At 39.1% G+C, this 116727-nt stretch overlaps 3 protein-coding genes across 6 annotated transcripts; 1 reads left to right on the plus strand and 2 right to left on the minus strand.

The window, feature by feature from the left end:
• Positions 1-29902: 29902 nt before the first annotated feature.
• On the minus strand, positions 29903-33623 carry MKKS (MKKS centrosomal shuttling protein). The gene is made up of 4 exons (XM_062610566.1): positions 32385-33623; positions 31738-31913; positions 30932-31042; positions 29903-30458 (listed from the first exon to the last, which is right to left on the minus strand). Exons 1-4 carry the CDS (start codon positions 33373-33375, stop codon positions 30018-30020), a joined length of 1719 nt encoding a protein of 572 aa, XP_062466550.1. The 5' UTR covers positions 33376-33623; the 3' UTR covers positions 29903-30017.
• Positions 33621-36601, minus strand: LOC134159545 (uncharacterized). Of its 2 annotated transcripts, none has more exons than XM_062610607.1 (3): positions 36479-36601; positions 35495-35720; positions 33621-33820 (listed from the first exon to the last, which is right to left on the minus strand). In XM_062610607.1, the coding sequence occupies exons 1-2, from the start codon at positions 36487-36489 to the stop codon at positions 35516-35518; spliced, it is 216 nt and encodes a 71-aa protein (XP_062466591.1). In that variant the 5' UTR covers positions 36490-36601; the 3' UTR covers positions 33621-33820; positions 35495-35515. The 2 variants fall into 2 exon arrangements, with proteins under 2 accessions (XP_062466591.1, XP_062466596.1); XM_062610612.1 differs by having other exon boundaries at positions 35495-35724; positions 36479-36597.
• A 446-nt stretch (positions 36602-37047) lies between these two features.
• On the plus strand, positions 37048-115445 carry SLX4IP (SLX4 interacting protein). Of its 3 annotated transcripts, XM_062610581.1 has the most exons (10): positions 37048-37165; positions 38612-38760; positions 43410-43458; positions 76186-76275; positions 79317-79440; positions 83732-83806; positions 96821-96898; positions 99489-99577; positions 112169-112278; positions 113743-115445. In XM_062610581.1, exons 3-10 carry the CDS (start codon positions 43432-43434, stop codon positions 114548-114550), a joined length of 1401 nt encoding a protein of 466 aa, XP_062466565.1. In that variant the 5' UTR covers positions 37048-37165; positions 38612-38760; positions 43410-43431; the 3' UTR covers positions 114551-115445. The 3 variants fall into 3 exon arrangements, with proteins under 3 accessions (XP_062466565.1, XP_062466573.1, XP_062466580.1); XM_062610589.1 differs by lacking the exon at positions 83732-83806; XM_062610596.1 differs by lacking the exons at positions 83732-83806; positions 96821-96898.
• The last annotated feature ends 1282 nt before the right edge of the window (positions 115446-116727 follow it).

The raw sequence follows: 116727 nt of genomic DNA on the forward strand, positions 1-116727 counted from the left end.
CAAAATATACTCTCTTGTTCTAGGGAAAGAAAAAACGAAATGAACGTTACCGTACAGAAAGATACGGTTCCACAGTCAATAAAATCTGTTCTGTAGTGGATCTAGCCACATGCTAATACACCTCTTTTTAGGGAACACTTTGATCTCCAGAGCTTGTATAGTCTGCTAAGAATAGTTTCCTCAAATGACTAACAACAACTAGTGTTTGCTGCCACTTGAAAGTGTTATCATATTTACCCAAGGTTTTCTTTTTCCCCCTATATGGACAAACTATAATTAACTGTGCGTGAGTGAAGGTTCACTCATGTGTCTCACATGGCCCCAAGTCAAAATACACAAAGAACATAAATGCTTGCATAATTAAAATCGCATGATAATGCAGACAAGCTGTATTTTCCGTAGCAGCTTTTTATTTTTAATATCTATTAAAAATTCATTTATGCAAATATTTTCCCCCACTCCTTTGAACCAAAGAGTAAACTTAAAGCAAACGTTTTTAATCTGCTGACCATTTCCAATCCTGTTTGCTCAGGGATTGTAGTATTTGTGACAGCACTATCATTTGGCAACGTCAAAGCCTACTGAAGGAAAGCAGCAATTGCACTGGAAAACATGGATAGAAAAATACAAGGATAATTGAGAAGGGCAAGAAATATGTAGAAAAGTAATGAAGATATCAATAGAGGTGTTATTTTCATCTGCCTGACAAGAATGTATCCTGTCTGAAGAAGATCATACTTCCAAAAGCCTTTAAAGCTATCAGAAACTTCAGCTGTTGATGTGAAGGAAGTCACTGTGTTTTGACATCTGGTTTTTGTCTTGAACAAAGATCAAAACCCAAAGTATTGGAACTTTCTGCCAAATGGAAGTTTTAAAGGATAGAAATCTCGAAATGCTTCATTGTATTTGTCTTTGTATTCTCCCCCACTGCACCAGGATCTCTTAGGAGCTGGCTGAGAATGACTCAAGTCAGTAAGTTTAATACATTGCATTTCTCTGATAGTTTTGGGAATTGACTTTCGTAGGATTCATTATTCTTGGAATAATTCGAAGAAAGGCTCAATCTCACGCAGTTTGTTATTAGAACAATCCACTTCTTATTGTTAAGTGTTGCGCACACCAAATCCCTCGTGTGGCAGCTGACTCAATAGGAAAAAGAAATAAGACATTTTGAACTGAACATTGCCTCAATTGTGGCATTTCTCTTCCCCTCACCCCTCCTCTGGTCAGCCCCTGTTTCCCATGACAAACTGTACTTTCCCTGAGGCCAAACATGCACAGTGCACAGTTACCTGCTTGAGGGGCAATGCTCACTAGGAGGAAAGGGAAACAGGAGAGGAGCTGGAATTACAACTCCCACAAGATAAAGCGGTCACATTGATCATGGAAACAACAAAGAAATCTCTAGATTTTTCTCAAGGCAAAGCCTTTTTTTTTCTGCTAAGAAATTTCCCTTTGACCACGCTATATTTTCTAATCAGTAACTTCTTTTGTCTCTGTACCAGTGCCATCTGGAAATCCAGATTTGAGAGAAAAGAAAGAAAAGAATAAAAAAAGAGGGTGCTCAGAGGCAAAGCTTCATGAAATATCACTTATTTCTAGACTTTCAAGGCAATTTCACCAAGTTTTTAGCACGGCAAGGTCCTCACACTGGTGTGGGTTTAAGGTGGTCACAGGGAAAAGGTTTTTCATGTTTTCAAGTGACACAGCTGAATAAACAACCCATCCAGATTACTTCAGATTTCGCTTAAAAACTGAAGTCCAACTAAGAGACAAACTTCTGCTGAGCTCTACAAAGCCACAATTAATGACTTCTTTCATATCATGCATTCTTTTGCTTCCTAGTCTAGGCTGGAAATGGAAATACCAAAGTAGTATATTTCAGTGTTATTTCTCAACAGAACAAAATCTGTAAGTAATGTAATATCTCATGCAAAGAAAAATGACCTTCATTAAATACCTGACCTGATTTCAGCAGTAAGAAACTAGGGGAGAAAACTGCAAAAACTAAATAAAAATGAAGGTGGCTTATCTCAAAGAAACCTTAAAACTTTTAGGATGTGAATGATTCCCAACCCCAGCATAAACACATGGCTTCTAAGCTCAAAAGAGCATTACAGCTTTCCAGACTGACACAATGCAAGAAGTGCAAGAGAGAGGCTTGTGCCATTGATCACATGAGGCACTTTCTAGCTTGCTGGAGCACACGTTATGAAAGACAAATGGGCTTGATGTAAAGGTACAAAGTGAAAAACAAATGACTAAAATTTCATGCAGATTTTATGGTATTACTGTATATAACAGAAAACGGTAACTAAAAATGGTGATGGGGTGTTTGGTTTTTTTTAAGTGTAAATTTTATTAGCTAATGTGGCTTAAATACAATATGATCATAGAATGTTTTGGGTTGGAAGGGACCCTAAAGATCAACCAGTTCCAACCCCTTGCCCTGGCCAGGAGCACCTTCCACTAGAGCAGGCTGCTCCAAGCCCCATCCAACCTGGCCTTGAGCACTGCCAGGGATGGGGCAGCCACAGCTTCTCTGGGCACCCTGTGCCAGTGTCTTTTCTTATGTGCCACCTTTTTCCTTATGTCTAAATATGCCAGAGTTTTCATGGCAAACTGTAAAGTGAGATGCTTGTGTGATGTGACACCCTTATTACAGATACACTTCAAATGTAGAACTATAGATAACAATTATCCTCCAAAATACTCTACGTGCCTCACTAGTAACTGGTGACCTCCACAGGCTTTGGATTTGGACCTGAACCTGGGGAGATTGCTCAATACTTTTATTTGAGGGATCTAGAGGCAGACAAACCTATTCCCACACTTTCTTACCTCCTTCTTTCTTCTCCTGTGTGTGCACATGCACATCCAAATCTTTTATTTTCAAGGCATTGAAGGGGGAAGAGGGGAGTACTTAGTAATAAGTAAAATTACGTGTGTTAGAGACAGCTTAAGTATATGCAGTGCTGCAGTGTGCGCCTGTGGGCGTAGGTGTGTAGGCTGTGACTGCTGTCTTCTGAGCCATTTTGTTGCCTTTCTAGAGAAAGATGAGGAATGTTTGTTTGGAAGTCAGTAGAACATCGAGTATTTCTGAACCTGCAAATAGCTACAAGAAATACAGACATGGGAGATAAACCCTGCTGAGACATTAGGGCGTTGGGCTGGTTCGATAGGGATGAAGGGGGGCAGGTTCTAGCTGTTCTATTTACATAGCACTTGCCAAGTAGCATTGGATCCTCTCTGTAGAAGTATCCAGAGGGATTATGTTTGTGTTGTAGAATACCAAAGAGTTTAAACGTGTTTAGTTTTGAATTCTATTTCGTAAGTACCACCCCCCTCTGAAAAGAAGATAATCAAAAACCAAACCCACACAAGATGGTGGTGGGGGAAATCAAAATAAATCACTATGTAGGACCTTGCTGATTCCCACACATTCAGGATCTATTCCGAGATCACTGCTGCCCATGCAAAAACTGCACGTAACAGGCTAAACAGTTTGGTCAAGCAGTGGTAGCAGATGGAAGGGGTGCTCATTTGCCTGGTAGGCTTCACAGATGCTTGCTCAAAGTGAAAAATAGCAACTAGGGTATTCAGTTATACCTCATAATATATATATCATGATATATATAAAATTATGATAATATAATCATACAATATAATACATAGTATATCAGTTACTGCCTTGGTTAAAACAGTGCTGAGGGAGGTCTTTCGTGGGGGAGTCCCAGCCTTGAACTGTCTTTTCTCCACACCTACCAAACCACAGCTCCCTTCACACAGCTCCTACTCTGCACCTCTGTCCCCTTCTCCCCTGGCTTCTCTCCTCGCTCCCTCCCGCATCCCTTAGCGCCTACCAACTGCTTGTTCCCTTCCCATTTTTCTTGTGCTGAATAAGCCTACTTTCAGTCCTGTCCCTCATTTCACTTGCTTCAGATCCCTGCATGTTCTTCCACCACTGGGCTTTCAGTCAGGGTCTTTCCTTCACCGCTTCAGCAAGAGAAGAAACAAAGGAACAAACATCCTCCTGCTTTACACTGCACAGCAGAGCACCATCCAGCATCACCCAGAGGGAAGCCTGCAAGAAAGCCTTGCTCAGCCCTGGCAGTCTCAGAAGGCAAAATGCTTGTGCCTCTCCATCTCTACTTCCCTTCTTCCCCAAATTGCATTCATTAAAACTACCAAGATTTTGCTTTTGATCTGGGTTTTTTTTTGGTTTGGCTTGGTTTTTTTTTTTTACTGAATTTGTACAATTTATGTGTTTAAAAAGCAGCTAAAGGAAGCAGATTTGCCTCACCCCACCTACGATAACTATCCAGTGCTGGGTTATTTAACCCCAAATCCAGAACAGCTCAAGCTGACATAAGAAAATCGAATACTGCACCAGAAACGGTTTAGTAAGCTTCACTATAGGGTTCAAAGTTAATTTGCTAAGTGTTAACTTAAACACAGGCAGCTGTAAGTTCCACTGACAGCACAGTAGGTTTTCCATCTAAATTCTGCTCAAAAGTTCATTAAAAGGAACAAAATGATTCTTTTCCATATTGGCTGGGGGTTGGTTAGACCTCCAAAGCATGAGAACGCATAAATCCCGCTGCACTAAGAGTATTGCTGGGCACCAAACCCAACACTATGCAAACAGGAGCAAAGTATCTTTTGAGAAACTTTACCTCTTTTGACTTCAGTGCGCAGTACTCTCAGACTTTACTGTATCTACAATAATAAATCCAGCTGATGACAGTATTTTATGAACTACTTTTGATGTTCTGCAGGACCCCTACAAGCCCTGGTGACTCTAGAGTCAGTTTAAAAACACATGCTGAAAAGTCAATTTTTAAGAGAGAATAGCTACAATTCTGATTCAGCCTTAAGCCCTTATAAATCATATTTTCAGTGTCCACTGCACATTTGTGTTTCTTGGATTAAATTAGGATATGAGGGGAAACTAACCAGAAACGTAAAAATTAATGAACTGCTGCTTCTTTGGGGCGATCCTTAGAGCCTTACCCTTAGATGTCAACTCATATTCATTGACTCCTCCTGGGTCTTGAGGTGAAGAAGAGAGAAAGCTTGTTTGCCTTCCAACTAAAGTATAATTAGGTTTTAAACCTCTAAACACACTGGAGCTGGAGGAGGACAAATGACTGAGGCCAGAGGAGGGTGCAGAGGTCCAGAAGTCAAAGCTGAAATGGACACAATAAAATGCATGCTGCGAAGCAGAGCTGCTGTGGTGGATGTGAGGACACAGTGGGAACTCCAGCCAATTAGTGTTCCGCTCTGTAATGTCCTCATTTAAAGGCACAAAAAGAATAGAGATAGTAAGGACTTGATACTAGAGCCCACTGTAAACGTGAGCAGTTACTTGAGTGAGCAAAGACCTGAGTAAGGTTAAGGGCTCAACTGATACTGAGTTGGAAACCTATTGACTGCATATTGCTGCATCATGAAATTATAATAGTTCTGACTATGCTCAACAGTAGAAGTTAAACCAAGACAAGCAATAAGGGGGAGGGAGAAAACTCTACCTAAGTATCTTGGTAATTTATTCAAAATATTTGCTTATAACTCCCTTTAAAATACTCCTGTTAAAGCCAGTCAGGAGAACCTTAGTTCAACTGAAGTCAGTAGTAATTTATTGCAGGAAAAAGTCTGAGCTGTTCTGCATTAGATGCCAGCCAGATGTTCTCCTTGCCCATCAGATCTGCTGCACCAACAGCAGCTGTGTCACAGCAACACCTCCAAGCTCCTACTGAGGTCAGCATCCCTTTGGTAGAGGCACACAAAGCCCATTGCTGCCCCAAGCTTACAGCCGAAGCTGAGAAGGCAGGCAAAGCGGAGTTACACAAAAGGCAGTTTGCTCAAAAGTCAATACCCATATGTTGGAGGGAGAAACTGAAGTGGCATAGGGCTGTCTTCATTCAGTCATCTCTACTGATAAAGGCTCATCTTAGTTGAGTCTAGCTAGCAAATGTGTCGACCACGCTGAAATCCACATGAACACGGTTCTGGTTTTTCATGGCTACCTAGAGACTCTGCAAAGATGCAAGTCATCCTCCTACGCTAATCAAAATCCACCTGCAACTGATGGTCCAACACATACAGGAGGTTTCTGCAGAGTTTTAAAGGCGAGAACAGCTACTGAGAATTGAGATCATTATTAAAGGAGTAACAGACATATGCTGTGTACCAGCTTTGATGTTCACCTCTTATTTAACTGTCCAAACCAACTGAGAGTGTTATTAGTCATTTAGAGTTCCAGTCCAACAAAATACTAAGAAAAAACATGAGAAATGATGAGTGGGTTTAAGACACCAGAGAAATCTATGAGGTGTTCTTTACCTCTTGCCAGCCCCCAGACAGTGCTGCCTGGAAATGCTCAGCTTGATAGGTCTTGCCTTAGACAAACTCCCTAAGCTCTACACAACATGAGAGGTAGGAAATGGTGTAACTTAATTTCAACATTACTTCTGAAAATGCTTTGAGATACAGAAAATCCTTTGAATGTAGAGAAAATGCAAGATGAGGGGGTCAGGAGTAGAGATTTTATGGGGTTTATGAATTCATGAGAGAGCACTAAGCAGAACGTTTGTTCTCCGCTATTTCCCGAGTCTTCTGACAGCAACTGTTAGTCAGATATTGAAACCTGAGCCAGCAGAGCAAACCAGTTAGTTTGATTCTGAGCTCTGAAACTGCATTTCTCACTCTGATTTTACTTAAAGGGAAACCAAGTGGGACGCATGACTTTAGCCAATGAAGTGACACAGGTGATAGTAAAATTAATCTGACAAAGAAGATGCAGGTCTATGACATACACATTGCCTCAAACACAAAACTTGGTCTTGTCTAAACTCACTAGAATTAAGAATCCACTTTATACGTGGTACAAAATTGTCATACAATCAGCTTTTCATGAAGGTGGGGATATGCAAAGCACCCCAAATCATGGGATTTACAAGAATCACATATGATGGGAATGTACAAATAGCTGGTTGCATGATGTAGGAGGATGCTGGCTTGCTGCCTGCGAGTCACACAGACATAGGAAATGCTAATAACTGAGGCAATGGAAACATAAAAGCAGAAAACAAGGTGAGGAAGGGACAGCTCCAAGCAAGCCTTGTCCCATCCCTCCACTGAGGAGCAGCTGGCAGAACTTCAGCCTGAACTGAACACTGAAGAGGTAACTCAAAACCCCCAAACCTCTTGGGTCTGGTATAGCCTTTGGGTTTGGCCCATCTCTGGCAGAATAACCCCACAGATATTCCCCCCCCATGCCATGGGTAACACTTTCTATAACATCTCTTTCTACTTATTTAAACGAACAACCACATTAAATCTATTTATACACTAAAGAAATGAAGTCTTCTGAGCGCTGTTTTTAGAAGTTCCTTCCCAGAAAGGATTTTCATTGCTCCATTTAACAAAACAAAAACCACACACAAACCCCAAATGAAACCCAACGCTTTGTTTAGACAAGCCTAAAACAAAGTGTAGTGATTGCAAAACTCAGCAACTACCACCACTTTCTGTTCTGTCTGAGCTGAATTTCAGTGCTGACAGGGGATATAACACAGTGCTGGTGCAGTCGTAAGTAATAGGAAGTACTAAAAGGAAGATTATCCCTGCAGAGAGGGGGAAGAGGGAGTGGGAAAGTGGTGGTGGTGTGAGGAATGCAAAAAAAAAGCCAAAACCAAACAAAAACTATACACACACACACAAAGACAAAACCCCAAACCCCAATAAAGCTCCAAAACCAAACTGTGCGCAAAAGACCTGGACAGCAACTTCCATGGAACAAAAAGGCAGCATTTCCAGATCAAATACTACTCCGGGTTTGTTTTTTCCTTTTGTAATTTTTATCTTGGTTTCTGAATGAACTAGACGGTTGTTTGTTTTTTTTTCTTTTCAATTCAATTTTTTTGATTTTTTTTGGCAGGAAAAGAGCAATTTTTCTAAAGTGTCCCTCCATTTTTCAATCATCTCAAGGACCACCCAACACCTGCGAAGGCGTAACCTGCAGCACCTGATGCTCATAGCTGAGACTAACTTCGGCAAGGAGGTTATTTTGCAGCTCAGAGTAAAGAAAATACACTGTCAAGACAAACTGCAGTTGTTTAAATCATTCCTCTGTGAAACGATGGCTTCCTGCAGGGAGAAGTCCCAGAAGTGTGTTTTTGCATCCGCAAATGCCTCGGCTGCTCTTCTGCCCAGCACAGCATGGAGAGAACTGGGAAGATGAACTCAGGCTTGGGGTTTGGGTTGGTTGTTGTTGCTGGTATCTGGAGCAAATGCTTCAGATGAGGAGAGATCATTTCTCCCTGTCTCCAGCAGCCCCACTAAAATCAGTGCAGCTCTACAAGTGGTAGTTAAGTGTTAAACAGAGCACATAACTCTTCAGCTTTGAATGAGTTTCTGATGTTGACCCCCACATGCTACAGCATATCACAACCATATGGGTGTAAGGAATGCTAACAGCAACACTTAGGGAAGTTCCACCTAGTTTTGCTCCAAGGGACTTTTGTCCCCTTGGGCAGGGGACACCTTCAGGAGATCCCTATGGCTCTGGGCCAAATGCTACTCAAAAATGCACCAAATTGACCTGGAGTTGCTCCTGACAACACATGTAATGTAGTGGTTGCTTCTGCGCATAGAATCAGAGAATAGAACCACAGACTGGTTTGAGTTGCAAAGGACCTAAAGCTCATCCAGTTCCAACTCCCTGCCATGGGCAGGGACACCTTCCACTAGAGCAGGTTGCTCCAAGCCCCATCCAGCCTGGCCTTGAATACTGCCAGCGATGGGGCATTCACAACTTCCTTGGGCAGCCTATTCCATATCCTTGGCACAGCTTTATGCCAGGCTGTGCTCTCTTGACTCTGGTGACACAGGATTCTACCATGATCTCCATCAGAGCAGTATCAGGACAAAAACCAGACCTAAATAACTGTATCTGACAAAAGAAGAAAAATTAAAAGCAATAAGCTCTATTTTTCCTTTCAGGCAGGGCCAAAATATACAGAGCCTATAACTGACAGGTAGGGCCATGCACATTGGTAGAAAGGAAAAAAATCAGTCAGAATAAGGACTTAAGGGTAACTTCAGAATGAGAACAGGTTTGTGCTAAAACCCGTAACAGTGAAAGAAGAGGCTCTGAAGCAGCAGCCTGGAATTCAGCAATCTCTGTGGGAGTACAGCCTGAGCTCTTAGCTCTTGCTGCTTCCACATGAGAAGCATATGTTGAGGTGTTCACTTCCCTTTAGGAGAGTTCCTTCTCCGCAGATAGCAGCGGGCATCTCCTGACAGCACAGGTATAAAGAAACCCCCAAATCAGAAATCAGACAAAATCCTTCACACATCCCTAAACTCCTCCATCTGTCAGAAATTACTGTGGCCGTCTGCTCGGCTCAGGGAAACAAACAGGATCCCTGGACAGGCACTGGATTTGGCCATACAGGGATGCAAGGACACCCTGCGCACCACAGTCTGCAACCCCTTCAAGATGTGACCATCAGGATTTGTTTCGGAAGTCCCTCATGCAGACTAGGGGCTCTGCCTGTCTTGGCACATCAGCTCTTTGCTTTCAGTGCTGGCTCTGCCAGGTACCACATCTATTTGTGCCGCTGTAGCCACTGCAGACAGAAGGCTGAGGAGCAAGTCCATCAGTGCTCCCCATGGCTTTCTGCCGCAGCCTTGCCCTGGAGGGCTGCAGTCAGGGATGGATGGGGACTGGTGGCTGCTTATGCCCTGGCTTGACCTCCTCAGTGCACCACACGCTGCCTAGTGGGCCAGCAGTCATTCCAGATCAGAGCTGAAAACGCTGAAGCAAGGTTTGTTAATGCAGCCCTTCAGAAAAGTGCTGGATTAGCCCGGATTAGCAGCTGACATCATGCTTGCACATAATGAATTATGTAAAATGGTCCTGTTGGTGTAAAGCAGATGTACTGCCACATGACTTGAGCTGCAGGCACAGCCAGGAATAAAACAGAGTGGATTCAGTCAGGGGGAGGATAAAGAAAAAAGGGTGTGTGTGTGTAAATTTCTTATCATACTTCCCAACATGCACTGTATCACTGCTTATTCCAATGATATTTGAAACACACAAAACAGCTTTTTCAGCATGGGAAGCAAGACAGAGTTCATCACTTACAATTAGGGAAAACCATTTTCCTTTGCCTCTCTGTTCACAGTTACATGACTCAGTAAATAATATAAGAGCAGGAACAGCAGTCAGCTATCACTGCTCTTGAAGAGATACTGACGATATGGTCTAATCATTTTCCATTTAAACAAAAATGCTTTCACCTAATAAGATTAGTCCATGCATTTTGATAACACGCTCCCTTCGGAGTTAGGTCTTCTATCAACTTAAATGAAGCCAGCTGCCAATTAGACAACTAGCACAGGGACATTCATCAGACAGCAAGAAAAAATACAGGGGAAGAAGGAAAGGCAGGACACTGTGTGTTTTCAAAACAAACAGAAATGAGACTAATTTAGGTTGATAGGTGGTCAACATCCCCTTTAGATATCACACATGAAAATGCTAATATCTGGACAATGCGACCCTGCAGTTCAGTGGTATCAGACATCTCTTACCACAGACAAACTCTGCACAAGCAACTGCTAACTGATGTAAAATGTACGATGAATAATTTGTCTGCAGTGACTAGGTACAATGGCAAAGGCATCTGGATGCTCTCTACAGCCAGTGAAGGTAAGATCATGAGATGTAAGCATTCAGAGAAGAGCCCTTCCCTTCACTGACAGTTTTGGTAGATGGACCAGTCAGAGAGAGCTCCCCAGTTGCCAACCACAACCATGATGTCCATTCAAGAGCAGCCTCATAAATAATCTTGCCAAACCACAGCCATCAGATCCTCTAAAGCTTATACTTTAGGTTGCCACTGTCTGCATTTAGGCTGAGACACAGAACTGAAAACACATGAATATCACTCATGCATGATGTGTTGTCAGAGGAGAGAAGATAGACACCCAACTTCATCTTCTGTGATGCTGCTGTGCTATCCAGCAGCAGGGAAAGTAAGAACTTGCTGTGTGTTTGCCAGACATAAGAGGCAGGACTTAAGGAGAATGTACTGAAATGGTTCTAGCGCTTCTGGAGGGTCATTCCTCCTGTGAAAAGGATGCACACTTTCAACTGGGAAATTCATTTACTGATCACACCAGAATCAAACCTCTTCCTGCTGTTTCCGCACTTAGATCCAGCTATTAGATGAGATACACAGTCTGATACTCAACCGCCACACATCACTCTTCTTTTCCTTCACATTATACAATCTAGTACTAATGCTGGTTGTTCAGGTAAGAGTGGTTTGGGGATGAAGAACAGCCAAAAAGTCTGAGGTCGGTGGGAAGAACACAGAAATGAAGACTTGGTGCTTGTTTTGTTCAGTCTGCACTGTACTAATAGGAGATATCAGTGGAGAGCCCAAGAGAGGTTTTAGTGATTTCACCCATGCCCAGCTGATGAGTTAAACCAGGCCACATACACTTTGCAGCATGTTTATATCCATTACCTCGCACAGTACTGTGATAGAAGCATGACATGCTAGAAACGAGCTAATGGCAAACTAGCATGGAGAACAATTCCAACAAGGCAGTTGTTAACCAGCCAGGAGGTATTATCAATAATCTGATAACCCTATACTGCTACTCACATCTGGCATAGTAAAGCATTGGGATATGCAAAGCACCACCAAAAAAAATCCCCAAAAACCTCAAAGGGACAAGAGAATGTGAGCAACACAAAGTCTTCCTATCTGTCTGTTAAAATAAATTGTGACAAACTAGATTTTTCCATTCCCCCTCCTGGATTTGCTTTTTGCCTGTTAGCTTGACTGCTTTCAGAAGAATCTATTTAATATTTTCAGAGAAACAGCCATCCCCTGTATGGGTACGGAAGAGGAAATTGAGAGCATTATTAATGCTGCTCGGTTCAGAATGCAGCTATTCGCCTGAAAACAAAAATAATACTACTTTGATTGGGAAAAGATTTACAAACAAGCAAATCAAATGGCACGGAAGCTGCCTAGAAATGTACGCTGCAGCGTTTTATATTGCAGCATTCTGAGCTGCCTATGAGCTCTGTACATTTGGGTGGTTTTCATTGAAATTCAGCACACTACATTGCAGGCAGGGAAGCCTGCCAATGGTTTTATTTTTGAGATGCAGCAGCTACATGACCCATTTATGCCTTCCACAACCAGCAACTTCTCCCCCAAAATAAAAAGCCCCAAACAACCCCCCCACCCAAAACCAGCAGAGATTTAAATACCTATCCTGTGTTTTGTTTTCTATCCTTGCTGCACGGATAATGTGGAAAAGCAGCAAGGATTGGCAGTGGACAACTACTGAGATCTGGCTGCTTTCCTTCTCCCTTCTTCTGCTTTTAATCTCCTCATGTCAAAAAGAAAAAGTGAAACACTATGAGGGAATCTACTTTGTTCACTGCCAAATTAGTGTTTACCTATCATTTGATGAGGCCTTAACAAAAACAGAGATCTAGTCTGACAGCATCAGGGTAACACTGGTATTTGCCATCCCCTCCAAAACAGCAGGGTCCTCTGCTCCCCCGTACCTCCTGGTTATTGCTTTGGCTGCCTGTCAGGCAGATTGCCCTCTCACTGCAGAGATGGCAGAGGTCTCAGGAGCCCATTATTTATATAACACTACCGTGGAGGAGAACAGGCTGTTCCTTTGGCTTCCTACAGCTTCCAGGAAGAACAGCACTCACTGCCCTCATGGAAGAAGAAAGGTGGCTTGTCCGGTTCCTCAGGCTGCAATGGACAGGGAAAGTTGCAAAGTGCAAGGGCTGGGGGTGGAAAAAGATTAATACCCCACCCCCAGCAGCTACTGAGCTAATAGCCGTGACCAAATGTGCTATGGGAAAGTATGTCTCACTATGCACATCAGTGGGGAAAGCAAATCTGCTCCTTATGCACCTCTGGGACAAAACTCGTCATGACTCTCCGCAAGAGTCCCCTAGCACATACGCTAATCTAAACCCCATTTTAAAACCCAATATTAGTCATGTCAAACCTTTAAACTCCCTCCAGTGCCTCCTCCCTGGTTTATAATAAGGTAAACCAAAGCATTGGCTTTATAATTGCAGCTTTTCATCTATGTGGAAACTGTCAGGTTCACATTTTTAAGCTTCTCTCTTTGCTGCAATCAGTGCACATGGATTTTGTTTTACTCTAAAATGAAAACGGGACTCCAAGTGTTTGTAACTGCAGGAAGAAGCCAAGCTCATGAAAGTTCTGTAGGAAGAGCAGTTATGCCCATTTCCACTGCTTTAAGCCAGAAATGTCAAGAGTTACAGTTTGTACCTGCCAAGTTAAAGCATTATATCTGATTATTTAACACTGCAGCAGAGGAGTACTCCAGTCTTCCTAAACAAGAAAAGTGGACACTTGCACCATGACTTATGAGGAATCAACCAGATACACAGTAAAACTCCTGCTGTCAAAGGGTGGAACTGCTTATGGGTGTTTATGCACACGCTAAACCCCGAGATGACACTCAAGAGCAGTAAATGGGCATGAATGTAAGAGCATCTTATTAGAAATTAAGGTTACAGATTATCCCAAAACAATGGGCCTGGGACATGTTTCTTCCCATATGATGCTTGCATTTGCCCTCTGTTGCACATAAAATAGCCTCAGTATAATTCTATTAGCAGCACAAGCACACATGTGAAAGAAGAGATAGGACTTATTTATGATCCAAATATGTCAGAAATAATAGCACATTTTTGAGCAGATTAACAAAACAGTACTTATTTGGTTTTCCACTGTACTTCTGTAGAGACGATTTGGACTCAATTTGAGATTAACACTTCATGATGGCAGCTTCTCTTGACTAGAGCTCCAAGTGAAAATCATTTATATGCATGCACATGTATGAAGGTATATTAAAACATATTAATTAGGAAGGCCATTAGAGTGGATGACTTCCCAGGAATATGTTTGGCTGATGTTATGCAAACTGACAGGACAAGATGAAACAAGGCTAAAGCGAAGCGGTCTGACTGAAACAGAGTGAACCCTTCTAGAAGGAAAGAACCCGAATTAATTCACTTGATACTTCTTGGAAGGTGGTTTGGATCTTTACCATTAGCTTTTATCATTTAAGCAACCATGTCTATTTTTTGTTTTTTAACCCCAGCAACTATGATATTTTTGTTTGATTCCAAAAGGAAGTTTCCTTATGTAATTTATTTCGCAAAGAACAGTAAAAATCTCTTATCCAAACTCACAGATTTCCCAGTTCTCTGATACAGATCTCAGTCTTCATCCTCTACCCTACCCCTGTCTTGGGCAGTCTTACGTCCAGAGTCCTTCTGGTGGCCCAAGCTCTACCATTTCCAGCTGTGGAAAGTTGTTTCCTGCCTCAAATGTTGCTGTGTATGAAGCAAAAACTGCCAGTGTGCTATTGCCCTTTTCCAGCAACTTTCTGCTGTGTTTGCCACTACAACGGTTCAGAGGCAGCATTCCTAGGAGCAACAATATATGCGCACCATGGGCATCCAAGAATCCAGATAGACTGAACACCACTTGAAGCAGTTCCCAAAAAAGATCAAGGGACATAAAGATCAGTACAACAGGGCTTGGACTAATAATAGTCAATCCACCACTGGGACGAACGGAATCAGATCTTCAAAGAGCTCTAACAACTTTTTTCAGGCTTTCTATACTGCTGAATGCCTTTCACAAAGTCAGAATAATGCAAGGAGGGAAAGGAGGACACTGACTCAGGATTCGAGATAAGAACTACCAAAGTGCTGAAATCCAGAAAGAACGCCTTAGTCTCTATAAGTGAAGAAACTGTAGGATATAAAAATGTGTGCCTAAATTCACAAGGTCACTGACAAAGAGGAGTATTTTGTACATTCTCACTTGAAAAGCTTAATCTGGATAGAAAGCAGAAGCAGTACAGCTAACCCGTTGTAAGGAATAAAGACTCAACAGCCACTTCAACAAATCAATGGGCCAGAAATCCTGGCAATTTATTCTGTGATTGCCCATGAGTCTTTGTGTTCCTGGGGATGTCAGCCAAGGAGGTTTTGGGGCTTTGTGCATAGCAGCATGAACAAAGAATTCCCTCTGTGTTTGCAAGAGTGCTTGCTTGTCTTATTTGTTGTTTTGAGATGGAAGAGCACAATGAAAGTTAATAGCATAGACTGTGGCACAAATGATTTTGGTAAATTGTCTCCAGAGAACAAAACCATCCTTGCTTTGCTTGCTAAGCCTAGAAATCTCTTAACTACCGGACCGAGCACCCTAAGGAGTCCTGCGAACAGCAAAACTAAGGCAATTCTGTGACTTGCAATCTCTGTTTCTTTTATTCCCGCATAAAATTATGCCGAAACTTCCCATTAACTTCAAACATACCTATGAAATATCTTTAAAAAAAATAATCCTTGTAATTGCTGTATAATAATTTAAGGCAGCCACTTACTACTCACTTTAATTGAGTAACCCTTAATGAGCCAATTTCAAGTGTCTAAACAGTCAAATTACAGAGCACCAATTCTTTTCCTCAAAACCCCTGCAGTAATCCTATTTTCTTCATATCCCTGGGTGATTGAGTAGTGTTTAATTGTATCTTAACCTAAAACACACTCTGAAAAGGAAGATATCATGAAGCAATCATCTCAAATGGATTCAATCAAGTTCCGGCAGTGAAACTGGTTTAGTTAATGATTACTTTAATCTTATCTATATTTCCTTTCATGTTAAACATTTATCAGCTCTGTGCTACTAAAGCAACAACAACAAAAAGGACTTTGGTATTTCATTTTACTTTTTCTCTTCTTTGTGCAAAACTCCCATACTTTCATTACAAGAACACTTTAGTAACAAAAATACATTTTAGTCCCCAGAATGTTTTCTTTTAGCAACCAGATTATAAACCGGAGAGTTAAATTCTCAAAGATGGTCAGTTTGCCCCTGTCAATTCTGCCCTTAAGATTCCATACTCAATTACTGATGCTGGTGGAATGAGATATCCAGGTAGCACGTAAAGACAGCTCGTTTTTGTTGCAAAGAAATTCTGCTGACACAATACAGCAATACAGAAGAAATCCAAGCACAGGACTGGCTCCAGTGATAAGGCACCCTGGGACCACTGGCAAAGGAGAAGTGCCCAGAGAAAACATGCAAGAAATTGGAGAGTACAAGTGCTTATTGTTTCCATAGGAAGCTATTTGTTTCCATAGGAAGCTATGTGTTTCCTAGCCCAGCTAGCTGTAAGAGAACTGAGACGTGTCAGCAGGGACAGCCTGTCAGCAAGCAAAGAGGCTGAGAGTACACTGGAAGCCCACTAACCATTTAGCAGTCAACACCTTCCCTTTCACAGTAAGCTCAAGACAAGCATGAGCCTGTGCAGAGCTTCACTGGGTCACATCAAGCAATGAGAACATCTCAGAACCAAGAGGGCTGTCTAGATGTGAACTGTCAAAAGAGTGACTAGTGTAGCTCCAGGCACTCCTGCTGTTGAGTCACAGCAGCAGGGAGCTGTAAGTAGGTGTGTAGCAGTTAGAAAGCCACAAGCACACCACAGGATGACGACTGTCAGCAATGACTAGTGATTTTTGCTACAGAACGGTTTATGGCTACTGCAAAAGTCTGAATTCTGCTATTTCTTTTAAAAAGATAATGCTTGGCCCCTTTTGGAGATCAGGTCCCTTTGCCACGGCAGGTGACTGTAAAACCATGGTTGCTGTGAAATACAGAAAGTCAAGATGACTCAATTTGTCTTAACAGGACTTACAGCTTACGAGCAGTTACACGGAAATCTAAATGTTGAACCACAGTAACCACATGCCTATTGAAGTGACCATAGACCTTTTCTAGTATGGAAAGGTCCATCTTAAACCAGAGAACAAATAATGGATGACACGGAGGGAATTTGCTTCAGCTGTGACAACTCCATGGAGCAAGATGCTGTATGTTACATGGCACTGCTTCAAGAGTCTATGGTTATCCTTCACCTGACAGCAGCCTTCCAGTATCTGAAGGGGGCCTACGAGGATGCTGGGAAGGGACTGTAGTGATAGGACAAGGGGTAACGGGTTAAAACTTAAACAGGGGAAGTTTAGATTGGATATAAGGAAGAAGTTCTTTACTGTAAGGGTGGTGAGGCACTGGAATGGGTTGCTCCATCCCTGGCAGTGTTCAAGGCCAGGTTGGATAGAGCCTTGGGTGACATGGTTTAGTGTGAGGTGTCCCTGCCCATGGCAGGGAGTTGGAACTAAATAATCTTAAGGTCCTTTCCAACCCTAACTCTTCTGTGATTCTATTCTATGACAGAAGCACTGAACACTCATGTAACTCAGTCTTCTGAGTGTCATGACACTTGTGGCTGTGCACTTCAAATAAGTACCAGCAGGCAAGCATTAAAGGTTTCTCAATTTCTCCAACTACACAGACCACATCCATGGATTTTGCTGCTGGAGACGACTCCTGCTAATCTCATGGAAAATAAAGTCATTCCCTGCAGTCTCCATCCCGCACCAAAAGTGGAACAAACCAATAGGTGAATCTAGCAAATATATTAGAAAATACATTAACTAGATCAGACATAGTCTGATTTATATAGTTCTTATTTATACAAGACATAGTTCTTATTTATATAAGAAAAATAAGCTTAAAATTTTGTCTTAAAAATAGAAATCCTAAGACATGGTCATGCCCATGCCCAGATATGGAAGGAAAACTGATGCTTTTACTGGAAGATACATTGCGTTTAAAAGAAAAGTTGAACTCATTAGATCCTCATTTTAGATATAAAACTAACAGAGTGAAAGAAATAGTGCCTGCCATCCCAAAGCAATACACTAGCTTGAACTAATGAAAAAAAAAGCCAGGAAGATGGAATTCACACCACACTGCCATTGTGGAAATAGCTATTTGCTATCTTGGACACACCAGTAAAGTGGAAAATTCAAACAAAACTGAATTTCCAGCTTTTCTTCTTTTATAACCACCGAAAAAGCACAGGGCTGAGATCTCAGAAGAGCAGTAACATCTGGATTCACTATGCCTGACTTCATATATTGCTTTTGCCCACTGAAAAGGCAAAAAAAAGAGTAGACATTTCATAAAATGCTTCTTAGCCATCAGGACTTGTTGGCTCCTAGATTTGTTGAAACATATGGTGTAGCAGCACCTCCTAAACAGAGGTATTTATTAAAGAAAACAGTTATAAATATAGATCCAAATAAACAACTTTCAGTGTGAAAAGCTCCCCAGCTCTGCCTCCTTTGTTCACCCATGCTAGCTTTTTCCTTAGAGCACTGTATACCACAGATAGCGAAGGGCTTAATGTTAATGCAGATTGACACAGAGCACCATTTTTGTTTGCTTAAAACTGCCTTTATACTTTCCCCTGTTACTGACTGCTCTGGCTCCCCTTTTCCAGTCTTTGGCCATTATATCCTGACCCCGAAGTTACTTTCAGTGCGCTGACTGTTCTTCTCTAACTTAGTCCATCTCACTTTAAAAAACCCCAAGCAAAGCAAAAAATAACCACATGAGAACCCAAACCCTTGTTCATTCCAAAGGGGATAATGAGAAGGAGGGAGGACAGACTGACTGCTGGCACGGGTAATGGCTTAGAGCAATCTGGTCAATGAGCACACATGGCATGAAAGCCAAGGTGGACACCCCAAGTGGTTGACCCAAAACTGGACTGAAATGGACTGAAACATCTAGGAATTAACTATTGAAATCCTAAACTTATAGTCTCAATTGCTGATTTGCATTAAAAAGGTAGTGGATTAAACTGCTGGAGTTCAGCAATGAAAGCACAGGGACAGGCCGTATCACTGGGGAATTTGACCTTTTTGGTCTCCTTATTCCCACCCACCAGCCAGAAACAAAACATGTAGAGAAGCAGCTTGTTCTATAAGGGATTTGCCATGAGTTTTGCATTTCACTAGCCAGTTTTGTGAACCAATATAAGCGACACTTCAGTTTTTCACTGCTGTACTGGGAGCAGGGGAGGGAACACTGCTAGGGCCTGAGCTGCTCTGAAAACAGGTATGTCCAATACCATGAAGAATGCAAGATGTATATTTGCAACCCAACTTTATCATCAAAGCAAATTTTACAAGCATTTTGTGCAAATTAAACCAAAGGATTGGGAGTAAGGTGCTTGCCTTACCACAGCAGCCTGACTGCAGTCCCATGACAGCATTGCAGCAAGCCAGAGTAATTGTGACTTAGTCTTATCATAGCAACCAAATTCTTATTTATTTTGCTAAAATGAGATTGGGTTTGGAAGGATTGGACACCTGCCACTTTCTCTGTCCTTCACTTATTGCCCATCTGCAGCTGACAGAAGTGTTAAAGTATACAAATAGCAGAGGGAAGAAAAGCAGCTAAAGCAGAGCAGCAGAGCTTTTCTTTGATTTGCATAGTTGCTCCAGCCATAAATTCAGCAACAGGCACAGATTTTCTCTCTCTTATGGTTTCCCTGTCTTTTGTATTATTCCCAAAGCTCTGTACTATTGGCTTTTTCCCAATAAAGAGAGTTAATTCTAGAGGAAGGGACTTTCTCAAAGAATCACAGAATTGTTAGGGTTGGAAGGGACCTATGGAGATCATCGTGTCTAACCACCATACCAAGGCAGGGCCACCTAGAGCAGGTTACACAGGAACATGTCCAGGTGGGACTCCCATCCTTGATATCAAGGGCATCTCAATGGTTTCAACCTTTAAGGCAATGTGGACACCAGTATTAGCTTCACACACAGGTATAGGCGAACTGTGATACAGAGCTGCAAAATCCCAAATGCCCGGATCAAACAAACACTTACTCTTTAATTCATAAGGATGTGGATGTAAAGCAGAAAACCTCAGGCCCTCTGTAGCCAAGCTGTGAGTTTAGGGCTCATGAGAAAAGAAGATCAAATACCACCTCTTCTCACCTAACATGGGAACTACAGCATCTTAATTTAGGCCTCCCAATCTAGCTGGAAGCTGCGTCTCTACACGTGCTCCATCATAACAAGTAATAAAGTGAGACTGAATCTGCCCTTTATTTTATATGCAGACAGCTCTGACAAAACAACAATTTTAGTTTTTTACCTTGCTTTTAGAATAAAACCAGGAAATACACATGGATTTTCTCTTCTCGGAAGACTCAGACTGGCGGTTAGGGCACTCCCATGGACTGTAGGATGCTGCCACACAGTGCAAGGATTTTAACTAGATGCTCAAATTAATGCTCTGATCAGTGGGATATCAACTACTGATACAGTGGGATATCGACTACTCAAGTGGGTCTCTCCTAACTTCCTTCATGCCCATTTAAAAAAAGCAAATAGGGTTTATTTTGCTGTATTCATCATCACAAGAGGAAACAAGTCCAAAGTTAAGTCCCCCATGTATATTAAAAGATCTGTTAAATTCACCTGTGGTCTCTTACTGCTGGCACTCTCATGATGAATAATTCAAGGCTGCTCCTGCCGCAGAGAACAGTACTCCATCATGGGTGGTTTGTCCAGCCTACACTGTGCTTTGCAGTTGTAGTTTTTAATCTGTTTTGCATTCTTAGAACAACTTAGTGTGTTGGTTTCCTAAAAGCAGTGTGACCATTTAGACACCAGGAAGCTAAGCCATCTTAAATACTTGTTATTACAAAATAGCTGACGAGCCTGGAGTACATTTACTATGAAACCAGTTTCCCAGGTGACCTAACCCCTAAATCTTCCATATACTGAAATCTTTCATATGATGACCGTTATGATCTGATTCTGTGAGCTCTAGAAGAGATGGCATTGAGTATGGGTGGGCAGAACAGGGACACTGGAGAGTTCAAGAGTAAGACATGCCCAGCTTTCCTATTTCTTTGCCTGCTTTCATGTATTAAATCTGTTTGGGTCTTAAGCTCAGCCTCTCTGCTCTGTCCCTAAAGCAGATAAAGTGACTTCTGTGATCTCAAGAGTCTTATAACTAGAGCAGAGCTTGAAAATCTCTCACTAAGCCTGACCTGTTCAGGTGTTCTTTCCCCTAAGTTAGGACCCTCATGTACTCAGCACATCAACTATTCTATGTTTTTATCACCTGGAAATACCTAATTCTTTAGTCAGGGAGCCCTTCTACACAATTATGGTAGAATGCAGTATTTTCTTCCCCACCCACTACAGAAATAATCTTTTGGCCCGTAGCACCAAATCCACTTGCTCCTCTGCATTTTGTAGTGTTTCTAAAACCGTATTTATTACGGCTATGAAATTGATTTTGTGCCTTACAACTACTGCTGGGTTTGCCACTCACTATGCTTAGTCATCATTTAGGACGTCAAGTACTCTCTATCTGGAGCTAAAAATATGTATACAGATAAGACTTGCAATTCTAACAAAGGCAAACCAGTGATGAATTGAAAGTAAAACTCATCGCAAAACAGGCACCCTTGCCACAAGGCCTGACAGAGAACAAAGAAATACAGAGTTTCCAAAGCAAATTTGCACATGTATTTTAAATCCTTTCATATCACTTGCTTGGTACGTTACTACAACTGCTATGTATGAGCAAAGCATCACGGCAAATAAACACCTATTTCCCAATAATACAAGTAGGCTGGTAGGCATATTCAAGAGAGGTCAATACTAACCTGGTAAAAAAAGGTAACTAACTGCAATATCTTTCCTTATGCAAAGCTTCAGGCAAAAAAGTAAACTCACCTCTGCTTTATCTCAGAGCTGAAACTATTCCTAGCAAAGGTGGATTAAACGTTAAGCCTTGGTTCGCAAAGACACCGCTCTTGGAGGCCGGACATTTCACAGTCAACAATTACACCACCAAAAGTTTCACATGCTGCTAATGGGCACTTAGGGAACTGCCAAGAACCATTCAAGGAATTTCCCACCTCCTCCAGCCCCGGAACATAGAATCATAGAATAGTGCATTTTGCTATTGTAGAATTTTGTTCTTTGCTTCCCCCAGTGTAAAACCAACTCGATCTTCCTCCTCCTACAGGCACTAGAGATTCAGACAAACGTAGCCTTGAGTGATTTTATGCCCATAAGTAAGAGTTTTCAGCAACTAAAATTAACCTGTAAGAAAGAGATATCTTGCTTTCTACTCTAATGTCTTTACAGGCAGTAGCAGGTAGACTTCAGATCCCTACCAGTGTGCAAAACAACCAACACACCGAAAACCACATTCTTGGGATTACACTGAGTAGTGACAGCATCTACTATAGAGTTTGTGGATGATTCTCTCTGTAATGCAGGAAACTGATTTTGCCACCTTGACATGAGATTTTTGGCTTATATTTTTGCAGCACACACTAAATACAAAGTCATACGAGATGGTGTATTTAAATCTGCACTACTTCAAGAAACTTAAGACTTTCATTCTGAGTTCCTCTACATACAAGTTTTTTAGCCATTGTTATGGCCAAACTATGAACACTGAATTGAACAGCTCACTCAAACTATTTGTTGTAGTTTGCTCAAAATGTTAACTTCATCTTGAACTTAAGAACTGTAATGCAATCTTAAAGCAATTGCTTGGAACGATTGAGCCATGCCATTAAGTATTTTTCTCAATAAATAATCCCACTATCTTTAACATAGAATCATAGAATGACAGAATAGTTAGGGTTGGAAAGCACCTTAAGATCATCCACTTCCAACCCCCCTGCCATGGGCAGGGACAACTCCCACTAAACCATGTCACCCAAGGCTCTGTCCAACCTGGCCTTGAACACTGCTAGGGATGAGCCAGGCATTAGAGAAAGGTATGTGTTGCTGCTCATTGCCTACATCTCTTCATAGCTTGTTTCCACCTCATGCACAGGTCCAAATGGAGACAGTCCAGAAATGGTGTTTCTCTAGTGTGTAAAATCCCTAATCAACCCCAGAAATTCTGCCCTGCATCTATTCCTTAGCATATACTATACTAAACATCAGCAATCATGTCACACACACACACACTGTTCTTGTACAGGAGCAAATTCTCTGGCCCACATAGAGAAAGACTGGAGTGACATCTGCTGTTATGCTTGCAGCTTTAGGAACAGGATCTTTTTTCATTTAGCAGCCATTTTGATTAAACAGATGCAATGGATCTTCTTAACAACCCAAACCAGGACATGTGCACTCACACTCCGCTCAGAATGCTGTTAGTAAGCTGAACACTGATATAAAGAAGTCCTTGAAGAGAATTTACATTCATGGAGGAATCAAGTGCATACAACTTCTCTTATTTGACAATATTTCAGTAGTCAAGGAAGCATTTTGCTCAGCAATTTTCATTATTAAAAATTTAAGCTGATTTCTCTGCTGCTTTGGTTTGGAGATGAGTACTTTATTTGGAAAGGCCCACACCATACCAATTAAAAAACCAGAGAAAACTAAATTATTCAGTGCAGGGTTCAAGTATTCCACTTTCTTAGTGTTTTGTATTATATTCTTCTAATTACCAACACATGTAAACCAGTTAATTTCCAAGGTAAGAGACAGCAGGGACATCTACAACTGTTTTAGCTACTGCCTGATTAATCACCTTTCAGGAATGTTCCCAGCTGCAGAACATTAATGCATTTGAGTGGCCAAACCAAACACTTCAGTGCCTGTACAGAATATTGGAAAAGCATAATTTATGGACAAAGTCATGTTGACAAGTAAAGCATCACAACAGGACAGTTCAAGACCTGATTCAGCAAAGATGCCTGCGTCAAACACAAAGCACTGAAGTTAGTGCAATGCTGATCACAGAAGTACACGACACAGCGATACAGGGACAGGCAATCTCAGAAGATTCTTTCTAGGATCATGATTTTAAATTCCCCCAAAGAATTTAGGTACAAAACACAAATCTAATCTTCCTTTTCCCACCTCTGCTGGCTGACCCCAACAAAGAAGTAAAAACAGAAGACCAGAGTTAAGGCATGTAAAACCAAGTGAAGAATTTGTCCTGCCTTTGTTAGTTGCAGAAGAAATACTTGGTTGCTTAAAAATGAAGCAGTGGAAACCAAAAAAGACAAAAAAGAGGTTGGCATAGACAACAGGCCACACCACACACTCCCCCGTTTAGCAGACACCACACTGGTGCAAAGAAAATACACAAAAACTCACTTTTTGGTGTCATCTCATGGACTGCAACACTTCCTGGGTCAATCCTCCGCCTGTGTCACATATACACTTGTATCCTCAGACTGTGCTTAAGGAGGCTTTTATGGGTGTGAGTAGATGGTCTTCCCATCTAACCTCCAGCCAGGGAACCCCACATGAAGCAGCTCTTGGGCCATTCCCCTTCTCAGATACTGGGAAGGCATCTTAGCCTCCCCCAAAAGTGCCCATTTCAGGAAGCTCCTCAGCCCTCAAGCACACCTTCAAACCCTCTTTTCTCTACAGGTAGGCTGCAGTGATCCTCCTCTTAGGGGAACATGCCACCCTGCACACCTGCCTTAGATAACAGCCATCAGCAACACCTTTACACCATCCACATCCAATAGAAGTTGGGTTTCTTTGCCCTGCCTTTTTGCAGCTGATTGATCTCCTTGTCTCCCTCCTGAGGCACTCACTCCACAAGGGAAATCTTTTTCCCAGCTCCTCCTCCAGGATTAGCCTTTGTTAACATTTCTAGTGCTCTTCCTTGGCCCTTTCACCCTGCCAGGTGTGTTTAAAATCAGCAATTTTCCCATACCTTCAAGAACAGCATCCTGCAAGGTATCACAGGGGTGTCAGCAGGAAGGGCTGGGCAGCCTCTGTAGGGACATGCTGGCACATTAAACTGCACCACAGGGCACCTCTGCATAAAAAGATTTAAGGACAAAATGACACTCAGCAGCGAGGAATGGGAGGGGAAAATGTGAGAAACATGGAGAGGGAGGAAGTTTATTTTGATCCAGGAGGTTTTTCATCCTATTTTTCCCTTGATCCTGTTGAGGTAGTGTACTGGGTTCAGCTGTAACAGCAAGCAAGCAACTGGTCAGGCACCTGGCACAGCCATGGACAACCCACAGAGATTCACCTGCAAAAGCACAGTCATAATCCAATCAAATGTACCAGAAACCCTACAACAAACCCTACTACAGCTTTTAGAGTCTGCTGGCACATGAAAAAGGAGTAACAAATGAGGGTGTAATAGTTTTGCTTCTGCTGCTCAAAGTCACAAAGTCTTTCAAGAGCCGCAATTACCACAGTCCCTACAATTCCCTGAAAATCACCGTCATCACCCTTGAGTACACCATCCATCAGCAGAGGATCCTGCATAGCCCTCACACAAGCGATGACTCAAAGTCTTTCCGAGTCATCACCACAGATGAAAACTCATTTTCCCCAAACCTCCCATTTTTTTACCCAATACTTACCAGGTACAAGAGATCAGACTAACAGTATCATAAGCCTTAAGGGAGAAGATACTAACAATGATACTAAGAATGGTTTTTAAAGATTAAAGAGAGGCAATTCAGCTTCTCTACTTGCAAAAAAGACTGAAAGGTTTAAAAAAACTATTGATAAGGAATAGCTGTTGCATTATGCTACCATGGAAATGCTTAGGTGGTGACATATAACAGTGTTATAATAAGAAGCAGTTAGTATTTAATGTGGATTTAATGCGTACCTGAAGAGAGCTGATGTCAGGAGAGAAAATAACAAAGACACCAGAAATTAGCTTATAGAAGCCAGACAGCACACAGCTGTGGCCTTTCAAGCTGCATGATGAAAGCCTGAATAAAATGTTTTCATGTGCAAGAAGACTTGAAAGTTCAAGTTTATAAAGAAAATTGTAGTAAGGTATGAAAATAAAGTTCTGCAGGAGGTACGTCTACAAGGTATTTCCATATGCTTAATGTAAATCTAGGTCAAGAATAATGGAAGCCAGCACAGTTAAAGATACAAAGTGCACAGCCCAATGGAACCTATTCTGCAATAAACTTTATTGGTGTCTGGACTAATAACACAGGGGCTTTATTACATATGCTGTGACTACTTTTTTGCTTCCAGTATAAAGAATAACTCTGTGTATACTTTTGAGCTTATGATATGCGTGACTGATTTGTCCAATTCAATTTATAGAGGCAGAAACTAAAGGTATTTCTTTAATGAGAATTTAAGATCACAGTGTTACTGGCCAAAAAGTTATTTATTAGTACTGTACAACTTGCCTCTGCTGACAAGCAGGTAGAAATAACTTATATTTAAATTACTGGATAAAAGCTACTAAAATTCTTGAAGTAGACATCAGAATGCGACAAGCAATCGGCTACTCAAAGGCTGTACAGATTATAAGCATGATGAAGACAGTCTGCAATAAAAAGACTGCTTCTGCATCTTCAGAACCATGGTAAAGGCAAATCCAGTTAAAGTTCTTCCTATGACATTGACTCATGGATATTGATTTTTCTGAAATTGAGTACTTGCATGACTCAGTTCACGTGGCACTGCTGGAAATGTGACAAATAGTGTATTTTGCTACTGAGCACAGCAAAACAAGGGCACAAGTAAAATCCAGAAGATCAGGTTTTGGGTAGGAAGAACTGTTTTGCACATGCCCTACTACGCTTATGATATTCCAGGCAGTATTTTTCCTTACAAGCTTTGACAACAGTAAACATTCTCTTCCCTTCCCAGGACAGATCTAAAAACTGTAACAGCTGAAAGATGCCCAACCCTCCTGAAAATGAAATAAAAATTTAACAAGTGTAGCATTACCAATACAGAGAAGTTATGTTTCCCAAACTCGTGGATCTGTTTCTACCCTGTCTTCGAGGATTAGCATCATGTGAACATCTGGTATGAAATGCATGCAAAGCACGGACTCTGAGGACAAACATGATACAGTAAGGATTGCTGAGGTCCGACAATGCTCATCATGAAATTCAGTCATTTCTGCACAGGGCTTTCAGGTCACGTTTCTCTGGGTGTGTGTTCTTGAAGGCATAAGGCAATAAATTAGGCTACTGTTAGCAAGAGTTGCCAAAATTTCAGAGAATGAGAAAATGCATCTAGGTTCAATATACAGGAAAAACAGGGGAGTTTTACCTAGCTGACTGGTTTAAGGAGTCTACGTGAATCCTGGCTAAAGATCCCTTAATGAAATCACTATAATATTTTAGTTTTGAATTATCTGCCTCTTCTTTCCTGTGCAGCAATTAGTTCTTCACTTCTCATCTGGACCTTGGAACTCTTCACCCGTAAATCCCCATGCCTTCACAAGAGTTAACTATTCCCATTTTATAAATAGGAAAACAGACAGAAGAGAACTTCAGATATTTCTGACTGACTCTATAATTCGCAAGTCAGTAGCAGAATCAGTGAAAAGCAGATACTCTGCATTCTTTGCCAATGCCAATACTAATGTTTAACTGTATGTCTACTTCAAATAGGATGCAATAATAGAAATACTAAAGATCCCCAAATTAAGCAGCGTTTTCAGGTCTGCTTCACTTTGAAGTTTTAAATACCAAATAGGAACTGCAGTACCAAATGAATATTGAACGGAGGAACAACTGTATTATACTGGCACCTTCCTTAAATATGCAGACCTCAGAGATTACAATATCAGCACTTCTTTTTTCTCCTACTAGGCCTGAAGCACTAACACAGCTCAGAAGGCTGGAGATGAACGCTCTGACCTCTTGTGTATTACCAGTAGATCTATTGAAATTTAAATAGCCTGTGAGCAACCTGCAGAAGTCAACAGCCATGACTGAGGCCATGATCAGAAAACAATTGTCTTAGTAATACTTCTGTAATGCTAATTTTTCCCCACTCAACAAACCTGAAATTCCATAGGGAGCAGGAATAAAACCATAATGGCTTTGCAGAGGATTTATGCCTGGGGATATTTCATTTTGCCAATTTCAAAACAGGGGAAAACCTACCACCTTTGTACCTAAGTTTTACCATAAAACATGGAAGCTCAGCAAAGTTATTTTTATGTTGCTCTAAGAGTCAAAATTCTATTTACTTGTATTTTAAACAGTATCCAAAGTTCTATTCCTCCTATGTTACCTGTTAAAGATAGGGTAATACCCACCACAAAAGGTCTGGCAAAACTGTAGCATGACTGAGAACTGAACCTGAACTGTACATATGCAGCCATACTTACAAAAGCTGCATAAGCAGCTGCTTATTTATCTTCATCAGTCACACTGGGAGATAAAAATCAATTGTTATTAAAACTACCTACATGTGAAACAATCTTTGGTTCGGGTATAAATGAATTTTTACCTACTTACCAAAATTACATTTCATTTTTTCCACAATTTTCTAATGTGATTTACTTAAAACTGGGGGGTGGGGAAGAATAATAGAGCTAACAATGGTTTTATAGGAGCTGCGAATTGACTTTCAGCTACCAAGATAAAAGAACACTAGCAACGACTTCTACTTAAATATTGTATTAATTTTCACTTCACAGCTGTAGTCACCAAACTCAGCATTTTTGCACTGCATAACAAGCTGCTATTATAGGAAGTAAAATACTCTAATTCAACACTCCAACTTAAGAGACTCATAATTAGATGAAGTAATACCAAGATTCTTCTGTGCCTTAAGATACACGCAATCATTTGGCTTCATTATTCCAGATGTTTTCCTATGGTTCCTGGTATATGGGAGGATCAAGATATGAAAGCAGCCTTTTAAGTAACCAACTTTGAACAGCCTCCATTTCAACCCTTGTAACATTCTTCCACAAATTCCCAAAGGATGCCTTATAGCACTGAAGCAATCACTTCAGGTCATAAAAAGATAAAGAACTTTAAATAAGTCTGCATTTTTTCTAGTGAGAAAATTATTATTTATGCTCTTGAAATGAAAAAGACTTTGCACAAAAGGTCTGGAAAGATCTTGCTTTAATTACATATTTCAAAACTGAATTACACAAAACAGTTCTACTGCTTATACTCAGCAAATATATTAAAAACTTACACAAGACCAGGAAACAAATAAGCAGTCTAGTCTGTAACTAACTCAGATGTTCTCTGGAGTAGCATGTCATCAGAAATTTCTCCCTTGTGACTGAAAACAAAGAGGGAGAAGGGGCAAAGAAAATGAGTTTCAGCAAGAAACTGTAACACCCCTTTTGATCTCGCATGCAAACTGAGAATGAGAAAAAGTTTTGATCATTCAGTCTACAGCCTTATTTAAAGATCAAAAAAGTGTGAGCAGCTTAAAGCCTTACTTCATTAACAGGAAAGAGGCTGTGCCCAAATAGTTAATTGAATGGTAAGTGGGACATTCTTGCAGCTCTGCTTAAATGACAGAAACATCATTATTTATAGACTGTCCTGCAGTCCACAGAAGACAACCATGGTCCACTTGACAAGTTTTTTCCATACAGTCTGTCTTTTCAAATCTTCTATTATCTACCTGCTACCTTAAGATCTCCAGGTTGAGCTTTTATAACTTGCTAAATAAATTAGATATATTAACTCAAATCTCACAGCCATTTTGAAACAGAAACTGCATATAGTATATGGTGACAAGAACTTTCAGAAAACTTGAAAACAAGTGGCTCAAGATATTTGCCAAGGAGAGCCTTCTTTTACCTACAAAATTAAACATACCAGTGATAAAGTTCTGCTGCAATACAAGCTGGAATGAGTGAGACTACATAAATTCTAATCCTTAACATACATTTTCTCAGCAAGTGAAAATGGCTTCAGCAAGTCAATCCATTTTGCCCATTCCTTTGAAGATGCCACAAAAACTTTGCTTAATGCAGAAAGAATATCAAAGTGTCATTCACTCTCTTGGACACGCTAATTTGGATGCTTGTTAAGTCATATGTTACTATGATTCATTGTACATTTGGCTAATCATTTAACAGCTAACAAAATGCTTAACATTTGAAAATGCTTGAGCATGGTAGATGAGCGATCAGAAAAGTACTTAATGTCCAGCTGATTTACATTTTCTGTCTGTTGTCCACTCTAACCATTTAAAGTATGTTAACACATCATATATTACCTGCTTTCATTTAAGTATCTTGCTGTGCAATACAATTCACGTAAGATCAGAGCTAATTTTGATCTTTGATGACGTACAAGAGATCCAAAATCAGATTGGCTGTCTCCAGAGCTACTTGCAGGCCACTGCACTTTGCAGCATAACAGTCCAACGTCAGAAAGTCAGCAGCCTTTGCTGGGGGCTCTTTAGGGCAGTACTGTATAACAGCGAAGCCAAACTGGCTCTGCAAAGGCCTCCATTTGAGATTCTCACCATTACCATTAATCCCACAGCCGCATTTTGAAACCAAGTCTGACCAACTAGAGACAGGTGGAAAACCTGGTGGAACAAACCAACAGTGTCCATAAACCATGTCTGTAAGAATTTCTCCCTCATTGTGATTCAGAGAGCGAGCTACAGATTCCAGGGAACGGCAAAACCCATCAGCAACCAGTTGGTATTGTGTTTGAGAACAACCTATATCTTCAAAACTGCTGGTGGACAGACTGAAACTCTAAAAACAAAACAGGAAAACAGAAAATCAGAGCACTGTTTTGCAGAACTAATTTTAATCAAATATGTATCATACTATTGCCTTTCTTTTTTAAACAGATGGTTGAGTCCTAACTAATAAAGTTTTTCATGTGATTATTCCACAATAGGGAAGATTTCTAAATGAGTCAAAACTGAGTTCTGCACAATTATGTGTCAAGATAAAAATAACTACACATTTTTACTTTAATGCTTAGAACAAGTACTTACTATAATAGATTCCTAAAGATTAACAAGTACAAATACAGTATTATCAAGTCTAAAAATGTAATTGAGTGTTTTAAATAGAACTTCTTGTTTTATATTGGTAGGCACACAACAAATATGCAACATCAACCTAGAAAAGACAAGTGTTTAATTGCAGCAGTGATTATACATAAATTCCTGTTTCCTAAATATATTAAGCAGCTTTAGTAAAACCCTTATCTTTCATACCTTATGTCTTATATAGGAAGCCAGGTGAGTTTCTGTACAGCCACCTCCTAATAACGCCAAAGGTTCCTTCAGTGTTAACTGTAACACATGTTCTGCAGTTTCACAAGCACGCTGAAAACCATATTAATTTGACATTAGACATACCATCATTAATAGGATTTTCCCCCACTGAAAAAACTACTGGAATAGAAGTTTCAGTACTTTCTGGTACAGACTTCATAAACATGAATTATATGTGGATATAAACTGCATTTCCAAAACCATGTTCACTTAATGAGAAACTGTCTTTATTTGGCCACATTCAGTATGAAAAAGAAGAAATAAACCCACAGTATTTTATTCCTTCTTTTGCAAAACACGGTTATATATAAAAAGTCAATCAGTCCCTATGACATTTCTAAAGCAACTATTCAAGGCAAAACTAATGCTTGACTACTACTGCAGGTACTGCTGCTGGCCTTTTGCTGGGCAATTTTTTCTTTATGCTGTCATAGACCAAGAAGTAAGAATGAAAATGTTTATACTCTGCAGAGGCCTCAAGAACAGGTGAAAAATGTTTGCCTCTAAACAGCTTTCTGTATTAAAAGAGAGGCATTAAATGAACATGAACTCTTCAAGGGCTTTGCAATTTTGGAAACAAGCATGTTTCTGAACTGCTTTGTTGAAACTGTATACCTAAAAATCTAACTAAATTCCATTTATGTACTGAAAATTCGCTTTCTAAACACACCATACCTATATTTTTCATAATTTTTTTTCTATTAAAAACATGACTTTTCAAGAAAGTGTTCAAGAAATTTGTCTACCTTCAATTCATCCCATGCTGTTTCACTTCTGTTACAGAGTATCAAGCTGCAGACAACTGTGTCATTAGGAATTAGATGCACAAAGTTTCTGGAAGCAAAACTCTCAATGCACATGTCTTTCAAACTGCCATAACAACCAGGAGACAAGTTGTGTATGGAACCTATTGGCTTTGAACCTGTCCAATGTAGAAAAACAAAGAAACAACATGTATTACAGTCATCACAACAGTTTTTGTTGCATTTCATAAAGCATGCTCTTGGCTTTTTAATCGTTTTTCAATAAGTAACATATTGATCTAAGTAAGAAATCAAATACAGAAACCAAGGAGTTTAAGACAAAAAAGTAATTGTTTTGTTCTCATTAAATTTGTAAATCTATTTCTGCAAAGAGTAACTATAACTGGATGTTCCTCCTGCAGCTATCAGTAGTCACATGTGCAATGTTTCATCATTAGAGCCTGCAAAAGATCAATCTCACCTCAAAAATAGTTTTCAAACTAGAAAACAGTAACTTTGCTCAGCTGTTTAGATAGGATACAGGCAGAAATAAGAGAATCCTTATTCTGCAAGGATGCCAACCTAGATAGATTTTCATTGAGAGATCAACATTACAGACAATTGTTTAGTACAGAAAATTCCTCTGTTACCTGTCATCCGACTCAGGGGTTCCATGAGAGCCAGCCCAGCTCTGTCCAAAGCGATGACACTGTTCTCTTTCAGATACTGCTTCAAGGAGGGGTGGATAACTTTCTGGCACACTACAAGGCCAACCTCATCATTAACCAGCTGCTTGCCTACGTTAAGCAATTGATTCAGCTCTGACATTTCTAGAGAAATTCCGTGATGGACAGTTATAGTTCCTTCTTCAGGGTTGAAGCTGTCTCCTGACATGGATACACAGAAAAGTGCTATCTTGATCATGTTTGAACAAGCTCTTTTGACAGTAAGTGGTTTTGCCAATTGGATTTCTGGGGCTTCTATCAGTAGTCCAGGAAGAACTGCAGAATCCATAACTCTTCTACCTTTCATGGGTACTATTACACACTTTCCTAAAACAGCATTACTCTCAGCATGACATGGAACAGTAAATAGAAAAGCCTTTAAAATCAGTGTGGTGAGATGATCAACCTCTGTTTTATTAAGCATGCAAGCAGGTTTGCTTCTTAATATGCTACGTACCAAACAAAGAAGAGTCTCAACACTGCTAAAATCCACAGCCACTCTGCAACCACAGGCCTCAGATTTGAGGTAGTCCATACACAGACTCAAAAGATGCTTGCTTATTTTAATGACAGTGCAAGATGCAACGTTTAGGCTTTTAAAGTTCTCAATCAAACTACAGCAGAGAATGGCAGTAAATAACCCGCAGTCACTGAAGCGGGATATATGGTTCTGTACAGAGGCCATCAAAACACCTAACACAGGATGACTGACAGGAAGACGACTGAGCATAGCTGAAGATTGTGAAGTTGTACAAACATAGCCTCCCATACCATTGTGGAGCTGTTTGAGCCGACCAGCAGGACCATAGCAAGATTTTAATATTCCACTCAGCAGGGACAGTGACCGACTAACTCCATCTTTAGTTAAAGGGTCAGTAATAAATAACGAAGGCTTTTTAGCTTCAAGACGAGACATTTTCAAAGTAAGACTTTAATTCTGGCCAACAAAACAGATTTCATTTTTCCTCGGATCTATAATTCATAGCACTTTTAAAATTTAAAGTAGAACATTTGAATTCTTTGCAACTAAGGATCATTTTAAAGGTGAGACAGTGCATACAGTACAATAACAACATTCCCCGTGACTACTCAGGATCTAGCTCTTAAAATGAGGTTTAAAATCCTATTGTGAAATTGATACACAACAACAGCAGCAAACTATTTCACTCATGACGATCTTTTTTAGCTTCTGAATGCGAGTGAGCAGACTTTTTTGCAACAAAGTTTACAAGCATGCTTCCAAAATGGACACCTATAACTGACAGTCCCACCACAAGCAGAAAGTTCTTTCTATTCCAGTTAGCTTTCCTCATCTCTTCTTCTGGCAAAACACAGATGAAAAGCTCCAGAGCTAGTCATACCTACAGTAAAACAGAAAAAGGTATTAGGATAATCTTACGACAGAATTGCGTAACTAGAACTGCTATATTATGTTTAACAAAAAAAACTCAAGTAAGGACAATCACAGAATCATTTAGGTTGGAAAAAACCTTTAAGATCATCAAGTCCAACTGTTAACCCAGCACTACCAAGTCCACCTCTAAACCATGCCCCCAGGACCTCATCTACACATCTTTTAAATACTCCAGGGATGGTGACTCCACCACTTCCCTGGGCAGCTTATTCCAATGCTCGACCAACCTTTGGGGAAAGAAATTTTTCTTAATACCCAATATAAAACTCCTCTGGAGCAGCTCGTGGCCATTTCCTCTTGTTCTATCACTTATTACTTGGGAAAAGAGACCAATCCTCACCTTGCTACAGCCTCCTTTCAGGCAGCTGAAGAGACCAAGGAGGCCTCCCCTAAACTTTGTTTTTTCCAGGCTAAACAACCCCAGTTCCTTCAGCCGTTCCTCACCACCCTCGTGCTCTGGACCCTTTATCAGCTTTGTTGCCCTCCTCTGGACCTGCTCCAGCACCTCAGTATCTCTCTTATTGTGCCGGGCCCAGAACCGAACACAGGGTTCGAGATGCGGCCTCACCAGTGCCCAGCACAGGGGGATGATCACTGCCCTGGCCCTGCTGCCACACTGGTGCTGCTACAGGCCAGGATGCTGTTGGCCTTCTTGGCTGCCTGGGCAAACTGCTGCCAACCCACACTCCCAGGTCCTTTTCTGCTGAGCAGCTTTCCAGCCACTCTTCCCCAAGCCCGCACCATTGAATGGAGTTGTTGTAACCGAAATGCAGGACCTAGTTCCGAGACCTGAACCTCATACAATTACCTATATACGATATAACGCTTTTTAATAAAAAAAAAAACTATACAATATATATTACAAAGCATACAGTACACTAATTTTACGCATCTTTTAATGACTTCAATACTGACCACCAGTTTCTATACTGTTTTACCTGTGGGTCTATAAGTAACAGGCCACTATAAACCACATTAAATTGTATGGAAGTGTCGAAACTATAGCGATGTTAACCTGGTTATACTCAAGAACAAAACAGCTGAACTAAGCAGCACTGCTTCACAGGCAACCACTTTGGAAACAAGAAGCTTTTAATGTTCAAACAACTTGAAATCCCTGCCTCTGGAAGATCAGTTTCTCACTTAAAAATGCACAACAATATCGTTTTCCAGATTTTAAACACTTCAAAACTTAAAGGGATATTCCTTTACATTTCTATGTAATAGCTAGAGTATTCAGACTTCTCTTGCACTTAGTTTCATTTTCTATTGTAATTACCATCCCTACTAACAACACACAATATGTTACTGTGTCACAATTATTTCTGGGCAGTTTTGAACCTGAAAGGACACTGTTGAATTCGAGTTTGTTTTGAAATATCTTTAAGACCTAAAACATCACTTAATTTATCCTATCACATGGGATTTAGTGGTAGTTTTCAAACATATATGATGCATTTTTGGGGTTCATGCAACTCCCAGATTAACTGTTGCAAAAAAAAACCATGAAATTCTGGAAGGCTAAAGTTGGAGCAGCAACACTGTATCTGTTAGAAAATCTTCATTTAATCAACTCATTTCCTGCCTCAAAGATACAGATACAACTAATTCGGCAACTTACCCACAGTACATAGCTCTAATGCTACTTCTCTTTATTTTTGCGATCGTTTTGCAACACGTATGCCACAATCCCAGGTTCTGGAACAACCTCCACTGTCTTCACTTGGAAAAGAGGGCTGGACTTGATATGAAACCAGCCCCAGTGCACCAGCCCAAGGCCAACTCCCATAACAATGAGAACTTTGTAGTCCTTCCAGATGGTTTTAAGACCCATTTCAAACTGGCATCTACCTAGGTAAAGATAATTTATTATTTTAAATATACTCTAGAAATCCTCCTTCTATTCTATAATAACAGCACAGATGAACCTGAACCTTGATATCATTAATTACAGTGCAGCAGATGATTAAAACACAAAAAAACACAAGAAAGTCTTACTTTGTGAACTTTAAAAAGTAAAAAAAAGCCATGAAAATAATATAAATTCAGATATCTTGAACTGTTAACTGCTGCATTTGCTTCAAGCTTTGGCATGCTAAATCGTAAATGTAAGAAAGTTTTATTTAATTACAAATGTTACTGCTTCAGATAGTAAATATTCTAATTACAAGTGTTACTGCCTCAGTAAAGATTTGAGGTCTAAACTAAAGCAATTTCAAAATACCCCACTTTTCCCTCCCATAGTTAGCAACATTCAGTGAACGAGTTCCTAACAGAATATGGGACTTGCAACTCGCAGGCCAAAGCTGCACTGCTTCTCACATCACTTTGTGATGCCTGGAGTAGCAGTTACACCCAGCTACCTTAACTCCTGCTCTTCAGAGGTACAACAGTATCGGTACAAACACAATTAACCCGCCCTTACATAAAAAAGATGCATAAAACTGTACTTCCCACAGGATTTCATTAAGAAATACCTACAACAAGGGAAAAAAAGCATACATACTCAGGTTTTATATCAAAATAACGTCTTTAAATGGCTACAGAGAGTCAATGTTCCTACACCCGCCCAACTTCATCCACCTGCAGGAGCACCGCGTCCTACCCCTCCACCATGCCGTGGGGATGTCCCAGCTCGGCACCACTTGTCACACAAGGCAAAGGAGACTCCAAAGTCACGGAGCCGGCCGGTAGGCGTAGGACAGCCGCGCTCCGGCTGGAAGGTGCTGAGGAGAGGCTGAGGCGAGGGAAGGCGAGGCGGTGCGGCGCGACGCGGCCCGGCCCGGCCCAGCAGCCCGTCCTGTGACTGACGGCAGGAACTCCACAGTCCCCAGCCCGCCGTCCCCCGCGTCCCAACGACCTTTGCTGCGCGGGCGCCTGAGAGGCCCTGAGACGGCTGAGGCGGAGGGAACGGCGCACCGGAGGCTCCCTCGCACAGGAAGAGGCTGCGGGTGAGGAAGGGGCTGCCCGGCCGCAACCCTAAAGCTCACCTGGGCTCCGGCCCCAGGCAAGCGAGGGGAGGACTCAACTTCCCGACAGCCCCCGCGTCCAAACCTCCCAACAGCCGGAAGCGGCGCTGCGCAGCCCGGAAACGCGGCTCTCGCTCGCCATTGGATGAGCCGTGCGTCACGTGCCCACGATCTCCCTGGAAGACCTCAGCCGCCCGTTTGCGGCTGCGTCGGCGGCCATTTTGCGTTCGGGCAGGGTAGGGCGGGCGGTGGCTACAGCCGGCGGCCATTTTGGATGGGGTCGTGCGTGAGGGCGGCGGAGCCGTTAGAAATCGGTGGGACAGGTATGGCGGGGCTGCGGCTCCAGCGTTGGCATTGCCCGGCTCGGACCCTCAGCTGGGGGGCTCAGGGGGGAGCGGCCGCGCCTTTATCTTCAGTCTCGCTTTCCTCCCTGTGTGAGGGGATGGTCTGAGGGAGCGGCTGTTGCTGTGGTGGTGGCGGTTCTTGAGGCGCCGCCCCTCCCGCCAGCACCCCCTCCCGGCCCGGTGAGGAGCGAGCTCGAAATGCTGTCTAGGCGTAAAACTCGTGCAATTATGAATGATTGAGGTTGGAAGATGGTAACGGGGCTGGAGCACCTCCCATACGAAGAGAGGCTGAGAAAATTGGGGCTGTTTAGCCTGGGTGAGAGAAGCTGTGTGGAGACCTTAGAGCAGCTTCCAGTATCTGAAGGGAGCCTACAAGGATGCCGGAGAGGGACTCCTCATCAGGGACTGCAGTGATAGGACAAGTGGTGATGGGTTTAAACTGAAACAGGGGAAGTTCAGGTTAGATACAAGGAAGAAGTTATTTACTGAGAGGGTGGTGAGGCACTGGAACAGGCTGGCCAGAGCAGTGGTAGATGCCCCATCCCTGTTGCCCTGACCAAAACAAATTCAGGAACGCTTACCTGGCTTCAATTATTCTTTCAGGTGTTCCCTTCTGTACCTTTTCTGTATTAACTCTTCTTCCCTATCCCCCCTATTCCTGCAATCACTGTCAAGAATATCCTGTCATATCCATGTGTTAATGGATGGTTTGTTTTCAATTTTCTGTGTAGTTGCAAAGCTTGCAACAGTAGTCAAAATACAAGTTTTTAATATCCAATTTCCATACAGATATTAGCATAACATTTTTGACTTTTTACGGAACAGCTGAATGCAGTGTTCATTGAACTGTTCTATGAAACTTACAAGGAAAACTAAATGCGTTCAGCAATGCAAAAAGATAATAGCCTGTAATAAGCACTCTGGTGTTCCTCTGAATCTCTCATTCCTCTAGTTCTATGCGGTTGTGTGGTGAATGGGTAACAGTTTTGAAACTGAGTTGTTGAAAGGTGAATTGGCAGTTCATGAATGAAGGAGTGTAGACAACAATGAGCTAGAAATATACTAACTGGTTGGAAGAACAGTCTCCAAAGCTTGAGTGAAAGCATTGGAAACAGTGGGCCTAAAATTTCTGAAACTGCAGAATGTGAAGATTTTGATATGTCTCTTTATGAACTGTGTGAGTAGCTGAGTTACTTATCCCGCTTATCCCATATTGCTTATCCCAAGCTTTGGGTCAGCTGTCAGAAACTGAGGAGTGTTGGGCCTGAGCTGGACAGTATTTGGCTCCAATACCCAAGGACTGAAAGATTCTGAAAATTCTCTTTTATGTTGTGATAACTAATTTTGGACTACAAAAATACTTAATACGAACTTATTTTAGAGAGTTCTTTATAATTGACATTTGTGTTATTGTCTCTTTTTCAGGTGCCCACTTCACCCCACATGTGATAACGACACCCAAAGATGTGCAGCATGTGAACGGTTTGCAGCTGCTGTGTTAGTAGCAGTTTTCAGTTCCTGATTCCCACTGTGTTCCAAATTTGCTTGCCACTGGAAGCTGCTTCTTAGCTAAGGTAAGATGCTGTTCATCAGCTGGCAAAAAACACTTCAGCTGACTCTCTGGGAGGCCATGTTCCACTTCATGTCAAATTTAGGATTATGAAGCACGTCTCGCTCTAGCTGCAGGAAACCTATGTGTTTAATTGTAGACCATGTTTTCTTGTACGGGCTCTCCATCAAAAATGTAATGTTGAAATATTGCAAATACCATGTCAAGTTGTTTTTTTTTTTTTGATACAGAAATACATAGAGTTTCTGTGAGGAGTTTTTCTGCCTTATTTGCTTCTTTTCATATTTCCGTTTGTACAATTTCCTTTAGAGGTTTGAAACAGATATAGTATTCCATGAAACTGAGTCTTGTTACCAAATAGTAGCTATTGTAAGAGTTGTATTTCTTGTGGGTTTTGTTGTTGTTTTTTCACCACAGGAAATGGCAAAGTATTTTGGGTCTTGCTGCTTTTTTTTCCTTGCACAATTAAAAGGAGTTTTTCCTATCTTTTTTATGTCTTAATATTGGGTGTTTTTTCATTTGTGATAGTTCAGTGACTTTCCTGGTGGTTCACACATTACGTGTATTCTTCTTGTTTATCTAAGGATTTGCTTACATTCATTCTGTCTGCCGCATTTCCTTTGTCTTTATGGTCAATGCAAAGAATAGGGCAGTTGGCAAGTTCCCAAAGTCGCTTTACTCCCATGAAAAGCAAATTAAACCCGAGGTAACTTCTCTTGTGTGTATTTTCCCCTTTTTTCCTTTTGTCATTTTGTAAGTTGGATTTGGAGCAGATTTCTGCCTGCCAACAGTCCTTCTCACATTAATAGTAGCACACTTGTAACAGTAGTATTCTGGATGGTGAATTGTTATGAAAAAGATATTGGTGATGCCAGGATAAGTTCAGCTTATTCATCCATGTGCTTTGTTTGTTCTCAAGCAGGACATGAGAGTTTGGAGATGATACTCTGGGATGTTTTGTTGCCAGTCTCCTTACTATTGCTACTGTAAGGATTAATGATGAAACATTAGCAGTCTAAATATTGCTCTCAGATCCTGGGCCTGCAGCACCGTTGTGAATTGTATGCCATATGCAGCTCAAAAATTACATACGATCTAGGTAAATTATTTTCCTGAAAGCATGAGGCAAAGTACTTTGTGTTCTACCATATCCCAAGGTGTACAGGTAATTCTGTGAAAGTGGTAGGTTTATTCAGTGTTGTCATTGCTGTCATAGGAGCTCTTAGTTGATGGTGTGCTCCACAGCAAGCTGTGTTTGTAATTACACGTTTCCTAACTTCAGGCTATGTTTCTAGCTGCTGGGAGAAGAGACTAGAGCATTTAACACTCTCCTGCTTTTTGATATTTCTTGCCACTGTTTTTTCTATTTTTTATTATTCCTTTTTTTTTTTGTTGGGAGGAGGAGGTAGGGATAATTAGTAAAGTTCTAGATACAGCCTTTTATTAAAAAGCTAATCCAGAAATTCCTGAAATGCTGCCAAGACCTTTTGTTTTTAGATTCTGGTGAGTTGCGCATGTCCAGGTCTTATGGTGTTTCTAAAGGTCTGTGATAGATCTTGCTGTTTGCTTTTTGCATGATGGGGTGGTTAGTCCTGCCATGGAGTTCTTGAACACTAGAAATACGTAGAATCATAGAACAGTTTGGGTTGGAAAGGACCTTAATATCATCCAGTTCCAACCCCCCTGCCATGGGCAGGGACACCTCACACTAAACCATGTCACCTAAGGCTCTGTCCAACCTGGCCTTGAACACCACCAGGGATGGAGCATTCACAGCCTCCCTGGGCAACCCATTCCAGTACCTCACCACCATAACAGGAAAGAATCTCCTCCTTATATCCAACCTAAACTTCCCCCGAAGCTGGCTCATGTTCATTTTCTCATAGACCAACACCCCCAAGTCCTTCTCTGCAGGGCTGCTCTGAATCTCTTGTCTGCCCAGCCTGTAGCTGTGCCTGGGATTGCTCCAACCCAGGTGTAGGACCTTGCACTTGTCATGGTTAAACCTCATGAGGTTGGCATCAGCCCACCTCACAAGTGTGTCAAGGTCCCTCTGGGTGGCATTCCTTCCCTCCAGGGTATCAACCGAACCACACAGCTCGGTGTCATCGGCAAACTTGCTGAGGGCGCACTCAATCCCACTGTCCATGTCAGCGACCAAGATGTTAAACAAGACCGGTCCCAACCCCGATCCCTGAGGGACACCACTCGTTACTGGTCTCCAGCCGGACATTGAGCCATTGACCACAACTCTCTGTGTGCGGCCATCCAGCCAGTTCTTTATCCACCGAGTGGTCCATCCATCAAATTGATGTCTCTCCAATTTAGAGACAAGGATGTCGTGTGGGACAGCTTCGAACGCTTTACACAAGTCCAGGTAGATGACATCAACTGCTCTACCCCTGTCCATCAGTTCTGTAGCCCCATCATAGAAGGCCACCACATTGGTCAGGCAGGATTTCCCCTTAGTGAAGCCATGCTGGCTGTCACCAAGCACCTTGTTGTTTTTCATGTGCCTTAGCATGCCTTCCAGGAGAATCTGCTCCAAGATTTTGCCAGGCACAGAGGTGAGACTGACTGGTCTGTAATTCCCTGGGTCATCCCCTTTCCCCTTCTTGAAAATGGGGGTTATATTTCCCTTTTTCCAGTCATCAGGAACTTCACCTGACTGCCACAATTTTTCAATTATGATGGCCAGTGGCTTAGCAACTTCGCTTGCCAGCTCCTTCAGGACCCACGGATGGATTTCGTCAAGTCCCATGGACTTGTGTACATTCAAGTTCTTAAGATGGTCTCGAACCAGATCCTCTCCTACAGTGGGCCTAGGGTCTTCATTCTCACAGTTCCTGCATGTGCCTTCCAAGACTTGGGTGGTGCGATCAGAGCATTAAACAGTGTACAGCTTGTACACCGTTACAAGGAAGTCAGAACCACACTTGATTTTCACCTGATGGCTGTCATTTCCCTTTAGCATCTCTTCTGACTTAATTCTAGGATCTGCTGTTTCAAGAATTTCTGAGTTTTATCTCCTCCTAAGATTGCTCTTACAGTTGCTAGACTATAGGGGTGCTTCTATAGATAAGTACCTTAGTACCTGCTAGAATTGAAATACGGTGTCCCAAGCGGTCCAGAACACTGTTCCTTACATTGTGTATCTTGAAATTACTGTTGGTAATGCTGACAGAATTTACTCTGATACAGAGAAGCTTGCAGGGCTGTTTTGTGCAAGGGAGAATGATAGTTGAGTGGCACAAGGCATGGTATGCCAACTTCTCTCTGTGTGACTTCTGTTTGAAAATCAGTTTCCTCTCTATAACTTTCTGCTTACTGTTAACTGTGCAGCTGATAAAAGCTCTAAGTTTAAACTTTTTCAGAACATAGTTGAAACATTTTATTAAATGTATTAAACTTTATTTTCAGTAGTTACTTGCAGAATGGTTCTTATGTCAGACTCATTTTAACCTGGTTACAGTAACAACCAATTTGCTTCTCACTGTTCACAATCCTTTTACTATTTCTGTTTCTTACTGCTTGGATATTGGTATGATATAAAAAAAAATAAAATCATTGAAGTAGTTGGAAGTTTTCCTTGACTCAGTATATAGAATTGAGCCCTTGTTACTTTCATGTATTCTTACAGTTCTTTTGAAATCAGAGGTCTCAGTGTTTGGATATTTGGAAGGGAAGGACTGCACAGAAGTGTTTGTTTCTTTAGTTCAAAACGATTACTGTTGAATCTTAATGTCAGAATTAAGCTGTGTAGTTGTAAAGTGGATCTTTATCTTGTTTTGCACTTTTTAAAAGTTTAGTAAGGATAGTGACTGCATTTCATTATGTTCAAGTGTAGTGGCTGATGGAGATGCGTATCACCAGCCTGACTTGTAACATGAAAGTCTGACAGCTCTATCTCAGTACTTCACAATAAGTTGAAGTATGCAGTGAGGAATTGTATGTCTTTGTACATTCTTAATATTTTCCTAGTACGCAGTGAGGAATTGTATGTCTTTGTGCATTCTTAATATTTTCCTATGTCATCTCTTACAAAACTGACAATTTTTGTATATCTTACCATGAGATTAATCCCTTAGGAAAAGGAAACTTTGGAGTGTAGAAGGCAGCTCTAAGTGTAGTTTCTGTTGCATGTTACCTGTTGCAGGCAGCAGCTACTGACACTTACTTTGTTACTTGATTTTGAAGCTTGAGCTGTGATGTTTGGGTGCGTACATCTGCCATTATACTGAAACCCTTGTTCACCTGGTTTTCTGTTGAAGCCGAGGTTCTTCCCTGCCTGTTGCCGGCTGTTCCTGTCCTGTGTGAAAATAAAATGTTATTGTATTTTTATTTTTTTTAATTCCTGGGTTTTCGTAGGTATAATTTGGTACCATAGGGCCCATTCCATGTCTGCCTGAATCCCAACCTTGTGGGGTTAGCAGGAAGGACTTTCATCTATTTAACCTAATTTTCTACCTTTTGACAAGTGAATCTTTAGCTACCATTTCTGTGGTAGTTAAACCCAGCCGTTTCAGTGCTGTGACCACAACTAGTGTCAGTTTATGGGAGGAGAAAGGGGGGAATAAAAAAGCAGCTAAAAACCTGTAATCCAGGTAGAGTTTTTCCTCTAGTGCTTATCACTTTTAATTGATGTTTTTACAGGACCAGCCTACACTGACCTATCATGGCATCCAACAAGTTTGTCATTAAGGTAAGCTGCATGTCATAGCTTTCATTGCAAAAAAAAAAAAACCCAAACATCTGTTATACTGCTTAGAATGTGTGTGCATTAGTTTTAAAAGTTTATGGTTAAGAGGAGCGTTCTTCAGGCTTTGGCCATAGTAGCATATTTTGCATCAGCTTTCCTTTGGTTTTGGAAGCAAACTTTGTGAATTGCTGCTGTATTGTGGCAGAGTGTGTCTGAAGTCAGCTGAAGATTAAAATCATGTTACTAAAAATGATCGCTTGTGTAGTTTGAATTAGAAACTGCATGAATTTTTCGTTAAACACTATTTGCTACCTGAAATAAAATTTAGGGTTGATTCTTGCTGTAATCTCACAGTATTATTTGTGTACGTCCCAGATAATCTAAGAGTTCTTGGTCTAAGGCACAGTAATGTTCTTCAACTGTTTATCACAGTCAACTCTTTATTTGCATCTTTTTTGCCTCTTAGCCCGTTTTTCAGGCAGTAGCTGTCTTGCATCCAGTAAAATTACATATAGTAAAATGGCATTGCAATTTATTTTGCAAACAGCCTCTGACTTTTGGATATGTATTTGAAGAGCAGTGCTTTTCAAAACACTCTGTAATGAACATAGCACTTCATAATTCTTCTAGTGTAACTATATCAGTTTACCAAAAAACAAAACTAATTATTCAGTAAAAATTGTGAACTTTCTCTTTAGGACCTTTTATCTTGTTTCTGTGTTCTTGTATGTCTAGGGTAGTTTAGGTAATGCATACATTTCAAAGTGATTAGCACAATTTATTATTCTCTTGAAAATGTGAGGGTTTTTTGCAAGAGGTTTTTTTTTTTCACAGAATAGACTTTTTCCTCTGGAAGAACTTGGGGTTTTTGGAGCATGGCTACAAAACCCATCCTGACTGATCAGCTGTTGAAATTTGGTTTTGTGGGTAACCAACCTGTTCAGAAAGCAGACCAAACAATTTTTGTGTGCTCTGTGTTCTTTTCCAAGTAAAAGTGCTGCCATTTAGTGGGACAAGTGCTTTAATTTTTTTTTTTACACATGAACACGATTGTCAACCTCAAATTGACAGTATCGTGTCTGTACTATTCAGTGCTTCTGAACTGATAAAGGAGTTAGGAGAAACACTGTTGATCTTGAGCATATTTTAGCAGATACACTGAGTCTATATGCCACTGATGTTGGTAACAACAGGAGCTGAGGCTGAAGGTGTTTTTTTTCAGCTGAGAACTCTTGATATCATAAATTTTGATGTAAGTGCCCAAGAAAACAAGTAGTGTGAATTTGAAGTAATCTTCACCAGATAAAAAGCCTGAAGACACTTGGTTAATGACTTGCATAAATGAACCAGCTTGCTGGTTCAGCATAAACACTTGGTTGGCATTCAGCATGTTCCCTGGCAATCGCTGAGTAATTTAACATCACTGACTGAGCAAATGGATAGGTTCTCACTGAGCATACGTTTGTAGGGAAGCAGTATTGCAGATAAACTTTTGAGAGTGCTAGTGAGATAGAACTTTATTTGCTTTCTGGTAGGATTTGAGAAATGAGAGTAAGTTTTTTCATGTACTGCATGCTGAAAATTAGTTTTGCCTTGACTAAAATATATGAAATGTGTAAATATGTGAAAAGCTGGTTGGAATTCACTTTGTGCACAGGTGTGTAGCGTTTTGCATGTTAGATCAGGGATTTTGTATGTAAACTTTTGCTTCCTTACATTCACTGGATTTGTGTTCAATGTGAATATTTCCTTTTTCAAGACTGTTCAATTTTCACATAAACTTTTCAAGGAAGATCCCTTTTCAGAAGCTTCTTCATTAAAAGGAAGAACATACTTTCATCCCTCTGCAGGGGGAATATAGAGACCTTGTTAATTTAAGGTTCCTTATGTTTGAAATTGATAGGTGTATTTTACTGAGTTTGAAAAGGTTTATTCATGCCCTGTATTTTACGTTCTCTACTTTTAAGCTTTTAGATTTTGTAAGCAACTCTTGTGTTAATCTGTTTGGTAAGGGAGCAAAAAGTGAAGCTTATGGGTCTTTCAAGCCTTAACTGATGGGAACGTCATTGAGAGGGAAACACCTATCGTGTTTGATGGCTTTGCTTCAGAATGTTTTATAGAATCTCTCTGCCTCCAGTGTAATGGTCAGTTATTGTCAGTAGAGGGAGTAGTTGGCCTATTTTTGAAAGGCGAGCCTAAGCTTGGTTTTATGGACAATTAAGAGCTATTGAAATAAAATAATTGATTCAGTAAAATAGCTTTAAACCTTAATATGAAAACTGTAGTTAGGTCCTAAGCACACTTTCTTCACTTGCCAAGTGGCTGGATGCCACAGTGTTGTGATATGCAATAGATAATATTTGATGCAAGTTAATTTGATCAGCAATTTTCGGTTTTGAGGGTATTGATACTTCATAAAGTTCTGCATGGTGAAATACCCCCGAATCTGGAAAATAAGACATATGAATTTAATTAAGCTTTCTGTGTGTGTTGCTATAATATTTTATTGCTGTTCTGAGAAATAAATCTTAACTTTAATTGGTGAGGCTTAAAGCAAAATCATGAGGTCTATATGGATTTGAAAAATAATATCACTAGGGTCTTGTTTAAAACTTTGGACAAACTAGAAAGAATTGCTTTTCCAGAATTGTGTAAATTGACTTTATTCATGCCAAGTTGCAGAACTAAATATAGTATTTTTTATGGCTGTAATAGAAAAACTTCATTTACTGTTTTCTGCAATTCTTTCATTTGCCAGATACTGAAGACTTTTAAGTTGTTACTGCATTTCAATAGCTCCATGCAAAGGGAAGTTTTTTTTTTTTACTTTGCACTTTTCTACTTTGAGAAATTAAGAGCTCTGTTCTGTCTCAGATTTGTAAACATTTGCTAGCACATATCTTAGATTAAAATAGTTATAGTGTCAATGTTCCCTCCATCATCTAGCACACTCTGCAATCTATTTGTCAGCAGTGTTGTTCCTTATCAGTTTAAATTATTGCATGCTGGAAGTGAATAGGAAACATTTTGGTCCTTCCTACTTCAGACTTTCTGCTTTAAATTGTAAGTTGCTCTGAAGCAGCAAGTGTGTTTTTCTGTTTCATGTTGGGAATTAAGATGGAAGTACTGGAAATGATCGAACAGGAAGATGACAGTATGGCTGTAACGTGGCCAATTTTCCCCTTCATTTTCCTTGCGTTTGTATCCTTGATGTTTTTTATGTTGATGCATCTTAATGTAATCATTAAGATACTGATTTATAGCCAAGACATCTTAACATCTGTCTTTACATATCTTAGAATGCTTCATGCAAGAAAGTGTGCATAGAAAAAATGTTGATTATAGGCCCTAACTGTAGGTAGAAGGAAATGGAAAGATCATCTTCCTGTCAGCCAGTATGCTAACATGTATTTACAGTGCTCTATAGGTAATTTTAGTCTCTGTTCACAGATACGTAGAAGGTGTTACTGTCTTCCCTCTGGATCAAGAAAATGAGCAGTTTATTTTGAAGGGGCCTTTTTTGCTATTTCCATGCATGTTTAATCATGTTAATGGGTTTCTAATGCTAAAACTTCACCATTTCTCTGGCCTTTCCATGCTTTCTTTTTTTTAGTTACTAGTTATAATGTAATATAGCAATAGTATGTCAGAAATGATTTCTGTATCAGATAGGCCTGTTTGGATGGTGCTTACATGAATCTAAGTGGGTTAGACAGATTAAAGTTCACACTTCTGTGAAGTACGTGCTCTGAATAGAAACACCTATTTCTGTACATGTTTTGCTGTGTGAGAAAGTGGTGTGCTTATGCTTCTTGCAAGTTGGTTGGAGAGAAGAAAAACCTAGGGAGATGAGTAGGTTTTCTTACCTATATTTTTTTATTTTTTCTGATCTCTTATGGTGAGTAATGGAATATAATAAATGCATTTTACTGCTAGATGAAGTCCATAGATACATGAAAGCAGTGTTTCCACTATTGATATTTATCCCTCTGACTTTCAATTCCTTTCTCCTTCTGCTAGCACTTTAATCTCTCAACTCTCTATCCACTCATCATTTCCCTAGGCTTGAAAATTAAGGAATATTGTTTAAAATTACTTTTCCCTATGTTGTGACTGCTCAGAGTTACTAGATTGATACTACAGATGCTTTACTTATATACATAGCTTTGAACTCTCTAGCCTGAGAGTTAGATTTTTCTAGAGATTGCTTAAAATACCTAATAAATACAATATTTTCTGATGTCCCTTTCTTTTCCCCATTGCAAAACTGAGATATTTGTATGTGAAATGGAGTAACCTGGTCTAGCAGAAGGTATTCCTGCCCATTGCAGGGTGGTTGGAACTAGATGAGTTTTAAGGTCCCTTCCAACCCAAACCCTTCTGTGAAATTCCTGTAGTTGGAATACTCACAAATGTTTCAGTACAAATGTGCTAATATTAGGTGTTATGCAATTAGGTAGAATTTGTACAAGTATCTTAAATCTTAAAAGTAAGATACTGGTGTTCTCTAAGCTGATTAAAGGTTATTGAATTTTATGTGAACTGTGTGTTTTTATATTGGCTTTTTTGGTCTTTGAAAGTGAAGAAATAGCTATATTAACCATTAAATAGTTATTTTCTGGAGATGGAGTTCTCCTGGAGTGGCATTGCTCAGAACAGCTATAAATACAGGTGGTTGGAATTGTTATTACCAAATAACATCATACACTTCACTCAGCTGTGATGTTCATTCTTATTTGAATGCATAAAATACGATACTTCTCTGAAAGGGCTTAGAAGTTTTAAGGAGAAGGTAAAAAGAGACTGTGGGGCAGGGGGAATATGATTTAAAATAGGAAGTAGAAAACAGTAATAATGTGTGGAGGGACACCTATTTAGTTCTGTTTCTTAACTCTGCATTTAATTCCCAATTTCATGGGACCAGATATGGGATGATTAAAGTGATGAGTATATAAGTTCCAGAAGAAAGAAAAGATGAAGGGGGGGGGGGGGGGGGGATTAAGTACACGATCTAATTCAAAACCTCCTGGAGTTAATGGAAGTTTCCTCACTGACCTCAGAGGGTTAATTTTCAAGCGTAAGGAAATGATGAGTGGATGAAGAGTTGAGAGATTAAAGGAGAAATAGGAAGCCAGGGGGATAAACATCGATAGTGGAAACACTACTTTCATGGGGATCGCTTCAAATGAGGAATAAAAGGATGGTTCAACTTCAATTACCAATTCAGATAAATCTGATTAGTTTTAAAGTGCTAGAAAATTGTTTTTTGCTAACTGTGAGCATTATACAACTGTGGCAGAGATATGGCATTCTAAATACACAGCAAACCAAGTGATACTGTTTTAATATGTAATTGATTCAAAGATGTCATCTCTATGATATTTGCCATATGCTTCATTTCTAACTAGCACCACCATATTTTACATCTCCACTGTTCTTTTTCTTGGAGATCTTGGTGCCACTGCCTGCTTGACCCCTAAGTCCAGTGGTGAAGGAGGGAAAGGATGCGAAACTTCGAAGCAGACTTCAATCTCTCGGGTTCCGGCAAAACATCAGGGCTTAGCAGAGGTTCTGCTTGTGATCACTGGATGTCTTTAGATCCTGGGTTAGGCTTCCGCTGGTGCTGTAGGTGAGATTCTTCAGCTCTGTCCAGTGAGTTCAAATGGAGTAGGCTGGGAGGTAAAGAGATCCACATTTCATATACTTCCTGGTGATGCTGTGTATAAACTTAGTATCATGAAAATTTAATACAAAAGTTTAGTATTGTTTTGTGTTGCCTCTACCCACCTAAAGCATTGTGGATTGTAATGTGGAAGTTATCTTAGTATTTGATATATGGGTGTGTTCTTACTGGACTGGAGTAAAAGGGAGAAGGGAGACTGACAACACATTTTTATTCTTTCCTTTGTTTCATCTACATAGTTCACAACTTCCTTAAAAGGTGTTTATTTTTAAAAGCAAAACTATAGCTCAGCTTTAATTTTCAAATGAAAGCTTAGCTTCTGGACATTTATGTTCCCTGCAGCACTTAGTCAGCCATGACTTTGCACTCTTTCTTGACTCAATAACCAAACTTTTCTGTAAGTGATGGTGCCACAGGACATGGCACTCTATTTTGGTATTCTGCTGCAGTCATTACTAAGCATGAGCATGGGATGACGCTCAGCTGTTGTGGAAATCTTTTAAACTGCTGATAAAATGATGACTCATGGTCACCTGATGAAAACAGATCCATTACCATGACTCCAGAAACTTTAGATCCAGTGTGTTTCACTTCCCACACTAGGTCTAAAAGGGATGATGATGCATTTATTTTCTAACAGTTGACAGCTGCTCAACTAAGCTGTGATAGTGTGGTTGGCAAAAACTGTAATTTCAAGATGTTATTAATAATTTAAGGAACTAAAATCTGTCTGAGCTGTGAAGAAGTCACCAATATTATTTGCAGTGTTACTTGGAGAGTTTTCTAATCAAATTAGACGTTTTAGATTTCATTTACCACTCCTCAGTTAAGTTCATTTTACAGTGGATCTGACCCAAACCTCACTGAAGTCAGTGGGATTTGGATCAGAGCCTGTAGTTTATTGGTGCCACATTGTAGCTTAACTAAGGACATACTAATTTATTTCATAAACAGACTTTCTCAGTTCAGTTTATCTGTCATTTTTTAAGTGCAGCCTGTTTGTCTGTAGTCAATGTCTCAAGAAGTTAGGTTGGAAAAACAGTGAAAAATGATACAGCCAAATAATAGAATCAGTTTTAATTCCAGTATGAAGAGAGGAAGAAATAAAAGGTAGAAACAAGATAGATTTCTTAAATGGTATAATATTAGTCATACGAACTAGCGGTATTGAAGAGGCAAGTAAGATTTAGTAAAGAAATTTAGTCATAATGTCAGAAACACATTTAAGAAACAAGCTACAATATGCAGTGAAGTGATATCTCAATTGACAAATAAGAAGAAGCCCATAGGTTCAGTTATTGTTACAAAAAAATGATAAGTGAAGATAGGTCTGGCCCAAGCTGTGATGTCTGTACCTTTGCACATCAAAATAACCTACTTTTGCTTCCCTGCTCCATGGAATGCTGTATTTTTAATAAGACCTACATAAAAGACAGTTCTGCCTTTTTACTGCAAAATGGTATTTCTGGCTGAGAAATTTTCACTTAGGAAAGTGGTCTTGATCAGATGCAGACATTTTTCAACCAAAATACTGACTTCAGCGATTTCAGTGGTTCCGAATGATCTCTTCCCCCTTTCTGTGTACACTTTTCTAGAGAAGTATGGTCCCTTTATGAAGCCTTAAGAGCAAGTGTTACCTTTCTTGGTTTTGTACTGCGTTGTCTTTGTAGCGTCACTGGGGCTTCTTTGCTGTTTCTGCTACCTGTACAGTTTGCAGACAAATCCTCTTGTAGGAAATCCTCAATCTGCAAGCTTCAGTAAAACAAAGATTTTATCCCTTTTTCTGTGTAACTTGTCACATACACATTAAATAGCACATTGCATCAAATACTTGTTGAAGAATAGTTGTTAATCTTGAGGTAGAGTGAGGAAAAGAACAGAAGTAAGGAGGAATGACAAGTGGGTTTCCTCATGAGAAAATGTGACATAGACACAGAACATTTTCTCAGCATCTTCATATTGTTAACAACTGAAGTTTGAGCATATCCATAAAGGTACTTCAAGAACTCTATCCTCATGTTACTCCAAAAACTTGTATAATAAATAAGCGAAGCTAAGCACTGTTCAGTGTGCAAGGTCCTCTTTGCAAAGCCCTGCTTAGTTTCCAGGAAGTAGTGAGGTGTCTGGCATATCTGACATCACTCAACTGGTGAAACAATAGTTTACATAAGATACAGTTAAATACAGCCTTTCAAGTTCAAGCCAATATTCTCCTATTTTAAACTCAGAGGGTCGTCTTTCTGCGTTGACTATACCAGTGATTTAATAGCTTGCATAATTAACCAAATACACATGGTTGTGGTTTATCCTGCTTTGTATCACACAGATAAAGGCTGATAGAAGTGTATAGCTCTGAACGTAAAATATTTGCTGAACTAGAGGGTTGGGAAAGAGCTAAGTCTTGGGCCATTACGGAGGATCTGTTCAATGCCAAGATACTAGGATTTGACAGCTGGCAGGGTCATGCAGTATATAACTTTCCTGTTTTTATTTTGACATTCCTGTAGTATAAAAATAGGAAGGAGAATAATATAAGTAGTGTGCTTTTTGCCATAATAAAGTAATCTTCAGTAGTTTAAACCAAGGTTATAAGGAATTATTCCCTTTGTGGTATTGTCTGTAAGCCTTTGGGTCTTACTTTGTTGGGGGTTGAACTGTCACATAGTTGCAATAATTGTCTTGGGGAATTTGCAGACGTTTTAGAGGAGGGGAGTAAGTTTGACACATCAAAAGTTGTAAATGAAGTTCAGAACTTTAAAAAGCAATCAAATACAAACATATTCTCACCTCAAACAAATGTGAGTATTGAGTGTTTGCAGTGTAATATGAAATAGACTGAATAGCAGTGAATGGTGGTTAAATTATCACTGGCTGCCATGGGAGTCCCAGCAGAGAGAAATCTTACAGGAATATCTAGAATAAAATAACAACATTGGTTTATTGATTCCTTAGAATTTGTCATTAGTTTTAAATCTTGATGTATCTTTTTCATATTTCAGGTAATTAAATATTTTACTTTTATTGTTTGGTGAAAACTGTATGATGGGGTGGCTAGAGATGACTTAAAAAACATATTGAAAATGTCTCTTTACCTATATCCTTTCATCCTAATGATTCTCAGGAACTGTGAGTTGATTTGTAGAATATCTGGATGATACAGCTGGGGGTGCTTGCTGGTTGTGGACTGGAAAGAGATTTGATTATGGATGTCCAGCCTATTCTATGTGGTTCATAAATTATTTTGCTATTTGAAGGCATTTTCTGTATGTCTGTTAGAGATGGTTCATATGCCGTTGAATCTGTACAGTATTATAAATTCCATTGATGATCATAGACTGTTAAAACATAATAGAAAGCTTGTTCTTCACAGTGGACTATAAATTCAAAACTATTTTAGAAGGTGAATGTACTTTTGTAATTACCAGCAGCATTGCTTGTCATGTTCCTTGGAGACCTTCATGTAAGCAGAGTCTTGCCTCACATTCTGTTGCTCAGCCAATTTGGTATTCCTCCTTTACACAGAGATACCAGGAATAGTAGATTGTCAAGCATTTCAGCTTTTTCTTATTAAGAAATAAAGCAGGAGAACATCACTATCACCATTAATTCTCAGTAGCTGTTGACTCTTCTATGAACCTTTTTGAAATGATGCCTAAATAGTAATACAGAGCTGTGCCTAGAGAGTACAGATGCTCCTGGAATAACGTTTGCTTGTGTCTTCCTTCTGAGTATTTCTATTCCATGTAGGAAGTGATTATGTTCTTAACACCAGACTTAATCTACATAGATACTAGTGACATTAAATTGATGCAAATGGTATTTAATGGTAATGGTGCTCACTCACAGTGAGCATCTACTTTACAGGAATGCACAAATCAAAATCTTCTCTGCTGCTGATGGCTGTCATCATACTGGTACTTGATTTTTTAAATGCTACTTCTTTCCAAATGTTTGGACTGCCATGCAGATTTGGTGGTTAGCCCCTGATGAGCAAGTGGCATGCTTGTTTCTCTAACCTGCTCATCTGCAAATCTTTTCAGTGATCCTCAAGACCTTTAGACAATTAGTTCCCTTGTCTTTTCAATTACAGTATATATCTCTTCAAATAGTCAGTATGCTGCCTGTTTAAATGTTCTAGTAGTAAGACATTAATCCAAATTATCAAAATACAATGTAGTTTAAATGTGGTGCTGTCTACTATCTTGCTGTATGCTACTATAGAGAAAGGTTTTTTTCAGATGGTGGTTTTGTTGTATGCTGTGTAAGAAAGTTCCTTTATATTGCGGGTGAGGATTCCAGGCTTTTCTGAAAGGGAAATAACTATGAACATTCTGTTCTGTGAGAGCTCGTTCTTGCAGCAAAGGTCTCCCTTGCTTCTATATTCATGTTTATAGAAGCACCTTATAGCACGTTACAAATCAGACAGAGCTAGGAAAGAAAGAATGAGCTGAAAAATAGCAGGGTTGTGGAGCAGGTGGTGGAAGGTCAACATCCTGTGGAGGAGCAACTCTGGGATAAGCTTTCACCTGTGTAACTACTGTGGAATAGCAGGGGGTATGTTAAGATTTTAAAATTGCAGATTATAAGCATGAAAATGCAATAATGTACCATTTAATATTCTAAGGAACAGGTAATTCACATGAAGAGGTAATGGGATTGGAAAGATTATGCTGCTACTTAAAGGGAAAGAAAACCTGTCACTGAATAGTTATGCATTCTGGAGTTTCCCTCTGTGACTATAGGAAACATAGGAAGTTTCTGCAGTCTGGCATTACATTAAATACATTCTCAGGCCTCTCTCTGTTGTTTGCAGCCGTCTTCAACCAATCCATTCATGGTTTTGGACTAAAGCAAAAGCTGAGTATTTACAAATAATTCAGCACCCTGCCCAGCCCGGACAGCGGCTTCTGGGCTTGGGAAGGCGGGGCTGCGCCCTACACTGAGCTGGTGTTCAGACTCACCAGCCCATACAGGTGTGGGAATCGAGTCATGCTGCTTGCTTTCTTCCTCCCTGGTGCAGTGCAGCTAACTAGCCCTCTCTTCGAAGTCAGAGGAATGGAAAGCAGTGTTAGCTCCTTTCAGTTCTGCCCGCTTACAGAGCCATGCTGCTTCTTTTGTGGAAACTCAGAAGAACCCCTTTCAAGGGTCATTTACTGTTTGTTTTTGTAGTGAATTACCCTTCATACGTATTTCTTTTCTAATGACTTCTTGATCATTTCACTAATTTGGGAAGTATACTTTTAAAGACTTTTGGTGACATGTTTATTTTTCTTAAATGCTTATAGAACAGAAACACCAACCTCATGAGGCATGTGTGTCCCAAATGGAATTAGAGCAGTCCCACAGTGTTCGTTCTGTTCATCCTCTACATCTCTGAATTTTTCTCCTCTAACTTTAACCCTGTAATTTTAGACAAGACACTATTTTGAAGAACCTTGCTTTCCAGGCACACATTAAAAACGCCCATATGGTATAAGTATATGGAAAACTTAATAGGCAATTTCTCCTTCACGTTCCCACGTGAACATGAGGAAAAAAAGCCCCACAACTTTGCACTTTAAATCTGGTGGGTTTTGGGGATTTCTGTTTGTTTGTTTGGTTTTTCTTTTAATCCTAGAAATTTCAGCCCTGGGTAGTGGGGTTCCCAGGTGGATGCTGGAGAGTTGCTGGCTGTGGGAAGAAACCTCAATTAATGCAAAAAATCCTGAGGATTCTTGTATTGAGTGATTGAAGAAAATACTGTTTTATTTATTCTGCACACTTGCCTTTTAAGTAGTATGTTTTACTGCTACACATAGACCGGAAAGATGGAAATATTTGATATGCTCTAGCCGTGACAATCTTTAGATGTGTGTGAATGGTGAAGCTACTAATTGATCTCCCTGTGTTGCAGATAGCTTGCATCTGCTTTTCCCTAATGGTTTCACAGTGCTCTCCTCAATCATGAGATCAGTGCTGTTTGGTTTTTATTAAAACAAAAAAGAAAGAAGGAATCCTGGTATTTGCAGAAGACTTTCCAGTGATTTATAAGTAAACTAACAACAGCAATTTACAGTAAAAGTTGCTAAAAATCAGAAAATTAGAGATTAAAGCAATTCATGTAAAGGAGCTGTGATGTAATAGTTGTGTCAAATTATTCCAATTTATATTACATCTTATGTGCTAAGAGAATGAGTTAAGTCTGCATAGTTGAAGAATGTCTTGGGTTTTAACAGTGGTGATGTTTGTTATTTTTAATTTCTTGATCTTATTTTTTTCCCCAAATTCTTTTCCTTCCTAACCAGTATAAAGGGAAGAAAAATCCACTTCTGTGAAACAGGACTCCTCTGTGTACTTTTAGAAAAGCTTTGTTTCAGTTTGTTTATTAATTACTTGTGTAAAAGGGGTAAGGACGTGTATATATATATGTATATATATAAAAAGAAGTATATGTATGTTGTAATGCTCATTTTAAGACACTTAAATCTCAATGCCTCTAATATTGGCGGTCTGGCATTCATTGTAAGTATAATAGGTTATTTCATGCTGCTTGTCTTTATATTCATGGTTATGATACTGAAATGTTAAGACCACACACAGACAACAAGGTCTCCAGCCACTTACGCATGTAAACAGTCTGGCTTTTTACAAAGTGGAAAAATATTTCTTGTGCAGTATTTTAACATGATCAGCATGTTAAGGCTCAATCTGCAACTGTGTCAACATTTCTTTGGCTGTAACTGTTAATTCTGTAGCCTCTTGATAATATGTAAAATGTGAAACTGGTTTGTTTACTACTGGGATTTGTCAGCAATTACTGTCTGCATTTAGCTTAGTACTTTCAAATACATAATAGATCAAAGAATTATTTTGCATCGTCACTGTTTTTTTGTAAAACAAAGGAATTTTTTCAGCTGGCTCTGAGCTCTTTAAAGGAATGTTGGAGCAGCAAATTTCATAAATATTGTTCTTATACCTGTTTGATGTTAGTAGGCACAGGTATATTAAATACAGTGAACCAGAATCTGTAGCTGTTATTTGACATGGATTTAGCTACATTTCTTTCATGCCTCAGGTGTCGTGAGACCTGGCATGGCTTCAATATAGCTGGAGTTTTTGTTTATTTTTTGCTAATTAATGCATGTTTTCAGCATTATTCTTACTATTGGGAACTTCAAGTGCAGTGGTCATAGAATCATAGAATCACAGAACAGTTTGGGTTGGAAAGGTCCTTAAGATCATCCAGTTCCAACCCTCTGCCATGGGCAGGGATGCCTCACTCTAGACTATGTCACCCAAGCCTCTGTCCAGTCTGGCCTTGAACACTGCTAGAGATGTGCAATATTATCTAAGCACCATATCATCTTCATAACAAAGAATTATGAAGACTACAAGTTCTGATAGACTGTTCTTCATTTGTTCATGGTATGGAGCTGATAAGAGTAAGACGGCATAGAAGCATTTTTATGGATGTCATATCTAGTCAGATAATGAATATTTGGTTTTACGTAGTGTCTTTTATCTCTGATCTCAATATATTTCTTAATATATTGTCTTTATATTTTTATATGCTTTAATAGTCTTTTTTAATATATTTATCAATCTAGTTTCAGTGTATTTTTGAGGTTTTACAGGTAACACCCCTCCCCACCCCCCAAAACTTCAGAACTTGCTAGACATCTCCACAGAACTTTGCTAAAGATATTTTTGCTTACTTAGAAGTAGGCTGTGTAATCACTAACTAAAACTTACCGCTGCTCCTGAGCTGGTTGCCAGGAAGTAATTCTGTGATCTTACCTAAAACAGTTCACCTGAGCTTTTCTTACAAGTTTGTACAAATCTAAATGATTTGTCTTTGTATTTTATTTGAAAGATAAAAATAACAGCACAGAATAGAATGTACATCGCTCCATAAGGCTTTCACTTTAAAAATCTCAAAATACAGAATTACTATATGGGTGAGCTAAATTATTGGGGGGAAATTTGTTTTAACTTATAGAATAAGCTATTATATGAAACTCTTGAAAGGCAAACCTGCATTTTTAAGATCACTACTATAAACTAGTAAATGTGTCAGTAGTACTGTAGGAGATTAGTAAATCTTACCGTTTGGAGATTACTGCCTTTTCATTTTTAAAACTTAAATGCTCTTTGCTGCTTAAATCCTGTTACAATTACTGGATACCACTCGGACCAGATTTTTTTTTAAGTGCTAAAATCTGAATGAAACTTTTTCCTAGTAAGACCCAAACATACCATTCTCCCAAACAGCACATGAACAGAGAGAATCAATGTGTTTCATTATCTCTATTCAGCTGTCTGGCCCAGGTTCTTTTCCTTTGATGGGAAAATGATAAATTCAAATTACGAAGTGAGGCAACAGATGATCTTTATCTGTTAAAATTTAGTTCTTGATAGCAGGGTTTGTTTTTTTTTTTTTTTTGCAAGATTTTAAATATTTCACTGAAATTATGAATTTTGTGCAAAAAAATTTAGTACAGTAATTGGAACAGAATATTTTACCCAGAACCAGTAGATCAGCTTTGAACTGAATGTTATGGCATAGTAAAGGAGCCTCTTTTCACTGCATATCTGGCAGTGTTTATGTAATGTTTCTGTATTAATATACATATATATGTTTTTAACTTATGTATTATTTTTTCACTTGTTTTTTTGCCTGCAAATGGTAGGTTTTGCCCATACCTACCAGCAATGTATCGTCTTTTGAATGGTAACAGATCACAGGCTTTAAGAGTGAGTTTTGTGATGGGCCCTTTGCCATTGGTTTGGAAATGTCTCCATCAAGTTATACACGTCTGGGAAAATCAGTCTACATTTATTGAGTAGATTCAAGTTTTAGTTAAGAAAACCCTCTGCTGAGAGTGACTGTCCTGTGATCTTAGTGGCCCCACCCTGGACTGCAGATTGAGAAGGTGAAACTGGAGTCTCTCCCATTTGAAAATAAAGAAGAGAAAGTGTGGAATGACTGACTTAAAACTCGACAACAGCAAAAGTCAAACCAGAAACTGCTGAAGATCCTTATTTATGGGGCAGAGACTGAGGCTGGCTGACTTGAGAATGGGCTGCAGTGATTCAGTAGTTTGGGCAAGGAACAGAGACGCATGAGAGCACTGGAGAAGAATGAGGAGAAAATGAGGGATGGATGGCAGCCCTGGAGCAGGGATGTGCAAGTAATGCCAAATTGAAACCTGAAATTAAAGGCTGAATGGAGGGAAGGTTTGGAACAGGGCAATAGTCTCCTGTTTGCCCTCTCTTTTTCCAAAGTATGGAGCAGGAAGATTAAAACAGGAACTGGTAGTGGCTCAATAATGAGATGAGGATTAGGAATAGTAAATAGTATTCAAACTGATGGAACATCTTGAGTGGCAAGATAAATTGGTCAGAAGACTGGTTTTGACAGCTTGAAATATGGAGGAGATCAGGAATATCCAGATGCTGGAAAGTGTCGGTTTTGGGGGATGATGTGCCCAGTTGTCTACTTTATAGTCTGCTCTCTTTTGCACTTTGGAAGGAGAAGCTTAAGGACCCTGAAGTGAAACAAAGTCACAAATGTTTTTTGTTTCTCCAGTAGTAATCTAAAGAAAAGGATGATGGTTACTGCAGATTAATTGTATTGGTTCAGTTGGAGGAGACTTCTGTGGTGCTTCCAATCCTGCCGGTTCCCTTTGGGTGTCAATGTGTGACCATGTGGTAGATTTTCCTTAGTCGCTTTTATACCTGCCTGTACAAGGTCATATTCAGACACTGCTTAGCTTAAAAAATCCACCTGCACTTGTCTAGGAGCATGCGTGATTTCCTTGGCCTTTAAGTCTTTCTGTAGTTTATTGTGACTGTGTCTTAGTACATTGCTGCTTCACTGAGTGTGTTTTTCTCATGAAGAGATGAGCAGTGTCTGTATAAGGCTGGAAAATAAAGTAAACTTGAGAGATTTCGAGTATCTATTTTTGTCATGCAATATTAATATTAATGAATTTAAATGTTTGCACACCCTAGTGTTCTCTTTGATGTTAATTACAGTAGATCACATAAATTCATTCTTGGTGTCAGACAAGTGATGAAATAACTTCCTCTTCATTTAGCTGTGTTCCTTAGCAACAGACTAGGTCTTATTAGTTAATAACATGTATTTTTGCAGTGTTTGCTATATACAAATGCTTGTCTTTCTGCTTTTTAAAAAGCTCTGAGGGGACCTTTGTTACTAAGTTCAAGCAAAAAATAATGTAGAGATATAAATACATGGTTACATGTAAGTGTAATAAAGTTTAATTGTATTCTCAGACACGTTAAAGCAAAGTTCTTTGTCTTTCTTTTACTGATGTAAATCTGATAAAATGAACAGTGTGTTTGCTTGCTCCTGTCTCTGTGGTGCATTGTGTTCCTGACATCCAGGAACTGTAATTTGTCACATGCTGCCATCTCTGTGCTTCATCTTCCCTTCAGTGAAGACAGTTGTGAGGGTAGCATGCTATTGGTTTTTTTAATTAAAAAATGAGCTGCTGCTTTGAGGGGTAATTCCTTCTCAGTCTGTAATGTAGGGTTTTTGTGTTTTTCTGTTGAAATCCATCTTTTTATCTTAAATTTATAAGGTGGACTCTTGCCAGCATTGGCTCTTTAAAAAGATGCAGACATGTAGGAAGTGCACACTCAGCCATAGCAGTCTGGCTCTGCAGATCCTGTTGGAGATCCTTAGATGGCATAGTCTTATCTGTCTTTGGCAGGTGAGTTTTGCAGCATATGACAGTCTATCCTTTGGTTTTGCTCCTGTGATGTTCACACTTAAAATTGTATGACAATTGTATGATAGCCCTGACTTTTTTTAAACCAGTGAAATCATGTTCTATTAGTAGCATCCGTTGTCATGTATTTTAATATAAAATTTCTGTCTGCTGGTAGGCATTGCTTAAGTTCTATTACAAATGTTACTGCTGTGTACAAAGAGGCCTTTCCATCTTGTCAACCTGGGTTTGACATCTTGTCATCTTGTTTGACATCTCAGTTTTTCCATCTTGTCTTTGTGGGTTTCCAGTAACATGGATACAGGTTAAATATTGTAATGGGAAGAAAAGAAACTTTCTGGCCTGTAGTATTTGTCTGTTGGAAGAATGCTTCAGAGATCTGGTCATCTACTACCCACAGAGACTAAAACCTTCACACAGGATACTGTGGTTGCCCCATAGAAGAAAGGGGAAGTGTATTCCCAAAATAATTACCCTGAAATTTATCGCTGAATGTCTTGAGCAAAATGGAAATGGATTTATGCTATGAAGCGGATGGCAAAGCCTTACAATGTTACGAGTTGTATGTTTTCTGGAGCTATTATTTATCTTATTCAGTTGTTTCAAAAATTCAATCAGGAATGTGAAACTTCCACTGAATCTGCTTGGTTTTACGTACCAGAATATTTAAAGACCCTGAAAGATACATTTAGTCCTCAAATACAACAAATTGTCTCTAAGTGTGTGACTGTGAACTTTTTCTGCATCCAGGCAGAGATGCTACAATGACAGAATCTGACCTTCTCTTTTAAAATCTCTTCCATTGCTGCTGCTCTTGTTGGTGTCCTTTTGTTTCTGTAGCTGAGATGGATTTTTTTTTTTTTATAATGGCATTTTAGAAAAATTATTTTTAAGCATCTGTAACCAGAAAAACAGAGAATCTTTATTTATTAAAAGGCATTGTGGAAACAAGGGAATTGGACATCATGCAGCATTAATAGAGACTGTAGTCTTAAAGTGCTTCTGTATAATGACAAACTGACCTTTAGTTCTACTGTTTGTATGCAAGTAAAGTGCTATTGACAGACATGGTCTACATAGAGAGACTCATGGAGAATTTTCTTCTAAAATCTCCACCGCTTTCTTGTAATACTGAGATGCGGGACTGTTTAAAGCAGTTATTATTTAATTTCTCATAAATGTTAAGTGAGAGTGCTTTCTAAAAATCCCTGGAAAGCAGACCTGAATACAAACCTTGTAACATGAAAACTTCAGTGGGGGAAAGACTCTGGCAGGTTACTCATACTTTTGTGTTTCCTTTGAAAGAAAAACTTTCCCAGATGGTCACTGCAGGGTACTGAATGGGACCAGGAATTTTATGTAAGCATTTAAGCTTATAGCCCCTGTCAGAATTCCTTATTTGGGGATTGGATTCTTTGCAAAGGGTTTTTCTTTTTGTTTTTTTTTTTTCCTAACCACTATCTTTACACTATTAAATGAATACAAGTTGAGGGTAAGACTATCTGCAAGGTCATAGTGAAACTTAAAGCATAATGGACAGAGTACACTTACCGAGGCTGGAACTGGAAATAAACACACAAAGGGAAGTATATGGCTGGACTGATAGTTATAAATTAAGTGTCAAGGTTTCAAATCTGGGAAAGTATCATCAGAATTTATAAAGTTCTATTTAAATAGTCCATTCTGCTCACGTCAGACATCTGTTAGTGGTTATTGTTTGAGTGACCACCATGTACATTATACAAAAAGGAATGTGTTTTTTGTAAGATCTCTGCTAATGTGGCAGATAAAATCCCAGTGTTTGATAGCAGTGCCAAAGGGCAAAGAGGTGCTGAACAATATTCCTCATCTTTACCATAACTTTCCTTCCTGGAAAAACAGGCTTTGACAGTGGGAAAATGAAGACTAAGATAAGGAGAGGTGGAAAGAGGCTTGGGAACTGAGAGTGATATAGACCAGAACTGTACTTGAGCAAGAAGGAAAAAAAGTGCTTCTGGTGCACTGATGCACCAATAATTATATTTTTTTGTTGATTACAAATTTGAGTTATATCCCCTATGCTGGGGTGATAAATTAAAAGGAGGAGCAAGCTAAGGACCAGTTGTTTTTGTTGGCATGTAGCATAAGTAAACCAGGCCTGGTTTTTACAGCTCTAGCAACTGATTGATGACTTTAAAGAAAAATGTACTGTTTTTATCAATGCTGTTATCAGTCTCAGTTTCATTTATCAGAGGAGCAAAATTGGAAGTGATGAAAATTATTTATTCCTTGTGAGCTACAAAACAGTTGACAATGATTTTTTTTTTTTGTTATTGATTATAGGCATTACATTTCAAGACAGCGTTGTTGAATTGAATGTCAAATGTCAGTTGCATGTAAACTGTCTTAACAGAGCTAGCAGGTACATGCAGGTTATGGAAAATCAGGCATACTGCAGACATGTTAAGTAATTCACTTTTAGTTTTCTACCTTAACATATTTCTGGGTAGACAGAAACATTACAGTTAAGCAAGATTTAATTCAGCTAGGTGACATAGTAAATGCTCATTCCTAGGTGGCGTACCTTACTTACCGAGCTACTTTCTTCTGTGAGTTTTACTATAGTACTCACCGGTTTAGAAGATGCATTAAGAAGCAGTTGTGACCTTGGTAGGCATGGAGAAAGTCTCGAATGATGAACTTAAACTCATGAAAAATGCCATGAAGCATTAGGAGACCTCTGGCAATTTTCTGCGATAGGCTTACTGATAGAGCAAGGAGAAAAAGAATCTGATAAATGTGGAAATAGATGCGTTTTTGGCTAGAAAGTGATAAAAAATGTTTTACACAAGATTATCATCTAATGTACAGAAGATAATTTTTGGTTTCTTGGTTTTTTTTCGGCAGTTTGGCTCAGTATGAGGGGAATGTGGGAGACGAGTGAAGCAGAATTAGGTCTCCTGAGGGCGAGAGCACTGGCTTGAGCATGATTCTCTCTCTGCATTTGCACACAGCAGGGGAGGGTACTAAGATGCATTTGTGGAGTTTTGCTGTTTACCAAGATGTCATTAAAAAGTCCAAATTTTTGAAACAGATGCATTAACTTTGAAAACTGATTTTCCAGTTTCATAGTGTTCTTGCTGCAAAAGAAACAATGGGGGTTAATATAGTTGTCTGTTTTGGTTAATTTGTACTCTGCGCTGGAGTAAGTACACAGAGAGCCAGATTTTAGGGCATTTTATATGGGAATAAGAAACTTTGGCAGAGCTTGTTCTTTTTAAATTGCCGTAGTTTCATGTATTTGAGAGTGCCTTGCTAGGGCCAGCAAGTTGTCAGATCAATGTCTTGACATCTGTGGCAGGGAAATTAGCATAAATTCCACTGAGGCAGAATGGACGGGTATACAGATTTGTGTAGTATGTTGGGAAGAAGTCCAAACACCCATTGTAAAGAGAAATCATGCATCACAGCCTTCTGGCTTCTTTACAGGTACTGGTGAGTGTAAAGAATGGGGCACTCTGGTTGCTATAACGGGGCACTCTGGTTGCTATAACCCATTTAGAGTCTCCAAAAGTGATTTGCCTCACCAAAGTGTCTTTCAGTGAGTTAAAGAAGAAAGTCCTCACATAGATTACCTGGCTGAAGGATAAAGGTGGATGGAGGCAGTACTGGAACTGGACAGGGAACTCTGGGGTAGACGCTGTATTTATAAATAAATAAGTATGTAAGAATATATATTTTATATATATTAAATGTATATATTTATGTATTAAATATGTATTTATAAATGACCTGAGAAAGGAGGTTACAAAGACTTACAATGAAGTATTGCAAAAAACCTCAGAGTATTGAGTGCTTGTACAATTAAATGACGGATGAATAAGTCAATGTGATGTATGTGGGGTGAGGGAGAACAGCTTCGAACTTACGGATGCAAGTGATGGGTCATAAGCACAGGACCACCACACAGGAATGACAGTTCAATTCACAGCATCATTTTAAAATGCAAAACCAGTTGTGGGAATAGTAGGAACAGAACGAAGAAAGCACAAGAAATAACATCACTGTGCCATGGTACAAATTGTGGGCATGTCTACTTCTTAAATGCTACGTGTACTTGTAGTTCTCCTTAGTGGAACTAAGAATTAGTGAGAGGTGTAGAAATTCTCCAGTATAAGGAAAAATTTAACACTCTTCATTCATCCTGGAAGCGAGAAAGCCGGAGGAAGGTGGGTGGGGAATAATAGTGATCTGTTAACTCATGGATAGTGGGAAGAGATAAATAAGAAATGACTGTTCAGATTTAACAGCTGAGGGTATTCAATTAAACCAACGTGATAATTTGAAATGAACTAGGAGATACGATTTTTCATGCATGTGTGATCAGTTTGGGGGACTGCTTGCCACAGGATAGTGTGGATACACAATACATGCAGTTTTGTAAACCAGTCTAATAAATCATGGGAGAAAATGACCACTGATGACTTCTACTTGTGGGCACAGCCTATGAGATACAAAGCACCAGAATCTCATGTTGCTGTATGTCTAATATATTTACTAAGGAAAGTACCATTATTTGCTTATCTTTTTTAACCATTTCCTGTAGACAGCTACTACTAGTCACTGTCAGAGCATACAGGTCACTGTGGTCCACTGGACTGGCCCAATAAAACTTTTTATGTATTTAAAGTGAACATTTTGTTACATAAAATCAACACTATTTATCATTCTCAGTGATTTTAATGTTCTCCATGTGTGTTGGGATTGCTGCTAATTATCACTGGAACTTTTATAAACATAATTGTGGGAAATATTTCCCACATATTCCCAATTAGTAACATAATCCAAGGGGAAATTTGGAAGATTTGGCTTTGAAACGTAAAACTTCAACTTTTTAAAAGTGCATTCCCAAACATCACTTGAAATCCTAGGTACCGATAGTCATCTGTAACATTGCTAAAATGATGTCCTTTCTTCTCTGGGACAATGGCTTTGCTGATCTCAGTGAAATAGATATATAATTTTTGATAATAGATCGCTTTTTTTTTTTTCTTGCTGCTCCCCCTTCAGCTTTAAATAGGCTTTCTCCAAAATCTTGGGAGCATGTTGTTTCTATTATACTTCATAATAGGTGAAAATGAGCAATGTGTTACCATGCTGTCTGTTCAGGGTATTAAAAACAAGTGTTTTCCCTTGGGCTTTCATTACTTGATTGACCACATGTGAACGTAATACCTATCAATGCACTTAGTGTGAAAAAGAGTTACATAAACTGACAAAGCCAGTTATTGAATAGACTATGCTTGTGTAAAGTACTGAGTTGAATTCTTTCAGTGTCCAGTCAGTGTTTGTTTTCCTGTTAAAAACAATCACTTACTTTGAATCTTCTTTCCTGCTGTTGAAAGAGACTCGAGTTGATTTTTATGGATCTTTAGAAGAAAAAGAATAGGCACTTAACCCCCCCAGCCCGAGAAACTGAGTTGTAGGAAGAGGATTCACTTTCGTATTTTGTTATAAATTTTTAATCTATCTGATAGGTGCATGAAAATGCTGATTAACATGTATAATCTAAAGTTGTACACATCTGCCTTCCTTACAGGCAGGAGATGTGCTACTGGTGCCTCTTGAAGGCCTAATGTTAGAACAGTCAGGTGTACATTTCAGCTGCATATGATTTAAGTTAAGGCCAGGTTGTCCACCACCTGCTTTTCATTGCCCTCTTCTCCTACCAAAGGTTGTCACTTACTAAGTTTGTTAGGAGAGAGAGATGAATAGTCACTCCCTATTTATTTCTACCCAACTGAATAGTTTTTTAGTATGTATGTTAATACACGTGTTGTATCAGAACTGGCTTAGTAGGGGACAGTTGGACCTGTTCAGTTCTGAAAGCGGTAACCTCAAGAAGTAAGAAGGAGGCAGAAGGGACAAGGACAGACAAATGGGGAAATAGCTTCCTCAGTTTAAGTTTTAGTCTAAGCAACTTTTCTGGTGGCAAACACCTCTACCATGAATCAGCAGCACCTTTCACAACTTGTCCTCACTTGTTGCTAACTCTTCAGTGTTCAACTGTGTTAATATTTTACATATTTTTTTTATAAATCAGTTCCTGCTGTTCCTTTTGTGTCCATATTTGCTTTTTATGCATGAAGTCTATTTATTATATACTGTCTGCAATGCCAGATAAAAGCATTTTTTTCCCTTGAATATTAAAAAGAGAAAAAGCTATTCCTTTGCTCTCCAGCAGGCAATTCCTTGAGATTATTGCTGATCTGTTTCCATTATGAAATACAATGTGTTCTCCATCCATATGATTCCGCTTTTTCAGCAGTAAGATTTAGAGCATCACTTGTTCACTTGAAAGGTTCATCTGTTTCTTCCCTTGTACCTTTGTAGCTAATGCATTGATCATAGAATCATAGCATAGTGATGATTTTGTTGAACTTGCTTTTGCTTTATGTTGACTAAATATGCTACCACTTACTAGACGGATTTTGTCCAAAGGGTGTGACTTTTTAATATGCTTTTTTCAGAAGTGAATCACATTTTTCTTACATTATTTCTGGTGAAGCCTTCATGCAGTTCTTTAATGTGCTGGGCTTAACTTAGACAATCAGTTAAAACACAGAGTTAAAAAGTACTGCTTTTACGCACTTGGAAAATGTAACATTTCAACCACTAAAGCAAATAGAACAATATTAAGAAATTTGGCTTGCTTGTACTTCTTTGCAAATAAAAAAAATATTTCTGCTTTATGTATTTGTCTAAAGTCTGAGCATGTGTAATCAATGTATCTTTAATCTGCTAAATTATTTTGGCATAAGGATTTCACATCTGCAAATATTTTATAACGAAACATGGACTGCAGATGTTGGGTTTGGTTTTTCTGTTGCCTCCCCCTTCCCACTTCAGTAGCTGTATGCTGCGGTAGGTAACATCTTCATGAGAGGGAGGGAAGGAAGTTAATTTCAGGGCAGGTGAGACCTTGTCTCTTAGTATAAAAAGGAATCAGAGGCTTTGTGAAACAGTTGTGAAGTTGGGGGACATGGAACAATTTCCTGTGTGGGATCTGCCCTCACTTCCCAGTTCTGTTTTTGTGAGAGGGAAGTCAGCCCATCCCTGCAGCTGGTGTACCATAAACTCAAGAAATATGTTGCTGGATGCATCATATGCTTGAGAACTGTTGCTCCCTTCACCTTAGCAATGGGGAAATTACCTTCCCAAACAAACATTGTGGTTTTATCTCTTCTTCACCTTACGAAAATTTCGTAAACTGTGTTTTCCCTGCTATTCAATGGTTGGATTTGTTTCCTCTGGCAGAGCTTACATCAAAAGATACTGAGGGTGGTGGCTTTTTACCTTTATTTTTATTGCATTTAATTAGCTAGTCATGATGAGCATCTGCAGAAACACATAAAATCAGGTGGTACATTACTAAGCCTCTTAGCAGTCCTGTGTGGTGGTTCTTTTCATATGCCTAACAAATACATCAGTCACTTGCCAATACATACTTGGGGTCCTATGTTTATACTTTAATGTTTGGTTTATTAATATTAAAATATAGCATGTAGAGCATGTGTGTGAAAACTCTTTAACATGTAAAAGGTCTGAAAAAGCCCTTCAAGCTTTTTTATCACTGTCTGTAATTTCTTCAGAAAATTATATTGTCACTTTGCTGTTTGTGATTATTAAGTTGGTTGGAAGCTTTAGTCCTCCCTGCTGTTTCCTAGCAGAACTTTAAGCAAGCCCTTTTAAGTGTTATGAACCTCCAGTCGTTCTACTGCTTTAACCAGTTGCTTGACCTGTTATAGTTAGAAAGAGCTAAATTTGAAATTCAATTTGGTTACTATGAGAAAGTATTGAAGAAGCTGATAGTGAACCCGTGGTACTTCTGTTTCTATAGGGCAAAAATCAAAGGAAGTAACAATCATTTTAGAGTTGCCAGTTCTCAATATTTAATGTGATGATACCTATTACTGTAGTATCTGATCATTACTAAATGAATGATTCAGACATGCAGAGGTTTTTGTACAGGTGTGTACTAGTTCCTTTATCTTTCCATCTGGGTAAAAAACTAATCCCAGTACTGACTTTCTGGAACCACAAAGGACATCCCAAATTCCAGTTTAGTACAGCGGTGACAAGGCCGTTCTTCTCTTTATGAATCACTTTCATAACACCAAATTTTTTGTTGATAGCTTCGGGTGAGAGCTGGGTAAGGTACCTCTAATCTTCATCTGTACCCACTTACCAAAGATCAGGTGATACATAATGTGTTTTGGTGTGTCCAAGCCATAGGAAATGTCCTTAAAGTGTACGGTTTAGAATGAATTGCATTTATGTAGATTGTGAATATGTTCAGCTGTCCATTTAATATGGCTTCTCACCCCCTCCAGGCCTGTGTCATAAATGCAGGTTGCCGCATAGATGAGTATTCATTGCCTGCTAGCTATGATTTAAAAAATATATAGTTTTTATAAGAATATTTTACAACAAAATGGTGAAAGCAGCTTGTTGGAATCACAAATTATCTTTTTATTATCTTAAACAAATACTGCGCTGCTATATCTGTTTTTCTGGATCAGTTCTGACACAGGCAGGGACATGGTGTATATCCTTTCAAAACAATGTGGAGATTGCACTGTTACTTGGAGACTTTGCCCTGAGGAAAAATTTGCTTTTTGCAATTGTTTGAGCTCCAGCTACATGGCTCCTTTCGATATGTAGGCTACAAAAACCTCCTACGGAATTGGGATCAGACCAGCACAGATTGACAACCTAAATTAAGCTTAATTCTCTCCTGCAATTTAGGCCTCTTTTTCAACATTGTACCTGATAGAGCAGTTCTCCAAGACAAGTCCAGATGTTTAGATTAAGTAATTACTGCTTAGCCTGACTGTGGTGATGAACTGAACGGGTCTGTTTGCGCTGAAGCATTCTTATGTTGCTAAAAACATGCAGATCCTTTAACTCAGCAGATACTTAGGGTGTTCTTGAAGGAGTTGTCTTGATTAATTCATTTTCCTGTGTTGATTTGGGTGGATCTCTCACAATTACCTGCTTTAACAACAGCATACTAGTCCTTACTTTGAAATTCTCCAGTATCATACACAGCTCCATCAGATTTGAAACTACTTTATTTCTTTACATTTCCCTAAGACTTGAATCATTCACAACTATTTTTTACTACCTTCTGCATTGTTCAAGAGTCGAAAATGCTGCCTTGATAGCGTGTCCTAGTTTCTTGCGTTTTCAGACTACATTGCTCAAAAGTTGGCTTGTTCTCTGCTTGCACCTCTTTACTTGACGTGGGAACCTCTGAATGTGATCTTAATACTCCTGTAGCTCATTGATTGACTTTTCAGATAACTGTTTCTTTTCTTCCTCTAAATCACCAGAAAATTAAACACTCCTCCATTCAGGAATTTCCCATACTTAAACTATACTCCTGAAAAAGCAAGCCAACCCCTTGCAAAAGATCACTTAGATATAACTTGTATTCAGGTTATAAAAAGGGGGAATTTCCTCCCTGCTTTTGGGAAGTCTGAATGCATTTTAGATCATCCAGTTCCTGCTGAATCTGTATATGGTTTAGTATAGCCATCTTTGAGGAGAGATCTGCAAGTTAGACTCTTATGCCATTGCATTAGTGTTGTAGGGTGATTTCATGGGGGACTGAAAAGAGCTAAGTGATGTTAGTTAATGGCTATGAGCCTTCTTTAACAACCAGTTATTTGTTAAAACTGTTCTACAACTCTGGTAAATAAAATAGAATCCATTTGAGATTTTCAGAGGGCAGCCTGCTTGTTCCCTGTACACTCATGAAACTGCACCATAGAGCCCAGGTACTGTAAAAGTTTTGTGAGTCATAGCAGAGTTCGGGCTGTTGGTATGAATGCTACTCTTCCAGTTGTGCTCATCTTCTGGCTTTTCTCCTTTTTCTGATTTGAGATCCTGCAGTCCCACTTTGCATCTAGTACAAGCAGCTGTGATTTCCCCAGTGACAGAGTGAATGGCTCAGCATTGGTTTTGGGTTACAACTCATCTCCTCAGAGCCATGCAATATTTATAATGAACTGAAAGCTCTGCAGAATTTCCAGAACCAAACTGTTCTCCAGAAAAGAGAAAAGGCCAAAAGTGGAATATCCTACCCCCCTCCCCACCCTGAAATTTAATTCCTTCTTCTTGAGCATTCTGAAGAACGGCCTTGTATCATAAACTCCTTGAGGGTTCCTGCTTGTGGCTTTTTCTGGGGGTTTCTCTATGATCTCTTCTGCTCTCTTTCTGAATCAGCTGGTCAGAAATCCTGCTATAGTCATGTTGTGGTTTAAGCCCAGCTGGCAGCTAAGTACCACACAGCTGCTTGCTCTCACACACTCACACCGCACTGTGGGACGGGAAAGACATTTTGGAAAAAAAGGTAAAAACCCCATGGATTGAGATAAGAACAATTTAATAATTGAAATAAAAGTAAAATATTATAATCCAATAATAATAATAGGAGGGAGAGAAGGGGGGGGAAGAGTGTGGAATACCCCTTGTGCCCCTCTTCACTGGCAGAGCATGGGGCACTGAAAAATCCTTGATTTTAGGGTAAGTGCTGCTGAGCAACAGCTAAACCATTGGTGTGTTACCAACATTATTCTTAAACTAAAGCCAAAACACAGCATTGCACAAGCTACAAGGGAGAAAATTAACTCTATCTCAGCTGAAACAAGGGTAAATCAGTTCCTTCTGTTAGGTGACCTTCTGTTTAATGTCATGACATTAAACCCGGTCACTGGTGACCTGTTGGTTTCTACTCTCCTGAAATTTAAAGTTGAAAAAACACCTGCTTTGAACAGCGACTAGAAAGGCACCAGTTCCATGCAGTCTGACTGTGTAGTGGAAAAAAACCCAAACAGCGATGTTGTCCTCTCTCCTCCCTTTTTTTTCCCTAAGGAGGAAACCCCCCAAAAACCAAATCCCAGAAATTCTGAAAAAAATACGTGGAAAATCTGGGCACATATCAAATCATAACTTTATCTACTTAAAAGAATGAAAAATGTGCAATGTTCAGTGCCGCCAAACCTTCTTTGCCCCCATATTTTTTTATGCCAGGTTGAGGCATTTGACTACTGGAAAAGTGTGTCCTGCAGTTTGGGAAACTCTGTGTATTACCTCTGACTGTATTGTTCCTGGGCATGTGTGTAAATGAAAGGTAAATTGATTTCTTGTAATGACAAATATATCTCCTGTGCTGTGTGTGCACTTGCTTAAATAATGATTTTTGCCTGTTGCTGGAGAAGAAAGTAAAAATATTGAGGATGTTTTGTGCTAACCATAGGAACAAAAGGAAGACCTAACATTTTGGGGTCAGAAAAGTAAAGGAGGAGAACACACTTTTGCTTCTGAAAAGCCTGGAAAAAGTGAATATGCATCTCTCTCTCCCTATATATATATATATAGTCATAATATAGTTGGCAGAGTGTATAGGCCAGTGACTACATAATTGTACTTAATATTGTAGACGTTTGAACTTGCAGAACTGAATGTAGAAAGAATTTAGGATGGAATATATTAAAATTTTCCTTTTTTATTATAAGACAAGGTATTTCGCAAGCTTGTCTTATTTATTTATTTATCTTCCCTTTCCCCCCTCTTCTCCCCCTCTTCCCTCCCAACCTATCACAGAATCACAGAATGGGTTGGTCTGGAAAGGACCTTAAGATCACCCAGTTCCAGCTCCCTGCCATAGGCAGGGACGCCTCATGCTAGACCATGTTGCCCAAGGCTCTGTCCAACCTGGCCGTGAGCACTGCCAAGAATGGAGCATTTGCCACTTGTTTGGGCAACATGTTCCTATGTCTCACCACCATCACATGTGTTTCCTTTTCCACTGACCCTACATCCTGCATCTGTAGAATAATTACAGCAGTGGGAAATGCTAATACGTGTCTTGGGAGGCTGGCTCTCCAGTCCTGTCAGGTTTAATGATGCAGCACATTGGGAATGATATAACTGAATGCAAACTCACCATGCTGATCCTCAGCATCCCAAGTCTTTTTTTTTATAATAATCAGTTTTATGATATTTGAAGTCATGAGGTTTGAAGAAATGAGAGTAGACGTATTGTAAAAAGAAGTATTCTTAAGTACAGGAATAAAAACTATTTGCATTTATCTGCTCATTGGAGGATTTGCGATAATAGTCCACTGTCTAATATGTGCTTCTCCTGGGTGAAGGTTTTAACAGGTTTTGAGCAGATGACTTGCCTTGGCTGACCTACCACTATGCACTGCTATTCATTCTGTTTATATTATGCTTCTGGTTATCTTTTCCATTTGCAGAATCTATGAAGTGTTTGATGTATTTGTATAAACAATTTGATTCCAGAAAATATGTTCTGAATTAGATGCCATTACTGTACAACAATACACTAACAACATTTTGAGCTCTTTTCAAGTCCTTTGTTTAATAACACAGTGAATGTTATTAGACTGTTACAGTAAGTCCCGTTAACATTAAAAACCAACTTGTAAAATTGAAAAGTTTTGAGTTCTGAAATTATGGATGATATCAAATTGGAGCATCTGTTTCCGCCTTGAGTTTTCTGGTGAAATGTTTTTCTACTGATTCTTGACAAATTGCTTCTCATTAAATCAGGCTTTTGGGTTTCAGTTTTGATAATCATGCCTTTAAAAATCATTTTCAGTGGAAATTTTTAGATTGAGATTCTGTAAAAACATAGAAGTAAAACTTTCTCTACTTTTGGTTTGCCTTTCACTTACAGTACTGAGGAGTCACAAGTTGCTTCTTAAAGCCACAACTACTGGAACTACTTCTTTTCATCTAAAATAAAAGTATCTAACAGGGACCTAGAAGAAGTCTGGAGAGGGAATTTTTACAAGGATGTGTAGTGATAGGTCAAGGGGGAAGGGCTCTGAGATGAAAGAGCGTACAGTTAGATTAGAAATTGGGAAGGAAATTCTTCTCTGAGGGTGGTGAGACAGCTGGCACAGGTTGTTCAGAGAAGCTGTGGCTGTCCCATCCCTGGCAGTGTTCAAGGCCAGGTTGGACGGGCCTTGGAGCAGCCTGGTCTAGTGGGATGTGTCCCTGCTCATGGCAGAGGGTTGAAACTGCATGAGCTTTAAGGTCCCTTCCAACACAAATCACTCAATGGTATGATTCTAGTATTTTCACAGAATTGCATGTCTCCAGAACACAAAATTATTTGGAAACAAGTAGAAGATCATCAAATGTTAATATAAGCAGTCTACATTTTGCTTCCAATTCTCTCTGTTCCTCACTTGTATTAGAATTTAATCTGTACAGAGAACTTTTCCTTTGCTGCTGGAGTGGCCAAAGCTCTATTGAGCTTTGTAGCATAAGTACGATACAGATAGCTGTACCACGTGAAGGCATATAGAGTATAAATACAGTGTAGTGTATACCATGTGTTGCATAATTTGAGAGTGCAAAGGAGCCTGCGTGGGAGCTGTTGCTTATATTGTGTTCAGGACTTAAAAAAAGTGAAAGGTAGCAAGACCCAGAAAAATCTGTGCTTATATTATCTTACTCCCCATGTTCCCCTTTGTCTGTGACAGTTCTGTTTCCTTGTGTCCTGTCGCAAAGCTATTTTAAGTGAATGGCAAAGCTAATGGCTTTTGGATGTTGAAATAGTTACAGGTATGCCATCCACAAGAAGGTTGCTCCAAAACTCAGAGGGAAAGAAATCTTCCATTGGGAAAGCTTGTTTGTTACATGGATTTACATATTATTCATATATATTTGTTTTTCTTTGAAGTAATACAAATGTTTGGTCTGTTTGTAATATTTTGAAGACTATTTTGAACTGTTCCATTATCTGGTTTCAAATATGGCTTGTTATTTTCTTTTTTTTTCCTAGCTGTTTTCAAGGCAACTGAGACAAATATTGACATTCAGAAGAAAATAATTACAAGCATTATCTCTCCTTGAAAAGCAGGTCTATACTTTGCATCTCTATCTATATGTCAAGTTTCTGTAGTCAGTAGAAAATTATGCAAGCTAACATGTAGCATTTGGTAATTTGAATTTTCTTGATGTACCAAATACTTGTTCGTTGTTGTAAGTGCTGAACCATGAATAATTTAGTGGCTTTCACTTCATAATAGGCAGTGTCTGCTAACTTTGAAGTTAAGTGGTCAACTCAAAAGTTTGCTGGAGCTGACTAATGATTCACCAGAGATTTTTGAGAGATATTTTGTCATCAATTTAAAGCTCAGAGAGGTTTGCTGTTGCAGCCATCTGGTAATTCTTGGTTCTCTAGAGGAAAGAGAAGCCTTTTGATAAAACACATCAAAGCATTCTGCTCTTTCAATGACTGATACCTGTAAGTAACTTAGAAGTTTCTCAAAAGGATTTCACAATGCCTGACTCATGTGCCAAACTTTTGCATTCTAGCTTCAATACAACACTGGTGGTGAAATATATCTTAAAGTAGATTTAAATCATTATTTAAATAGTTCTGTTCATGGATAATTTACAGATCTAAGTGTTTTGTAAAAAGCAAAGGTTTCTACTTTATCAAATAGGCTGTCATGATTAATAAAATTGATGCTAAACCTTGTTGTGCTTTGTATTAACTGTACAGGTGAGGGTACTCTCAAAGTCTCTACTTGGGCTATACCATAAATCTAAGATATAGATGTACTGTCTTAGATTGTAGGTCATGTACAACTATAGTGTAGAAATAGGTATCATATTCTTTCTAGAACTAATTCTGTTAGCAGCTGGAATTCTGGTGTGGGGTTTGCAGATGTTTTTCAGCGAAGATGTTTTTCAGTGAAGAGCAAATATGGAGAGAGGGAGAGTTAGGACAGGAAGTGCACTGCAGCGTCCACTTGAAACCAGAGCGGTCTAATGCTGGTTTGTACACACAGAGTTGAGATTTGTCTGGAATCGGGATGTTGTTTCTATTCCATCAGACATTCCGGATGTGCAATTGCCATGACTGCACATGTTCAGTCTTCTCAAAGAGTGAGTTTATTGCATCACAAATGCAGCACAAGCAGCCAAAACAGAGTGATGAAATTGGCTTTTTACCTTTCAAGTTGTTCAGATAAAGGGCGTCTGAGTGAGATGTGGTGGTGTGTTACAGTAAAGGAAAGGGAAAGCATTACCTTGTAATGCCCCACACTGCTGGGTGTGAAAAGGGGGAATATTATCTTTTTTCACTGGAATGAAAAAGGGGTGAGTTGGTCCACAGTGGAACTAAGGACAAGTGTTTGTGCCATTCACTCTTCCTTATGTTTTAGAAGCTCATCGTAATGACTGAGGTACTGATGAAAGAAAGTAATTAAGCCTCCTATGTCAGGTTCTCCTCAATGTCTATAAAGGAATTTCAGAAATAGTTGGTGTGTCTTGGGCTGTACCTGATTATCACCCATAGCAGCCTTATGATATCTGAAGAGGACCTGCAAGGATGCTGGAGAGGGACTCTTCATCAGGGACTGTAGTGATAGGACAGGGGGTGATGGGTTTAAGCTAAAATGGGGAAGTTCACGTTAGATACAAGGAAGAAGTTCTTTAATGTGAAGGGTGGTGAGACACTGGAACAGAGTGCCTGAAGAAGTGGTAAATGCCCCATCCCTGGCAGTGTTCAAGGCCAGGTTGGACAGAGCCATGGGTGAGTGACATGGTCTAGTGTGAGGTGACCCCCTGCCCATGGCAGGAGGTTAGAACTGGATGATCTTAAGGTCCTCTCCGACCCAAATGATTCTAAGATTCTATGATACAGTTTTTATTAATAGGTTAGCCTTATTATCATTTAACCATTCCAAGTATAGTATTTGCTAAGTGACAAATGAATATTAGGTAGTCACCATAAGTTCTTTAAACATACTGATTTTACATTAAGTAGTTTGGAGAGACTTCTAAAGAAGCTGAGTTTTTAAGGAGTTAATAAATTTAAAATGCAAACTAGACCATTAGTATGGTACTACATTTTCAGAAAACAGAATGATGGGAGATGGTGTAGGTATGGCTAATTCTTCACCTGTTAACATTTCCTAGAACTCAGATTTAAAAGTGCATCTAGCAGAAGAAAATTCCATGTGTTTGTTGTTACTGTTTCAGCTTTTCAGTGAGCAATCCAAGACATAGGTCTGGTGCTCTTGTTTCTCATTAAGCTCAATAAAACAATGGTGAAATTGTAACTCCATAATTTTTCACAGTTTCAAGTTGTGCCTGTTGTATCTCTGAATCAGATGCATGTGCTTACCTGATTGTTTTCCTCCTGCCTGCTTGACATGTGCTTCCCAGCAGCTACAGTTGAACATTTTTTTTCTCCTTTCTTTTTTTTTTCTTTTCCAGTGTGGGAACTTTGCTGTTTTGGTGGATGTTCATATTTTGCCTCAAGGCTCCAGTAAAGACACCAGCTGGTTTTCAGATCATGAGAAAGAGGTACAGCAAATATCAATCCTACTTCAAAAGCATGTGGCTGCAGGGAAAAAGTTGGATTGCCTTGAACTGTTCAGGATTTTTCAGTGTTATGAGAACATTGTTAGTTATACCTACCCATCAAGGGTTGCTGTGGGACCCCAAAGTCAGCCATATGTGCTTTTTGAGTCACTAATGACCACTTTCAATTTGCCTTTTAATTTTTAAACTCTGTGTGTGCATGCATGCATGTGTGCATGCTGTTCTCATTCTTCTGCCTTGACTTTTAATTTTAAAAACATACTTCTCATGGATGTTTGTAAATTACCCTCAGTGATATGAAACAGATTGTGACAGGTATGGTTTTTACAGAGTTTGTTGGTGGAATATCTTTCTATTAATTGTTTCTCGTTCTGAGAAGTATGAATGATGTTGCATTTAGAGAGTGCAGGAAAACATAATGACAAACTATAGTAGAACTGTTGCATCGTAGGAAAAGAAACTATCTTTATCCTGACAACAGCTGAAAAATGGGAAAATCAGTGCATCAAGTGAGCAGCAAAATTAGGACTGTAACATTCATCAGCCTCTTTGTGATTTCTGCTACAAGCTTGTGATGAGTTACTGGCAGGAGTTTTCCCCTCTTTCAGCCTGGGTGGGAACTTGAGAAGTTTTCTGTTGAAAATGAGCGCAGGACGTGTTTGAGATGCCTGTGGACTTTCCCGCAAGTCTCCGTTACGGCAATTTTCAGCAGATAGTTTTCCTAATCATGGCAGAATTAACTTGTCACTGCAGAACGTCCCCAAACATCTCAAAGTAATACACTTCAATAGAATTAAAAGAAACAATAGATGAATATCCCGAGGGAGAGAAAGCTGAATATTTAAGTGTGTGGTTCATCCAATTAGTGCTTTATTAAGCTGAGAAGGAAGAAAATAGGGGAAATCTTTCCCACTTCTTTTTTTTTTGACTAACTGAATACTCCTTACCCCTTTCTATTTATAACCAGGTTTACTATCCTGGTTATCTGACTTTTAAGTGTTTTCCAAACGTATTTTGTAAGACTGCCAAAACAAAAGATACGAATTTCAGGAAATTAGCTCATGATTGACTTAATAAAGAGGCATGACAGGGCAGCATTCATTGCATTTCTGTGACCGCAGATCTTGAGTGAAGTACAAAGGTTGCATATTTTCAACAACCCAGAAGTGTGATTCCAATAGCTTTGAATTCTCTTCCTGAAAGTCCTATGCAGAATCTTAGTTAAAGTGGGAAGAAAAAGGTCTTAGAGGCAGATTATGCCTATATGTGTTTTAGGGGAGCTATTACATACTCAATCACAAGCAGTTTTCTACATTTTGGTGGTGGTTTGTTTTGGTTTTTTTTTTCCAGTTTCTTAAAAATAGCCATGGTGGTGCAGCTCTCTTGCTTGTCTGTGGGAAAAGCAGATGCCTCTTAGCTCTGTTGTAACACAAACATGATTTCTGCTGATTCCCTGCTCACCCCGGAGGAAAGTCAGAGGCTCTTCGTAGCAAACACTGCAGTCCCAGCAGGAGCAGGGAGCAGCCAGTTCCTGCTTGGAACATGGGGCACATACAGCAGTCTGGGAACTAAATGAGTGCCCATAAGCAGGAGGAAATAAGAGTTTGCGCTGTCTCACTGGGTGTTGTGGCAACCATGGTTTGCAGGCTGGTGTCACATGTGTTGTGCATAGACCCATCTCTGGGTTGCTGGGAGATGCAGGTTGAGGCATTGGGAGCCTTCCCCTTTCTCTGCCCTTCAGATTTTCCTGGCCTTGCTGTCTGTCCCTTTTCCCCTGGAATAGCAAAGTCAATGTTTTATCTTTGTACTTCAAGAACTGATTTTAATTCATGTCACTGCTATGGTCCCTCTCCATCTATGTAGAAGGTCTCACAAGTTCTTTCAGTGGTTGAAAGTACGTACAGACTATTATCTCAAAGCCTACGCTTGTATATATTTTTTAAATGTAGTTCTTGAATTTAAATAATACTTTCATAAATATAACAAGTAAATTCTTTTACACATAAATTAAGGAAGGGCATGCTCATCCTTATTGTTGCAGAAGGAATTAAATGCACGTTGTGTTTCCACTGCTTTCTAGACCTTTTCATTCTAACCTGAATGTATAATCCTGTGAAGGAATGTGTAATGAGATCACTTTAATGAGTTAAACAGAAGAATAAGTAAATATAGTGTTTTATAATTCTACTGTTCAAGCAGAAAGGAAAAAGGTATTTCTTACTGTAAGGAGAGAAAATACTGTTTCTGGTTGACCAGTGTATGTGCATTGTTTTCATTCAGAGCAGTATGTTAAAGATTTGTTGCTTTACATGCTTTCTATTCATCAAAAGTAAATTTGAAGCCAAGATATGTTAGAGTCTACTAAAAACAATTTTGTCTCTTGTCCAAACACTATAAAAAGGTAAAATGGTATTTTTGTGTGCCACAATTTATCATTTTTGTGAGCACATTATTGTGCACAATGAAAAATGAGAATACTGAGGGAAAAATCTCAAGTAAGTGTGGATGTATTAATTTGAAAACTTATTCTGGTATTCAAGAGAGAATTTTTCGTGTTTTCTCCAAGTTTTTATTTCTTCTATGGTTATTCTGGCTGAAGGGTTTGTTCTTATGTGGTTTTCCTTACGCTTTGCTGAAGGAAGTATGAAAAGATATGAACAGTTATATTTAGGAGCAGAAAAATCAAAAGGAACTAGAGAAATTAGGTTGCTGTGACCTAATCAGCTCCAAGTCTTTGCCCCAGAATTACCCCAAATTGAAACAAGGTATCTGCTGTGGTTGATGAGGATTCTTGCAGACAAATACAGTGTTGACAGTATCTGCAAGGATTTTTACTAATTCTTTGCTTAAATACCTGATATCATATTTTCTAAAGTGTGTTTCTCACATTTGTATAATATTATTAATTGCAGATGTTGTTTTTCCTTTTTATGTGAAAGGGAGTGATTTTGTATTCATTTCTGCTGTGTGTTTGTGGGCATATGCATATATAGATCTAAATAGGCCGATGGTTACTCTTTCAGAACGTCTGCATGCTGCTAGAGGAAGTGATTACTTCAAGGGTCAAACAGTACTTGGAGGCACCTAAAGGACGTGGTCAGTGGAAGTCAATGGAACGTGCACCATCTGGTCCTCTGTTTCTTACTGGTAAAATAAATGACTTATTGTGAAGTAAAGTAACATACAGTATAGGTGGAAACTGCTGTTCTTTACGTTTTTTCTGTGAGGAATTTGCCATCATGAAAGCCAAGAAGCCAGAAATAGCTGGTGTTTGGGTCTGAAGTTACTTCAGAAATTTTATTGAAAAAACCAAGTGGTTTTCAATTTTCTGTGTTACTGAAAAATGAATTTACGTATTAAGAGCCTATCATTGGAATTAAAAAGAATAAATGGTATAATCCTGTGTCCTCCAAAGTACATGGAAGTCTTGCTGGCTTATTAATTCTTCTTTTCACTTGAACATTTAGAAGTTCTTAATTAAGAAATAATATCTTTACTTTTCCCTCTTCTAACAATCTCTTCAGCCTTAATAAGATGCTAAAATGTGACAAACAGCATTTGTCGCTTCACCGGTGTTGCTGTAGGCTTGGCAATAGCATCGATGACCTTGGGAGTAGTCACTGTGCAAAGAACAGTAGTAAGAGCATTCACCTAATTTTTTTGATGTTGTTTGTATGTGAAGGTGGTGAGACTAATAGGTGCAATTTCAGTACATGCATGTTTTAAACTAAAGATAATGATCAGTGTAGCTTCTGCTCTAATATTAGATCAGCTTTGGGGCTAAATGGCTTGCCAGGTTTTGTTTCATGTTACTTCATTAGCTGTTGTGGCCATGGTGGTAAGTTTTACACTTGATAGGCTTATCTGTTGGTGTTCTATCACCCAAGCAATTGATTTTTAAATAGTTCTTAGGAAATAATGGCCTTTTTTTTTTTTTTTTTTATTACCAGTCTGGAGCATGTTATAAACTTATCACAGGAAAGAAGGGCTGCAGTAGTAAAGCCCTGTCTTGGCTACAGTTTCTCATGTTTCCTTAAATATATGAAAATAGTTCTCTACTGAAATATGAATTCCACAATGGATGCAATTACGTACTTACAGTGTACAATACTGATAGATATTTTTGAATTCAATGTATATTATATTAAATTCTGAAAAATTCTTTGCTTCTTAAGCTTTTTGGTCATTGAAAAGGTATAATCCTATAGAATTCTAGTTGATGGTTGCAGCTTTAAATACTATTATCGATAATAATTAACGTTTTTAATAAACACAGGTTAAATACTGTATGGTTGGCTGCTTACTGCAAAATTTGAGGCATAGACAAGAGCCAGATTGTTATGGCATGACAGGAGGGTTTTTTCCCACCCACAGCAGCACAATGCCGCATAAGCAAAAAAGTGCTTCAGGACACTAAAGACTTTCCAAGCACTTTTTTTTTCATGCAAGTTGTAACTACATTTTATCCCTTTAAAACATTATTCATGTTTATAAAACGCATGAGATTTCAGATCCCTGTACTTTTCTGGTTTTGAGAGAACAGTTTGAACTTTCTTACGGTGAAAGCGTAGGAATGTTACAGAAGGTAGAATCAGAATTTATGAGATTTGTGAGGTTTTTCTGCGTTTTCTTTTTCTACCTCAAAAACAAAAACAATGATTTTGTTCAATAAAACTGACAGACATAATAATTCTTTTTATATATGCAGGCAGATACAACACTAATTTGGGAGGGCCTCGGATTCTCTTTATAGCATGAAGTTTTCAGTAAAAACACTGGTAGTCTGTCCCGGGGTTGTGAACTGATCTTCTGCTTGGCTCTTCCCCCTTATTTCCTGAAAATGAAAAACTTAAGGATATGAGAGATCAACATTAAGCACTCGAGGAGATCAACAGTAATATCTGTGACAGTTTTAGATTAAAGAATATTTACTTTGGATGAGGCAGAATTCCCGTTCCATCAGTTATCTGCAGTTAATCCCACCGTCATTAAATTAACACTAAAGAAATAAAGGAGGAAAACTGTGATAACGAGCATTCATGTTGAACTTAACTTCCAAATCCAACTCTTTCCTCTTCTCTCAGCCTGTTTTGCTCAGGGCTGTAATTTATAAGAAAGGAGTGCTTTGTTCGTGTCCAAGAATCAAGTTTATTCAAGTTACATTCAAGTCTGTTCTTACCTGAGAAGGAAATAACAGAATAGGTGGGTGTTCACTGGAGCAACTGGGACCAGCCTCTAAGGGACTGACCCTTTTAGGTGAGCCACAAGCCTAACAGTCTCTAGCAGTTATCATTCAAATGAATGGTTTTGGAGCCATGCAAACATGTTTCCAAAACCTCATGTGTTTTGCCTTCCTCTCTAGAATCACAGGGTCTGTTTGTGGAGTACAATGAGATGCTTTTGTGTTTTCTCACAAACAGATGAAGTGCAAGGTAGCTGGCCAGCGTTTGGCTGACACTGTTTTGTAATATACAAAGAAATGCCCAAGCTTGAGATGTGGCTAACTCTGTGCGCATATTGTAGGTGCTGCTTGTGAAATGTGTAAGCTTGCAGCTATTGTTGCATTTGGAGGTTATTAAAAGTTTTTGAGCTCTTCAGACTGACTGTGGTTTCTTTTGCTCAGAATTATGCAAGTCTGTATTTAGAATTTCACTACTGTAAAACCCCTACTGTTTAAGGAAGAGTGTATCTATAGAAGGAACATTAAAATGCTTATTAGCTGGTTATTTACTACTTAAAGTATCCCAGGTCAGCATTCCACCCCTATTTGAACTTGCATCAGGTCAGTTATAATTAGTTTGCTCTCCGCATTGCAGGATGTATTCAAAATTAATTAGAATCAGAATTATTAGACCAGTATTAGTAAGATTTTAGATTCCCTCCAATATCAAAACATGATGTATTAGGATTTTCTTCAGAAATAGAAGCCAAGCTCCTTTACTTTGATCAGCAGATCTCATCGTGCTGTCTAGATCTGCTGAGCAGAGAAGGCTGTTGTCAAGCTGGCTATCTACCATACCGATTTTGAAGAGAAAATTTTCACCTATTAATTTCTTTTTATTATTAACATTATGTTTAATATCAATATTATTTAATAGCACCTTTCAGTTTTGTGGCACATAATATAAATAACCTTGCAAGTTACGTGTTAATTTACATTTCTTTTTCATGGAAGTTACACCCACAGAGCAGTGTGTGGTGGGTCGCATACCATCTCATTAGGAAATCTGTGGGTGTTGCACACAGGAGAAGAAAGAAAGAAAGAATGGAAAAATGAGAGAAAGTAGCCAAGACAAGCAAGTTCTTCCTATTCTTCCTTCTGTCTGAACAATTTCCCCACCCCTCCCAAATGGCCAGTATGAACAATTTGCCAAAGTAAGCTTTAATTTAGTCTTTGGACATAGGCTTTGGTATAAACTCTCTGTTTCCTGTGTTTAATTAATGTCCAAACGTGTTTGATTTTGATTTATTTTATTTTTTTAAGAGAAAAGTAAAGTGAGGTAGATCTTTAAAGATTTCATTTTGCCTGCATCCAACTTTCAAGGCCAAAATCATGCAAAAAAGGCATCGATCAGGTATGGTTCACTTGCATTATTTGAAGTTCAATGTAAGCCATCCAAAACCACCCCCCACATATTAGTGAATTTCTTGCATTTAAAAACCCCACTGCTTCACTCTACAGATACATAATCTTTAAATATTTTTAACATATATGTGCCACACATTTTCACTTGGCAGCCCTTTTGCTAGTAACAGATACTGATTTTAAGTGATGATGTTAAGCATGTTAGTGTTATAATGGTCACCTACTGTAGACTTTAGCTAAAAGCAGAGCCTGTTTCTTTCATGTTCTGCAGAAGGTGGTTGGTTTTGATTAAGAGCAATGAGAATTAGGAAACAAGAGGCTTGAGGACTGAGTGGAGGCACTAAATACAGGAGAATGACAAAGGGAGGACCATGGAAAATTAACATGGACACAGAGAGAAAATATGGCTAGGAGAAATGTCCACATTAGAAATTAAAGGAAGGAAAGAAGGAAGGAGATAGCTTGTAAACTCATTTCTTCCCCCTCTTGAGAGAGAAGGAAGTTGACTGTTCATCCTATGAGTAATTTTCAAATCTTTTCTTATGCCTTCCCTAGCATCCATGTTGTTTTTCTTGGCTTGAAGGTAGAACATTTTTGCTCTGATTTCAGATATTTTTTTATTGTACAGTCTCTTCTACAGTGAAAATAATAGAGGGCATGCTGTCACGTGGCACAGTGAGCTCCCAGCTTGATGTTATCTGCTGTCTCTGGGATTGTGTATATTGTTTTTATACTTTTAACCAAGTTTGCTAAGGAAACAGGGCTTACTGTGATCATGTTTTCCCTCTGTGTGTGTTTATCCATCTTTTTCCCCAGCTGCTTTTTGCTAAAATGATTGAACTTTATTAACAGGTAGAACTCTTAAGTCATTACATTTTCAGACATTAACTTCTGATAAGCTTCATAAAATGAGAAACTGGAAGAAGTGTAAGTACTGTTATGAAAAGTTCAGCCTTGCAAGGATCTGGAGTTAAAGTTCCTGTCTTATTTAGTATAAAAAATGCGTAACATGTAATTTCATAAGAAAATCATTTCTCTTGCTTATGAAACTGTGCTTGGCTCCTGTAAGCACATAAAACCCATACCATAAATCATGATGGTAAATATTCCAAACTGTTTTGGCCTTGCATTCTAATTTGAACATTATGATTTTTTTTAAGGAGAACACCCTTTTCAGACTGCCCTAGTTTGCTTTAGGGAGTGTGCACTATTACTGTCAAATGGGAATTGTGTAAGATGTTCATAGGGTATATTCCATGTTACAATCCTGTAGCAGCAAAACTGATTTATTCCCACCCTCTCAGCTGTTTACTCTTTCTCTGCTGTGAAACCAAGTTTTCTTTGGGTTTAACTAGAATAATTTCACTTATCTTGCTTAAAGAGCAAACTGGAGGTAGGCTATGGCACATTAGCTACCAGAGGGGACTGAGGAGGACAGAAGTCTTTTAAATGAACTTTGATGTTTGTAGTTGCACACTGTAATTTCTGTCTCTCAAAAGAATTATGATGCACCTTCTTTACAATGGGCTGACTTTGGATTTGTGTCCAAGTCCTGTACATCTTTGTGAACTTTCAACTTGCATTCATCTGTCAGTGACAGAGTCTCACAGCTCCCTGTAGCATGCAGTAACTTACGCAATAACTTACGCAAAACATTTTTATTTGTATCTTGTACTTAATATTTTCTGTATTTGCTTTAGATTACTTCCCCCCCCCCCCCCCATTTTTTTAAAAGCCAGCTAGCGGGGAATAAAGGCATCTCTTTTTTCACCAAAGCATTTTTCTTCCAGAAATTCCAGGTTTTGTATCTGAGTTTTTGTTTGGTTGGTTGTCCTTTTCTCAGGGTAGAAGATGTTTGACAAAAGCAAAATCCCACATAATTATGCACTGTTTGGGAAAGTTTTTTTTAGTGATTTTTTTTTTTTTTTTGGTACCTTAGATTATAATACTATAGTATTGGGAAGAGCTCCCAAGAAGGGCAGCAAAGATGATGCAACATGAGGAAATGCAATGCAGGGAACTTAGGAAATACAGGGAAACAGTTAAGTGTGCTAGGACTCTTAGCCTGGAAAATACATGAACTAAGGGGAATGCAACAGAGGTCTATGAAATAATTTATTCTCTCTTCCAATTTGAGAGCGAGAGGGCATCGGATGAATGTACTGGAAGCACTGTGGTAGTTAGCAGAGCTGTGGAACTCTTTGCCAAAGAATGATGGGTATGCTAAAAGCTTACGCCGAGTCCACGAGAAACATGGGAGAGTAATCCAGGGAGGGTACAGGATTCACAAATCTCCTTTGGTTCAAAAAAGGCCTGACTTGAGAGTGCTTGGAGTCTGGGAGAATACTGGGGAAATAAACACATGTGCTTTGTTCTTGTGTTTAGTCTCCTTGTAGCCATTTATAGTGACTTTTATATGCAAGGCATTTTGCTATATGAACCTTTGATCTTATCCAGTATGGCCTTGCTTGTCATTGTGCTTTTGTGGAACAAAACCTGCACTATATATGGAAAACTCAGTATGTCAGAGAGAGTTGGTGGGTTCCACAGATCGTCAGAGAAAATTCTGCGCTTTCTAGGTTGAAGGATCTACTTTTCCTGTTACTACACTGATATTTGCAGAGACTTCAGCAATTGCTACCCCTATCTTAGATGAGACTTTTGCATCTGCAGCACCAGGTGGGTTGAATGCATTCTCCTCACTTCACTTCTTTACTAGCTGCAGCTCCCATGTGAAGTTATTTATGGTCTTGGATAGGAAATGAAATAGTGTATTTGTATTAAAGATGCACTAAATAAAGTGGTTTTATAGTTAGTATTGTTTTGAAAAGAAGTATTTATTTAAAACAGTAGGAGCGTTCTTTAACATGGTGTATTTTTGTGAGAAGAAAGAATTTGGTGTTGGTTTTGAAAGGCCTTGACCTCTAACCCTTAATTATCACCTGCCTTCATTCATTCTGGCTCTTTCTCTTGCTTCCATCTTGTTTCCATCATTTATCTCTTGTTTCCATATATTTGATGAATAGAAAAAAAACCCACTACGAAAATTACTCTTTAAGTGCATGCATTTACAAAAAAGATGTTTTTTTACACCTGCATGCATGCACAAAGGTTGATAGCTACTGACTTGTACACCTGTATAAGCTATAAAGGTCCTTCTATAGCATCCAAGTGCTTCTGCATAGTAATTTTTCTGTTAGGCAAATTTAAAGTTTATCTTTGGAGTTTTCATTACATTGTTAGGCAAAAAAGTCAGTATCCCATTAATTGTGTGTATTTACAGAGTGGAATTATACCTCATCTTTCAGTTTATCAAAGCTGGCTAGAAGTTAAGAGGCAAGTAACCTCCAGCAGGTAAAAATGAGGTTTGGGATATTAGTTTGATGTAAGGTAGGCAAGATGAACCCCACCTTTCATTTCTGACTTGATACTCATTTGAGAATATCAAAGTGACTCTCATCTAGGCCAGCGAAACACAGCTACCTTTTGAAAGAGCCAAAGAGCCCTGAGCATCTGTTTGTCCCAACTGGAAATTCGGCATTTTTGGAATCCACATGGAGTGGTTTTGAAAATCTGTCCCTAAGCACTTACCATTTCTTATTTGACTGTCTGATTCTTCTTTGTAACGTGCTCCTCTTGAAGGTACTCTTTATTGTGTGCTCTGTAGAGCTTTGAAAGCTTCTGTAGTCACTTGGAAGCAGGAATGCAGAGGATAGAGTGTCAGCGTACAGCTTCTATGGACCAGTAGCACTAGGCACAGCTGGAATAGGTAGCAGATAGATTTAGAGGGGGGGTTTGTATGCTGGCTGTTTCAGTTGAGATCTTCTGAAGAGTAAGCTTGACTTTGAATTATCTTCTCCTACCCTTTGTGAACATGGCAAATAGGATTTCTACTGGAAGCATTTTATAGATTCTGTGGTCTGTTTAATGCTCAGATTCCTTGTGTTGGAATGTCTAAAATACTAGAGAAAAAATTATTCGGTCAGTATGATCAACCTGACTTGCCTTAGCAGTCTGACCTTCACAAATACGCGTATGGGGTAACTCAAAGTCTGTGCTGCCTGGATGGGTTTGGCTAGGAAGGGACCCTAAAGATCATCTAGTTCAAACCCCTGTGCCATGGGCAGGGACACTTCCACTAGACCAGGATAGTGAGGGCAACTGTTGTGGTTTAAGCCCAGTCAGTAACTCAGAACCACACAGCTGCACCAGCTACTAAAGAGGAGAAAAATGACTGCTACTGCTGAACCCAGGACAGCAGCTTAACATAATTCATGCATTCTGCTGAAGTAAAGTGTTTGCAACTAATGTCTGAATCTGGTCGTATCTTTTGGGTTTAGTTACATCTTTTATAAGGTATGGTATACCTTTAAGATTCAATTTTTTCAGCTTGGGTACCTATGATTACATATATTACTTGCTGACATGCATAATGGGTTGTGTTGTTCAGATGCACACCAGGTTGTGCATTACAAAACACACACACACTGCACTCCTGTGCAACAAGTGCTTGTTGTCCATGTGCAGAACATGCTGTGTTTGTGTGCAGCTGTGGTGGCTCTGTGACTTCTAAAGGAAGATCTCTGAAAATCTCATCCTGGGACAGAAATTCTGTGTTTTTAGACTTGAGTGGTCTTGCTGGGCAGTGATAGGAGTCATGAGGGTGGTGAGGCACTGAAACAGGTTGCCCAAAGAAGTGGCAAATGCTCCATGCCTCCAGTGTTCAGGCCAGGTTGGACAGAGTCTTGGGGAACATGACCTAGTGTGAGGTGTCCTTGCCCAGCAGAGGGGCTAGAACTGGATGATCTTAAGGTCCTTTCCAACCCAAACCATTCTATGATTCTATGATATGTTTTAGCAGGCATGTAAGCGTTTTGCATTAGGACCGTTGTCAGCATCACAGGTTTGAGGCATTTTCATGTAACTGCATAGGAAGGGAAAAATAGCTTGATTTAATAAAAAAAAAATAATCCCAGAAAATCCAAACAAAACCTTATTAAGCAGAGGTCGTGAACATGGATGGAAAGGGAAATATGATTTCCCCAGGGGAAAAGAAAGACTATATTTAAAATTAACCAGGTTTGATAGCTCCTTTTGCCTGTTTAATTAGCTCAACTGTATATTAAATAAAATGGAAAAAGAATAAGGATTTGAATTTTATTTTGAGCTGAAATATCAGATTCCTGTAAAAGAAAAGAAAGTGCTCTTTATTAAATGTTTCTAAAGAGAGCAATACTGTTTTGGTTACAACCTAAGCAAGAAAGAATAGGGATTTGAAAGAAAACCTAAAAGAAATATGTTTTCCCTAGAAATGCTTAGAGGAATTTACTTAATTGCAACCAGAAGTGTGACCTGGAAGTGTAACGTTTTGACCTTTTAGCTGTCTGGTTTCCTAAATGTGTTGTTTTGCTGTCTTTAAACTGTGAGAAAATCTGCTTTGCACATCTTTAACCCTTGCATTCCCTGAAAGCCTCAGTGTTAAAGTCCCCAGCAGTCCAAGAAAAACAAAAATTGTCATTACAACTTAAGGAAGAACAAAATCATAATAGATATGTGTTGATCATTGTAGTTCTTTCTGTTTTCTTTTTAACTGGAAGTAATTGTGGGTGTAATTTCACGGTTAAATATGAATAGGAATGTCTTTTGAACTTTCCATGTTACCATATTACACAATAGTACTTTCCTTTGTTCTTTTGTTCTAGAGTTTCATTATCATATGACAAAGGTAGAGAGAAAATTCACTTTTAAAATTGCAAACATTTTTGTGGGTTTGTTTATATTTGGAAAATTTGTATAAGGTTTTACAGAAATCTGTCCAGAGAGAGATGGAGGCCAATTCCTGAAGAAAAGTTGTTCATACTTTCCCTGTGTAAGTAGTTCAGGGAGGGCAGTTTTCTTTCTTGTTTTTGCATGTGTGTGGGTCATAGGATATGGGCAGTGCCTGTCTGCTCTTTTCAGTTGTCTTCCCGTGACAGAAGACAGGCTCATGGGTTTTGGCCTTTTGTATAAAAGACCTCAAATTTGTTATTTAATATTGAGAAAGAGGATGTTCTGTGTACTTTTTTGGACTTAGCATCTGTCACAGTGATGCCAGAAACTGCAAGATACTGAGCTGCATCATGCTGGTGGTCCGTTATAGCACTGCGGTCTTGAGTAAGCAAAAATGAGCAGTTACAAATGATTTGTAGCAGCCATATCAAGGAGGTTGGTACTAGATGATCTTTAAGGTCCCTTCAAACCCAAACTATTCTGTGATGTATGATTTTGCAGTCAGTCTCTAGCTCTTTGCACCACATCTGGCACCTGCTTCATTGTTAGAGCTGATCTTCTGATCACAATCATGAGTTGTTCTTTGTCTTTTTGGTGTCCTCTTTGCATCAGAGCTTGTGAGAGCAGAAGGAGATTGAGATTTATTTGGCAATAGAGCCTTTCAGCAACTGACTTAATTACAGGCTATTTGCCAGCATTTAAAAAGAGAAAATACAGAAGACTCCATTGTGGTGACTTTCCACCTATTTGTTATGCTCCAGAATTTCCTTATATTCTGAGCTGTTATAAACCTAACAAGAGTCTGTTGTGTGAAAAGACAAAAATCTGTGAACCTCTGGCACAGCTTGCTTTGTTCTGTGAGAAACACATGCTGGTTCAAGTCCACACGTGTCTCTTAGAACTCACTTTCTTTTGAAGCGTCCTCTAGATGATAGGGTAGAAGAAAAGAAGACTCATGACCATGAGCATCCACCTCTTGGCTCCACCAGGCTATCCTACCAGGAGACAACATCTGTTGCTGCCATATGTCAAGATCAGTTTTGAGTCATAAAATCATGGAATAGTTGATGTTGAAAGGGACCCTAAAGATTGTCTAGTTCCAACCTCCTTGACATGGACAGGAACATCTAACCTTTTCATGTTCATGTTCAGCTGAAGTTCTGCTGAAGCTACCTGCTTCTATGAGCTTTTTTACCCCTCTCATTGTCTCACATCATGAGTGACAGACTCACATCAGTGACAGACTGCTGGGCTTTTTTCACCAAACCAAGAGGACTTGTAGCCATGTAGTGCAATATAATCCTGACTTTTTAAAGTTACCCTTGCCTAGAGACCTTGTTCTCAGTTGAAGATGAAAGTCTTGTCAGGTGTAGGAGCTACAGGGTTAAAACCATTTCCTCTCAGGGAAGAAGTTTTGCAGAAGTTATTTCCTATTGCCAGGGAAAAAAAGTAGAGCCTGGAGACCTGTGAAGGGTTTGACTTTATTTTAAAATCTTTCAACATCATAGTATTGGCACCCACAATTATGTTGTTCTAATGAACAGTGAGAGGAACCAGTCATGTCTGTTCCATTCTAAAAGCTCATTTCCATATTTTGATTGGGTTTTTGTGCTGAAAGAGACTGCTTCGTATTGTAAAATTCAAAGTCCTCCCTTTAAAGTATTTCTTGGCATCAAAAAAATTTATGAAGCTCATGGATATCCTCAAAGAATAAAAAACCCAGAAACAGGGTGAAAGGACGTATTTTTTGAAAGAGTTATGTGCTTTGAAAGGGACCGTGCATTCCCTGGTGCCCTGGAAATCAAACTTGTCACCATCACAGTGTCTGTGTTTCATTTCAGTTAGAATCTACCTTACTTTTGTCGCTGCAATAAATTCAGTGATGTAAGTGAAATTGCTCCATTTGGATACAGCTGTGTCTGGCCGGTTTGGAGAAGATGCTAACCTCAATATGCAAATGTGGCAGCAGACAGTTTTTAACCAAGCTGCTCCTTCATGGCGATGCAGGCCCTTTGAAGGGCTTTGGATTCTTCTCTCCTGCTCATTTGTCAGCATTTACCACAGGATTTATTTCCCAGTTCTCTCTGCTTTTTGGCTGGTAGCAGCAGATGCCTTTCTGAGCCCTTCTCAGTTGTTGTGCTCGTTCCAGTGGTTAAAGAAGTCCAGGCACGTGGCTTCGACTGGAACACAGTTTATGTGTTCAAAGAAGTGAGGCCATATAAATAGCTTTCAGTTCATTTGTTAAAGCACATCATGTGCAATTAATAATATGGTCAGTGAGTCTGAGATGAGCAAAAGGGTGAAATCAAATCTTGTCTTCTGTTAGAAAACAGTTGTCTGTGATAATGGTACGCTAATGACCATCAAATATATTGCTCTAGTTTATCTGCTTAACTGTATTAGCAGGTGGCGTTAGCTGTTACTGCTTATACATTATGAATGAGTATTGAGAGACTGTAATTTAAGAGCTGTTTTACAGGCCTGGATTAGCCTGCCTCTCCATCTCAAGTACTAGTGAGGGGAAGATGGTCTTTCTCTTTTAGAGCTGGTGTGTTCTCACGACCATCAGGTGCATTTATCATAGAATGGTTTGGGTTGGAAAAGACCTTAAAGATCATCTAGTTGAAACCTCTCCCCCTGCTATGGGCAGGGACACGTCACACTAGACCATGTAGCCCAAGGCCCTGTCTAACCTGGCCTTGAACACTGCCAGGGATGGGGCATTCACAGCTTCCTTGGGCAATCTGTTTCAGTGCCTCACCACCCTCACAGTAAAGAGTTTCTTCCTTATATCCAACCTAAATCTCCCCCGTTTAAGTTTGAACACATTGTCCCTTGTCCTACTGCTACAGTCCCTGATGAAGAGTCCTTCTCCAGCATCCTTGTAGGCCCCCTTTAGATACTGGAAGCTGCTGTGAGGTCTCCACGCAGCTTCTCTTCTCTAGGCTGAACAGCCCCAACTTTCTCAGCCTGTCTTCGTATCATCTTGCAGCCAGATGGTCTTATATATGCTTTACTTCTGTGTTCTTTCCTTCAGAATACCCATGACAACCAGGCTAAGAAGAGCCTTATACTGGATCCAGTTTGACCAGTATAGGTCTGATTTCAGAGTGAATTCTGCGCCTCTCCTGCTAGAGGAGAGCCCTACGACCCTACTCTTGGATTTCATAGAACGGCTCAGTCCAGTTTCACTGTCAACAGCTTGTATTGTAAAGGGTTTAGACAGTGTGCAAAAGCCAGCTATCAGGGTTCTGATAGCAGAGAGGATTCTGCTAGGTGTATCTCATCCTTGTCTTGATCAGATTCATTAAAAGGGTAATGTCTTTTTTCCAGTTAGAGCCCCTGCTCCCTGAGAGGAACTAAATCTTGTCCCCAGGTCCTTGATGGGACAGATCTCTCACTTATTTGTCTTGGCAACTGTCCTGTGTTCAGAACATTTAGCAGGTAGAAAAATAGCACTAGTACTAATAAAATTATGAAAGAAGGTGGTGAAAAAAGTCTGCAGTCTGGTTTTGTCTATACTTGGTTTAAGCTGACTGAAGGGCACTTGGGAAAAGACAGAGGCAAATTACATCACTGAATTTATTTTCAGGTATAAGAGTTTGCAAGATCAAACCCTGCAGCAATACCCACTCACTCAATACTAGACCCTTTTTTTGTTCAGTCCATACTTGATGTATATAAATTTAGTGGCCTGACTGTTTATCTTAGTTACTAAACTTTTGTTGTTGTTTTCTCTAGGCTTTATTTTATGTTTTCCTGTGTACTTGCTTGTGATTAGCGCTTGAAATAATGAAAATGTTAAAAAATAATTTAACAGTTCTTTGAACTGAAGGCAGAAGGGATGGAAAGAATGGAAAAGAATGGATGTCATCCTGAGCTGGTGAAGTTGTTCCGAACCCTGCTGTTTGGGGTGTAACAACTTGCACTGGATGGAGATTCTCGTCATTAACTACACAGTTTACTTTCGGGGGGGGGGGGGGGGCAAGGACATTCTGAGTTGACACAGAAATTCTGTACCCATTCTGAACACTGAAAAAGCTCAGGGAGCATTGACAGCTTTCTGTATCTGCTGTCCCTGCTGGTGTATCCTTGACTTGGACCTAAACTTTCATGTCAGCATTTGGTTTGAATCTCCCCTAAGTTAGCGATGGCAGCCTACTCTGGAGCACATGAACATTTGTTTTGGGAAAGGAAAGCTGCACCATTAGCAGGAGGTTTGGAATAAAATGTTCCTTTTGGGTTTTGTTTACAAACGATCAGGAATTTGGATTTAGTAGTGAATAATTCTAAGTGGAGAAATATGACTGGTAAAAAGCAGTGTAATAATATGTCTGTAGAGCACTTTGAAGATGAAAAGCTCTATATACTGTAAACATTATTACTAGCACAGCTTAATCTGTGTGGAATAATTAATCTAGCATAAATAAAATGTAGATTTCTTTTTTTAATGTACAGTATAGTGTTTCAGAAGTTTAATGCACCTATGTATTTAAGTTTCACATTGTAACATAAGGAATTCATCCTCCTATTTTTTTTTTTTTTAATATCTTTATGTTGCAATGATTTACTTTGTTGTTAGTTTCCAAGCATACAGAGAGGCCTAATCCAGAACAACCTGTCCTAAATGTGAAATGTCTGGGCCAGGAGGGAAAAAAATAGGTGTTTTTTAAAAGATGATCTAAAAATACTGAGTGATGAGAAATAGGTGCCTGTCAGATATGGAAATGTTTGTGGGGCAGTCGGCCTTCTTAAGCTCATACTATGGCTTTGGAGAAGCCTGAATTGAGTTGCAGAGCCACGCAGGTGCCAGATTGTGCTGGGAAGGGAGCACCTGCCAGGCTGCTCCAGATAACTCAGCACCTCAGAGGCATTTTCCCAGGCTCCCAGATGAATGGTCCCTAATAGCCGTGGGAGAGGGCTTCCCATTGCTCCACACTGTACCACAGCCTCTTCTTGGCAGCCTTCTGGAAGCACAAATCAGCTTGGCTTCTGACTGCTTTGGAAAACAAGTGTTGCTGGATAGTCTTACAGTAAAGAGTCAGTGTCTGATACTTCCTGTCGGTGTCGTGGGACTATGAAATATAACAGGCAGGGCAAATTACCATTCCCTTAAAAGGCATCGCTCATTGAAACTGAAATCTGGCTTTTCTAGAATCATTTTGAGTCAGTCACATGTTTGGTTTCAAGCTCTATTTTGTTGGGTTTGGAGGTTTTTTGTTGTCTTGATGTTCTGTTTTATTCTTGTTTGGTTTTTGGAACCTGGATCTAGTGATCTAGGTGCACAGTTTTGAAGTAAGAAAAACAGAACTCCAATCACTATCACCAGTTTTGTTTCTGTGTTGGTAATCTATATTGAATGATGAAAAGAAAACTGAAGATTGGGCCATCTGGGTTTGCTGAGCCTACAGTCTGTGAACTTTCTTACTACATTACTGACTGCAAAACACTGTATGTAGCTTAAGGTTAAAACTTCTGTGTTGTGCTTAAAAGGAGTTCGTGATGGATCATTTAGTGCGTATCAGCTGGTCTCTTCTTCCAGGTATCATGAGCAGCAGCTTTTGCTCCTTGCTGAGTATACAGTGGCTGTCTTCCCTGGAGCATAATCCACAGCTTGCCCAAAGCCAACATTAGTATATGCTGGTATATAAACAGCATTGATGGTGGACAAGTCTGGAACTGAGAGCAGACTTAGACTCATGCTGAGTAACTGTGTAGAAAGTTCAAAAAGCTGCAAGTTGCATGAGGTTTTCAGATAAGAAGTTTTTTTTGTGGGGTTTATTTTTTAGTTTCTTATTTCATGAAGCAGAATGGTTAATCAGATCATATATTTCTCTCGAAGGAAGCAGAAAGAGGATATCACAGTTTTTATAGTTCTGCAGTAACTCTGGCGACTTTAGGGAAGTTCTGCAAGCTCCAGCTGACTGTGGTTTAGATCAGATGTCACATACAAGAGGCTTTCATAACATTTGATGAGCGTTGCTGTGTGATACTTTCAAGATACTGGTATCTTGAATGCATCTTAAAACTTTCTCACAGTTAGCAGTAAGTAACAGCAAATCATCTGTTCAGGCTTTTCCAGCAAAGTCAAGTAATAAATAGCCATGGAAACTAGCTAGTGTTAGTCCCTCTGGGCCAAGCTTATTGGCTCAGGTGCAGCTCCCTGGGAAGGCTTTATAAGACTTCAGACTTGAGCTGATGCTGCAAAACCAGTGTAGAGGTGTCTCAATCTCTTTCATAAGTAGGAATTTGGTTAGATTTGAGGTAGATGTTCTTTTCCAGAGAACAGTAGCCAGCTGAGTCAAGAGCTTTAAGAGGAATCTGAAACTTTGTTCAGGCCCTTAGTCAATCAGGTATGATTAAACACTCAACCTCTCGGAGAATACCAAGGTAGCAAGAAAAATAAATAAGATATACCTGTCACTGATACACACAAGAATTTCAGGAATGAATTATGATGCTTTTTCCTTGAAAACCAAAAGATTCACTTTTTCATTTTAAGTTCCTCGCAAGAAAAACACATTTAGAATATCCTAGCCAAATGGAGGTTGAAAGACTTCTAATATTTACTCCTTGTATATAATGTTTGAAGATTTGTTTGCGAAGTTGTACTTTTAGCAATGTTACTTTTTCAGCATTGCTGAGGGTCACGGTGGAAGATGCTATTATCACACTAATAACTTATTTATGTATTCTTTGATTTGGCTCATCCTACTCACAATGTTAAAGAATCGTGGATGCCAAACAGGAAATAGCTAAAAGTCATTTTCTTTAATTGTGCTCGTAAATATACAGTTAATAAAGCTTGTGGATTACATCCAAATTTTTCTCCAGTGCTCATCATTTTTAAAGGATGGTTCAACTTGTCACATCTTGACTTGATCTCGAAAGGGAAGTCAAAGTTTAGATGTCTTCCTGAGGGGAAAAAAAAAAGATGGCTGATAAATTTCAAAGGGATTCTTGTGATCAATAACTGTAGTTCTTAATGAGGGGTGATGCTGAACAGCACTTGATGGTGAGCTTCAAGAGGTCTTGTAAGAGTTTTGTAGCCTGTGCAGGAGAGGACATGAATTTTGGGGCTTATACTTAGAAATAAGGCATGCCTTGGCGCTAGCTAAGTAGAAATTGAGGCTGGGACAAACAGACTTTCCTTCTTTTTAAACGGTTGGATCAGAAGAACAGCAGTAGCACTTAATTTTCTAACTTTTCTGTGGTAATTGCATGTAGGGTATCTGATTGTCTTGGAAGCACAAATAATTTAAGTCTTGCAAAACCCATCAGAGTTAGGGGAAATACCACTAACCCTCTTCTGCACATTCATTTTAGTGAGGCATCCAGAAGGATTGTGGAGGAGGAGTCACACATGCTAACTTCTTTGAGTTTCAGTGGGGGTTAGGTTGCTAAATACCTTTATGAATTAAGTCCTTACTGATTTACTTAGGGTCGTTTGGGAATTTAAGTAGAACAAAAGTAAAAGCCGATTTCCTTTAGCTGTAGCCTAATAGTCTCTTTGCTGTAATATAACCCTTTCTGTCCTTTTCTTATGTTACGCATATCGTTCTCAACAGAAACTGAAGAAGCCTCTGTGTTTCAGGTCTCTGCTGGATGAGCCAGGCTAGCTCTGTCTACTTGTAGATACCGTGGATTTTAAATGTATGCATCTCTCAATTCTGTGGAATTGTAGATAATTAAGATATTTCATTGGGGGGGGGGGGGGGGGACACACACAACGGACTTTTGTCTATCAGGTTTGAATATGTCACCATTCTCTAGAAGTCAGTTAGTAAATGGTCATCTGTAGTGTTCATGTAGAGTATGTATGAAAACCTCATAGTGAATAGGACTCTATTGAACTAGTGACCATGACATTAGTCTGTTAAGGAGATGGCTTTACTGATCAGTTAATTGATGATAATTTATTTTTGTGATTGGGTACCAGAACCTTGGTAGTTAATAATGTTTTAAAATATTTCCCTTGTTTCAGATACTAATTTCTTGATACTTAAGGATGAGCAGTTTCTTTTAAACATTATCTTTTAAACTTACATTTTCTTTTGTGTTCTTGAGCTGCTGCTTTCTCTCAATCCTCCCTTTGCAGATGGGCAACACTTTGAGACCAGAATGCCCAAGATACCCTTACACTTATTATTATCCCTTTGTTTTATGTTGCAGCCAACAGTTTGCATATTACTGCCTACTTTATGAAGAGATGGGTTAATCTCCGTTGTGCTGTAGGGAAACGTTATCGTGGTAAGAAATCAGTTTCTTATAGTGCTACTTAGAATTCTGCATTTATGAGAGGAAAAAAAGGAACATAAACTAATACTTTGTCAGAGTTTGGTCTCCTGAATCAAAATATCTTTCAGAGCTTGGTTTTGATGTATTTTTTTTTTCAGGGGATGTTTCCTACAAAAAAAAAAAAAAAAAATTTTTAACATATGATGGCTTTTTTTTTTTTTCAAGCTTAATTTTAAATCTGTGTATGCCTTGCTCCAGGGTGATCAGCTAAGCCACACCAAATTCTGTAAGTATGATGAGACTCAGCACTTTACCGAGTCTCTGCAGGGTGAATCAACCAGAGGTTGCAGTATGAATCACTTCATTATTGCTCGAGTGTCTTGTGACATCAACTGTACCATACAAGTGTATGCAAGAAAAGGCTTTCATTCACCTCAGTGCTATAAAACCTTTACACAGGTGATGTCATTGGACCAGATCTTCATGTTTTCTCAAGCCAGGATGCTCTGTAAGGAAGTGATATCAATCCTGTCCTGCCACCAGGAATAAAAAGGACCTGTAACAATCACTGCCCTGTGTGCTGACCTTTTGATTAAAAAAAGGCAAAATAAATCAGGTGCCCTTAAAAATAATGAATACTCGAATAGATATTTAGAAGAATTTCTGATTTATCTAGCTAGGAATTCATTATATTCATAAATGTTCAAAACTCTCTTCAGATGCCAACAAGTTGTTTTCTAAGTCCTACTGGCTGAACTGAGTGTGATTTGAAAGTGTTTCCTCAAATTTCTTCTCTGAACCTACGAATCGAATCTAATGAATACCCAAAGACATTTCATTTTCTTAGCCAGCGAGATGATTGTTATAAAATGTAACAATAAAAATGCCCAACAGGAATGAGCTTGCCCTACACGTGCTGCCAAAAAGAGATGCTCTGATGCTGCAGTCAAAACTTTGCTTCCATATGAAGTTCCTAACAGGAAAGGAACTTTATTTTGCTGAGTTTTGCTCCCAATAAGTAGAAAAATAAGCACATATCCTATAAATAAATAAATTGGCACCAGTGTTTCCTTTCTGTAAGATAACACCTAGTCCTTCACAAACAAAACCCAGATGTTGAGCCTGATGAAAGAATCCTGCATACTTAATTGGTGATGCGCACTCAGTATCTAAAGTAAACTTAACTTACCTATGGGGCTGTTAGTGGAATCAGACGTAAGTTTACTCCTTGCAACAGTTTCCATCTTTTCTTTTGTAGCCCATTTGGAGGATGTCCATAGACTACTTGCAGTTTGAAATCCGTTGTACTAGACCTCTGCAGGTGGCCTTTCAGGTCTTGAGGATATAAACAGAGATAGAGTAGTCTTGGACACAGTTTTGCTAACGGAGTTGATATTTCTGAAAGGATTACGAAAGGCTCGTGTTCATCATCAAGTTATAGTAGCTTAACAAGCTGTTGTGCCATACGGATGCATTTCAGGCCTCTGTTTAAGTTTTTTCAGCCAGTGGCATGTTTCAGCATCCCCATCTTTCATTGTAATGACTCAAGAAAAGTCACTGCTGGTACAAACTCAAAAGGGTTTGTCAGATACTAATGGACATAGGCTTTTGGTGGAGAAGCATACCTTGTAGAGAGGCAGGCACCTGTATGGATCACCTGATCATCACTGGCACATCAAGCCTATACTCAATTTGTTGTGAGGAGATATTCCATCAAAAAATGAGGTCAACCTTATGTTTTTTTTCCTGTATGCCTCATCTCTTTCTTGTCCCAGAAAATAGGGCATTATGGCTTGGTTTTGAAATATAACAAACTTCAAAAATTAATAGCTCTCTTTTTGTAAAATCAAACCAAGAACCAACAGCAAAAAACCCTGAGCTGAAAATATGAAGGTAGTAATCTGGAAATAATCCAAATTGTAAAATAACAAAATACCCAGCTATGCTCTCTTCATAGCATTGCTAGGTCCCAAATAAAGATTTGTCTGTCTGTTCTGAGAGCCCTTCAATTTTTGATCCTTTGTAACCAGAAGCTTTGTTGTTTTCAAAACAAACCATGTGATCTTGAGTAAAATCTGTAATTCAGTTGCAGTTAACCAATTTGTTTAATGAGTTCAAAACTCACTGGAGTCAGAGTTTGAAGCACTTAGCCTTACACTGAGGTTTTATGCCAGATCCTGGCTGAATATGTTGTGCTGTATTCGAAACATAATTTACAGCTTTTGTAATGAAAGGACTCATCTCCAGAAGAGCACAAAAGAAATCAGTTAAGTGCTTTGTCTGTTGGTTCTGTCTGGTCTATTTGGCCAGGGGTGCAGGTAGAGTAATTTGTAGCCATGACCATCCTTTTGGGAACTAAACTTACTCTGACTTACTGATTTCTATATTTTATTTGTAATGGTTTAAAAAAACAAAGCAAAGGGAGGGATGAGATGCTGAAGAGAGTAGGTAAGAAACTACTGGAGTGCATTAAGTGGGTTAGTGTGCACTTTAAAACCTCAATTATTCTGTTTGTAAATAGCATCTGTATATGTTGAAAATATGTATGGTTTTGAATATGGCTATAATTTTTGTAATCTTCTTTTCAATTCTTTTTGTATAGACCTGCGTGTGTTTCCAGACAGATTTATAGTGTGCGTCAGTAAACTTGACTCTAATCCAAGCGATTGGACATGTGATGATGATGTATTGGTATGTACAAATCTGTTCTATAAATTTTCTGGTTTATAGTAGTAAGATGAACTTTTATAGATAGATGTTGGTATTCACGTATTTGTGACTGTCATCTTGAAACCAGAAAGTCACATTAACAGGCTGAAGAATTCAAAAGGTATCCTGAAGTGAGCTCAAAGCAGACAAAAATGGGAATTTTTTGGAAGTTCAGCATTTTCTGAGCCAGATAAGGCTCAGAGAAAAAAGACCATGTATTTAGAAAGCTAGATATGATTTTAGCTCCTTAATTTAAGAATCTCTTTTATCTTTGTATTTTGTCCTTGTAACTTTTTACTTTCCAAAATCATAATGGGGCAGTTTTTAATGTCCAGGGGTCTCTTATATGTTCTCTTAGCACTTGTTCTGCAAAACAAGTCAAACAGATCAAAGCTAGCCTGGCTGGGGAAGAAAAATCCCTAAACGTTTATGGAGAAAAAGGCACTGGTGTGTACTTAGATACCATAAATAATTCTACTTGAATATTTCATCCTGAAGGCTTGATCAGGGTCAAAGGCTTATGATTTTTATGCAGCAGTTAACTGCTGATTGTCTCAGGAGTGCTCACACTGACCCAGGTGGCCGGCTGTAGGGCAGGCAGTCTCTGCTGTGCTCGCAGCAAGAGTCAGAATTACATGCTGGGGGCTATGTGTATTTTAGTAGTTTATCTTAAATGTATTAAAATATATTTGACCCTTGAAAATAAAAGTTTTTCCTCTGCCCTTCAACTTAGTATTTTTTTAATATCAAGCAGGGTGGTTTTATTTATTATACTAAATGCAGATTTTATGATCTTGATTCCTAGATTAGTAAGTATCCTTAAATGTCAGAAGACCCAGCAAATGTTTTTCTCTCTCTCAGAACATATCTAACTGCTTTAGAAGTACTTTGCCATTTTGGAAGTTACTACTTTCTCAGTATTGTCTTGAAAACTACTTAGATGCTTTAAGTAGAAAATCCTGCTTCTGCTTTTTGACTGAGAAATAATTATCTTATTTTTTCTTGCCTAATATCTCTTATGAGATATTCAGTTTCCCCATTTGGTGGTTTTAATCTTTCCATCAAATAAAAGAGGCGATGTTTTCTTTAGTTTCTTTCACATGATGCTAAGAGAGTAAGGAGAAGGTGAATGAAAAAGACAGTGTTATAAACTTTAGCTTAGCTATTTCAAAAATTGAGCTTGATCTATGGGAACTCCTTGTTGTTTAAAAAGGGGCTTTAAACACTCTTATGTTAAGAAAAAAATATTAGTGGGATTGTAACTTCAACAACAGTGAAATCTTGGGAGTTTGTTTTACTTACAAGTGCAATATGTGTGCATAGAACTGCTGAAACAGTTGGTGTAGTAACTTGGTAGGAGAAAATAAGATAAAGTTATCCCTGAGAAATCATCTCTTATGTGAAGAAGTAACAAGATGTGAATGGCCCCTCCACAAATGTTTTGGAGTATCATTTTAATTCCTACCACTCTAACTTAAAGGACTCACTTCAGACTGTTTTGTTGATCCAGAATTTCTACGGCACATTAGTACTGCATTTGTCATATACTCCAGTTGATTGCCTTGCCAAACTGGGGGAGTGTTTAATTGCCACTGAGAGGTCATTTCAAGTTTTTGGCACTCCACGAGTAAAGGCTAAGGGCCTGCACTTTGCTTGTGGACTTTTCTCTGTGCAGTTTAGCAGTGAGTATGCTTGAACTCTAAACTAGACCACAAAAGACCACCCAGAAGACCTTTCCGTTGATATACTCCAGTGTATTCTGTCATGGGCTAAAAATGAGGCATATGTTTTGTTTTCCTCTGTATGTTGTTTGGGTTTGAATAATTTCATAATGTTGCATGCAAGTTCTTTTAAGCGTTTAATCAGCTCACACCCTTGGTTTTGAGGGCCTGTCTGTGTTTTATAAAAGTAGTTGACTATATGTTAATGGAGACTTTGCCAGTTTTCAGTGTTGATGAATGTCACTGTGATTGACTTGGTCAAGACTTAACAATCTTCCCCCCCCCCCCCCCTTTTTTTTTAAGCTGCTTTTATGCTGGTTTATGGTTTGGGTCAAGCTTTCATTCCTGAGCTCTGTCAAGACAAGTCAGGCTCAATGGCATGCTTTCCCATTACTTGGAATCAGTTTTATGTCAGCCTGATACATATTTCTTTCACTCACTGCAACTCTGTTCCTTCACTTATCTTCAGCACTTTATTCTTTGCTGTTTCAGTGTCTTTTAGGCTATTCTCTGTATCTCTGAAATAGACTTTGCTTAAACCAAGAGTTTTGAAGGATGTAGCCAGATATTAAATGAAATTCTTATGTCCTGCATCTTAGCAAAGATCATAATTAGATTGCTTTTGAGATATTCACAAGCACAACTCTTAGCATCAATTGCTGAGAGAAAAAATTTGAAGCCTTGTGTGATGCATCTTGTAAGATTAGGCAGGCTGTCAAATTAGCATTAAGCATGAACTAATAAATTCTAAGGTGTAGAGCTGAAATAAAATATCGATTTGTAGTTTTCTACTTTCTAGAATCTATTTAGAAATAGATTAGGGTGTTTCTATGGTCGTATCTAAAAATTGGGTTATAATAATATTCCTGCAGGCAGCAATTTTGGAGAAAGGGAAATCTCCCTTAATAAAACAATGCAGCAGGGTATTGAAAATACATAGGCAAATTGTAAGTCTCAAGGAAAAGATGGAAGAATAGCCTGGCTGATTAATGACAAGTTTAAACATAAACCCATTGTTTCCTGTTTTGCCAAGCTATGTTTGTAATCTTGAATAGTTTTATCTTGAAAAAGAAGACAGTTTTGGGAACATGGCAAAAGAGGAAACCCAGGGAAATATATAAGAGCTCTGGAGAGATTAGTCATCTTTGTCAGTGACGGCATTTTCTTGAAGATTATTATGTAAAGAGCTAAAATGGAAAATTGGAAATGGGTTATCTGAAGAAACAGTGGAAATGGAAATGGGTGGAAGGCTTATTGGAGGCTTGTGAGGATTTGAAAATGTGCTAACAATGGAGTATTCATTGATAACCATATCGCTTTATGCAGGAATTTATGAGAGGAAGCAGTTGTAGGGAAAGCACGAAGGAGGTTAAGCTAATGATGATATTAAAGTGAAAATTTGAAATTACTGTTCATGTGAGATCAGAAAAAAAAGTAGGGAGTAGGAGCTCCTGTCTTGATTAAAAAGAGCTCAGGGTTTCCACTGAGCCTTGCTATTATGCTAAATATTATATAAAAATAAAGATTATTTTCCAAACAGAATATTACTCTTAAAAAAGCAACCAAACAAAAACCCCCACGTAGTTACACAAGGAAAAAAGTGCTAGCGTTATGCCCGGTGCTGTTTAAATCCCCAACAGAGAAATAAAAGCAGACTATTTCATCTTCATAAATGTCTGATTTCATAATATGTGTCCTGTAACATACTTCAAGTACATGAGAGAATTCTCTTTCCTAAAACTTCTAAGAGCATAAATGGCATGATTTGATTGGATTTTGCTTATGCTGGGAAGAGGGTTTTGGTTTTTTGATTGAAACATATATTTAGCTGTAATTAACAAGAGACTTTAACATTAGAGTATGTGCTGCTGGAATAGTGTCTGTCTTGGAAGGCAGAATGAAAGCTTTCTTCAGTTAGCAGCAATTTGTAAAGATTAGTAGAAGACTTTATGTGAAATGTAGTTATCTTAAATACTTTATTTTATTGTTAAGTAATATCAGATTGGGTAGGGGAAGAAGGAAATGCTGGGAAATACAATTGCACAATAAACACTATGTAAGTGCTAATCTTGGCATAGAACTCTTTGTGTGTGTATATATATAATAACACAGTTAAACTGCTGTAATGGTAGGCTACTACTGAAAAGGTCAGTCCACATCCCCTCTAGTTCCAGCTACATATTCCTTTCCTTTCTAGTTACAATGGGCCAAGTGATTCTTCAGTGAAGAATGAATTAGTTCATTGACTTGATCCAGCAGAAAACCATTTATTTGTGAGGTTTCTCTGTTTTTTATTGGAGGATTAGTTTCCCGGCATGTCAGTTCACTGAACCAACTCATCCTGTACCCACACAGTTGCCAAGTGTGACACAAAAAATGTTGCAGGAGCACATAGCCAGGACTTGAATGAAGAGAGCAGGAGCCACCCCTTTAGAGAGCTGATAGTTACCCTGGTTTGGAAGTCGCATCCAAAACACACATTAATGTTACATTTGTAGTAATTCTTGTCCTGCTGATGGTTTTGATTTCATTATCCTTTTAAATTTCATTTAATCATGTGTTCATATGTTTTCAGATTAATTCATGCTTAATTCTTTTCCATCATTATAGGAAGCTTAGCTAAAGAAGACAATATTAAGCTGTAGTTTGGTAACTGTATGAACAGGGTTCACTGCTTCCTGGAAAAGAGGTAGTTGGGAATTCTATTTAAATACCACATAGTGAAACAGGTAAAGAACTGCTTTTCTCTTTGGTGAGTTTTCACCTTTGACATGCTTCTGTCATGTTTTTCTATTCATCTTTCATGTTTCTGGTCAAGCTGATGCAGGACTGATGATGCTGAAACATGCAGGCCCTCCTGCCTTCTCTTACCCAAGCATTCTTGTGTCTGTCAGTGCTGGCATGTGTGGGGAGCTGGGTTAATTCCTTGACCCTTCTGAAAACAAGGTGAGGGTTTTTGTTGTTTGGAGTTATTTTGTTGTTTTTCATGGTTAGCTTTAAGGTGGATCCCTTTGGTCAGGCTCTCACTGTGTGGCTGCTAGTGTTGCTACAGAGGCTTGGCAGGACCATGTGTTGGGTAAGGTTGAGACTTCCCTTTCGATGTTAGGCTAGCTTTCAATTAGCTTGAATCATGAGCCTGCTCTGGATGAGAAACTACATCACAAATTAATGATACTAACATCTTTGACTTGGTCATAAAGAAGAAAGCTATGGCAGTTTTATAGTATTCCCTTTTGTCCCAGCTGTCTGCCTCTTCTCCTTGGAGATTACCCCTCCTATAGCAGAGTTTGCCAAAAGGGCTGCATGCCTGCATCTCATCTTGCTGTATATCTTGCTGCATATGCTTGTGGATTCATGCAAACCAAACTTCCCTGGGTTTTAAGCTAGTGCATTGAATTGCGAGTGGGAGCAGCTGGGGTGTGTGTGTGCTCCCTTCTGCCAACAGCAGTGGGGGTAGGAACCTCCCGCAAAAGGAGAGGGAGGATACCTGAGAGCAGTAATTCTGTGAATTGCCTCAGTGAAATTTGTCTGAACTTGCCTTAGTTTCTTCTTATAGCCTACAAACTGACTGATTTATTTTCTGCATGGCAAAAGTCTAATAGCTGTCTGCTGTTTGTTACATTAACGATCCTGAGAGGTGGACAAATGATGAAATGAAGTCTGACATAATTACTTCAATTAGTCGAGACTGGAGAAAGGCTGTGGAGAATTTCAGAGGAACCTCACAGAGCTGGGTATAGGGGCATTAGGACTGTAAATGAAAATAATCTGTTGAGAAATGCACAGTATTTTCACTGAAAAGAGCAATTCCAGTGTTCATGCACAGCGCTGAGTGGATTAACTGTGGGCTCTCTGGGAAAAGGCCAAGGTATTGCTACAAGGAGTGCTTTGAGAAATCTGTGCTCCATAGCATTATTTATCTGAAAAGCAGACAGAATATTAGAGTATATAGGGAATGAAATTAAAAGTAATACTTAAATTGTCTTAAAGCCAGTAAGTCAGTTGAATACCTCTTCAGTAGAAGATTATGTACCTCTCATTGTGCAAAATCCAGATGAAGGATAGCAGAAATACAGAAGGTCCTGGAACTGCACTATAAATGATTAAGCACGTAAAATTATTTCCATATGAAGCAATCTTCAAAAAGTAAGGACAAATTGGGTAATCTTTTACTGATTTTGGTAGTTGCTTCTTATATGAGTGGTTCAGTTGATTTAAATGTAACTACTTAGCCGCATTCACAAGATCTCATTTGTCAAAGCCTTGTGGTAATTTAAGATATTATCACCTGTCATCATCCTTTCACCTCCCTATTTTCCTCTCCCCTCTCACTCTCTTGCTGTCACATTTTATGTTGGTGGTTAATGCGGATGTGAGCTGAGATTCCAGACTTTGCACTGAATGATGTTCTTTCTGCAGACTTTGAGAGGACGGGCACCTCCAGCAAAGAGGCATGGTAGAAAGCAGGCAGCGATAATGGTTAGAGCTGCAGCGAGCTAAAGGTTTGATTTAGCTGCTGTGCATCTGTGAGATTTTGATGACTCTGGGACTTAAAACATATTCATTATTTCATTTTTTGATAATTCTCTATGTTTCTGTTGAGGAAAGAGTATTTGAGGGTTGGTTTTAATTGTTTGAAAGAGCAATCTGCACCTTAACCTACTGCAGAAATCTGTTACAACTAATAGGAATTTCATAACTTGACTGGACAGCAAGCTGAAATATGGGAAGATAAAATAAAGTTCACCAGAAGAATTTCTGAACAATTTGGCATGATCTGAAATTATTTGGAGGGACAGATCCCCAGTGTGAGCCCAGAAATGTTGGGGATTTTTAGGGTGGTGGTGTTTGGTTTGGATACTAAGCTAAAACTTTGACTAAATTGTTGAACAGTGATTGTCTCCTGGGCTGTGCAGTTCTGCCTGTTTTACATATTTTGCTTCTGTATAACCAGCAAGATCAAGAGTATTCGTTATTCTTTCCACGATCTCCTACAGATGTGAAACACTACTGTGATTGTATAAAGAGAACAGTTGGTTTTAAAATTGATGTGCTCTTTTTGTCACATTTTTCTGTAACAATTGAGTTTTAAGTATATGAATCATGTTTTTGTATGCATTACGTACTCTAAGGAGTATTCTGGTATGTCATATAACCCATCTGGAAGGATAAATACAAATTATACTCCACTGTTACTGGTAGGTGTTTAGATATCTCTGCTTGTTGGCTCTGATACCCCTTAGATTTGTTAGGTAGATAGAGGATCTTCATGTCAGACTGTTAAAAGCTGTAGTACAGGATTACAAGAGTGTCTTGTTTTTTTAGCTGCTTGGGACAACCAAGTAGTAGATTCTTTTCCTCATGGTTTGTAAGTCAGATAAAGGGATTGAGCTCCACATAAAATTGATACCTTCTTATTTTATAAAGAAGTCTTTAGAAGTATATCACATATATATCTCACGTCCTCTTTTATAACTCCTAGAAGCAGGAACCTTAAAATTGATGGAAAAGACTAGACCTTGTTTTTCTTAAAAACTTAAAGATTCATCATTAATATGCCTTACATTTTTCTTCAGTGTCATTGAGAGAAGTTATTTTGGTTGCAAAGCTATTGCTTCTGCTTCTGTTTCTTATCAGTGGACACTTTCTCTGAAGATAGAATCTAAGTCTTGTAGCATCAGCATATAAAATCAGAATGATTAATAGCTTAATTACTTAACATTAATTTTAAGGCTTTTTGCCTTCAAGCAAATACACAGAGCATGTATCACTTGCTTCTCAGTATGTAAATAGTCATTTGTTTCAGAAGCGCCTTCTGTGGCTATAGAAAGCATTACGAATGTTCTTGATATCTGCGTTTCAGACGTGTATCAGTATTTACAATGGTCTCCCTGCAACTTTGATTTTTCTATGCAGTACCACAATTTATTTGGTTTATGCCATTTACAGCTTATTTTCCCATTTTCTGTTATCTAGCAAGTGTTCAAATGCAAACCCAGAGAACTCTGAATTTCCCAATTAAATTCCAAACAAAACACTTCGAAAGCAAGCATTTTCCTCATAGAAGTCAGATGCTTTAAGCTAATGTGATGATGCTCTGGGGACCTTTGGAATGTTTGGAATTGCCAAGACTTATGTATTGAGTGAGAAACCTGGGTTCACACCTCGTGGTTTGAGAAAGGAGAAAGTGGAACGTGTATTTCAGAGGCTTTAACAGATTGGGCCAACTCTTGGACTAAATAGTACAGATAATAGGGACTCTTAACAAGCAAAAACTTAATAGTTAAGATCCATGGTGTTAAATCAAAATGAATTTTGGTACTAGATAATGAAGACTCTGATCCAGCAGCTATTCCTTTCTGTTCTAGGCCATGGGTAGGTTGTACAGTTTTGCTCCTTGCCAGAAAGATGCATTTTTCTCTGGTTATTTCTTAAAATTCAGTCTTGAAAAGAATGGTACTTTTAAACAACCAGCATTCCTTGAAATAACCTATTTTGAATGAGAAATCAGTACTCCCGTGTGTAACATGGGATGATCCTTAATACTTTTTACTGGAACGTACTGACATACAGAGCAGAACAGTCCACTTTAAACTGTAGAGCAATATTCTGCAAGTCCAATCAAAGAACTGTATTTCAGGGTGAGAATAGTATCCAGTATTTCTGTTGTTGGAAAACATCTATGAATGTTCTATGATGTGGTAGGAGTTCGTAAGTAGAATCGCTAGGACAGATGCATCACTACACTGGAAACGCAGAAAAATTTGCGTCATGAAGTTGTGGGAAGCTTTTCCTTCATGTGGGATGGGAGAGGGCAAAGACTAAACCCGAAGTCCTGCCTCTGTCAATTTTGTATCAGTTAGATTTATGGTATCTGATTCATCCTTCCCTGCCAAGCTCCTCACTTGCTTTAGGAGCCGTTTTCTGTTTATCAGATTGGAAAGAGTCCTGTCTGACCTCTCTGATGTGCCAGTCATCTCTTAGAATTGTTCTGAAACTTAGAGCCTATCTTAGATGGTGGAGCTCAGAGTGACATTAAAAGAAACCATGCAATTGCAAGCTTACATGAAGTTCCTCTAAATAAGTGTTTCTCTCTGATTCATTGTGCTAATTTTATTCACTTGTGTGTGCTGAGATAATAATTTATTTCATTGCTTTGTCTACATTATTATATTCAGAGTTCCCTCTCACATGCCACTCCAACACTATATTTGATTTATTGGACCCACTGATGTTTCCTATTAAGTGTTTTTGATGAGCAAGTTGGGCCACATTGATAAATGCAGTTCAGAAACAATGTGTTTTGTTGTGTTTTGTTGGGTTGTTTTTTTTTGTTAACCAGACATGAGATTTAATTACCCGTTAGTGTTACTTTATTGGTACAGAAGCATGTGCAACCGTTACCCTGAGAAGAGCAAGAGACAGCTAGAAAGTGTGGAACTGAATGGGAGGTGGGAAAGGTGGCAGCATTGGTCACTTTGGAAAATTTTCTTTCAACCCAGCATCCCAAACATTAGACTGAAAAAGACACTAAAACCAGTATTGCATGAGTGTTAGTGGAAAGACAACACTTTCCCTCTCCTAACCGTTCTATGATCCTTCATGATAAGGAGTTGTAAGGTTTCTTCACAAGTGCCACATCCATGAGTAATTCTTTTTCAGGTATTTAATGCTGTATTGCTGAATTCAGCTGTCTTGGAGAGAGCTGCAGATGGCAGTCACCACTTTTACGTTTTGAGGGTTTCTTCTTCATTTTGAGTGAGATAGTAAGTTGAGTAAGATAGTAAAAGAATAAAGTTTTTCTCTAGGTCTTAATAAAGGTTTTTACTTTTCTCCCAGACAACTCTTTGGATAAGTACTAAGGATCTTAAAAGCAGGTTTTGAGAGGCCAGTGTTATGAGCAGGTAGAGCAGTAAGACTTTGTAACAACCTCCATTTCTGGAGGCGCTTCTTTGCTGAGTTTTAGTGACAAAAAGGAGCGAGCTTACCCTAGGATTTTAAGAGCACATATTTCTAATAGGACTTGGCAGTTCAAGGGCTAAAGAAGCATTTTAATCTTTTGTGCCCACCCAGTCTCTATACAAATGTAAATATGGCTGTCTTTAACAATTTGCCAAGAAATGTGGTTTTAATTTGTTAGCAGCAATCCCACCTCCCCGCAGCTCTTTCAGAGTCAAGTCACAAGTCTGGCGGGGCTTTGACGTTTTTCTCTGTCATGGTGTCATTGTTTATATGATGTCTGCTTCTGCTGTCCTCCTTTTTATGCCTGGAATATTTTTCTTTAATTATTTCACTGCCTAAAAGGAATTTGGGATTACTAGACAGGATGAGAGCAGATTAGCTTTTTTTTTTCTTTCTTTGACAAGTCCCAAAGTTCCCATAGGAAATAAATAGTATTCTCAAAACAGGCAGTGTTGTTTTATTTTTTTTAATTAACTAAAATTATTAAGTCTAATAAAGAAAATAAAGGAAGTATCACCAATAATGGCTGAGTGTCTTAGTAGTATATGGGGTGCCCATTGTTGTTATTTATGACTCTCTCTGCCTTCTATTGTGGACTTATTCCAGCCTTAGGGAGTTTACATCACTCCTAATAGCAAAAGGCTCTCTGGTTCCCACAGAGTCTTTCAAAGACTGACTCATATGCCTTATGTTAATTGTTCAGCTCTCAAAATACAGCACTTACAGGGTGTGGTTCCGAGGGGAAAATCTACTATACTTAGAGGGCATGTTCAGAAGTGTTTCACATATAAATCATTTTGATTTTTAATTTTTTTAATGCCTTAACCCTTTTCTGTCACTGCTTTATGTGATAAGTTACTTGAAACCAAAATAAAAGGTTGATGATGGTGTAGTGAGGGAATGTGTTACCCTACAACTCTGGACCATTAACTCCAGTCTGACTCAACTCACAAGTGACAGAGCTTTGTCAACTTTGCCTCTCTCCAGGGTCTGTTCTTGACACCCTGGCATGACAGTACACTCCAGGCAACAATCATGCGCTGTTCATAATCAGATGCAAGTTAGAACTGAGGTTTCTTCCTTATCTGCAGTAGTGAGTACCTGTGGACAGGAACTGTCCCCAGCCCTCTGGATTTTGTACATCACATTGCTTACCACATCCTACCAGAGTTGGCTTAATGGAGAGGCAATCCTATCATGATCCGCTGTGTGGAGACTTGAAGAAGATTTAATAGAATCAGCCTTATTGGTTATCATAAAGCAGAAACTCAAATGCTTTTCCTGTCCTCTGGCTAAGTAAGAGTGCTCTCCGGCTGCTTTGCAGCAGAAGGATTGTGCAAGATCCTTCAGGCTGAGTTGTGCGAATGTTACTGGAAATTCAAATAGTTTCTACGGTTGTTACGGTTAAGAGTGTGAAAGAGTGTGATGAAAATTTATTTAGTCAAATTAGGGGAGCCCATACCTCTAACTAGAATAGAAGCAGCAATTAATCCCTCAGAATAAACTAGTTAAGCTTGATTTCTGAGGTTGAAATCACACTGTATGTATGTATGTCCCATGTGTTTTCTGCCTGCTCTAGACACACATGTTCCACCATTAGTGGACAGAACTTGTATCTATCAGTACACACAAAGAAGTCTGCATAATTTGCCTCTGAAAGGATGGCTGAGAACAGCTGTAAGGTCTTTCTGAAACTGTCAAAATAGCTTGATTTCATTGCCTGACTACCCTTTTTCTTCTTAGAAAACAGGAAGTTGTTTTGACTGGCTTAGTCTTCTGGAAAGAGCAGTGAGGTTTATCCCCTCTCCTTTAAAACAGAAATACAGAGAAAAAATGGGCAGGGCTTCAGTGCCTTGAAGTGACTGGTTTAGAGGTGTTCCAGGCAGCGGTCATGTACATGCTTTGGTCTTGTGCCTCCACAGTCTTCCTCTACTTCCTTCACTTCTTTTGTACCATCTGGTTCATGTGCCAGCTTCACAGTGTGGAGCAAGGGTATAAATAAGCACTGCCTCCATTTGATGAGCTCCAGTCAGAAGTTGCATCGTGCAGGCTGATGGAGAAAAGCGATATCAAGAAAAGGAGATGCACAAAGCCCCTTCTCTGATGTTGCCACATTTTTTTCTCTGCGTAGCCTCTGAAGTAGTCCTTTTTTTTTTGAGTATATAGTTTTTAATAGTGAAGTCAGGAACTGGCCCTGCTCTGACTGAGATTGTTTCATTGTGAAAGGAAACACTCACAGCTTGAAGAAAAAGAGCATTTTCCTTCCCTCCCTCTTGCCCCGATCTCGTATTAATGTAAAACCATGGTGCTGCTGTTAGCTGAGACCAGAAAGAATTCCCTTGTTGTCCTGTAGTAGCCAACCACTCCGAACTGTGAGCATTTGAAAGTTAGTATTAAAAGTTTTAACCCTTGCCTCCTGAAATGTGTAAATAAACTCTGCCTATTTTTTTGTAAGTATGGAAAATCATGGGAATTCTTCTGAGAATAAGTGTATAGACCACTGCGCCAGTCAGTCTCTTCAGAAAAAAAGCTGACAAACATGCTCCTGTCTGCAAGAGAGATTCCTGGCATTTGTCACAGTTTGAGCCACAAAGATGTCAAATATTTGCCAACAGTTTCCTCAGAGGGTTTGGAAAGCTACATCCTTTAGGTTACAGTCTTGTTTGTTTGCGGGGCAATTTAGCATATGAAATACGTTTGTTGGGAGTCTGACAGGGGAGGGAACTTACTAGACGCCCCAATATTAAAAGATGAAAAATAATTCTCTTAGACTGCTCAGATCAAAATAATAAAGAACATCTGTAAGTCTTAGTATTAGAAATGGAGCTTTATGTTGAATAGTCATAGCTTGGTGTGTCATGTTTTAAACCTGTGTGTTCTTTTGGAGCAGAAAGAAGAACTTTCCAATGGGACGTCTGAATATTTTACTGAATCTGCTGAGAACAAGAAGGTGGAGATTAGTCTGAATGAACAAATAAAGCAAGGCATCTTGAAAGAAATGTATGTCACTCTTCTTTCTAAGGTGTTAAATTTATAGTCTGGTAAAATTTGGATAAATAGAATCTAGCCCATGTAATGCAATTTCAGATAATACAGTCTCCTTTACAAAATATTATTTCAGATTACTAAGAGACTACTTACTCCAGTGTGGATGAGCACATAAAATGGTCATTGTTGTTTTGTATGGCATGAAAAAGCTATTACAACCCACATAGATATCTCACATAGCGCTAGGCAGAATCAAAACAGGGTGTTTTTTTCCTTGAATGAATCCCTGAGCCAAAATAAATATGTGGTGTTTGAATCTGGTGCAAAACACTTTGCAGATATATTTTTTGCTCATTGTGAGAGTCTGCACTGTACCATGATACTAGTCTGGATCTTTGCTCACAGTTAAAGGGTGTCCCTGGTGTAGTGGATGGGGAGGGTTAATTGATCAGCTGAACATTACACTGGTCCTGTGCTGTATCAGGGTGCTGTTTCTGTGCAAGTTGCCAGTAGCCCCAAATCAACTACAGGATCAGGGATTTGCTGTGAACCCTGGCAGCTTTTCTTTTTACCTATGTTGTCTCATCTGTGTTGTCTTTAGAAATGAGATTAGATTTGGAGATATGCCAGCTTTGCCTGTTCACAAGAGCCCTCTTTCTGAAGAGTTAGATATGCTGTTCAGCAGCAGCAGAGCGTGGTCTCAGCCTGGGATAATCTGCAGTAATATCTGTAGACTGAAAATACAGCTTCAGGACTTGTGCATAAGGTTAATCTTACAGCCTGTGAGAAATGCAGATACGCAGGTAACACGCTCCTGAGGAGTGTTTATGTGCTGACACTCCATCAGGTCCCTTGTGTTCCCATTTTCCTATATAATTCCTTTTAGAATATCATCTACTTGCATTACCTAAGTCCTTGCAGATGAACGGGCTTGATACTAGATGAGTAGTGGTTAACTTTAAAGTAATGCTTTGAAATGGCCTGGGAAAAATTCCGGAGGAACATTCTAAAATAGGGATTAGAAATTCTCACAGAGAGAGAGGCACATGCTGCCTCTCCCTGCCTGCCCCCCTGTATTCTTTAGGTACACATTATGCATCTGAATATATGGGAATGGTTTGAAATTGTTCAGGCACTTATGAAATGCTGTTTTATCTAGCCAGTTTGGGAAGGAATTCAATATACTTATGCTGTGTTGACCTTTAACATCTGTAATGAATCTAGTTCTGCCTCTTGGAATAGAATGCAAACTCCTTCATGGCTTAGTCATTAATAAATAGGGTTCCCCTAGTGCAGTGGAAAATCAGATGGATAACACTTGATATTATCCACACTAGACGAACATTACTGCTTGTCAAGATGATATACAGGAGATTTTTCCATGTTTGGAAAGAGGGTTGTCCTAGTGGTGCTTCAGATGCTGTAAGAAGGGAAGACTGAAAATTAATTTAAGAACAAAATTCCTTTTTATTGCAGTGTGAAAAGGACAAAACTGAAGCAAAGTAGCACAAGCAAACCTCTGATCAGCAAGGACTCCAAGAAGGTGTCCCTTGGCTCAGTGGACTCGCAGACAGGGAACAGGAAGAACGACTGTCAGACTTCTCTCAGCCCTCAATCTGAAGTGACATGCAGGAGGAGTCCAGGACTGCTAAAGGACTGCACAAATACAATTGAGAGCAACTTGGAGCTTCCTGTTTTAGAGCTGGAAAATTATATTAATCAGAGACAGACAGATGGTGTTAGCAGCCAGAAAAAAACTCACTCTGTGGAGTGGTTGAAGTTGAGTCTTCTGAGCGAGAACCCTCCTTGTAGCTCTGAGTCAGCACTGCTAGGTCCAAAGCGAAGTCAAAAAGTGACCAAAACACAGGCTCAACAAAAGACCTGTGCTCCAGAAGAAAAGCTAGAGCATTTTGGAAAAGTATCCTCTGAAGGGACTCCTTTAATTCCTAGCAATACAGAGATGAGTAAATGTGATGATGGTTGTTTAGGTCCATTCTTGGAGGAGAAGACCCCACTTAATTCCGGGTTGTTTTCTAAGCGAGACATGACAAAGGCTGCATCTGATGAGGAGTCACTAAGGAAAAACCTCTCCCAGCCTCTTTCTGTGGGGAACAATATAGCACAGACAAGCCAAAATAAGCCAAGCACAACCCCTGAAGATGTGATGCCACCATCATGTATAGAGCTGCAGCTTGTGCCTTCAGAGAAGCTTAGCCAGAAAAGGAAAAAAGAAGTTGAAAATGGTCTCAGGAAGTTAAAACTCCGAAGGCTTAAAAAGTCATAAAGTCTGAAATGCTACCTTGACAATGTGGGTGGACAGCCAAACTTGTGTTTGGAAAGGATATGCAAAAAGTAGAAAGCAATTCAAAACAAAAAATAATCAAAATACACAGTAAAAATGAGATAAAACTGTTAAAGAAAATGTAGGTAACTGAGTATCTTAGTCATAATTCTAACGAAGGTAATTCTTTAGGGGTTAGACATTAATATTGTATGAATGAGGGTAGTATTTATAGAAAGAAAAATCTCTTACACAGTAATATTTACCAAGGAAAATTTTAGATGTGTTATGTTTCAGTACTATTAAAAAGTCATATCAGCTGATGACAGCCAAAGTTAAATCCACTTTTGTGATCTGTTAGCAGCTGCAGTGATTCAGTGTTTTGCTTGTTTCAGGACACTGCTTTAGTAAAAATTAATTCTTCCTTTCTCTCTGCATTAGGCTGTGGTTTATTCACATGATCTTTACAAGTAGGACAAACTGAGCTCATTTCAGATAAAACTTTAACCAGGATTTAATGTTGCTGGTAATTTTCAGCGGGGTTTCAAAATAACAACAGTTTCTGCTTGTGCAGTTTTGATGTGAACGTTTATTCTTAGCCCAGGCTGTGGATACAAGTGATCGTGCATTCAGCCTTTGGAGAAATGAATATTGTTTTATATTCATTTATATTCAGTCACCTGCATATGCAGACCTTGCTGTTGGGAAGAGGTCTTTATATGTGAACAGACTTAGTTGTTACTGTAAGATAGAGATAATTTTTAATTGCACAGTGTTTTTTCATACTGCTTTTGTAACATATATGTGAATTACCTAAGGAAATGTAACTTTTTATTTCATGCTTATCTTTTTATATATTTAGAATAAAATTATAAGCAGTTTTATCATTCTCTTCAAATCATTGTGACCACAGATACTTTATGTGAAGCAATTTTGAACAATCCTACTGACATATCCTCATTTAGTTTCAGAAGGATATTCACATCCACAAGCGTTCAAGTTGGTAGTGCAGTGCAGGTCCTTAACAGAGTTAGCAGCTCGGCAGTTGACAGCAAGACACTGCTAATGGAACAGCATCTTTCTGCTGTAAATACTTTCTTCTTTTGCTGTAAGTGAAAAAGGTTCTGCATACCTTCCAGAAGACTTCTTTCTTTCAGCCTGTTTGCATGATTTGTCTCACAGGGTTTGCAGTCAGGTTGCTCCTGCTTACTAGTCTTCAGGCTCTGCAGAAAGGACTTAGTAACAGCAAAATTGAGGCTGCAAATGAACCTTGGTTTGGAGGAAGTATAGCCTGAGGTATGTTTACTGTCGTCTCTTCCATGGGCTTGAGATCCTGGGCCAGGAAGAGAGTAAAAAGCACCTTTTTGATGGACTTAAAATTTTGAGATATAAGGACATTTAATTAAGAATTTATCAGAAAAATAAGAGTAAACTTAACCATTCTATTTAAAATAGAATAACTTGATAGTATATATTAAAGTCTTAGCATAGATTTTCTGGGGGGCTTCTTTAAGTTCTTACAGTAAACTAACTGATAAAAAATGCTACAAGCACATATTCCAGACTGCAACTTTAAATTACCATTATTTCTCCTTTGCTTTTACTTGGATCTTTGTAATGATGCTCTTGGTTGTCACACTTACCCACAGGAGAGGTTTGTATGATTGTGCAGTAACAGACACAGATTAAGTTTGTAAGATCAGTTACTTCTATTTTGTTGTGGTTAAGAAAAAGACCTTGCGCTTGATGTTGCAAGCAGGTGAATGCACTGATTATATCTTTGAACACTGTGGATGGTCTTGAGCAAGTATGCCCCTAATTATTACTGTGAAGAGTTTGGGATTCTGATGCTTCCTTTCTTCTTCCTCTCCTCCTAATCCGTTTAACTCAAGTATTAGAAACCAAAGGGCAACCACATAGAGTTTGGTATCATCACATACTGTTATTAGATACTTAATCACCTCACTGATAGTGCGGGAACATCCTCCTTTTAACACAGTTACAATCATAGAATGGTTTGGGTTGGAAAGGGCATTAAGGTCATCTAGTCCCAATGCCCCTGCCAAGCGCAGGGACACCTCGCAGTAAGCCATGGCACCCAAGACTCCATCCAACCTGGCCTTGACACTGACAGGGATGGAGCATTCACAACTTCCTTGGGCAATCCATTCCAGTGCCTC

The sequence above is a fragment of the Pezoporus occidentalis genome, unplaced genomic scaffold (assembly GCF_034315485.1).
Source record: "Pezoporus occidentalis ecotype Australia unplaced genomic scaffold, CSIRO_AGI_Poc_V1 ctg10, whole genome shotgun sequence".
NCBI classification, from domain to species: domain Eukaryota; kingdom Metazoa; phylum Chordata; class Aves; order Psittaciformes; family Psittacidae; genus Pezoporus; species Pezoporus occidentalis.

Coding starts and splice junctions, on each gene's coding strand:
- SLX4IP (XM_062610581.1), top strand. CDS start 43,432: ATGGCATCCAACAAGTTTGTCATTAAG. Junction 96,899..99,488: donor TGTAGGGAAACGTTATCGTG/GTAAGAAATCAG, acceptor CTTTTTGTATAG/ACCTGCGTGTGTTTCCAGAC. Junction 112,279..113,742: donor CAAGGCATCTTGAAAGAAAT/GTATGTCACTCT, acceptor TTTTTATTGCAG/TGTGAAAAGGACAAAACTGA.
- MKKS (XM_062610566.1), bottom strand. CDS start 33,375: ATGTCTCGTCTTGAAGCTAAAAAGCCTTCGTTATTTATTACTGACCCT. Junction 31,043..31,737: donor CAGCATGGGATGAATTGAAG/GTAGACAAATTT, acceptor TATGGTTTTCAG/CGTGCTTGTGAAACTGCAGA. Junction 30,459..30,931: donor CTTCCTATATAAGACATAAG/GTATGAAAGATA, acceptor TTTTGTTTTTAG/AGTTTCAGTCTGTCCACCAG.